Source organism: Pocillopora verrucosa, chromosome 9, assembly GCF_036669915.1.
Source record: "Pocillopora verrucosa isolate sample1 chromosome 9, ASM3666991v2, whole genome shotgun sequence".
Taxonomy (NCBI): Eukaryota; Metazoa; Cnidaria; class Anthozoa; order Scleractinia; family Pocilloporidae; genus Pocillopora; species Pocillopora verrucosa.
The window spans coordinates 9335936-9478800 of record NC_089320.1 but is presented as its reverse complement, the minus strand read 5'-3'; the positions used below and the strand labels follow the sequence as shown (position 1 = coordinate 9478800).

Sequence of the window (142865 nt, the reverse complement as noted above, 5' to 3'; positions counted from 1 at the left end):
CAATCAGAGCAGCACCTCTATAAACTTGGATAGTGTATACGATAGGGAGTCTTTTTTCTTCCAAAGTGGGAGCTCGAACTTTAAAGCTGTTCGTAAGGAGGGAGGTACAGTTGCGTCTAACGTAGTCCTGACGAGTTTTCTTGTCACTCCGTGGTAGGTTACCTCTCTTGTAACGCCTCCATATTTTTTGAAGCAGCTTGTAAGGAACTGGAGCTTTTTCTTCGCGTACTGCAGTTGATATCAGTTGCTCACAGTCTGCCCATGACTCGATCTGAGCTTTAAAAATAAGATACGTGAATAGCATCCTGGGCTGGGTTCAATCAAAGCTAAATTAAGATCAGCAAGGGTTAGTGTGAAATCCGATCTCAGGTATGAAAGCTTTAAAAGAATATTCAGTGTAATTCTTTTCATCTACAATTTGATGCTTGGATACTCTAAAAAGAACAGAGAAAACTATCTGAAAAAAGCTTTTGAAGAAAGTAATAAAGAAACCCAGATTAAAACTTAACCCTGGGTTAGCGCTAATCGGCCTTCGAACTGAGTCCGGGTCAATACTGAAAGTGCTCTTGACCTTGGATGAAACTTACACTTTACAGCCGCAAACAGTCTAACAAAACGTGATATAACGCAGTAGACAGTCTTTTGCCACTTACTACTCATGCTATTCTCCTCTTCTCTTACCACATCAGGCATAATGCACAAAACCAGTTTAGGAACACAAAAACAAGGTAAAGTGGCAGCTTATCTGTAGGTAAGGTAAACGCGTTTTAGGGGATCATTCGCGATCAAGTTGTAAAGTAAGAATGTAAATGAATTGTTTTAATTCTTTTGACTCCGACCGGTAGAGGAAGGACTAAAAGGAGGGGATGTACGCCAGCTGACAAAGAAGGGCGACGGAAAATGAATTTAAAGTGGTGCCCTTACCATCTTAGACTACTAATGCCTATGAAGGAAAATATATCAACCAGAACATCAAAAGCTCAGTCTAAATGCAGCAAAAGCATATGAACCATATTCGACCATATTCGTAAAACTTCTAAGGTTAAGCTCCTTGTTTATTTATTGTGAACTCTGCTTTTGTATCTAATTCCCACAGAGTTAATGATAATTACAGTGTTTTCTTTTAGCCGGAAAACTGTCTTTTATGCACTCAATAGAGAGTAAGTTTTCAGAGCAAGAAAATGATGCCATGTCACTGAATAATCAACAAACAGCGACTTTTTCCAACCTTGGGAATACACTGATTGTTACATAGACGAGCTTGGGACCTCAGAGCAATCAAAACAGATCTTTGCGGGTTCGAGAAAATAACCTGAAAAGTTTTGCTCCCTTTGTTGCTGTTGTTGATAATTTCAAATGTTAGGTGTTTGTTAACCTCTCCAGGAACGAAAGTAACTTGTTGATCGCTTGCAGCCTTGAAGTGCTCTGACATAATGGCTGTTAAACTGGTCGTCGTGAAACTAAAAAAAAAAGCAAATAATTATGAAAAAGAGTGAGCTTTTATGTGCCTTACCATATTTTTTCAGACAATTTTCCCTTTGTAGTTTGTCGTCATCCAGACAATAGAACCGTCTAGCAAATGGTTAATACCAATCAGAAGTTTGGTTTCATAAAGAAACCAACGAATCTGAATTGGTTTGGGTTATTATTGCATGACTCTTGCGACAATTAGAACTACCTTACATGACTCAAGGTTTGACACCAACGTCAGACTTTACCATTGCAAACTTAGCTTATCTAACAACAGACCAATTTTGAACACTTTCGATCAATTTAATTTCATAGAAAATGTTCAGGTAACTAAAATCCAAATTCTTACCATATACGAGATTTTCGGTAATTTTCTCCACTGGATAGAAAATATTCTTCGCAGTGTCATGACTTTAGTTGAGTGCGGATTACTACTTAGTCACATTTGAAGAAAACAAAGAATGGCTCTGTACTGCTTAAAATTGTTGCATGCCCTGTTTACAAGGAATATACCAAAGGCCGAACCTTTGTTCTCCGACCAAGTTTAAATTGTTTTGTTTGTCTTTTTTTTTTTTCTCAACGGCGTGTTGATGTTAAAATGTATTCTATTTTCTTTAATGCTTGAAGTACCTTTCACCTTTTCGGAAACTCAAGTTTCCATTCTTTTGAATTTCTTCGTCACTCAGCTTGGTTTTAAGGACTTTGAAATTGCTTGCAGAAAGGCCTTTGGTGTTTTGCGCTGAGCCAAGTGTTAATCGCGTGTTCCTGTCCTGTGGGTAGACATTGGAGGATATGAGGACGTTGGCCATTGAACCTTTCTGATAGAGCCTAACTGTTCCAAACATTGAATCTATTTGAAAAGTAAAGGCCAAACTATCCAGGCAGCCTTTAATTTGCCAGTAGACTTCCCATATTTATGTGGCTTTTACCGTAAGATACCATCACTTGGACTGATGATCCAACTTCAAGGGACCAATCATACTCATCACTTCTGCCATCTTTCACTCCAGAGTCAAAAATCTTTAAATCATTTAAATCTTTGTGATGGCCACTGGTAGTTTTGAAGAGGAAAGACACAGTTAATTTGTTACACAGAGTTGGATTGCTAATACAGGTACCGTTAAGGTCTCCAAAGTCGATTTTTTACAGCAGGCACAAACAACGCTTTGATTCCGTCTTAGAATTCCTTCACAGTTCGGACGCCATCTGGAATATAACTACTTTTAAAGGACTTGTTGGCTGCCTGATCGTAACCGTACAAAGACCTGCGTGCGACAGGGTACATAAGCCAAGTTTAGTTTACTTAAAAAAATTAGAAGAAAAAGACATTTAAATGCGTTAGTTACTTTGTGGTCAATGTGAGACAACTGAAGCGCGCTTGGCCTCATGCCCCAACCGAGTAAACGCATCACTCGGTGTGACAGTCACAGTTGAATGGTCTGACCGTCGATCGAGGTCTATGGTAGCAATTTCTGTAATTCTCTTTAAGTCATAACCCTTTTTGTTAAACTGAGCTCTTTTTTTGTCTCTGATATTGTTATTACTGTCTGATAATTATATTGGCGGTGATAAGACTGACATTGCCGTGTTCACCTTCCGGTTGTGATCTTTGTCGTGATCTAGTTTTTTAATTTACACAAAAACAGTTGATAAACCATTTGAACGTGAGATTAGACCTCAGATAGTGTCCAGGTATTAGGCCTTAGCCACTTTACATTAGCTTAAGTCTACATATAACATAAATGTTTTAACTGTCGTCCATTCAAAAAGCAGCACAGTGATACTCGTGTTGACAAAGAAGCTAACACGATCTTTGACTAAAATGAACAGTGCCTACATATGCTCCAAATATTACACAAAACAAGATGATACAAATCTTCATCGCGTCCTTCAGCTTCGTTGATAAATAAAGTTTGAAGATAACCTCGTAATTTAAGACTTCCTCCGGATCGTGTGAGTCTGAACTTAATTAATTAATTAATTAAATTTTCTTTTTTACGGTCAAATGAGGGCAAATGCGAAAGCAGAAGAAGATAAGCTTTGGCGAGAAGGGGGTGCACCCGAGACACACCCTGTTTCGTCCACAGCTCCCATAGAAAGAAAGGTTCTTGTTATTTCTCGAGAGAAAACAGACTTAAAAATCTAACAATTTATAGAAAAAAAAAGCATGCAACAGTGAACTACAGTACATACTAAATCTCCATGTTCTAATTTTGTAACTCTTTTTGGAATTAATTAAGTATTTGCATCTCTCTTCCTTCCAAACCTATGATGATTAGCGATTCTCGCTTAGTGTTTTGTTATAACACTCAGGATGACTGCAATCATAAGAGGGCCTAATTAGAGAACTAGCGCCCTTTCCAAGGACGATTCATTCTTTCGTCAAAAGTAACAAATCAAATTGTATCTTAGAAATAAAAGGGGGAGACGATTCTAGTATTTATAAGAGGTTCTGGGTTAATAAGGGAATGGTGTAAATTTTTACTTGCAATTTGCATACCCTTCCCCTCTCCTTCTCAGCACGCCTTTTGGCCGTTGGCGAGGTGGATAGAATTGTAGTCACACATGCCGGTTCTTCGTGCCTTTTCTTCTCTGGGCACCACCCTGTTGGTTTATCCTTTCTTAGTTTTCGTATCAGTTTTAAATCCACGGTCTAAATGAAGATTTGAAGATAGCTCAGCCTTTTCCTTTTCGGAAAATTATTAAGATCTCTAAAAGCGATAGATATGTATAAATTGAACCTGTGCGCATTTATATGTTGGGTAGTAAAACGAAGCGGAAAGGCGACGTTTTAAATTTCATTTGGTGACTTAAATGAAGCTTTCTGAAATTGAAAACTGTTAAGACACGTTAGAAATTCTAAGAATTTTTAGAATCGATATGGTCATTAAGGACTGCAAATATGTACGTACCAGGTGTCCGATAGAATTTAGCAGTAGTTGTTAACTCTGATATACACTTATTAAAAAAGGGAAAAAAAAATGCTTTTGTGGGACAAAAAGGATCATGGACACACATCATTCTCTTAAAAAACAAATATGAACCAAAGGGGGCAACCGGGATTGAACCGGTGACCTCTCGATCTGCAGTCGAATGCAGATTGTTGGACAAAAAGGATCATGGACACATATCATTCTCTTAAAAAACAAAGATGAATTAAAGGGGGCAACCGGGATTGAACCGGTGACCTCTCGATCTGCAGTCGAATGCTCTACCACTGAGCTATGCCCCCTTCACTGTTCAATGATAGGGCTTCTTTGTTTTATAATTTGGCCGACAGGTATGATGGTTAACTGGTACCAGACATGTACAAAAAAAATGAAGAAGCGAACTAAAGCGGTAATTTAAGGCAAAGTCAAACAAAGCAGGAAAATAACTATGAAGAACACAACTGTTTAACATTCAAAAGCACCATGGTGCGTTGAGTTTGATCCGTGTCTTGCATTATCATCTCATATCTATCAAGCGCTGGTTGATAATGGTGATTGAAGTGAGTGTGGTGCAATTCGGTCTGTGATGATATACCTGAAAAAATTACGCGCGTCTGATTGGCTGAAAACGAGTGCATTTATCGTGTGACACGAATGCAAAGTTGTAACACGAGTGCAAATCAAATAGCGCGCGCCTGTTGCCAAAATTTCATCTGTCTTGACTTTCTGTAATGCATTTTTTTTTTGACAACATTATTTCTCGTGCAATTTGGTGAAAATAAGCACTTGTAAATTTTATAAAGACTAAAAATTGCACAATCCCGTAAGGCAAGTGCAATTTTGTTGTCTCTGAAAAATTTACTCGAACTTATTAGAAATAATGTTATTACCAAAAACTACAAATCATTTCGTCTCAGCACCTTCTTTCCGTCCATGATTATGCTGACGACACACAGATCTATACCTTTCTTTAAAACCTGGCTCTCTTTACTCGGAAACCTACCCCCCCCCCTCCCGATATCTATTGATTCTAATGTTGTTGGTGACGCTGTCGCGAAGAAAGCCACTAGAAAGTATCCGGGACCTTGGGTCCTGGTTTGATGTTCATATGCGGATGGATGTTCACATCGGTAAGATCTGTACCACTGAAGACTTTTCGTGGACTCTACAGCATCAGAAAGGTCAGAAAATCCTCTCTGCGCAATCGTCAAAAACACTGGTACATCGGCCTTTGTATCTTTGCACCTTGACTAATTACTGTAACTCACATCTTTTTGGTCTGACCAATTATCAACTTGATCATTTATAGAAAGTTCAGAACACCGCAGCTAACTATGGGGTGATTTTCCAGATTACGAAATTTGACCACATCACACCGGCTCTCACTGACCTACACTAGTTTCCTGAATCATTCAGAATTCAGTTTAAGTTTCTTCGTTTTGTTTTTTAGCCGTTAAATAATCTTAGTCTACTCTACCTTAAAGATCTTTTATCTCTTAAACCTGCCTCTAACTGTGCTCTTTTCTTGTCCACACAATCTCTTCTGTTTTTTCCACGGGTCAACTACCCTACACTTAGGAATCGTGCTTTCGCTAATACTGCTCCTAACTTTTGGAACTCGTTACCGTTACCAATTAGATCCTGTAGCAGCCTTGCTTCTTTTAAGAAACAACTCAAAACATTTATTTTTGGGAAAGCATTCAGTACTAGTTCATTATACTTAATGTGATGAAAAGTGCTTTGAATATGTGCATAGTTTTTAGCGTTGTAAACAGTGAAGATGACCGGAACAGAGACGGTGATGGTGACAGTAACAATACAATGAGCAGGATAGCGAGATTGACACAAAGAGTGACAACCAACAGTAATAGTGACCGAGACAATGGCAGTTACAGTGATGGACATAAGGACAGAGACAGACTGTGACAGACAAAGATACAGAGACAGAGAGAGACAAAGACAAAAAACATGTCAATGAAAATGACAGAGACAGTGACAGTGAAGTAACAGTCAGTGAGAAAGACAATAACTTTGACAGTGACAGTGACAGAGAAAGAGAAAAAGATGGTCACAGAGACAGACAGTTACTGTATTACCATCTCTACTTTTCTGTCAAAAACAGTATTATTGTTATTAGGTATTAAAGCTGAAAGATAAGATCCATATATAAAAATGGAAGTTTTAAAGAACAATTGGCAACCATGCATTAAGTAAGTATTTTAGTCTGAAAAGTTAAAATCAGAGACGCAAGTTAATGTTTTATGTTTCATATTTCAGTTAAACGAGAGTTGTTTAGAGGTACTATATTATCTCTTCCTGTGTTTTCTTTCCCAGCGAAAACCGGCTAAAAGAACATGTACATGTAGTCTTAAGGGTGAGCTAATAACAGCCTCTTGAGAGTCACTTACCTACCTTTCGATACCTTGAGTGAAGCTTTGTTCGTGTAAAGTCGTTACTTCAGCTTACCTCAGCAAATTAAATGACTTGTACGTAACTCACGTATATAAATTTCGAGGTATTAGAGGAAAAAAGATTCACATTCACTGGTGAGACAGAACCGCTGTTAATGACAAAACAGGTATTGGAATGTTCATTGGTTCCGTTGATATAAAGCTCAAGACAGTCTAATTTTGTGTAGAAAAGTGCGACAAGATTCCATCTGTCTCTAGAATAAGTTGTGTTCGTTACTTCCGTCTAGTTTTGCCGGCGAGCCACAGTTGCAACACCCATGTAATGAGAAAAATTGTTGTGCACATTGAAGCGGGGAGAGAGTTTTCGTCAGTAACTGGAATCGGATGAATGGCATCTACTCTTTTATTTTCTGCTATCGTTTCGCTGATTTTAAAGAGAAACGAGACAGTAAAATTCTTGCAAACTTCAGCATCGGCCAGACAGTTAGCTGAAAGTTGTCCAAGATTAATCTCTGCTCTTGCTGCTCTCCATAAACCATATAGATTTTCTTCCATGGAAACACTTGGACCTCCAAGGACTACTTCTACTTTGGAAAGAGGTACCATGTGTAACTATCTGCAAGTAAAACTGAAGTGTAGCGAGAGGTACCCATTCAACCTTACAGGGTCAGACACAAGGGCAAAATTAAAGAGCAAAGTAAACGTGAAGTATACTTCAATTTAGGTTTAAGTTTTTGGTTCTTCTTAAACCGCAGATACTCGAGTTATATTAAGTTTTATTTCAGGTTCCTCAGGAAACAACCAAACTTTAAGGCGTTTCCTGATCAGTTATTATGGCTAATGCTTTCTTAAAATGACCGCCCTAAAAGACGATGTCTCACTCGAATCACTCAGTTAATAAATGAAATTTAAATGTTCAAGAAAGGAACGCCATTTCCATATTTTAATGACACAATGGAAAATAAACAATTGACATTGCTAGAATATGAAACAAGACCATTGCAATTTTGTATGACGTCATTTGATCGTTAAAATTCTGCTTGAGTCCAACTGTTTCCTTTACTTTGTTTCACGAATAAAACACTAATAACCCTAAATTAAAGACCAACTGATGAGATATTTCGCGGATATTGTCACAACACTTGTATATTTACTTGGTAACTTAACGATCGCACAAAAGGTAACACTAAACTAACGAGAAGTCATTTTTCTTGTCAAATTGAATGCTCTATTGACAAGGAATAGTTTTTGTTGTGTTCATCAATAAAATACGAAATCGTGGTTTCTGGCTACAGTAAACTCAATTGTTTCTGCTCATTGAACAGTATTTGTGGTAAAGAACATTCATGATTTAACATGAAACACTAAATGTCACTTTGCAGTCGGTAATTTTTCAAAATTTTGCCTGATACCAAGGCTTCGTCTATTTCAGTCCCCTAAATAAATTCAAAAACAGGCATTTCTATTCTGTCCGGCTTCAAGTTGTACTTCAGACAAAAACAGTTACCATGAAAAGCACAAGTTTTCTAAATAGGTCTGTAAAATTGGAAGGCAATTTTTGCGATGCAGCATGGAAGGTCGATTACAGCGCTTTTCACAAAAGCTCAAGTCACATCGCCATTAATGGCAAATAAATATACATTGCTCAAGTGATTTGCTTATCTGCCACTGGAAAGCCAGGCTAACCAACTGGGCATTGAGGTTCAAATTACTTGCACACGAGATGGACAAGGGAAGAATTTATACCGAAGCAGTGATCCCTCTCCCCGGGACCCTTCTATGAACACTTTGTCATTATTGAGTAACACTTATATGACAAGCAAATCTAAGCACAGGTCATTTTGTGTTAGCAACTGAGTTGAAAACATAAATTGACCACCGTAAAGAATTTAAAGGCTGACGTTTCGAGCGTTAGCCCTTCGTCAGAGCGATTTAAACCGTCTTTATGGTGGTCAATTTATGTTTTCAACTCAGTTGTTAACACTTAATTACCTGTTATACTCTCCCACCGATGCAGCACCACAGTTTCTTTAGAAACTTACCCCCTTTATTCAAGTCTGAGCACAGTTTGTGCATGTGCCGCATGGTATGCTCACCTTCCAGCACTAATGGGTTCTTTGAAAAGCACAATTTAGAAGTGAGGTTCCTTTTGTATAATATGAGTTCCGGGCAAACCTGAAACACAATGTCGTGAATTTGGGATTGAGATTGGGAGGGCATTTAGGCCAGTGATGATATCTACACAAAGGTACGCTATTCAGAGAGATACGCGAGCAGTATTGAAGATTTTTCCCGTATGTACTGGCTTTATCTAAAGGTACTATTAAAACAGACCTAATTAGAGAAAAATTGAAAACAATTGCAATTGTAACCAAAGCAAACGAGATAGTCCGGTGCTGCCTGATTTATTGAGTAATCATGTATGTCTTCCTGTTTGTTTTTAAACTAGATGGATGAAGACACGAGGGGGAGGGGGAAGGGGGGTTGTGAAGACCGGAAGCCAATCAAGGGGATTTTGTTATATTGTTACTTAGTTCATAAAACAGCTTTGTCTGGAAAATCCAATCAAGCCATTGGACGTTATCAGTCCACTCACGAGTTCCACACATACATCAAATTCTAGTTACCATTGTTAGTGATATTTTGATAGAACTATGAAAAGTCTTCAAATTCAAATAAAGACGAACTGGAGGAGAAAATAATAGAAGGAAGTGAGTATTATTTAGTTAGGGCTAACAAGGCTGTTTCTATTTCCTTTCGCTCCCCAATGGGGTTGTATTTTCACTTACATAAGGGAAACTGAAGACCTTCAACGACCGGCAGTCCCAGTAGGCCGACCCACAACGGATCTCCATTTGATTTCAAAGAATCATAAGAACCTCGTTCCACGGCCTGCTACGGCTTAGTTACACTGAACTTAGAATCGCAACAGTCTCAATTTGAAATTCTTCTTACTGTAGATTAACAGTGACCCTTTCTATTACAGGACATTTGTGGCAGTTGGACTGAGCGTTCACCACGAATATTATGTAGAAAACAGTCAGAGACATTAGAAGACTTATGTCATTATTATTTTTTTTTTATCTCAACTTAGATGTGGATTGAACGGCAAACCCGGACAAATATTATCTACCAAACGTTCATGGAATGTATATAAAACCTCCTGTACACATTAAGCATGAAGAGGATCATGCATGAAAAGGCAAGGTGTTTCGTTCTTTTGGCAAAATTCACAAGTTCTCAATATGACGAGCAGGAAAAGTGTTCTAAACTTTTGCTGTACAAGAAAAAGCTGGAAGGACTTTATCAGCATAATTCAATTGCAAAGAAGAATCAGATAATCATTGAAGATGTGCTGTTTCGTATTCTTCAAATTCAAGAGGTTGGGAGCGTTGAACACTACCAGCTCAATGGCTCACTCATCAAAATACACGTCTTGGAGGATACGGATATTTAGTATCATCAATGGCATTTTTTAAAATGATTGAACAGATAACTTTTAAGCTTTCGTTCTAAACGTAGCTTTTAGAATTATTTAGAACTATTTAAAAAAAGCAGGAGGTAACGATATCGATATCGTGATACCAGTTCATGATATTCACTACCACAGTACCAATATCTTGAGACTGAATACAGTAAGCTATATCTTTAATGTAACAGAAATGAAAATATTCCCTTGCTATCACAAACCCTTTCTTGGAGAAGGTCCGGTATTCCTACCGCGATAACATCACGAAAGACAGTAGAATCCAACGAAAATGACCGAGTTTAAATGACACGAACACATTTTTGAGTGTTGAATGTCCTTGCTGTGTAAAATTCTTAATGCGATCATTGGACCACCCCGTAACTACTAAATTAGATTGTTTTGAAATTCTTACTTATGTGTATTATTCCTCTTAAAAACTTTTCCTTCGTTTTTACGACGGGGAAACGTGGAGTACAATAGAACTTTTTCTGCATCCATATCTATATGTATTGCTGCATCTATATCTAAAAGTCATATTTTCATCCTAAAGAAATCATTTTTGTTTTTATTTTCTCACGACTAAGTTGAAAAGGTTTCCTAGGACTCCATCGCCTTATTTCGACGATATTTTCGCGGCTCAATGGTGATTTTTATCGAAGTTGTTGCGCTGAGAAATAGAAACGTGTATCGATAATCTTTCGCCGGTCTACAGTTGTACGGTCGTTTCAGCAAAAGTCGACTCGCAACGAGTCAAAAGTGATTTTCTCGGTCACGGATCAAGAGTCGCTTCGCGACAGTCTAAAGTTGTTTCGCTTTAACTTCTCAATGAACCTGAAACGATATAAAGCAAATGTTACATTTATCCAGTCCTCCGCATTCAAGATATCCATCTGATGACCGTCTGTTGAGTTTGCTCAGTTTATTTAACTTGAATGACAATGAAATATAGTAATGTTAATAATAACTAAAGCCTTGAAATAATGACTTTACCTGAAGGAACAATATCGCCTTAAAAAAGCAAAATCGACATTAAGTTTCAGCGGTAATAGAATGTTAGGGGAGTAAAATCCCAACCCAAGGTTTTATACCCCTGAGTAAGAGGCATGTGAAAAGTCTGCACTCGAGCCAAGTGGTCCATTCAGCCGGAGCTACTGCCACTGAATGAGATGCGACTCCATCGCGCGTTACATAGACACAAACACAAACGCGGTGCTATAAGGCGGCTGCGTCCCCTACTGAGCCGGGAAGGAAGACGGAGTTATATAGTAAACAATTGGCTATCAATACACAGAACTATAATTAAATCATTATAATGACGATTACGAAAAAAATCACTCGCTCGATGAGCTTATGGTATACTTCTGCCGACTCTGAAAGCAAACCTCACCTGCTCCACGTCAAGTATACTTGGTATTCACCGCCACAACTGAAAAATTTATTTCTCCGATGCTGAAATTTTAAATGGTCCCAATTTCGACACTCTAGATTTCATAAGGCCACTAAAAAATTTAAGTACACAAATTTTTATCTCGCCACCCACGTTACGCTAATAAGAGTTTTTTGAAAGGAGACATATTGCGCGTCTTGAGAACAAAGTCAGTCTCGAATTATGAGATCCTCGCAGCTAAGAACACTACTGAAACGAGTAGTTGTAAATAGGACCTGAAAAAAAAATTCAGGCCCGTACGGGATTTGAACCCATGACCTCTGCGATACCGGTGCAGCACTCTACCAATTGAGCTAACAAGCCAACTGGGAGCTGGTCAATGAATTGGGTCCAAATAAACATCCAAGTGAATGAAGATTTTAGATATATGAAAATTCATATATTTGCACTGCGGTGGAGAGATGAAATTATGAGATCCTCGCAGCTAAGAACACTACTGAAACGAGTAGTTGTAAATAGGACCTGAAAAAAAAAAAAAAAAAAAATCCATTCACTTGGATGTTTATTTGGACCCAATTCATTGCTCAGCTCCCAGTTGGCTTGTTAGCTCAATTGGTAGAGTGCTGCACCGGTATCGCAGAGGTCATGGGTTCAAATCCCGTACGGGCCTGAATTTTTTTTTCAGGTCCTATTTACAACTACTCGTTTCAGTAGTGTTCTTAGCTGCGAGGATGTGATATGTAACCAAAAGACGTAACACCTAGGAATTTTTTGTCTCATGTCCTTTTTATGATAGCCATGAAACACCAACGGCTTACCGGAGACAACGCAAACATTGGGCAAATATTTTCTGATGAATCGATCGCCGCTCATCAAAAGGACGAATCCTCAGAATCCTAAGACCACCTCACTAGAGCCACACTCCAGGCTTATACTGCTATTTAAAATTTCTTTTTCGCGCAGGGGAAGGGTAGGACTCGTTCCTGTTCTCAAGTGTTCCAGTGTACTGATTTTCCAGAATTTCTAGAATTTCTAAAATTCTAGAGTCCAGGCTGTTGACGGTCATTGTTGGGCTAAATGGCGGAAGAAGAGTTTCCTGAGAAGTTAGTAACAGAGAGAATAGCAAAAATACATGAACTATTGGAAAGGTGCAGTACCTTAAAGAAAACAATAGAAGGTTTAACGAAGCTAAAGAAGAAGTTATTAGCAGAGTTAAAATTCTTAACATCCGTGAGTACTGACTGCCAACTGTTTCGGTGGGGAAATTTTATCTGTTGCTCGTTTTAATTTTAAAATAAAATTTTAATTTGTGAGGTAATTATATCGGTGGTCGTCCCGTGATTGTTTATTGAAAAGAATTTTTGTGGCGTCAAAATATATTTCCCCAACTTAACCACACCTGTAGAGACAGGGAGGCGTGTGTACAGATGTAAAAGAAGCTATGAATTCAGCGTGATTCGGTGCTGTCTCTTCGTCAACTGCGCCGCATACAAATAGTGGTGATATGTATAATTAATCATACTACTTTTCAACATGTAAACATCGCACACATACTGTGTATATATATGTATATGTATCGTGTGTGTGTGTGTGTGATTGAGCTTAACTCTGTAACTGAATACTTCAAGATGAACCAGAGAGATTTCATTGATTTATTGATCCATTTATTAACACTGTTTGAATAATTTTTAAAAAAATTCCACAGTTAAAAGGCTCTGAGCTGACTTTGAAGCACCCACACATCAAAAGCACCAATCTTTCATTCCTTGAAGCTGTGTTAGAGACTGTGGAAAGTGAAAGCAATGTTACTGCTGTATTCAAGCCATTTTCTTATGTGGAAAAAAGCTCAACACAGTCAAATTGTACTGTGGATATTGTTGGCAATAGTGGCTGCTGTTGGATTAAGGTCACTGCAAGAAATGCCTCTGCATTGCACAGGACATGGCAAGGTATATTTTTGTACATGAATTAAAATTACTTTTTAAAGTTTTTTTTTTTCAGGTCAAAACTCGAAATTTACTCAGCTTTTTATTTGACTATGCAATTAATTATTTTTAATTGTTTCTCCCTACACTTCATTTGTACCCCTAGCTGCTTTGAGCATGCCTTTTGACAGAACAGAGCACATTCAAGGCTTCTCTATTCGTTAAACACTGCACTAACTTTGCATTTTTCATGGAAAAGCTCAAAGCAAGTTTTGCTGAAGTTTGCTCTTATTACTTTGGCATTTAATATTGTACTTGTTATTTACTATATTTACACATTTATTTTTTAGGGCAAGGAAACTTTGGCGAAAAAGACATTGTCCAACAAGCAAAGGTGCTTACTGTCGTTATTATTTGATGCAATCTTGTGCTTTACATTTTCATGAACTGGAGTAAAGGCTGTATCAATTGAGTCAGATGATGATACTTTGGTATTATTTTCCTCATTTTTTTCAGGAATTAATAGAAGCAAGCAACCAACACCCTGTGAATTATTCACCTCCAGTTGTTATAATTTTATGTTGCCAGGGCATCACAGAATCTCTGGCAAGTGAGTTCATACATGAAAATGAAAAGGAGAATATAACTGAATCAATTTTGAAATAATTTGATATGTATAAGTTAAAATACTTTTCTTTTGAATGATATTAAATTTTTCCCAGGTTTTAGTGTGATTTATTATACTTGAAAAGCATGCAAACTCTTCAATTTATTTATACAATGGACAACAGCATGTCTTTGATATTCTCATTTGTATTAGAAGCCTTGAGAAGCATGGGTATTTGTGTCAAAGGAAAACTTTTACCTGACCCTGAGAAAGATGCTTTGGCCTGTACATGTGTTGATGACACATTCACAGATAACAGGATTCCTGTTGAATTTTATGAATGGTTTGTACATAATATCAGCATGGCATTAGCATTCCTTTGTTTCCTTGTGCGTATATAAACAAGTTTATCTTACCTGTCAAACTGCAAGATCAAATTTTTAATACAGGGAATAATGGTAATAGAGTTGGGTTAGGTCCAATTTATAATGGTAATAGGACAGAGTGGAATACAATTTGGTCTGTAATCATACAAGTGATGAACAAAATCAGATTAATAGAAGAAAACCAAATTACAGAAAGAAAAACTGAAAGTTATGTACTCAGTGGCTTTGGTAATGGCATCTCTGGCAGCTGAGAACAAGAATTGACAACTGGAAGATTTGTCACAGGCTGATTTTGGCCATGTACCTGAAATGTTTTCTTCTGCCAGTAAAGATCCCAAGTCAATAACTGAGAATTTTTTATTTTGAAAGTTATTCCCATTGTTTGTTTTTAAAAAGTTTCAACACATTTTTCTATCTTGAGCCTCAGTGCCAATGCACTTTACAACTTTTATTTGGGGATTGTTGATCCTTTTATTTTCATTCATTAATAAAGTTGACTTTTCCTGTCAGGAAAGGGCTTTTGTGTTTATATAATAAACAAACTATTACATGGTTGCTTGTAGATGTGAAATTTCCCTTCTTATGTTCAACTCCTCATCTCACTTGTTAGCTGTGCTTCCTCTCGAGCTATTGATTTGAACACTCAAAGAGAAATTCCACATCTATGTGCCCCCATGTATTATTCTCTCTTTATTTAAAGAGGTACTTCAAAATAAATGCCCCACAACTTTATAAATACTTAAAAATTTATACTGTGTTATTCAGAATGGATTGTGTAAACGAAAATCAATTAAAGCTCCTTCACAAGTCAATGATACTCAAGTTTTATAAAAAGTTAACCTATCACAGATTGAGCCAAACAGATTTAGGTAGTTATAAGAAAGTTCAGGATTTTTTTTAAAGATCCACTGAATAAGATTATTCACCTTTTAAAGTTATCTATTATTGGTCTTCTTGTGTATTTTTTTCCACTATGGTTAAATGGGGCCCTTATTAGTTTCAAGGGGTGCTCCTATGTAGTTATTTTATCCTAGATGTGTCATTAAGTTACATCTTCAAGTTTAGAGTTTGCTTTTTATTTTGGCAAGGCTAAGGAATATGTTGTTATTTAAGGTACCTTGAATGATGATTGGTTTGATTTTCATTCAGTGCTTCTATTAATCTTGACGTCACCACTATGATTGCTTATGTATCTGCTTTAACCAATGGAAGCTGTGGATTTATCTTCAAGGTACTGGCAGCATGTTCTAAGTAAAAGATTATATGCTTCTTTAGTATCATTGATTGTAATGAACTCTCAGATAAGTCTATCACTTAAGGATTCATTTGGTCTCTTTTAAAAGAATGAATTAGTCAGAATTCTCAAGTTGGAATTATCCAGTTTAAAACAATTTTTTAACTATAGCAGTCAACAAATGGAGTATCTTTTTTTCATTTTGTTCTTCATTTTTGAGTAATCTTGTTATTCACCTAGAGTGGGCTTTGAATTTCATGAGATATGAAAATTAACTTAGTCTGTATTTGACACCTAGAGTGGGCTTTGAATTTCATGAGATATGAAAATTAACTTAGTCTGTAGTTGTTAAAGTTTTTGTTGTCCCTCACAGACCTATTGCTAATTTGTTGAATTTGTGTACTTATTTATTTACTCTATAGGAGGCCATTTTGACCACACAAGCAAGAGAAGAGCAGCATAATCCAGTGCTTCCAAAGTTGAAGGCCTTCTTTAAAGGTCATACTACAAAAAATGCATTTGACTTGGAATAGTTTTTTTCAATAATGTTTCATGTTTTAGTCAATCAGTACTTCCTATAACCAATCAAGTTTTTTTTTTTAGAAATGCAGAATAATGAGCACCAGAACTTTTTGCCCAGGGGGAGCAATAGTGTTGTTCTCTGATCACCTTTCTCCCTTGTAACTGATATCTCTTGTAGATTACAACTCCAAAGGTTTCCAATATTTTACATAGCACTCTCAATGTCAGTTCCCTGGGGGAGGGGTATGCATCCTTGTTTGACATTGAAGCAAACTGGTACTGCATGTGCAGCTCAACAGCATTTGGTTCCCTATAATCTTAATGGGCCAGTATAATTCTTGATTAGAAAACTTGAACAGGGTGTAAGTTTGGTGTTGCAAGGTGTTTCCTACACAACTACTTATTTTTCTTTAACCCTTTAACTCCCAAGATCTCTTTAGTAATTCTCCCTACTGTCTGCCATATAGTTCTTGTAATGTTAGTTTTGAGAATTTGGTATTGGATCAACTAATCCCTAACTAATATTTTTCTTTATTCTCATCGCTTGTTTGCTTGATATTGTATTGATATTGTAAGGAGAAATTCTGTCTTGGTCACACATGGGAATTAAAGGGTTAAACAGACCAGCAAAATGAACAGATTGTGTCCCATACAGAGTCTAGGTTTGAACACCTTAGTAAGAGTGCCTCCTGCAGCATCTGTTGACAAATGATGAAACTTACTTGATTAGTTCTTCTATCACATACTTCTGTTCTAAACATCTAAATGTATTTTCGTTTGTGATGTCATGTCTTGCTTAGCTTTGAGGTTAACACATGCACCGACTTTCAAACATCATTTTAACATTCCACTGCAAACGACTTGAGCTGCCATTTTATTAGCACATATAAGTTCCCAACTCACCACCCCACGATTCTGTTACTTCTCTCCACGTTCCTGCGCTATCCACTCTAACTTCGATTGAAAGGTCAAAATAGTCTCTCTTTCTTAACCTTTGCGTCCATTAAGTGACCTTTTGTTTTCTGATTAACATAGGGAGTCTCGTAAAAACTAGATTCCTTTTTTGGCCCAAAGCATTTGCCAATTATCTCTATGACCTGAATGCACTCTATCGTCAGAGATTGTTTTATGAACCGTGCTTGTCTTGCCAGCTAGACAGCTGACTTTGCGAGAACGAACAGGAGTTGTGATTATGCTACGTGTACCTGAAGTGTAATGATGAATATGTGGATACAAAAGTGGTACTCTCAAGGGTATTTCCTGCAGTATTGCAACCTAACAATTTATTTCTTTGATTGATTAACGCATGTTAGGGAAAAAGTTATTCGCATGTCAGTCAGCAGTAAGAGACTTCGACGCCATTTTACAAACAATTGGTGGTCGTAAAGAACAGGAGCGGGCCAGGTACATGAACATGTATATTGTTTGAATTGAAATCAGACAAAGTACAAAGTGCACTGTCTTAAAGTTAACTTGTTGATACATACTTCCAATGCGTGTTTTGTTTTTCTGAAACCTCGGTTTTGTCGGTAATTTATTTTAAAGACAATGAGCTCTGATGCAAACAAGATGAAAAACGGTTATTATGACATTGTTTTACCTTTACTTGCTATTTCAGCAAAATTTTCCCAGGAAAAGGACGCCTAATCTTATTTTTAAAAAAAATGGATGGAATCTCCAAACGTGGTTTTATATGTCTCAGTGAAAACCGAAAGTTTACCAGTACTATCTATTAATTAACCGATTGTTGACTGATACCAATCTACAAGGCCGAAAAAAGTGCGATGCATTTTGTTGACAATTTTGGAACTACTTTAGGTATACAAAACTATCTACGGCGAGAAGTACGGATGAAAGATCATGAGCAAGCGACAACTATCGGTTTCGAACAGTGTGAAAATACAGAGTCAGTAGTGAAAATAGTCAACATAAGTCTGACTGTTAGTGTTTTTCAGGGCTCTCCTTGAAAATGTTACAGTTGTTGAAGATAATCCTTCAGAGAGGTCCCTTAGCGTGCGAACAAGTGGAAGTATCAAGGAACGATCAAAGGTTCCCTTTTAAGTTCAATTCAGGACTGAATATTTTAGAAAAAAAACTGCAAATCGTTTTCTCTCACCTACTTAATTTTGTTCTTTAGATTATCTTTGGTACTGGAGACTCGTTGAAAGCCATAACTTGCACAGCAAATGCGGCCTTCACAAGAGCAGCAGCTACTCAGGTATGACATAGCATGACTCTTTATTGAATTATACGCTAGCACATGTCCGTTGAAGGACAACAGTACAATTTTTCACATCCTAATCGCGGCAATTACAAGAAGACGCGGTTACTGAATTGTTTACGCTTTCAGTTGACTCGAGATCAAAAGGAAAGTGATTGAGTGTATGCCTGTGTCAAGGTATTTTTTTTTCTGACAAGTGCCTTTGTCATCCAAACTGCATAGGAGTGGGGGTGGGGCAGCGTTAGCCTCTTGGCTTCTTTGCTGGAACACAATGACCGATGTGTATCATCTGTATCATTATGCACCAGAAGGAGCATTCGCTATAACGTTGTGATAGATAATTTTGTTTTGGGTGAGAACTTTAATATTTTTTTACCATGGTCACGATTACTTTTCTCAATGTCGCCTGCATTTATCCCATTTACTGCCTCCACCTTCATTAGTTTTAAACTTTCATACATAGAAATGAATATTCTAAATATATTCCATTTTTCACTTATGTACAGGGAGTCGAATTCACTGTTTTCATACACGAGTCACGCGCTCTAACTGAAGTGAAGGAATGTCAGGCCACAATGGTTTATCCTGAACGCGATGTTACGTGAGGAACAGCACTCGAGATACCAGCATGCTTTGAAACCATGGAGCATTGCGAACTTACATGATTATGCCTGTCTTCTGAGTTCAATATTGGCAGAAGGAAAAGTTGCAGTTCCCGTTTCTTCTTTACAATTCGAGAAATTGCTTGTAATGCATGATAAAGTGATGACATCGCCTCTTAACGCTCAATTGCTTAAGACAAGGATCGTGAAGTTTGAAGGACTTCATGTTCTGTTACCTCGTCAGACTCTAAGTAAGTCAACTGGTTACTCGTCACCATGTATCTTTTTTTTTACAATATTTGATCATGCTTGGGGCATTTCAGATGATTATTGATATATTTAATCATGCTTTGATTATTGATTATATTTGGTTATGCTTAGGGCATTTCAGATGATGCTCCAGATGAAAGCACATCATCTGTGCTTAGTACTCGTGCTGAGATTTAAGGAAATAACAAAACAGTTTTCCTTTGACCCTTGTTTGTCAATTCTAATGAAGTCACTTCAGTTTGACTAAAGTAAAAATCTTTTATATGCACAGGATTACATTTGTTTGGAGATTGGGTTGCTATGCAAACCGCACTGATTAGCGTCGAGACTGGGCTGTCTAGTTTGTCTCTGTCTTTTCAAAACAACCTTATCCGTATGTGGAAGGTTATTGTACCTTTAAGTAACCATTTTGCTATTTTTCCTTACTGCAATAACTGCGAGTAAAATTCTAAGATGTTCAAAGGTACAAACCATGTGGTTTCTGAGATTGCGATTGGGCAAGAGAAGCCCGCTCAGCCCACTCATGTAGCCAATCAAACCACATGGTTTGATTCATCTCGTCTGCTCACGCAACATGTGTAAGAGGAGAAAGAAAAGCGCGAACGGGAAGAAGTTTGGAGTGAAATCGTTATTACATGAATCCTGTAACATTTCTGGAGTACGGTCTTTCAAACGTTTGAAAGTAATGGGTGTGACCCTCAAGTGAAACTGCTGAACATTGTTACGTGATGACAGAAAAATAAAACTAAGCCTTGTAGCCTACGTGTTCTTTGGATCAGTTACGCACTGTCGGCCGTAAGCACGTACATGACCGTTCAAGAGAATTTCGTAAGAGGAAGAGCAAACGTTTTAGCTACAGATGAGCTACTTTCAGCTTTGCCAAATCGAAAAGTTTGGAAATTTGCATTAGGCTAGTTAGGTCGACGTGGCTAGTAATACATGAAAGATGGCGTTACATTTGATCGAAAAAGAGCTTGAATGGCTCGATTTACATGATTTTTAATATTTTTCAAATACTTAACCTAAAGCGCCTTTCTTTGAGACGTAATTAAGTCACGGAGGGCGTATTTTATGTCTGTTCTGTTGGAACTAAAGAAATTGACTGCGTAACTCATGATAATTGACGCGAATAACCAAACACTTCAATTTGGATATTTTAGGAAGAGAAGAAAACAACAATCAACACCTTATGAGGTGTGAAGTTTGTAAACCCCTTTTTTACTCCAAAGAAGTATGAATGTACGTATTGCAGCTGGGGTCAACGAGAGTTGTTGTATAACATAATTAAACTCGCTCTGAATAAACCTCGTGGTCATTATATGATTCATGTAAGAGACACCGTTTAGTCCCTCTCTTACACGAGAGTTATAATATGATATTGTAAGAGTGCATCATCACGTTGCAATCCACAGGTTTCCAGCGGGGAAACACCAGTTCGTCGCCGAATGTGTTCGCTTTGATCGTCTGTAATATTATTGAGAAGGTGTAGGGTTCAACCTCCCGGATTTGCTTATTAAGACAACAGGAGATAGGAAATTCCATGTCGGTCATCATAAAGAAAAAGATATCAATGCACTGGTGGTCGCTGAAAACTAATCTAGCGTTTTAAAAGTAAACAAACAAACAATCCTAATTCAAAGAACGTCAACGATGCTGAATCAAGGAAACTCCTCTATGATCAGTTTGCCCAATGGAATGAAAATATCACTTCATTTTATCTTTAATGGAAGATGCCTGATGTTTTTTCTTACACATTCTATTCTTTCTTCAAAAATTAACCACCATTCTGGAGCTGCAACATCAAACCCCCAGCAATAAAATTGTTTCCTCCTCACTCTGCATTGACTGTTTCAAGAAAAATATTTTCACATCGGCTCAAACTAAAGCTAACACCTGAAGCTATCGTGGGATGACAGACATATCATAACTGACGGATACACTCTCTGAACACGTGATCTGAACACGTCATAAAGAGCGCGGAAGCGCTTTGCGTACATAATACCTGTGACAGGTTAGATATCAGGTAGAATCGTTTGCCGTCAGTCATACACACACGCCGCGAGTTACCTATGGTTTTACACTTTTGGACTCTTGATCAGACAATAACAGCAACAACAGCGATATAGAAGTGATCCAAGACGTTAGACAACAAAAGTTTGAAAATTTGGCATTGTACGTTACACTACCCATGGATTCTCCGAACTGCGATGGCTCGCGAAGCTACGAATCTATTTATTCAAGGAGTGGTCAGTTCCCCAGAGACAGAGAAGTACACCATAACGCCGCGTATGACCCAACTCACGATTATGAGGAATTACAAAGTGTAGGGGTGGAAAGTAAAGAAAAAGGCCCTAGACGTAAAGACAATGATTTATATGAACCAACCGGGCCTCTGAAGCAGCGCGTGAGACAAATCACTGAATGTTCAGACGATTTAAGCGCACTGTCAGTGTGCAGTGCAAGTGGCCTCCCTTCTTGGAAGAAAGACAGCTGTCTAAGCAAATTAATACTCTTCCTTATTCTTGCCTTTTCTGTAGCAGCGCTTGTATTAGTGATTTTAATTATTAACGGCACATTGGGTCCAAAGTGTGGCTGCAAAGATTTCAACACAGGTATGTTAAAAACTACTGCAGGGGGTGTGTTCTTATTTCATATTTCTTCACCCCCCTTACTAAAACGAAGAATACGCGCATGAAAATAAGTTTGCTTAATTTGTGCACGTGAGAGTAGCTAAAGCTGAATGGGATATGTGGGCGCCAAATTTTGTGCATACTTCCACGTACCAACTACAGTTGCTGGACACTATCAAATTGATTGCTATAAATGTCAAAACAAACTAGAAAATTGATCCTCTGAATGGAGTTGAGAAGGGATGCTCTTTGTAGTGTTCACGTGGAAAGGTCACTCACTACGAACTCATTGATACTTGCACATCAGTTTATTCATTCATTTATTCACCAAGGAATGTACTAATGTAAATAATTTAACGAGTCCGTGTATGATCTCGCTCCGGAAGTCTTACGTTTTTACGGCAATTTATTTTAAGACAATTTCTTTAGATCCTTCAGCGAAATAGCACCAAAGTCTACATAGTTCTCTCTGGAATTGATACATGTATATCAAACCGTTAATCGTTGGCTTGCCTGGGAGAAACACTGAAAAAAATGAACGGCGGAAATTTGTGGAATGTCCTTTTGGCGCGTAAACCCTACAACCTCCTGTACTTCAGATCAATGAAATTCGAAAGTTATACAATTGTCTCTTTGCTCAAACGTAGTTAGTGGAAGATCATAACTAAGTTCGAGTTATAAAGGTATAACCCATGACACCTTAGAAAGTGAAAAGTTTATTGTGTTTCGCGCCAGCCAGATTGCGTGCGTAGAGAGCGGTGGAACCATGAGAGAATCTTTGATAACGAAAATATGCCGCTATGAAAGGTCACATTCCAGTAGCCCGCAAACGGAAAGAGGAAAAAGACTGTTGATTCAATTTAGAAATATAAACGCTTTCTTATCTTCGACATTATAGCCGCAGGCGAGCTGGAAATCAAACACACTCGTATGGGTGGCGGCGTTCTTTCCTACTCTTTGTTTATTAATTTGTGATGAGCACTCAACCCTTTGGTCGCAGTTTTGCATTTCTATAGACAATGTTTATATTATATTATGTTGTAGGAAGGTGACATCACGAAATGATCCGTAACCTTTTCCTACGCTTTCTTCATCCGATTATTCTCATTCATTTTGAGTTTCTACCCTTTGACTATTTTCGTCTCAGGCAATCAGTATTTTAGCGGGAAATATTGATTGTGTCACAAGGTCACGATTTAGGCGGAATTTGAAAGCCGCATGTCTCACGAAGAAGGGTCTATTTACCCACATCAATCAAATACTTCAATTATCATTTCTGAAATCTGAAAAGTATCTGTTTCCCACAAAAGTTCGCATTTTATATAAGCCCAAGCCATTCACGCCAGTGTTGGCAGAAGTTAAATAGTGTTTCAAACCTTTTAAAATTAAAATGGGAATGATCAGTATTCCGTCATTTGGTCGTTACCTTGGACATTCAAATCTTTCGAATTCGCTTCCAAGGAAAGCTTACTTGGAATTTCTTTTCAATCTCAGGAACCAAGCCTGATACACCGAGACCAGAAATGCAGAGTTCTGTGCAGAGCTTGCTGAGCAGAATTGAGGCTTTAGAAAATGAGATGTCAACCATGAAAAGTAAAATGGTAAGATGTAAGTTAATAGTGCGGGTATTTTTTCCCACTTTCGTACTCAAAGCCTGATTAAATTTGAGCCGCGAAACTATTTTTAAGATGCTAAGCCTAGGGTTTCATTATGGTTAGAAAAGGAAGGCATGTGTGGGATCAGAGTCCATTTAGTATTTAGCTTGCATGTGATGGATTGCTTACACAGTATTTCCGTTGCCGACATAACTTTTCCGCACAGAGAACAGAACATACCTTCTTATGGAGCATCGAATTACGCTTCACCGGAGGTTGCAGATCTTGTGTGGCCACGCATACGAACAGCGGGCCTTTGTTTTGTTTATACACTTCATTGAATTTTACTCTATCTGACTTAAACTCAGCTGAAGACAAACTGTTGTCATTATTGAAGAAAAGAAATCTCATCACAAGTGAGGGCGGAAATTGTTGAATACAGAAAACGAAAGAGATTTTAAAAGAAACTCAAACTTTACAATCCATTTCACAGCTCGCGGTCGGATACTGTGACCGTGGGAAACAAAAAACTGTCTGCTGTCCAGCTGGCCAGCACCTAATTATTAAACAAGTGTTTTTACGTAAGAGCAGGGAGAGTAACAAAGCCAACTGAATAAACGTCCATTTTTCTTGACTTTACAGGAGGCGAAAGATAACGCATTGAAAAATTTTGTCACGAGACATGAGAGTCAGGTTCGAGTTGTTTTATTTTTTACTTTTATCAATATCATTGAATATTCTCTTTTTTATTAGGGAGGGGAAAGTGAGGCGATACTGGATGGGAAAACGGTCTCTACTTTCTGTGTGCCTTTGTGACATTCCTATGAGACTATTTTGCTACATGAGAGATAATCCTCAAATGTGAAAAAAATATAAATGAGAAAATAAATATCTATTTATCAACAACTTCCTGCACTAAACACAAATGGGGACTCGCGACAATCCAAAGAACGCTGTGATTAAGTCATCGTTGTAGTGACGCTTTAGTGAGATAGGGAAGAGGAGCCTGATTTCTCATATTCATTCCACCCACAGGTTGAAGTTCTGCAGGCCCAAGTCAACAAGACTGCGACCAAGGTATGTGCTGTCAACAATTCTGTTCTATTCAGCTTTTAAAATCTTTTTTTGTAATCTAGGCTCCAACTAAGTTACTGCTAATAAAAGATTTTCACTCATCAGGTTGCCACTGTGGATGGTGTTTGGGTGAAGATGCGCAGTTCACATGAAGCCTTTGAGAAAAAATTGGATTCTGAATTCAAACAACTAAACGAGTCCGTAAAGAAACTGAATAACCAAGACACTCGGATATCATCAGATGTGGAGGAACTTCGAAAAAATCAGGTGATAACAAAGAGGATGAGCGGAAGGTTAGCGATCAATGTTACCGATGTCGAGTCTTCTGTTCGAGAACTGAAGAAGACTGATGAGAACATCAGCAGCCGGGTAGCGAGTCTTAAGAGAGGATATACCCGGATGAACAACACGATGAGAACACTTCAAGCAATCGATACTGCGCAAAACGCTTCACGGCAACGACTTCATTCCTTACACAAACGTTTACGAGCCTCTTTGACGGCAGTGAACGCAACGTTAAATGACAAGGTGAGTTCACAATTTTCGTTTTTCATAAATTTCTATGTTACGAATTCAGGCCTTGGTAGCCAACAACCTCTTTGCGCTTCCCGTTTTACTCAAGCGAAAGGAAATAAATTGTGTCGAGTTGGAATAAGAAAAACCACCCGCTAAATGTTCCCTTTATTTAAGATTCGATTTGTTTATAGTGGTTTCTCATTATTGTATTTGATTTCAGATAAAGAAAATGGATGCCATTAGCGACAAGCAGCAAGGCGTAAACTTCAGCCTGTGTGAACACAAAACTGTTTCGAGCACTAAGGTATCGGCTGATAGAACTTCTGGTGAAAGCGACGCCTTCTACTATTTTTCACAGGTACAGTACAAACAACAAGTAAAACTCCTTACACATTCATTATTCAATTGAATAAAACACCAATAAAAAAAATTCCGATTCAGTTGATACTTAGAGTCCTGTAGACTGGTTAGTCTTTTCACATTTGTACAAATGCTTAGGTTCCATGATCACCGCCCGTTCGTAACCACACTAGAAATCACGCCTTGTAATCTTGAAGTCAATTTATTAACTTTCCTTTTAATATTTGCATGGTTTCTTTATTTCAACAGGATAAGCGAGTAATGGGTGTCACTTGTGCTACAAATAATGCAAGATTTTACACTCTAAGTGAGTTTACGAGCAATCGGGGCAAGGGCTTCAAGTGCAAGTGTGAACAGCTGTCCCCTGTGTTTTATAAAGAATTAAATGGGAAAAAGCAAGTTAGTATGCAGTGTCATTTGCACGTATGGGAATGTCCTATATGAAAACCATCCCTAGAGCAGATGATGTTCAAGGAAAAACACAACGGTGGTCGTCCATGACCATGATAATACTAAACGAAATCACTGGTTGAAAATTTATTTTTTTTCTATTCATTTTCGACAAGGATTATTATGGTCTGCAACACGAAACCCCTTAAGTTCAATTTATTTTAATAGTCGTCAATCATAAACCAATTTGACAACGTATGTTTTGGTCGTACATTGGTGGTGTGATAAAAATATTTAATACACGTTTTTGAGGTCTAATAAGAGCTTATAAAGAGCAGAGCTGTCCATAACTCAGCTGGTCATATTAACGCTAGCACTAAAAAACATAAAAAAGTTCTGCGAGACTGAAATGAACTCCTGAAGGAAAAATCAAATCCTAAATGCTTTCAGCATAACTGAGCGTCTCTTACAAGTTGGACTGCAGGCCGATAGATTTCAGTTTTAAACACGCCTTTTGAAAGGCCGGTTTTTTACGATATTTTGCGATAAGTTTTGCTTTGATTTATTTTCTGTGTTCAGCACACCAGTGATTTTTCAGTTTTAGAATCCATAGTAGATTCAGCACTACCGATTGTCATCACTCGAAAATCAGCTCTTATAAAATACAACTTAATGTAGCTTGCTAGTAATCAGACAGGCCATTTTGTATGGAACCTGATATTTAATACCTTTGAGAGGTACGTGAAGTAACGTGTAAATTATACGACAAACAAATTCCAGGACAAAGCTCTCAAAGGAGCTAATAAAAGGTTTAAGATATCTAGCAGCTGCAAGATGGAGAATTGCAAACAAAAAATTTATGAGTACAAAATATAAGTAATTTAAAATTAGGATCATAATATATTTAATTAGTTTTACATGCCAATAATTTATCTTACTGCTTGATTAATAAAAAACGTCATGAGTGATGTGTTTTACTTATGTAACATTTAAAAAGGATAAATATTTGTTCAAGAACTGAGACTGTCTTGGTAGGAATTCAAAGTCAAGACTGGTCAAAAATTAAGTCCTTCAGGATAATTCTTACAATTTACTTTCAGTCAAAGAAATCGCCGCAATAATAAATGGATTATCTTATATTTTTTATAATGATCATGTATATATTTAATGTTAAGTAAGTGAAGAAAACTACTTTTTTTAAATTAGGCTTCAAAAACTATACTGATAAACAAAGAATGCAATGCTACCGAGTAGGAAAATCTCTTATTTTGAGATGTTTGTCTGAATCGCAGAGAGAGAAAGGATCTACTCTTTTGCTGTTAGTGATTTGTGTTTTTTGTTTGTAGTTTATTGTTGATAAGATTAATTCGGTTGTGAATTATTGTCAGTAACTGATATTCAGAAGTATCAGTCAAAGTTTTTCTTATTGTACTTATCTTTGTTGATAATTCATACAGATAAATTTATGATAAATACTTACGGGAAATCAATTAATATAAATGCCAAATAAACTGGATTTACAGTGAGCCTGAGTTGGGTGCTTACCGTCAGTGTTTACTATTTCATGATGGAAGTTATCTGAGTTATTTATCTTAGGCCGAACAATGGACTTACGCGACGCAATTTCGCAATGAAGATGGTTTTGGAGCCAAGAGACAAAAGAAATTGGAAGTGATGATGAGATCTGTTTGTGCAGGCATAAAACCACTTGTCGCTCAGGGCTGACGAGTTTTGTGAAACAGGGAGTCGACTATTCGTCTCTTCGAATTATTGAGTAAGGAGATGTACCATTAGTATCGAATGTTCTAACCCCTTGCGACCTAACATCAATATGCATATTGTCCACACTGTTCTTTTCACATTTCCTAAGGTACTGACAAGGAGAATTTGTTTAATAATCAAGCGCTTCTTCAGTTGATGATCTCTTCCTTTATTCTCTTGACCTTCATGTTTGATTCAGGGGTGATAATATAAGGAGGAAGTAAATGTTGGTCATCTTAGGGGTCAAAGGGTTAATACCATATCTAGGCTCACGCAGCAAGTTTTCGAGTTTAAGTGGGGAGGGCTTGCGAGCGAAAACTCAACGGGATTCGGGATACCGCTTCCGGGAATACATTTACATATATCCCGCGAATTCTTAGATTGCGCTGTCTCTATTGCACAGAAGTTGATAAAACTTCGCAATTCAGTCCTTAATTTGGCTAACACGACAAGCAAATCTCTTATACCACTTGTGAAATTAACCGTTACAAAAGCCAGAAATCTCGTCCTTTCCTGTCATTTACGAATTGGTATACGCATCAAACCGAATGGAGAGTGTATAGTATAGCCCGCTGAAAAATATAACCGAGGCAGTGGCCGACATTTACTGTCCTTTTGGTTGCGATTTCTACCAAAAAAATCTGCCAGCATTGTTGAGAAGGGAAGGTTCCCCCCATTCTCTGTTTATACATTGTCGGGTGGCAAAAACGATCTTTCACATTGATACAAATTTTGCATACCAAGGTAACAGCGCTTTCTTCCCTGGGATAGGCAACCTTCCGTATTAAGTACAAACAAAGTTTTCGAAAAAAAAAATTCTCGTTCTGTCAGATGTACTTTCACTTTCATAGATGTACTTTTTCCACTATTTTGGCACAATTATATTGGGTTCTTTCGTAACTGCATCATAAAACCAAATTCCTCTTTATACAACTATCCAGGGGACCGACTCCATAACATCCCAGTCCTAAAGAAAAAATTACTAAACTGAAGACCGCTGCTGTCAGTCACCACGTTTGGCAGTCTGAAACATTTGACTGTAAACAAATGTCCAAAGTAGACCACGATAGGGTATCAATAGCTTCTTCAAACTTTCGGCGTTTTGCCGACAAAAATAACCAACCCAACTGAGTTAAGAAGTCTTTAGCTACATGTGAAACCAGGCCTGATGTAAAACGTAGCTACAACGGGCGGAATCTTACAATATAACAAATCAAGTACGATGGCATCATGATTGCATCACCTAACAGAATGTTGTCGACAGTTCCTTTGCCGGGTAGCAAAAAGTTACAGTATTAAAATTGTAAGACCAAGCTTACTAGAAACCACCAGAAACTCCACAATCTGCTGTGATTCTCCGAGACAACCGTGTGACGAATGACGTCAAACTGGTTTTTAACAAAGAGAGATTTATTGGACAAAATATACGATTAATAAACTCAAGCAGGACGATGCTACAGGAAATTCCTATCGTTCTCCTCCTTAGATTTGACTTGAGAAGACTTTTAATATCATTATGTTTGACGTTAATTCAATAAATTAATCTCTTTATTTTTCAAAGTAGTATTATTAAATGCGTATCAACTTCTCATTCCAACAGAGATAATTTTGCATTATGTAATAGATACACAACAGACTATAAATAGCCAATAAAGGCGTCCGAGTTACCGTCTTTTCTGTCATCAGTTAATGTGAGTGACTAAGGTCCCAGTGGCTCGGTTTATATGCGATTAAACACCAAAGAGATTCAAAAATCAATCCCCAAGGTCAACCTACGCTGACACGTCACTGTTTCCTATCGCAATTTTGCCCCATTATTTTTTTACTCTCCGTTCCTAATTAGTCAATTATAAAATATATAGATACGGTATGGAGTTAAAGATGCAGTATTCTCGTAATAAAGAGAAAAAAAGTAATTTCTAACTTTTTCTCGCGTACAACTTATCTGGTAAAAGAAAAAATGCAAGTATTTATCAAAACCTTGAAGAGTTAGTAACCAGCAGCCATGTAACCTGCACCAAGGACTCACACAGTCGATAAGCTTAGGAATTTTGTCAAATGAAAAACTTCACATGAACATGTCTTTCATTTCGTGATTTTTGGTTACTCGTGATGAAAAAAACTTTCAAAACATGACCCACGCCCATAATCCACGCAATTCAATTGTGTCCATAGGTTTTCTTTTATTCATATCTCAATCTATCGTGTAACTAAGTAATTATCACAAAATTAAGGAAATATGACTTAGACCATTAGACCACTTTCTAGGAATGTTTTCGTATTTTACCTGGGATAAAATACGATGAAATGAAATCGAGTTGAAAAATTGACTTCAATTGAAGAGCAATTTTTATTTCAAAACTTGGTGAACCTCATTCCCTTCCCTATAGTTTTAATACACGGTTCCCGATCTTAGACCCTTAGACTCATCGCATTTTCTTTAGCAAAAGACCCTCTACAGATCTGTGAGCAAACACTTAACTATTATTCACGAAATTTCAACATTCAGAGAACAACTTTTCTTTTCGTCATCCAAGGATAGAGAAAGGAGTAGACCCTGTGGTTCAAACATGATGGGAGAAAAGAGAGAGGCTTAAAAAAGAACTCACCCATGGATAATGATCACCAGCAGAAGCGTCATGGTTTAGAAATGGATCATCAATACATAATGAAAACCCAAATTGGTTGACTGCAGCCAAACTGATCCCTTGGTGAAAGAAGGAGATTGTTGGTTTTGCGTTCTTGTTTGATGGATTAACAGAACCAAATATAGAGTTTAAAGCTTTAAAATCCTAGATTGAAAATATCACAAGCTATGTGACGTAAAGTGGTTTAGATGAGTACACGTATGTGAGACCTATAGTCTTCAAGTATTTTACTCCCTATTTTACTTTTGAAACTATATGCCTTTGGTTTGAATATTTTTAACAAAAAAATCAACTTTATTAGAGTGAAAAGGCTTTTTTTTTACTCAGAGAGTATCTAAAGGAGCCTTTAAGTCTAAGGACTGAGAACAATCCACGGACAATCCGAAATTCCGCAAAATCTTTTGTGATCGCGATCTGTTCAAAATGTTTTCACATTTTAAGAAATTCCTTGTTTGACTACTTTCTTAGATTACCAGTTTACGAAAGTTTTACTATGCTCGTAAAACATAAGCCAACCCAAAAGCATCGACGAAATAGATCACAAACGGTTGTTTTTGACAAGTACTGAAAAAGTTCAGTGTTTTTGTGACTTGTCTGTTAATCTGCGAGTATCAAACTGGAAGAATTTTTGCTTTTACCCTCTAATCCTAAAGCTGAGAGATATGAATAATTAGGATTCTAAAAAGTAAGCTTTGCGTAAGTTTTAAACCATCTAAAATTTAATAATGAATGGTTTTCCCTTGAGAGGTTCTAAGCCGGACTTGCAATGTTGTGTGATTGCATGTCTCATGGATCCGAGGAAACGAAATTAATTTTTCCGCTTAATGTTGATGATTTGCACTTTTATCAGATAACAGTGCCTGATAGACAGTCATCTTTTGTTTACATGCTTAAATTTTACTATCCATTTGATTTGGGTTTCAGAAGCTTCCCACCACGTTGGTCCATCAACCAACATTTTGGAGACTGCTCAGCTTGACCAGGACGTCGTCGATAACGCGTTTTCATGAGCCACCTTCTGAAAAGCACTTTCAAACTTGGCATTTCAAGAATATGAATGGAAATACGATGTTTTCTAAAATGTATAGTGTGAAAAAAACAAATGAAATATTTTTTTAGTGTTTCTATGGTTTGTCACCCCAATGAACGCAGTAAAGCACGATTAATATATATGAAGATTGCTTTATTAGAGGTTGGAATTTACGATCGATAGAAAGAAACCGCACCGCTCAAGTTTTAGATGTCAGTTCCACCGTCGAAAATTTCCCGCAGGTGTGTTATGTGGAGTTTTCATGTTTTTTTCGAGAATAACTAATTTTATTTACGGCTGTAATTGCCAATTACCAGTCGGAAGCCGCGCAGTGGCCCTGTAATTGTGCTCTGCGCGATTGAAAATTGTGAACCAAACTTATGACGAAAAAGACAAAGCCCTCATTTAAATTCAAAACAATGAAAAATAAGGCTTATTTCGTAAAAATGGGTTCACAAATAATGTAATGTTTTTTATTTTATTTTATAAGGTTTCCATTGTTAATCTTGCTTTTTGAAAATTAAAGGAGAATTACTGTTGTGCAGCCACTAATCTAGATGTGCTCATACGTGAAGGACAAGTGTTACTTAGTGTTGTTATAGCAGAACTACAACACCTGCTGCACCATAATCCATATTTAGTAGAATACGAAGCATTGACAAGAACATAACAAGTATTCCTTGCTATTTGGCGCGCTAGCTTAGTTCATCATAGCTTGACAAGTCATTGATTGCCGCGAATGTGAAACAGGTGAGTCCAATGATGCCTGTTTATTGTATGAATTGATCACCAAAAATCATTCAGGCCTTTCAGCGATATTTCCAACCAATAGAGTTCATTAGTCTAACTTACTCTGCATATTATTTGCTTTTAGAGTGAGAGTCGAGAAAGCTGCACTTTGATTGGTGGTAATCAAATGATTAGTGCCTGGTTTTATATAAGAACACAGCCAATCCTTGAATTTTTAGTTAACGTCAAATTCCCTCAATCTAAGGTCGACTTGGCGAGGTAAGAGGCGTTTTTGACTTACCCACTATGTTATCACTGATTTTCTGTGAGCTTCCTTGACGCTTGTTCTCTAGTTGCGGCTCCCTATTGTAAGACCATCAGCTTTTTCTCGTTATTCGAGATTCACTGAATGTTCTTGATTATCACGTTAACGGTTCGCTGGCGAACCATAGCAAAACAATTTTCTCAGATCCTGATGAAGTGTCATGCCGCAGTCAAAGCGTGAAAATTTTCTGATTTTTGCTGTTAATTCCACATTTCTCTGTTAGATTTAGTATAAGAGTTTCCTGAGAAATCTAGGCGCGCTGTCAAGTCTTTATTTTCCATATTCAAAAGATTTCTATTGCAAAAGCTCCGCGAAGCGAATAACCTAGAAAACAGCTAGAATACGAAAATTGTCGGTGTTTGGTGGGTAACGGGAAATTGTCTTATTGTATTCGTTTTCGTTTCATGACCTCATTCGGTCGAATCTTTGTATGTGGAACCTAAGAATCGGTTCATTGTAAAATGTTTCTAAAAAGCACGATAACTTATTGTTACAGATGGAATTGTCGTGGTAGAAAGAAAATATGAGTATGATCAAACCTTTACAATATATTACGGCAGTGAATAGTATCTTTTATAGTCTTACAAATAGAGATATTAAGAGGGCGCACCCATGGGAGTACTCATAATAATTCAAAAGCATAAACAAATTCTCAGAAAACACTTCAGCCAACAATGTATCAATAAACTCTGTAGCATTAGAGATAATTTTTCCCCTTAAAACTAATGTTAAGTAGTGGATTTTGATAATGAACTCATGTGGGTAATATGAAAACTCTTGCTAGATGTTTTTGTTGTATTTTGGAAATATGGAGGATAGTATTTAGATAATGAACTCATGTGAGTAATATGAAAACTCTTGCTAGGTGTATTTGTTGTACTTTGGAAATATGGAGGATAGTATTTAAATTGAATGGCAGCGTGATTTAAGGCCGCTCCCGTTGTCTTGTTGTTATTACTCAAGATGTCTCTATGGATATTTTACGACTTTGAAGGACTGGATTTCTGCTCACTCGAAAGTTCAAGAAAAAAACCTTAAACGCCTATTTGCAAGCACTGTTTATTTCACCTTTTTCCCCCATAATGAAAAGATTTCACGCTTCGTATTTTAGTACGATTATTATTCCGTGAGTAGAAGTCCTCAGGCACTCTACAATAAAAGTACTGCCATAAATCATGGTCCGTATACCAATTAACATGGTGGTGCATTGGACAAAGAATTATCTGAAACAGGGTATTTTAATTTGTTCCAGTATTTGATTGATAAAGTAGAACTTCGCGTTTGAAACCGAAAAGATAAACCTTCATGTGGTGTAACCTCGGACAACTGAAGGCAGAACAAAGAAAAAGGAATCGAGATGAACTGGAAACCAAATCACAACTGACTAAAAAATTAAAATCTACGATGCGGTTGGTAAATTACGAGTTTGTGCTTAACATCAAAGGACAGTTATGAAAACTAGGAAGCTTATTGAATGGCTGAAATACGATAACTAAAATGTACTCCACGATCCCTTTGTTGAGGTAAAACAGGTGCACACATAAAGAATTAGACTTTTTTGTGTTTCCGGCACTTTACAAAATACGCTTTTCAAAACAAACATGAATTTTACATGCAGATTACGGCATTTCAAAGGTTTAGCAACTGATGCTGAAAGAGAGAGATAAGTGGTAGCTCATTATGACGCGACGCGTGAAACAGCGAAAGCGTGGCCACATCGTTACAAAATTCTTTTGAACCATATTTAAGTGCGTGAAAGTATATTGGCATCAGTAGCGGCATTAATTTGGTATTATAAAGGTTAGTTTGCAGAGATCCCCCTTAACGACAAGAAAAAAGCGAAATCGTCTTTGTCCGACAGTGTTTATCAAATCATGAATAAAGTGATTCAAGGTGTTTGCTTTAGACAATGTGTTTGTTAAAAGGCTTCATACTATGTCAAAAGCTGATGAAGCTATCGCTAGTACTTCTCTTAACGGTTATAACTTATTTCGATTATATTCACGCGTTTTGATTTCTATATATCAACGTAATCCAAGAAGAGTTTTCAGAAAACACCAATTCCACAAGGGAACTATATGTATTGAAAATTAAAGTTAAAGAAAGATTTGTTATTCTATCTCCTCTCCAAATTGACAGGTGAAAATGAGGTTCATAAAGAAAGAGCAAAACAATACTGATGAAATTATATTCCTCTGATGAATTATCGCCTTTATAAAGGTTGCCTGATATCGAAAACAAAAGAAATTTTCATCCAGCCCGAATAATATTACATTCGCAAATAAATCCTCATTAACTCTCCAGATCAGTAAAAAATTGTTATTACTTCGAAATATTTACATGCTGCAAAGAATAAATCTTGCAGTCAAAAATAGTCGTTCAAAAAATGTTCCGCCTTCCCCTCGCGTGACGAAGTTTTCTAACAAAGTCAAATCAGATTCTTAAGAGAACGTAAATGTGGTTTTGATTTGGTAGATCTTCGAACTGTGATTCTATCACGAGTCTCCTGTATTCAACATCGCTAAACACAGTTTCAAGTCTCCTCTATGATTACCCTTGAGCGAAACCTCGACCATTCAATGATGTAACACCCCAAACCCTCTACGGTAACTTAGGCTGCCAAACGCAGTTGTTTGAAATGAGACCTTTGCAGAGCTTTCTAGATTATTTTGAGATGTCTAAATTCAAATATGATTTTAAACCAAGATAAATTCAGAACTACAGACCCTGTGCGAGTGATATCCCTACAGATAAAACGTTGGAGGATGCTTTCAAGGAAGGTCAAACTACATGAGATATAAACTTTCGCTATCATGTCAGACTGAAACCTCTCAGCACGTACTTTCTGAAATTAATAACTTGGCATCTTCTTCACAGCAGGAATTAACCTCATTGTACAACATGAAGATTCTTATTGTTTTGCTTGCGGTCATGTTGGTTTGTTCAGCTAACTCTGTGGAAAGAGAAAGGGACCCAGACGTACTGGACTCAGAAGTACTCGATTCAGACTGTGAGTAAATCCTTTAATATCATTCGAAAAAAGCAACACTAAAAGCAAGTCTATATTTGATGGGTCACCGACAATTCCGAGAAACTAATCATTATGAATAAATATGAGGACTAACACTAGGCAACTTTTCAATAAAACAGACACCAGACCCGCAACGAGACCGGATAAGGGTAGGATTAGTGTTTTTGCTTGCTCAGTGAATATCAGCACTTTTCAATAAGTTCCATTCCCTGTTCGCAACCTTGAAACTTTCAGTACAAAAGAAAACATAGATATTTCGTTCTGGAACCCAGCTTACGACCATCTGGTCGCCATAGAAAATTGAGCGTCGATCGCCTTCACCATCAATATTCCCATCTGAAAGGAAAATCAACAGGAGAAGATGATTTTAAGAAAAAATTTCATACTTTAATGTTTCAAAATTAAATTTTACTCTTTTCTTGACCTTCTGAATCGATTCTTTAACACTTTCCCTTTCATCTCCCTTTCAGTGAAAAAGCCAGGACCTGATTTGGTTTAGTAAAATTCCTTTCTGTCAAGGCACTGAAAAAGGCTGCAATTGAGCAGCCTCTCGTTCGTTATGAAAAAATGCAACTCTTAAAATTTTAGTCCGGCTTCCCGAAATATCACTCGACTGAGACTACTCTATTTAAGGCTCAAGACGACATCTTATGAGTATGGATAATAAGGAAGTCACACTTCTCGTACTTTAAAACCTTAAGGGTTTTGGAGTCAGCAGCCCTACTTTAAGATGCTTTTAGAGACTTTTTCATCTAATTGTAAACAACGTATTTTTATTGGTTACAAAACTTCTGACGACTTTAATCGTCAATATCCCACGGGGTCTATTTATTCATCGGGCCCTATTCGATATTTCATTGTATAAACTATTAACTACGATTATTATTTTTTGATTAATTGCTATCATTATTATTATTATTATTATTATTATTATTATCATTACCGTGTAAGTGAATACTACAAATCCTTGTAAGACTAAAAAAATTTGCTTCAGACTCTTCAGACGTTGCTTGTCACGAATGGTCAGTTACAAAAATTAAACGACAGTTTCTTTCTGTCGCTCTATTTCTTATTGACTCCGTATTATCGATTCAAGTTTACGCTTGAAATTTTACCAGTATTAAGAAAGATGTTTTTTCGTCTAGTCACGAGCGTGGGACAAAGAAAAATTCTGAGTCCCCATGAGGAATCGAACCTCAGACCTTCGGATTTGCGCTCCGATGCTCTACCACTGAGCCACAAAGAATCTTCGGTGAGCGGGATCTATTACGAAGTTCTAATGACACGTGTCCTGCATACTGCTAGTATCAGCAATGTCGATAGCGTAATGTTTTTGAGAGAAAAGTAGAGATGGTAAGTTTTTAGCTCGGTGAAGAATTAAGAAAGATGTTTTTTCGAAAAAAAGACGAAAAAACATCTTTCTTAATTCTTCACCGAGCTCAAAACTTACCATCTCTACTTTTCACCAGTATTGTTTTTAGGATTTAGAAGAAATTTTTCTCAACAAAAAATTACAAAAATAGAGAAATGAAAAAAGAAACAGAAGATTCCCATAACCAGAAACTTAAATTAACAGAGAACAGATCATTATTTCTAAGAGATAAATCCATTCAGCAATTATCGGTTTTGTGACGTCAATATAATTTGTCAAAGATTGATCTAAAAATTTAATAATTTTATGTTTTGACTCATGATATGATCTCTACTTGCTCTCTGGGCCACCAATTATATAATGTGTTACAATTCACGGGTGTCAAGGGGTGCAAAATATTAACCACGCGTCAGTATAATTAAAAACCCTGAAGAAAATCATTGGTTGTTTCAAACCCACGCGAGGAAGAAGCGATCGAAAACTAACCAGACTCAGCAAACTGATAATACTTTCTGAATACAAAACATTAAAAATTCATGCCATAAAGTTGGTCTTCTGTTAGCATTCAGTTCTCTGTACATCTTTGTAAAACGTTTTTAAGTGAAACACACGGTAACAATGGACATGAGGCCTTTGGTAGCTTTCTTCGCGTTGTTGGTCGTATGTGCTGCATTAGAAAAGGACGAAAATTATGGGCGCGACAGGTCGGCCTTGAAGGAAGTCATCAAATGTAAGTGCATAACCCCTTTCTTTCGATGCCTTTCTGTATTTTTCCTTCACTACCGTTACTGATCAGTATGATTCCCCCATGATTTTACTTTTTTGTTAAAAATGGAATGAAGTCAATAGGGCTTAATAACTCCTGAATGACGACTAATTCAGCCAATTCTTTACAGTAAATTCTCCAATACTTAGTCAGACTAATCTCCAGGTATACATTCGTCTAATATTACCGGCATATAAACGATAGTCAGTTTGTACGATGGAATCAGGCACCATAACTAAGCATAATGGCAATTACAGATAATTTTGTTGTCGAATTAGAAATTAAGTCGTGCCACCTTACGTTTGATTGAGCTCCAATAAATATGACTTCAAATACGAAGTTCACAAAGTCACTGACATGGATATGCAACGTTATTAAAGGCAAAAACAGTATTTTTCAAAGAAAAAAACAGCAGTAATGTAATCTCAATGCGAACTAATGATCAACCCGGAACTTTGAAATATACGCGCACACGATGCAAAATTTGCTCTTTCATTCATAACGTCGAAAAAAATGTCGGGACTCAAGCGATCTATTTAGATTACAGATCATCTCGCGTGCACCTCTGCCAATGTCATCTATTGCATAACTTGCACCTCGAAAAGATATACATTGGTGAAAAGGAAGACGACTAGGTGACCTTCGTGAGGTATGAAGCAATGACAAGGACACATCCAAACCACTTGCTAGACACTTTAATCTCCCTAATCATTTAAGCAGCATATGGCAGTCTGCGGCCTTTCCCTACATCTAGGAAGCTCGTAAAGATGCAAAAGTCTTGTAGAAAAAATTTATCTTTCAAATCGGCACTCTTCATCCGCGCGGTATTAACAAACACTATTCATTCAACCAATGTATTATTACTTTTTCTCTTTGCCACGTTCCCACCAATGGCGTAACTCCATTTTTTTTGCATATAAACACACAATCCAAAATTCCTCCTTTCACTCTGATGAAGGGCCAACGCCCCAAACGTCCACTTTAGAAACTCTCTACTGTGACCAAGTTATATTATCAACTCGGGTGATAAAACCAAATTATCTTGTGGTATGATATAGTTGTTAAGAGAAATTCAAGGTTTTCTCTCTTTTCTCTGGCTCTTCGGTGAACCCTCTTATTCACTACAACCTGTTAAATTGCATTACAACAGGGAAGGTCGGGAAGGGTGACTCATATCAACTGTGAAATGTTCTTCGTCAGTTTCTTTAGGTGAGAGTGACTTGATTGTCAATCCATGTCCATCGTCCATCATGTCACACTTAACAAGCGGATCACATTAAACTCCATAGAATAGATCTTGCATTAAGTATTTTCCCTATGTAATGACGTTCTACCTTAGTCTTCACACATTCCCAGTTATGATTCCGCAAAACAAAAGCAAGATTGACAATGTAAAGTTGTAAGAATCCTACTGATGAAATCAGAATTACACTTAGATTTTGTAGATTTTGGTTACGTGCCAGGCAACGTATAATAAAGAACAAGATAGAATTTCATTTCAGGCCTATTGATCAATTTAGTGGTGTATTACTTTCGCATTTTAGTACCTAATATTTATTTTGAATCTTCAAATTGTCTTGAAACTAAAAAGAAAATTGTTCTTTAAAAATTCACTGAAAATCGGTAGCCAAAATTATTTGTTTAGGTGTTATTTGATTTTCGTGTTAACCTGTAATTTCGTCAGTCGCCGGCACCTTTTGTTGCTTCACACAGCCATGACAGAAAAGCTTTTGAACACCTGTAAACTCCGAGCGCTTCGGAGTAAGTGATATTTTTAATGAATCTTCGGATTATTTTCAAGTTCAAGGATTGTAAATTACAATTTTATGAAAAACGCGGGTTGTTCTGTTATTTCTGTGTGAATCCTCGCACGCCTGCCAGTCGCTGGCGCCGCTTGTTGAAACTAAAACGAAAAAAACATAAACTCTTTTAAGATTATGGTTGATTTCTTTTTCACCCCACCACTATTCTTAGCAACAAAGGTCGCCATTTCGTTTGTTTATTACTCGCCAAAAACTATCAAATGCACTTAAAAGCCTAAAATAAAAAAAAGTTTACAGGAATCGACCAATCGAGCGAGTGCCATTCTCCACATCATATCTACAACTCGCTCTTGCGCATGCGCGCAATTCACGAGTTAAAAAGGGTGTTTTCCATGAAAAACCTGCAAAGAAATCAACTTTGACCGGAGCAATTAATTTCTCCACTCTTAGGCGGATGAAATTTTTTCAAAAAGTATGATAAGAATATTATAAACCGAAAGAACAACTGTTTTCATGCCGAGTTCACCATCGGAGAAGGTGTTTTTTGATCAAAATTAATAGCAGCTTGTTCTGATTATTTTGCAAAGTTAAATATACTATTTATTCACATTAATTAAGGGAAGACAACAATTATTCTTAGCTGTAAAATGACATCGACAAGAGAATCAGAGAAGACGTCAACTAGTTTTTATATGTTTGTCGAATAGCTCGCGATCATATGGTTATACTTATAAGTGAAAATATAAAACTTATATTATACTTATAATGGCACGTCATATCCTACACCCCAAAACGTAATGTTAATCTAAAATCTGGTCGAAAATCTAATCTAAATCTGCTAAAACTTGTTTGATTTTGCACTTCCATTCATTATTGTATTCTTTACCTGTTTCCACAGTAGTTCGAGAGAGTCGTTCATGTGGTGACAAGTTTCGCTTCCGAACCTGTATCAGGGCTCGCCGTATGCCTTCTAACTGCAGCAAGCTGTACTTCAAAATCGGCTGCAGACGAATGTGCGCCCTATGTTGGTAAGTGCAAGGGGAGCGTCTACTCTTGCAGCCCACCAGCTTCTACTCATGTAACCCACCAGCGTATGCCTCTAAACGCCAAAGAAGTTATCTGCACAAGTATACAAGCCAGAGAAACAAACATTGCTTTTAATTTACCCTTAATCTTGATCCAGATTGATTTTATCAGATTGATAGCCTTGAAGATGGTAGCAACGCTAAAACTATAATGTCGCACCAATTGCTACATGGTTCAAACAAATCAATCGAATTTGGAAGAGCTTTTACAAAAGGAAAATGTACTTTTGAGTAAAAACGAATGACAACTTTGGTGTACTTGAGATATTCACCAAAGAGCTATTTGAAAAGAAAAGAAACGTTTTCTGGGCTTACATAACCTTTAACATACATTCCGTATCTTGACGAGATCTATCTAACTACATAGCTTGCCATTCAAGTGAAACCAAGGAACATTGCCTAAAACCGATAAGTTATCAGCTGTACCTACACAGTTGAAAGTAGGAAATTGATAGTTATGATAAATAGCTACGTTTTCATATAACCATTGCTAAGGCATGTTCAATGTTGCTAAACCTTGCAGATGTTTTCTACTGGCAACACTGATGTGAGCCAAGATGACAAGCCGGAGTGTCCTTTATGAAGTGATTATTTCATTATTACTCAGTGTATCTGTTAAAACCACCTTTAAGGGAAATAAAAATTTGAAAATCAACTTCTCTGTTTCTAACCAGTAAGTTGAAGAAAAATGAACACAGACAAGACAACAGGTAGCTTTATTTTGTTGGAGATTATCAGAGGCGGAAATTTAACAGCCAAAGTTCTTTAATTAGTGGTGTAATTCTGCGGGTGGAGATGCTCAGCGGTCGATGCATCAAAAACGGACCAATTTTAAAATCTAGTTTATTAAGTAGTTCGGTTGATGTACTTACATTTTATGGTTGTAAACTTGTTAAGAATGAGAAATGAGCAGTACATAACTATTAAGGTCACTCCAGGGGGCCTTTTCTCGAAGTTCCCGGTAACTCATTGGGCCCGTAAAGCTGTTCTGTTTTCATTCAAGATGAAGATTTGAAAATTATACAATAGAAATTCTAGCTAAAGAAACAAAACTGACTGGTCAAGGAGCCAGAGCCTGCTTCTCTATTCTTTGAATTTAGATTCTAAAATATAGCTTTGGGCCTGTTAATTCACCGGGACTTCAGAAAGGCGGGCCCCAGGTTCGACCATCTCTTCATGACGAGCTGATTTAATTTATATAGGTTGACCACTAAATACAGGTTCCACGGAATAGCAGGGTTGTTAAAACGATGAAAAAACTCATGCATTTCATCCCATAATTGACACTTAAATGTACAAAACTCCCCTCAAATCTACTACTACTTACATTGATTTCCGGGAGATAAATTTGGACTACAGTTTTACTCAAAAGATTATTCTTATTTTTATTTGAGCGGTTCCACTTAACCCTTTAACTCCCACGAGTGACCAAGACAGAATTTCTCCTTACAATATCAATACCATATCAACCAGAAAAGAGAAGAGAATAAAAAAATATATCACTTTAGGGATAATAAGTTGATCCAATACCAAATTCACTGAACTAACATAATGTGACAGTGAGGAGAATGACAAATTTGAACTGGGAGTTGAAGGGTTAAGAACCCGTTCAATACAGGTGGAAGACAATACAAACAGGCCATTGGAACTCACGTAAAGGTTGATCACGACCTCTTAAAAGAGGTGAAAATTACAGTATTTTATTGGGAAAAAACCGGGCCTTTGATAACCGACCACTTATACAGGGTGACCGCTTAATACAGGCTCGACTTTAACAGTAATAGGACAGCGTGGACTTCAACTCGGTCTGAGATCATACGAGCGATTACAAAATCGGACGACGGCGAAGCAAGAGTTTTACTTTTTAATAAAGAGTGTGATTATTCACAGAATTGCGTGAGTCCTGTTACCAATTTATCATAACCATTACAATTTCCGAAAAAAACAATACATTTATTTGGGGAGATATTTCCCCTAGAGACATTGACTAAAGTAAAAAGTTCCTCCATTTTGAAATTCCCAAGTTTTGTAGGGTAAGTGGTTGTTGGTATGGTTATTGTAATCAATTCTGTGATTGGTGGATTTAGCTGAATGGACTTGCTCTGCTTGGCTGCTTAAACCGTACTATTACAGAATAATCAGTCAAAAGTAAAGCAGCTAACGCACCAATCACATTGGAGGAAATTGTAGTAGTTATGATTAAGAGTCAAATGACGTATATAATGTTTGTATTGTGTCGAGATTGTGATTGTGTGTCATTCATAAAAGTCGCAGTCATTCACCAGTAGAATGTGATGTACAGTTTCCCTCCATATTCCCCTCAACAGACCGATTATTTTGGTGCTAAATAGCTAGCAATAAGGTAGCTAGCACACATTACGAACTGCAAGCAAAAATCTGACGGGCCGTCTCATTTTTGAGTTGTATAATAAGACTAATAACATTCTTAAGGAAATTACAAATCCTGATGGGTATATTTAGCTTGTGGATTCTACCGTTTTATGAAGGAAAAAAACGATGCACCAACCAAAGTGATTAAGATAAATGCCACAGAGAGTAAACAAAGTGCTACGATAAAAGCCTGTCACTGTTGGTACATGAACCGAAAACAAATGCAGATCAGGAGACTAAAATGATTTGCTTGATTCAGGTTCAAGAAAACTAATTTTCACTTACATGGAAATCTTTTTTTTTTTAATGTTAGGAAAGTGTAATATTAAAGGAGGTATATATGTCTATCTATATACGACCACGAGGTAAAATAAAAGGCAAGAAAGAATTGAGGGATTAGCCACACACACGAGCATTTCAAATTTCTTGCAATAGCACCACGGAAAAAAAACACAAATCAAAACATTTTCCATTTGATTTTTATTTATGATGACCTATGTTTTAGTCACTTTATTTTTAAAAAAGCTCCGCAGATTACTTATTCATAGATTCGCACTAAAAAGCAAAACAGCGAGGTTTATAAATATTCAAACCTCCTTTGCTGCTTTGGTGAAAGAAATTACTCGTTAACAATATACAATACAAGCGCATGCTGCCTGATAGTAAGCTTTTAATTCCATCAAGTCCTAACCAGCTGCGTTCGCTCACCGACGCCATTATCTCGTAGCTACACACAAAGACTTTTCATGATACATGGCGTTTGCTCGTGGTCTTGTGGTTTTGTTGACCTTTTTCACCATCTCAGAGGCGTTTTTCTCATCTGCAACACTGGATGTAGATAGTGAAAGTGCCGTTCAGACTCGCGATCATGATCTCATTACAAAACTTGGACTGTTTCGATGTCTGGTAGAATTCGTTAAAGATAACCCACGGTATGTCCACGAAGAAATGGTCAAAGACTTCGAAGATCTTCAAAGGATTACCGTCACTGCGGATGACCCAAAGACAGTCCAAAGACTCATCAGTGTGATGGTTTCCAAAATGCGCCTTCAAAACGCTTTAACCGAGATACAAAGCTCAAACGCGGAAGTAAACTCAGCCCCCCTAAAGATGGTGGCTTCCGCTCACTTTAGCGGAGAGCAGTTCAAAGATGGCGCAAAGCGTCTTTATGAATTGAATTCTGAAATAATCACGACCCTATTGAAGAGCGTGAAATATGAACACGCTCGTCAACTTGTTGGTCAATATTTACACACATTACAAGACTTTTACAGCCACTCAAACTGGGTTGAACTTGGACATTCAGTGAGGAAATTCTCTTTTTCATCAAATCAAGCAGATTTATTTTCACCTCAATTTCTTGCTAAACCAAACGAAGCAACTTGTGTTCCTTGCCAGTCAACCGCAGGTCAGGAGGATGATTGCGATAACAACTTGATAACAAACAAAATAACGAGTGGATACTACGGAGGTCAAGACATTACAAAACCGACAAACGTCAGCAAATGCAGCCACGGCGGCATTCTAGATAGTAGCCGCGGAAAAGGAACAAGAGGAGGAATAAATAAAGAGTCTGCGTCAAGGAAGTTGTCGCCTCACTTCAAGTAAGTGAAAGGAGCGTTGCCTTTTCTCCCAAAAAGACTAAATTATTTGTGTTTTTCTTTTAGCGCGACACGAGTTTTTCGGCGTACGAGAAGCGCTCAATTATACACTGAATGCGCAAATTATCTCCATTCCGCAAATATAACCCTCCTGATCCATTTCTTGGGAATTTGTCTTAAATGCATTATGACTTATTTACAAACAGAAAGCCAATGAACCAAAGTCGAAGGCAGATAAGGACCATAAAATTCGCCTTTGCTTAGCAATGATCTCCTAAGTATTGAATGAAAATTGAATTCAAACATAGAACATTTGAATAATTTAAAAGGAACATCTCGCGTCTATGGATAATGAAATAGATTGTGGCATTTCTTTTTTCTTTGTCTTTTCTTCCTCTCTTCCGTAAAGGGAAAAAAAACATAGCACAAGTAGACAATTTTGGGATATTCGAAAATAAGCCAAAGGTGTCAGCGAAAGCTCTTCTTGGTATATGTCAATATTGATATGGAGTTCATTTTCGCATTGTTAGAATATTTTTACCTATTAAACTCAATAAAACAGCATAGTATTTTTTTCACTTTTCAAAACGGAGAGTTACTTAAAAAAATTTTCGTGAGAAATCAAAGCCTAGTCCTGTCCGCAGAAGACAATTTGTAAAGCGTCAGTCTTAAATTTCTAACGGGTAGTCGCGGACAATGAGCCTTTGTAATGTATTTTTCTAAATTTACATTTGAACCTAGATCGCAGTTTACAATCAAGAAAAGGTGAAAATGAACCACATCGATAGAATTTGCATCAGTGAGACTACTCTGTCAATTCGCCGAGGTTTTGTGGGATACATCAAAGAAACTGTTGTTAAATCCTTCGAGTATTCTGTTGGATTTCAGTCTAATTACAATTCTTAGCATTCATACCAGCTGAGAAAATTAGCTTGTTTTGGTGAGATTTGTATATTCCGCGGTTATCAAGAGAATGGACAAAAAATCTTTGCACGGCGTCAAACTAAACGAAAAAAAAATGTATCTTGTTTAAAATCTCACAACATCAAACAGCAATTGACTGGAAAGACGTTTAGTGAAAAATATTATACTGCTTTGAATCAAATTAAGTGTATCGCCTTGTAAGAAACTCAACCCGCGGAATATTTTTATGCTCAGTATGACTCCGACAGACGACAGCTTGTTTTGTGCTTTTTAATCGATCTTCTTTTTTTCATCGACAGAAGGCTAATAACGTGTTCAATAAAAGCCAAACAAGACGGTTGTAAACAACAAATACTATCAACGCTAGTTCCTGCTCATCTTTCGTATGGAAATCTCGTAACATTAATATTCTAGACAACCTTGCTGTTTGGTTCAGATAACCTGAATTAAACTAAACCCGTTTCATCAGATAACAAGACAGCTTAAAAAACCAATTATGCTACAATGAGCCGATTCAATGGTGCACAATGAAGTTCTCTCTATTTTAAATATCACCCTGGATTAAAAAACCAATATTTTAATGAGAGCGAATGGATTCCACATTACTATTTGTAAGATCGGCAAAAATTTCTTTCATGAGCTGAACTTTGTGTTCCAAAATTCATATATTTTCCTTCAGGTTCCATGCACTGGCCGCTGAACACGCAGTAGAAGGCACTAAACAGTTTTTTGAAAATCTTCGTGCTGCCGTGGGTGATAAGACTTTTGCTCGTTTTCTAAATCTCCAAGCCGTAAGGACACTAGCGCTTGTTATAGATGATACCGGCAGTATGGGAGGTAGGACGAATGAATTAGTTCTTTGTATTTCTACAGGTGTTAAAGTTAAAACTTAAAGGAGTCCAAACCTGATGGAAGCTTACATAGAGAGCGAACCGGGAGTTTTAACTAAAGGAAACCGAGAGCAAATTGAGTGAGTGGCTGTCGGGTACTGATGGGTTACCTGTGCTCAGCCTCTCGTCTTACTCTGTACATGGTATGCTTGTAGATGGGACATGAGTAAATGGCTCATGCTGAGCTCTGGTCCTACAGGTCTGAAACGGGCTAAACTCTCATTTGTTTGCTGAGATTAGTTGATCAATAAAACAGTCTTAAAAATGAATTAATTACAAGTATTACGCTCCAAAAACCCTTATTCCAGAACGATAGATAAATGACACTGGAAAATAAAAAAATGAACAAACAAAAGCAACATCAGCAACAAAGTGAAAAACTTTGGTTTACCATAAAGACACAAACTCAGGAGGGGAAATAAATTTTTGCGACAGCCAAGAGAGAAGTTGGAAGTTACCTGACTTGACGTCAACAGCTAACGATTCCTTCTAATATCATTTTTTGCAGAAGAAATCAAGTCTGTAAAAAAATTATCCATAAATTTTGTACAGAAAACAAAGAATCCTACGGCCAACATGGCTTTTATGTACATTCTTGTACCATTCAACGATCCACGTAAGTAAAAGCGCTGCAGTTAAACTCAAATATTCTCATAGAATGATTCCTTCACTAGGAATATCAATGGCTGAAAAACTAGAATTAGCTAATTGAGAAAATGTGGCATAATTAAGAGTTACAATCATCATACCCTGTTAGGCCTTAAATACCATTTTAGGGCACTTTTGAGAGGGCACTCCCAGCTAGAGACTTTGGTGGCCACAAAACCCCATTGGTACGTTTTGGAAATTGTTTGAATCACTGAATAGGTAGGGCTGCACAATCTAAGGTGTTGGTTGCGTTGTAGCGTGTCTTGGTCGTTATTTTCACAGGAGTGGGCCCAGTGACGGCCACAAGTGACGCAAATGAAGTCATCGAAGCCGTCAACTCCCTTGAAGCCAATAAAGGAGGCGACTGTCCAGAACAAGGCATGACTGGATTGTATAAAGCGCTTCTGCAAAGCGTTCAAGACTCGGTCATCCATTACTTCTCTGACGCAGACGTGAAAGACTTTGAACTAGCTCAAGTAGTTCTTATATTGGCAAAACAAAAGAGAGTGAAAATTAACTTCATATTGAGTGGGCGTTGCAGATTCAGTCGACGGCGTAGATCAACAAGGGAGGAACCAAGACTAGGATCACAGGATCTGTTCCGAAGTTTGGCTGCAGCCACAGGAGGCCAGGTTTTGAAGACAAAAAAGAATAAGGTTTCTGTTCTTGTGGACATTATTGGCTCAAAAAGTTACGCCAGTGACAACAGGGATCTAACAGAGGTAACTAAATATCAATGGCTTATTCTTTAGTATTAATGTTCTTTTGTTGTTTTTGTCGTTGCTTACTTTTATGTCTCCCCAAGGATCTTGTTTCACAAGGAAACTGAATTATTTAAGAAAGTTACGTAATTCACTGATACATACTTTTCAGGTTATCCTTCTACACGTGAGCAGCGACTCTAAGCAAGACGAGGAAGACACGCCTTTTATGATCGACGTGGATAACACCCTTAAAGATGTATTAATAGTGCTTTCTGCGGAAGGCGATCTTGGGATTACCCTGTTAAATCCAACTGGTAAAAATTAGAGTTGCATGTAATGCATAAAGAGTGCTCACATGTTTAACGCAATGCTTACTTGCATCACACTTTCAAATTTAATAATCATTTTGATAATGCTGTTTGAAATTGTTTTTCTCTCTGTCGAATGTCCGTGTCATTAAACGAGAGAATATAAATAAATTCTTGGAAATACTTTCCGTTGCGATTCGTACATCGCATGAGGATACAACCATTAATAAACAGAGAAAAGAAATAAAAATGAAATCCTTAATGAAAATATATTTATCCGTACAATAGTTCAACTTTTCATTTGCTCTCTTTTCAGACGACCAGCCGTTAAAGGCAACAATACCTAGTCAGTTTGATCATATTCATGTGACTGAAGTCAAAAAATTCCACGGCGGTCAACTAATGATTCGTGTGCGATGCACTGGACCCTATAGTCTGCAGGTTACTGGACGGAGTGTTTTGGACTTTACCTACCAGCTGTCGTCTGTTGAAAATCTGGAGAGTGGGGAGAGGAAACAACTTTTCGGAAGCCCAGTTAAAGGTAATTAGGTAATCTTATCTAAAACGAGATAAGCTGTTACAAGACCAGCTTACTATCACTACTATTATATAACAAACCTCTTTCCATTGCCCTTCACATTTGGCTTTCTTTCATTCAAGATCTTTCATCAAAGTTTAAATCCAGTTCATTGTAACTTCATTTCTAGGAGGGTCCCTTTTTGTATCAATGTCAACAAAAGTATAACCAGATAAACGGCTGTGAATATATGAAAGTCATATATTTGAACATCGGATAAAGACGTGGATATGAAAGCGATCTTCGCAGTCATAAACACTACTTAAGCAGTAGTGAAAAGAAGGCCTGAAAAAGATTCAGGCCTGTACGGGATTTGAACCACTCACGGGTTTATTTGGAACCAACACAATGACCAGCTCCCAGTTGGCTTGTTAGCTCAGTTGGTAGAGCACTGCACCGGTATCGCAGAAGTCATGGGTTCAAATCTCGTAAAGGCCTGATTTTTTTTTCAGGCCTTCTTTTCACTACTGCTTAAGTAGTGTTGTTAACTGCGAAGATCGCTTTCATATCCATATAACCAGATGATACCGTCGTTAACATTCAAAGGTCTATTAATCTACTAATATTTATCTCAAGTCAAAACAATATACCTAGAGAAATACTGAAACTCAAATGGCAAGCACTGATGACACTAATTCTGATTTCACAGGACAAACGTTGCTACTAACCTTGGCTTTTACCAAACCAGAACTCATCAAAGAAGTTAATTCACTATCACTCATAAACTCAAGTGGCGTAGAAATGGAGTCGTTTACTGTAAAAAAAGGAAAAGAAATCCACAGAGATTCACTTCATGTCCTTTTTGCTCCCTCATTTGAACGATTTCGCTTTCAGTTGAACGGCAAGACAACGGAAGGATTTACACTAAGAAGAATAAAACCAACCGAAATCAAAACAGAAGAAGTTCAATTGGACTTTAACGATCGAACATTAAACAGCTCCAGAAGAATTATTCCTAACGTTACCTCCAAAATACAATTAAAAATAACAAATATGGGAAACTCAGAAAATTTTACCCTGAAGGCAATGGACGACTTGGGATTTATTCAGTCAGTAGAGCCTCATAACTGCTTTGTCGCTGCGAAAGATACCGCTGAGTTTTCATTGATAGTGAAGGCGCCAGCTAATGCTACCAAAGGAGAGACAAGTACCGTTACTGTATTTGCATCACCAACGTCAAGCGAGAGCCCATCGAACTACATGGTGTTTTACGTCAGTGTTAAAGAGATCGTGAGTATTGAATAGTCGACATTGTGGAACGCGAGTAAGATAAGAATTATCAGCTTGTGCACATTTTGAGCTTTTATTACGCTGGGAGTCTATACATAAAGACCCTTGACCATACAATGCTTACTGAAAACTTCACTTATATTCTGTCTTTTGAAACATCAATTTTGATACCTTACCGAACCTTTCTTGCTCTGCTTTCTTCGTAGGAAAGCATTTTCCCACCAAAATGCGAAGTTACAAATCAAACAGAGAAATGTGATCCAGTGTACCACCTTTCAAATTGTTCAACAATCACATGGAAGTCCTACATTAACATATATAGCCCGGGAAAACAGTTACTAGCAGTTACTTCTAAGAATCTTGAGCTTGGACAACTAAATGGTAAATATACGCATGTCACGTTTTATCACGTTTTGTGTTTCACCTGATGGGAGCCTGTTCGTAATAAGTAGTAGAACTGAAGATCTAGGAAAGAAGTTAACTGTAATTTTTATTGGTTGAGTAACCCTCAAAAATTTGTTGATATTGTCAGCCGTTGCTAAAGTGTAAATTGTGAGGCAATCGGGAAGAAGAGGGCGCGGAGGTGATTATCACGTAAAATAAACTGAGTGGAGTGCACTTTGGTCTGAAATCGTGGGCGTGATTTCGAATTAGAGGTATATTTTCGGTCCAAAAAGTGCTCGACACGAAGTTCAATACATGAGTTGCTAGTAATCGGATCCTGGTGTTTGCGCAAAGATTTCTGGGATCGTCGAATATTTCTTTCTAGTGAGTTGCAATGTTTGCCTCTTAGCAATCCCAGAAATCTTCGCGCAAACACAAGGATCCGATTACTGGCAACTCATCCATTGACACATTATGACATCTATTTTGAAATCGCAAAATTCCGTCGCCTCCCACAAGTTTTTTTTTAGTCTGTACAAATGTTTATTGATACAGTATATTGAGCCGGTTTGCAAGCAGTTGCAAAAGTGGTATCTCATTTTCCTGCAATTGGATTTCTTTACACAAGCTTTTAAATTTGATTAGTTGTTATATTTTGGTAAAGCTGTCTTATTGGCTGGAAAAAAGATGCGATTCAGAGCATGGTACGATTTGAGAACAAATCGCACGGGTGAGGGCCAATCAGATTGCAAGGATCACAGTGATTTCAAAATAGATGTGACAAATCGCTTGATTAAATATCTCATGCCGAGGTGAAGAATCTCTATGTTTCGCGAAAACGGACTCTGAGGGAAACTGCATTACGATTATTCCAGCAGTCAGCAATATATGCTCGATCCGTCTCAATCCATTGTGTTAATAATGTTATTCAAACTAAGAAATACGATCTTAAGAGTTTAATTTGTATTTATCTCTTCACGACAATGCTTTGTGAGACGTTATCTAAGGTTTAATATCATGGTCCACGTCTCATAATCACGACTCACACAAACATGGAGTCGGCGAAATTTGGGTTTCCTGGCTGTACGATTGATCCCGTGAATAACTGAAAAATGTCAGAGCATCTTTGCTCGTTTGTTCCATTGTAGAATCACAGTCACTGTCGATTTATCATTTAATAAATATTGTGGAAAAAATGCTATCTTATCGTAATCAAATCTGTCTTTTTTTAACCAACAGTTAGTCCCTATGAGACAGGAATGTTCAACTCATCAGTATCAGGTGTCTACACATCGACATGTTGCCATCCTACAGCAAGTATAATCGTCGTAGACCAGAACGGTAACACAGCTGTCTGTGAATTAAGTGCAGTGACACCAATCATAAACATCAAACCCAATATAAAATTCAGCGAACTGAACGTCCTCGTTGGAAAAAAGTCTAAACTTGAATTTAACATTACAAACCTCGGAACGAAAAGCTCGTTCTCTTTACAAGTATCGGATAGTGAGTATTGCATTGGTTTCGTCACTCCGATAAACATTAACATGGATCATAAAGAAGTTGTGCGATGTGAAGTTGTCCTGATAGGAAGCAAAAAGACTGGGTCTAATAAGACAAGCCTTTTAGTCGACGCTGTACCTCTTGCGGCTGATATCGACGCTACAGAAATACGTTTACTGGAAGTGGACGTGATTGTTGAAGCAGAAGCAACTGGGCCATCACTTGGATGGAATGTTACAGCCGATTTGGATCATATTCCTTACCTTATAATTCACTATGGAGATGAAGAAGAGCTCTTGTTCCAAGTTAAAAATCATGGCCAAACAGGAACATTCAATTTTATTGTGAGTTGCTAGATCAACGAAATCCCGAGTACCGAATTTATTAACTTAGATGCATACTCCTAACACAAGGAAATTCATACAGTTCGATCTGTTGACTAATACCACGTATTAATAAGTATCAGTAAGTGATAAGTTTTGCCCAGTAGCTCTCTGCCGTCTGCCTGCGACCTCTTTGTCTCTACATATCACTCGACTATGCCCGTTTTTTAGTTTAAGCCTATTTCACTGAGACTATTGAAAGCAAAAGGGCTCTATTTTTTAATGACCACTCCACAAAATTTTATTTGCAAATAAGCGGTAAAGATAACTTATTTTGTCTTTCTATTCGCTTAATATAAAGGTATGTACAAGCTGCACAGCTCAGTCAACTCAGCCTGTAGCACCAAGATATTTGGGAAACATGCACTTTCTTATGATGGCTCTTCATGTCGCTGATCAAATTACACGTAACTTTGAATTATTGTCTTCGACACGTTTTTTAGTGTATTGTTATATTGTGTTTTAGGCTTCCCGCTCCAATAACGTCTATTTGCGGTTTGTACCAAATCCAGTCAACTTAGACAACAGTGAGACAACTGTATTAAAACTCGTCATGAACACTAAACAAAATCGCCCCTCAGAAGAGGAGATAGTGGTCAGTGCACTACCAAATTGGAGTAGCAAGATGATAAAACTTTTCAGCAAAAAAGTTCAAGTCATTCCTGCACTCAAGAGCGTGGTGTCGAGTGGTAAGGTGTTGATGAGTACAGGAGCCATAGTCAGTGAAACCTTTACAGTCATTAACGTTGGTCGACGACAACACTTCACTTTTAAGGTTAGTAAGCGACTAAACATCTCCATCACTGTTTTAAGTTTACCAGATATTTACTACTCAAGCCCCGTTCAAACGGTCATAATAGTTTGAAACTCCATGATAGTTTCAACTATCATTTATCATCATTGACTAAGATGTTTTCAAACGGTTCATGATAGTTGACAAAATCACGCAACGAGATCGCGTAATTGTAAACAAATATGGCGCGGGCTGAGGTCAGCAATTTCGGTGGCATTTGAAATTTTAGCGGAGAAGTCGCCAGTTGAAGATACTGAAGATGATGAGAGTGAACTACAAGACATTCTGCGAAATTTTGACGGCTATGTTAGTCATTTTATCTCTTGCCATTTCGGTTCGAGCCCATTTTTTGCAAAACTGCTGACCGATGAACTATCGTTCACTATCATCCGCTTGTTCAAACAGCAAAAACCATCATCAACTATCATTTCAAATTGAACATGTCTAACTAAATGATACTTGATGATAGTGCATTTAGCTCGTGTTCAAACTCGCGTGGTTATTGAAACTATTATCGTGACCGTTTGAACAGGGCTTTTATATAAGTTAATAGTTCATTATCATTCATCTCACGTTCTGTATATTTTGCTTTTATACTTGTTAGAAAGTCATATTTATCTTTAACTCAAAGCTTTAATAAGTAAGCGTAGCTGACATTAACATTATTGTAAAGCGCAATTGAAAGGGAAACATAGCAAGGAACATATGAGACCTCAAAGCAGAAACAAGAAAACTTCCTTATGCGCAGGAAAACATGATTAAGGTGTGAATCTGATTGGCTGAGAAAGTGGCGCGAACTTCTACGCTAATTATAGAGCGGAGAAAAGCAATTCCGGAATACTTGCGACACTATATCAAAAATTGCCTTAAAACATCAGGGCCCTTTGAAAATCACTCGTGACGTTTTCGAAGTTCTAAAATTGTACTCGCCCACGGCCCCTGAAATTTTGAGAGTTTCGAAAATATCATTAGTGCCCATAACTCCCAAATTGCATGAGCACGTTTACACGTTTGTTTTGAATCAAGCCTGATCGGAATAGGGCAACGTTTGAGTTCCTTCAATTACCAGTCTTACATGTCCAATTAATAGGTAAACAGTCTCCCTTTCTCAATTTGTTTTTCCTTGCAGTTTCATTAGTAGAGTGGATACAATTTATGTATTGACTGATCATCTGGTTGATTACGTGTTTGATATTCATTCGCATTAGGTGTCATGTCCAGGTACTCTTACATGCCATGTAACTCCAGATGAGGTCGTTCTAAAACAAAACGAGAGCATAGTGGCAAATCTGACGGTGGAGTCCTCAACAACCATGGAGCTAGACACCATGGAGGTCAAAGTAATGGCGCTATCATCATCATCGAAAAACAGGACAGCTGGATATCTTATATTCACTCTTGAAACAACCGTAAAAGACCATATTATAGCAAAGGAAACAAAAGAAAAAGATAAAATGGGATTCATCACAATTCTTGTAATTATATTAATCTGCGTTTTAATATTTGCTCTGTGTCTACTCGCGATGTGTTGCTACAGGAGAAAACGAGGTTCGTGGAACGTATGGAAAACAAAATCAAACCAACAAAAACAAAGAGTGAAAGTGGAATTGTCAACAACAGATGACAATGCCGAAAAAACTGAGATGGTATGAGGGGATGTATTATCACGCACCTGCAGCTGTTACGTGACTTAATCAATCTTCACTTCTATTAAAATTTACAAGTTCATCCCATTGACCATTAAGTAAAAATGTATAAGAACTGACATAAAACCAATAAAGAGACATCACCTTGTAATTGAACTTTAACTTAGGTATTACTAGTGCCCTAATTGGTCAAAATCCTGTCGTGTCGAAACGTTGGAGGAGTGTCAAGACGTTAGGTCTATGAATTGTAACTTCTCGGTTACATTCATTAAATCTTTGAACCAGAGTGGCATCAAACCATGTCTGATTGTCCATCTGGTTGCCTATAGAACTTTAATATAACCCTTCGTTTGTTGCACCGGTAAACCAAGAGAAAAGGGAAACATGTAAGTTAAATTTATAAAGTAATAGACCGCACTTTCCATGGGTTTAGAAGCGTAATAACCACTTGGGATGTTGGAAGAACACAAACTTTTTTCCTGTTTCTCTCAATACTCAGGGTGGGTTTATAACGCCAATAAACCAATAGAGAGTGCAGTTTATTGCTTAAAACAAAGGCAGGATGTTCGAAAAGCAATCGGTACTTTCAAATAAAGGTCAACTCCGTACGCAGTACTATTTCAATGTCCAGGGGCAAGGCACTTGATTCACACAACACTCCAAGTTAAGGGAAATGTGTATCCCCAAATGTGATCATTGCAGCTATATGTCGAATAAAGAAAATCGTGCCTCTCACATTTAAGAGAGATAATCAGTTTTAACTCTGATTAGAATGGTTTGTTTGACAAAAATGGATAGTTTTTATGGTAGATATTATCAATAGTTAGCGTTCTAAAATGTATCCTTGTGTGTAGAACATAAGTGACAATTCTTTTGTGTAGAGAGCATTCATTAAAGGAAAAAATGAGCGAAATACTCAATTCAAAGAAAGTTATTAGAGTTACAAGGAATGGTTGGGATACTGGTTAACTAAATTTATGTCATAAAAAACACGTGATCCAAAAAAATATCTCATGCAGCAACCAGTGCCGAAGATCATAGAATTGTCTGCGGTAATAAGTTATACGTATAAAACTATTATTCTTTAGAATTAGAGAACGCAAAAGAGTTGAAGTAATTGACGAGACTGAATTCTGGTCAAAACGTTATTACTCTGTATCTAGTAAATCATGTAACGGCCGTGAGGTATTTCAGAGATGTTTCTATTTTAAGTCTTTCAACAACAGTAAACATAGACATTCCAATATGACAGCATAAGTGCCGGCATCGCACGATAAATATCTTTTCATTACATTTATCATTAAGTATAATATATAGCTGGTAAATTCTGTATAATTTACTAACCAACCAGCAAGTAAAATTTATCAAATAGTTTTCCATAATTACACCAAGGTAAACTAACAGATCTATGTAAAAACAAAGGTAAAAGGTTTTCATTCCAATGGCGACAGAGCACATCAATTGATTAGCATTTCTCGAACCTTTCTTATTAATAACGTTTAATAACTCTATCCTGATTATTTGTTGTACTTGTACCACATTCATAGTCACTGTGTACATTAAATTAATAAGTTCTGTTGATCCATTCTCTGCTATTACCTCAGCTACATGAACTTGAAGTATTTCCTGCAAGGTTACATTATGTAAACTTTTCAGCATTGAAATCAATCAATTGCTATCAATGAGTACGGTTTTCATATTATTCATCTAACTCCACTTCCAGTTTTAAACAACAGCGCTCTAAATTTGTTGGCCCGTTAGCTCCTTTGGTTGAGCACTGCGTCGGTATCGCAAGGCTCATGGGTTCAAATCCCGTAGAGGCCTGAATCTTTTTCAGGCCTTTATTTTCACTGCTGCTTAAGTAGTGTTCATTACTGCGAAGATCACTCTCATATTCACCATTCAGTGTTCCAAATTGCGAGTGTTATGTGAAATCCACTACATTGGTCCCCCTTCCCTTCAAAATGTCAATAACCTGACAGAGCTGACAAGAAGACAAAAAGATGCGGCAGAAAAATATCGATTTACAATTATCACCACGTATTTGTTATTGCAAAGACAACAAGGAGAATTACTAATGTAATCTTGCGAGTGAGAGGGTTCAGTCAGAGGAGCCTGTTAATGATTGTGTAAAGTGGTGTTTCACACACTACTCGGTATCCTAATCTATATTTTCTGGCTGTTGCTATGATACTTACCCTCCTCATCCTTACGTTTAAAGAGTCTTGTTATTTCCTCAATAGTCCTTCCTTTAGTCTCAGGAACGAAAAGTAACGTGAAGGCAAAAGAGAATGCCACTAGTGCCATGAACACCAGGAAGGTATAGGGATACAATGCATCCTAAATGGAAGAAAAATTTAGTCTCAAAAAGTGGGATTGAATAAATATGGCATTCTGATAGGAAAGTGCTGTACATGCCAATTATAATAAAAATAATTATCACTGTACCTGCATTGATGGAAACACAAGTCCAACCACAAAGTTTGAAAGCCAGTTGGCGGTACCTGCTATGCTAACAGCTGCAGCTCTGGAGCCTTGAGTGAACAGCTCAGCTGTTATGAACCAAGGAATTGCCCCTACAACATGGTATTTATTCACAGAATACTAACATTAAGTAGCCAATATAATCCCTTGAAAATTATTGCATGGGTTATAAGATTTAGAGTATTGTTCCTTTCATACTGTATCTTTACATTATGCTAGCAGTTCAGTATCAGCTGAACAATGAGTCAACAATGTGAATAGAGTTACAATCAGAACCTCCAGCCCTTCAAACTTGTTCATTTATTGATTAAACCATAATACACCATGAACAGAAATGATTGCAATAAACTCTTCCATATAAAACATAAATAAACCACAAACCAGGTGTTGTATTATTTATGATAACCATACATTTTCATCCCTTGTTAATTAATATCCACTTTGTAGATGCAGAACCATGAAACATATAATCATGTTACATACATGTTACATACCTGGACCAACTTGAAAAAATATCACAAGCAACAACAAGGCTATGACAGATACATAGTTCATTCCAGACAAATTCTGTAAATAAAAAGATGCATCTTGAACATTATTTAGGCAAAAGATCATCATGATATAGAGGTTACCCACTTTAGTATGGTCAAATGTAATGGACAAAAGAACTCCTCCCTACCTCATAACGAAAGGATATTGTCATCAGAGCATAAAACACAAACATTCCTCCAAATCCTACAAGCATCAATGATCTTCTTCCAATAATTTCCACTGTTTTAACCTAAAAATTGCATCATATTGGAAACACATAAGGTCAGATAAAAATCTTGAAGATATGGTAGGTCACTTCAGGAGCATGTCATACCTAAATATATGGAAAGAGTGAAAAAGATGATCAAAAGGTATGGAATAATCACTTATGGGGAAATATACTCAGTCCACCCTTCTAGATGTTATGAATAATAACTGTGAAGATAGGTATCTAGAAATTGCTACAGTGCCACAGTCATGCTGAAATGCATACCATAGTGAAGTTTCTACATTTTGGAATGTTCTAGAATACTTTGTGAATGTATATAAAGACTCAGTCATGTGGTAGTAGTTATTGTTGTCAGGAACGACGGAGTGTTTGGAAAGCTGTAATGAGCAAGAGCTACTGTGGAGGATTGTTCATTTCAATTGTAAGTTTGTGTCAGCAGTGAGCAAAGTCATTATCTGAAGTGGGCTTAGATGAGTTTTTTAGGAGTCACTCCACATGCAGTAAGGATATTACATGTTATTTAATATAAGGATATTACAAGTTATTTAATAAAGTAGTTGGGTTTTCAGGAGTATAGTGTTTTTTCTGTTGGTTAAATTGTACCATAACATGAGCATTCAGGAAGGAGGCTTGCAATAACTGTTATTATGGTTAAATAATCAATACTTAGAATTTTGATATTGCATGCGCTTAGTGATGTGGTTTAATTTTATAGCTGGTAATAAATATCCATTTCCCTTATAATGTGGGGGAATGAAGATTTTAGAAGTGAAGGGTGCATTTTCTTACTAGAAAGGGGCATTCCTCATGAAAATTCATAAACATTTATGATGAAATTTTTCTCTTGATTTAAAACTGTTTCTTAGGAGATAAAAATTAAAAATGGGATCTGAAAACAATTGACAAATATTAAAAGAAAATCCATCACAACATTTCATTTCAAACTTACTGTGACAGCAGTCATAACCACACTAACAACACCAACTGCACAAGAGGCTACTCTGCTTTCTTCCACACCAGCCTTCTCAAGTATTGATGTTGAATAATAAAACACCTAAGAAAGAAATAGAATAAAATTAGGGTAGAGAGTAGTTGGTATTAAATTTTTGAGAGGTGCATTAGATCAGCAACTATACTAAGTTGGCATGAATAGAATAGCCTACATGACAAAAGAGTGCTTTTCACTGCTAGTGCTAAAACTACAGTATCATCAGTTACTAGGGATCTTTCTTATTACATACACTCACTTAAGACTTTCAACATTGCTGATCCTAGCAGTATGCAGGAGATGTGTCACATAGAAACCTAGTAATGGCTTAGCTCACCGTAGAGTCTCTTATTGGCACAGTGGTAGTGAGACTCCAAGTTTTTCCTTGTCCCATACCCAGAAACAGATGAAAAGACATCCTTCTTTTCATCATAAGCAAGCTTAAAATTTACCAGCTTTCCTCTTTCCTATTCTATCAAGTATAAGTGAGAGTATACTTCTAGCAAAACTACAACAATCTGTAAAAGTAAGCAGGTGAATCATTTCTGAGAGACATGTGATGCCTTTGTGTATGGCATGGCTTTAAGATTGGTTTTATATCATTCTGTTCTTAGTATCATTTTAATCAAAGGGCTCTTGGAGCCAGCTCATTCATGTTATGGCTTAAGTTTGTATTGAGTTCTTGGACTTATTGAATATAGGTACAGCTGAATTTGGTTTGTGTGAACGTTTAAGACTTATGGAATAAATTTACTTTTATTTTTGGGAAGTTGTGTGATAAGAAAACTTGTGCATTCATTGTGATGGGAATTGGAAAAAAAGTTGTGTGGGCTAGAGGTGCAATGGGCAGGGGTCATCAGGCAGATTATGTCCTTTTTGTTGGTGCGTGTGTGTGGGGTAGAGGGTGGGCTTGGTGGGCATAATCAGGCATCAAATGTTGCTCTAGTAGCAAAATGTTAGTAACCCTCACCTTTCACGATCATTTGCACTATTGTGAAATATTCCTTGATATCTTTTGTTTTAAACAAAGCAGTCATTGCATTTGGTTTTTAACAAAGCAGCCACAATCATTCTTAATTGAATTTTAAGCCTTCATGTGGACTGATTTTCACTGTACACTCCTGAATGTTGAAAGTAAATCAAGTAGAAGGAACAGTTTTAGTCTCAGTCAGCATTTCTGTCAACAAAATGAATTCATATTGGTTAAAAAGAATGATGAAATGTACAGACCACATGCAAAGCTGTCAATTGTTTCTTGAATATTACATGTGTTAAATATTCAATGGTGACATCTCATTTACATCTACATCTACTATTATTAGGAAGGTAAAATCTGTTACGACATCACACCAACCAACTCACACGCAAAGTGAGAAGACTATATGAAGGCTTAAAATTATATTAAGAATGATTGTGATCAAGAAACAGTCAAGGGATATTCCATAATAGTGCAAATAATCATGAAAGATGATCACGGAAAAGCAATTGCGTAATGCTTGGTATGTTGTAATATGACATGTTATAACATATCAGATGAAAAAACAGTACAAATTTTTGGTCTACATTTTGTACCTGGTCTACATTTTGCACCTGGTCTGCAGTCTGCATTTTGCATTTTGTACTGAGCAGATTGGTATTGCTGTTTTTGTTTAAGCAAGCCTCAAGTCTAGACCGAAATGTTGGAACTCAAAAAAAATTTTAGTGAGATTATCTTGGCCGCTATGACTGATGTGTGGACTGTATGTTAGAGAGCTCCCAAAGAAAAGCACAATGATAGAACAATGATTACTTTATACCAACTGAAGATGAATACAAATGCATGGCTTACCAATATGGCTGCCTCTACGGTATGTGTTGAAGTGAACATTTTGGCTTCTCAATTCAAGTTGCATTTTTAGAAGTTTGAAATGTGACTTGAGGTTATCATTTTTTATTAAACTATACAAAAATTTTATTTCTGAGTTTCTGAGCTTCATTGAAATTAATTTTGACTTTCAATAAGTGGGGAGGGGTAGCATGTGAGACTACCTCCATTCACAGTCTACAATACTACTTCTGTTTACAGAATACCTGTATCCACAGTCTATAACTTTCATCAACATCTGCTTCACCATGATACCTCATTCATTGCTTCCAGCTCATTCATTGCTTCTAGCATGAATGAGCTGATAAAATGGGCATACCCTTGCCAACCTATGCCATAAGTTGTAACTTATGTAACTTTTATCAACATCTGCTTTACCATGATACCTTATTCATTGATACCAGTTCATTCATTGCTTCCAGCATGAATGAGCTGATAAAATGGGCATACCCTGGCCAACCTATGCCATAAGTTGTATTGAGGATTTCTCCCATCCCCAAGGTTACCACAAGATGTGAACTTGTCTTAGCCAAATATTCTTCTGATATTAATAATAACACAAAAATGGGAAACACTACTGGTTATACAAGATAATTTGGTTTTATCAACTGAGTTGATTAAGTGAATTGGCCACCGTAAAGAAATACTAAAGCTGATGCTCGCAGTGTTACCCCTTCATCAGAGCAAATACAAATCTGCTCTGACAAAGGGCTAATGCTTAAAAATCTCACCTCTATAACCTCTTTACGGGGGCTAGTTTGACTTAGTTAATAATTAAAACCAAATTATCTCACTCATAATTTTCCCAATTGATGCAACACCACAGCTTCTTTAGAAACTTATTCCCACTGCTTATTATAGGTGATTCAAACATCATACATACCATAAGCACAACTTCAACTTACTGCATTTATTCCACTCAACTGCTGTCCTAACTGTAACACAACACTGATAAGAAGTGGCATTCTTAGTGCTTGGATTGTAATTAATTTTAAGGCACTGATCCTCTTTTCTCTCAGCTGATGCTCCTGTTCAATCTGTAAATCCAACAGCTTTTATGTTTGAATACTAACCTTCACTGTACAGATCTAAAATTTAATACAGACTCAAGTGTATATGTTCAGGTAAACCTATGATCAAGCATTCCAAACTATCTTGTGTTCTCAAGGTCAGGTAAGTGCAACTTTAATTCCTGACCATCAGACCAATTGTTTGCATTCTTGAATGTGATTATGGTAGTCAGTTAACAAACAGTTCAACATTTGTTTTTCTTTTCCCCAATTGTTTCTTTGACTGGTCAAATCAATGCATTTAACTTGGCTAAGACAAGAAAGTTTGCACCAGCCCTGAAATGTTTTCAGTTCTACTTTTTTCATTTCATAAAATTAAAAAAAAACACTTATTTATTACCAGAGACTTCAATTGAGGGAAGTAGGGTTCCCGACTTCCTTATTATTAAAAGTTATACATTGGTGAAACAGGAGGACAAATAGGTGTCCGATTCTGAGAACACCTTCCCAACGTAGAAAGAAATGACAAAGACACATCCAAACCAGTCGCTAGACCCTTTAATCTCTCTAATCATTCTAAGCAACACATGGCAGTTTGTGGTCTTTCCCTACGTCTAGGCAGTTCTGAAAGTTGCAAAACTCTAGAACAAAAATTGTTTTTCAAATCGGCACTCTTATTCCCCATAGTATCAACAAGCACTTTTCATTCAACTAATTTATTCTTGTTTTCTATTTACCATATCCCCACCATAATTCATAATTCATAACTCATAATTCCAGCCCATAATTCCTCCATTCGCTATGACGAAGGGCTAACACTTGAAACGTCAGCCAGGAACAGACCAAAATGAACACATTAATCAGTTGTCAATTTAAAGCTCTTTCATCATTTGCAACTTGGAAATGCCTAGTTTTTTGCGAGGAATGATTCCAATTGATGGGACACCAAAATTTTGTGGTTTATTGAAAGATATCTGAATCAAACCTTTTCTGTTAAGTGACTCTTACAGTAACCTTGTGGAAGATTGAGTTTCAGTCTGTTTTGGTGAATCAATTGAGTGAACTACTTTTAAGTGTACCTTAAAAGTGCATGCAAACAATATCAAAACTTTAGAGATCTGTCGGTGATTACCTTTTGTCCTTTTTTCAAAGATAACTTATTTAAAAACTTACCCTCATTTCTTGAATGTCTACCATTACATCACTGGTTCCTCTAAGCATTGTCAAGGCTATATTTAAAAAAATACAATCAAATGATCTCATACCTTAATTTAAAAGCCTAAATTTTAAAATGATTTCCTAGGAAATAATAAACATATTAAATATTTCAAACTTTTTACATTCCTAAAACTTTTTTGTCTTAAAAATGTGGACACAAGATAAATTCATCAATGCTTGGGGTGGTTAGCAATAGCAAAAACCAATGAGCTGACTGATGGATTTTATAAAATTAACACCGAATTAAGCTTTTTACATTTTTTCCTTATTTCAGAGTTTTCTTTAAGTTCTGTACATGTACATGTTCCTATAAGGAATGTCTTGGGCTTCCAATTTTTAATGTCAGTCTTTGTAAGACCAGTTTTTCTTTTTTCTTTATTTTGGAATCCTTATCAAACTTTGAAAAAAAGGCAAATATGATAAACCTATGAACTAGAAAATTCAATTTCTGGGTTAACTCCACCAAATACGAGATTTTTGTACTCTTGGCAATGTTTGTAAAACAAAAAGGAATGACACTTAACTCTGATAGTGCCTCTATCTCTCCACCCAGGAGTATACAGTACACATATAAATGGGTGGACCAGCAAACTGTCTGAAAAATGCCAGACAATGCAAAAGGGCATTATACTGTACCTTTCTCATAATTAACTAGTGCTACAGAAGACAAGCTGTGTCCCAGTGGTTGTGGGCCAATCAGCTCTAAAACCCTGAAACATTGATACTGTATACTTGGTAAAGTAACGAGATGTGACTGGATTTCAAATACAGCAATACCTTCCACTGTCTCTGGTTCTTTGTTAAGTTTGAGTAACAGATAACGTGGACTTCTTGGACAAAATGGGAGGGTCAAGACTTGCAGTAGTGCTACAACAAATCCAAAACCAACTGAGTACGACCAGCGACTTTCTGTGCCAAATACCTGCGATGAGAAGAAAGTGCTGTAATTCATGATCTACAAACTATTGTGACAGTCATGAATTCTCCCCCTCCCCACCCTTCCTGCAATGTATACTGAACAAAGTCACTTGAGAGAAGTTTGTTGGATATTAAAATAATCAATTAAACATGTAACATTGATGCTGAAAGCTAGACTGTCATATTCTGTGGCTTTGTAATACCAAGGCATTTGGCAGTCAGCTACAAACTGAAAATACCTATGAATATCCTAAATGGGTAATAATGAAAATTGCATCAATCAAAACTATCCATATTGTGAGCTTTTCTTTTTTCTTAAGCTAAGTTGCATATCAACAGACAAAATATTTAGTGAGTTGTTACCCCCTTGATAGTTGGAGCATCCTTTGAAGTTCCTTTTGACGTTTTCTTTTTAGCACTTTAATTTATTCAAGCCGCAGTCTAAAGGTATATACATGTATTATAATTATAAAGAAATAATTAACAATTATTCACTAAAGTGCAAGTGATAAATATCCATCACTAGTCACTGACACTAAGCTGAATAGTTGTTTTAGAATATACCAAAACAATGAGATAATATTGCACAAAAATATAGCTCATTTTTTACTGGGATGATTGCAATATTTTCAGGTAATTTGCTAGGAGGTGAATCACTATGGATATGCAGAGTTTCAGTAGCCAATCAGAGCACACTTCAATGTTTTCTACTGTTAGGTGCATTCCAATGTTACCCTAAATGTCCATGTATAAGCCGCACTTTTTTTCACAAATTAAATTGAAGCCAAAAATCAAGGGTGCAGCTTATCCATGGATATATCTGTGTTTGGAGTTCTCAAAAACCTAATTAATATTCATAAAACTTCTTAAGATGCCATGAAATAAACATAAAAGAAACTGAGAGCATGTATAGCTAAAGGAGCTGTTTGTGTCTTGGAGTGTTTATCAGCAAATCTTGCTATCCAAGAGTTCTTTCAAGCGATTAATTTTCGCTTTACTTGAACAACTAAACACCAACATACAAGGAATCTCTCGTTGTTTTTTGCTACCTTCATGGCAAATTTGTCGACCGCATTATCAGGCTCTTGTTCTCCATGAAGTTTTTCGCCTAATGCAAGTTTCCAAACATCTGTTTCACGTGGTATCCTTGAACAGCTGAGTCGACGATGGCCAGGCCCTAGCCCAGGCTCATCCCGACATTTAAAGCTTTGCTACTAAGTGCTTGTTTGTTTTCTTTTCTGTTTCGCTTTCTTTAGACTTGATAAATGTGAAAGATAGACACAACTTCTATGTCGGTGTTTTGAAACTTTGATTGTTTGTATCAATACAACTCTACTGAAATTTCAAACTGTATTGTTTTTATTTTTTTCCAAATTCTGTGCTTCCAAATCGGGGGTGCGGCTTATCTACGGATGCAGCTTATACATGGACGTTTACAGTATTTGCCTTCAAATGAATGACATTTTAGCAGCATTCCATGCAGAGTTGAGCTGAAAGATCATTTTGTTACTGTTTAGACTTTGGTTTACACCTTTTTGGGGATTCAGTTATTCATCCCTTTCACTCACAGCAATACTCCATTCAGTCTGCTACACAATTCTTATGATATGAGTTTGGAGAATTTGGTATTGGATCAACAACTAATCCTCCAATCTATATTTTTCTTTATTCTCATCACTAGTCTGCTTGGCATTGTTTCAACAAGGTAAGGAGAAATTCTGTCCTGGTCAGTAATGGGAGTTACAAGCAAAGAATATTATTTTCCTTTTCATCTACTATACCCAAAATGTTTATCACGATGGAAACATTAATATAAAAAACATATTTTGTGTGCTCAGCATGTATAGGTGTGTATGATAGTAGAGCTTGCAGTGCACAAAACACGCCCAGTTTAGCCCTATAACTATAAAAAATAGTAGTGACCCATCAAGCCAAAAAAATTTGGACTTACAACTGTATAACCAACTGTACAAGGTAATACACAGGTGCAACATGGGATATCCCATTCATGTGCCCCAGGAAACATGGGTAAATGATGAAGAAGTTAGAGGGCTCCACATGGGGTAGAGGTTGCGAAGCTGAGCAGGCAAAGAATTTGCAACCTGTGCTATGAGCGTGAAATCACATTAATGAGATCGCAAGCAAAGAACTTATAACCTAAATTTTTATTTTGATCAGGAAATCATACTGGTGAGGTTGCAGTTGAACAGTAATTATTGGTATTGTGCAATTTCTAATCAACTTGCTTATCTACAATACTCAGAGCTAATAAAAGCTATTGTTAACCAGAGGAAATTATTCTATTTCAAGGAGAAAAGGTTTTGAGTGCATTTAGGCTGGAAAGAGAGAATGACCAGAGAGCATGAAGTGAAAAGTGAAGAATGAGTAGAGAAAAACACAAAGGAGAGTCAGAAAGGATGCTAAAATAGGACGAACACAGTGAGAGGAACGCAAAAGAGAACAAGACAAGGCTAAGTAAAAAGGCGAATATCCAGCATGAGCAATGCAAATAGGAACTACAAAGAGTTCAACAAAGAGAAAGCAATCTGCAAAGGATCTGAGAAAGAAGAGGAGGTAAGTTGAGTCTTACTAGGTTTTCTCTGATGCTAAGGCTCAGAAAAATGCAACCCTTTTTTACTAATCATCCTTTGATACTAGCTTCAGTTTATCACTCATTGCTGTTTTGATGAAGGCCAAAAACAAAATAATTATTACATTTCAGTAAAAATGTTGGCATTCTTCGCTTTAAAATTGTTGTGCTTGTTCATCACTCAAATAACATTTCAGAAAGTTGGTATTCTCCATATGTCTTGTCTTTTTATAAGCAAATGGCATATGCAAATTTATATCATTCTCTCTTTAGTTAACTAAAGCAGGGTTTACTTTACTCATTTAAAAAAATTGTGCTTTGTTGAAGATGGGTGGTTTTAACCTAAGAATTAACTAAGGTAATAGCTTTTCCAAAAATTGAAATAAAATGAGATTGAGTAATTAAGCAACATAATCTTTACATTAAGTCTGACACAGTATTTTGATTTTGACAATATTGTCATGTGAGATCTTGTCAAACATCTGAGAATTGATTTACAGTCCCCATAAGTGTGATGCAAACAAACTCATGGGTTACATGGATTTAGTGCTACTGCTAAAAGAGTGAATTTCATAGTTTGGTCATGGTAATTTTCAGCGCTATGTTGTCGTGGTTTGTACTCCATTTGTCAAAGTACAGAAACAATTAGTCTCACTAAACAAGGAGTAACTTTCTCTTCACATTACATCTTGAGTAAAAAATACTTAATGCTGGGCTTATAATGAACATGCTTGCCACACAATTATTTATTTCTAATGCTGGAAACTGAAGAATCGATCTCTGAGCCATCACATTTTGCTAGGAGTGTCCCAGCTGTGATGGTATATTGAAAAGGGGTCCTGGCATTGAGCTCACAAGCAAGCTGGTAAGCATATGATCAGCATAAATAATTTGTGCTTACAGTTTTCGAATTCAAGGGCAGTTTTTCAGAATTCAACAAAGAACAATAAATCCGCCTATTTACAATGTATCACAAGTAAAGCACATTTTAAACTTTCCATATGATTCAACATTTACAGATGTCATATAAAATGTTAACTCAATAATTTGGCATATTTCATTGATTATTTGATTATTTTGTAGCTACAAAAGCCACCATGACTGAGGGTACTGAACTTGATATTCAATACACATACTTAGGCTCCCTTAAAGAGAGATGGATGGAATAAAATTGCTTTAATTTACTACTGTGTATTGCACCAGGTTTACATAATATGTAATTACATAATTCATGAATATTATAGCTGCCTTCAGAAGCAGACATTTAGTTAATATACTTCTGCTTTATTTAATGCTAATTAATGTGTTTTTTAGTGTGACATATATCCATTCTTTTAATTTCCTCCCTAACCTGCATGTAAATAATTTAATTAAATATGTTTCAATTTAAGTGTGAGAGGTCAGTTCCAGAGTTCTGTTTCTGGATTGAAATCAGTGGAACAGGTTTCTGTCTGTAAACTACTTCATGTCATATGCTTCTCCTGAATCTATAATATTATTGCCCTTGTTTTTTTTTTTAGAAAGTCTCTTTTATATCCCTGCGTAGGATTTAGGCATTTACTCTATGGAACATTCAATGGCATTGCTTTTTCATCCCTATATAGAGATATTACACATTTCTTTATTTCAAACCTGTATAAGGAAGTCAAGTTAATTTCAATGAGTGTGAAACTTCATTCTACACAAGAACACTTTGATGGAGTATAATACTGTTATATTTATTTGCTGTCTTTCTCATACATATGACAGTCACTATAAGTGTTTTAAAAAAGGGAATTTATTTATATTTTAATGATTAAAACATACTTGGGCTTTCAAATACCAAAAAAAACAATGAGATAAAATTTGATCTTATGAAACACTTACAATGGGAAAACCTTTTGCTGATAGCTTATGTCTTTAATGTTCAGGCGAAGATACAGGAGTTTTCAAAGCTACCAGACATAAGGAACTGAATTCTTTAAACCATTTCATAATATTATTTGTATTGCAAACAATACAGGCAAATTTTATTACAATTTCAAGCTGTCAATCAATATGAAAATTTTAAGTGGATTGTTACTACTAAAAAAACCGTTAAAGAATGCTCAAAATTATCTGTTCGCAAGTAATGAAAAGCACATCATACCTTAATGCTTGACATGTGTTACTTATACATGTCAGTTGTATATACTTACCATTATAGAGAAGTCCTCAACCACAAAACAAAACACCAAGCAATGTTTGGGACAAAGACAGCCTTTATTGTTACAAGATTACTAATTAACTAATGTTTTTACAAATACATAACTCCTATATGATAGATATAAGCTAATAATAAAATAATACTCAAACATAGTTATATTAACAAACAAATCTAAAAGCCAGCCATCTGGGAAATAAAACACCTGGACAGATACTAAGACCAGCAAAACCAGGCACAGGTAGGGATGAGAGGGAAGAAAAATAACCTCTAAGAAGGCAAGTGCAAATTATGTCTAAAAGTATGTGCTCATGTACATGTGATACTAGATCTCTTGTATCTTTCAATTTTTGCTCATTTTCCCACATTGAAATTAACAGCCTTGCTCTGTAAAGTAGATCATATCATTTCAACTGATACTGAAATCATACACTTCATCTCATGAAAATTTCCCAATCCTCCAAAATCTGGTCAAAACATCAAGAAAATCAATAAAGGTCTTCAGCTTTTAGAAAATACCACTGACTAGCATGTATGTTGATCTCCTTGCAAGCTGTGAGAACATCATCAATTAGCTCCAGACCCCATCAATTCCCCCCCTCCCCTCCCAGACTGTTTCCTAAACCCCCTTAAATAAGCACTTCAACAGCCAATGCTGTAGAGTTTTAAAAAAGAGAAAGGCTGTAAAATAAATTAATTGGAATCCTGCTTTTCAGGTTGGCTAAATCTTTATATCATACATGGTGGGACACAGTCTGAAAAAAAGTGTGAATGGACAGATGCACAAAGATGTTGGCTTAATGTATGGTTCTGTATTCTCTTACCTATGGGGCTTTTCTACATGTAGGCACTGAAGGCTTTGCTAATAATATTATTCTCAATGGATGGAAGTATTTTGGAAATTATTTTCATGTATACAGTGACATGTAAAAATTAATTTTATTATAAATAGTTAATCACACCCTGATTTTATGCACATACCTGAGTAAGTCCAAATATAAATCCCACAAGAATTCCAGTGACAACTCCAAATTGATTAAGCACACCAAGAGAACCTCTTAATCTAACAGGAGCAATCTCTGACAAGTACACAGGGGCCACAGCTGTATTTACACCTGCATTTAAAAGCAACAATAAGTACCTGGGTTTTGCTGCTTCTACATCCACATGTACTGTCAAACACAGGTATTATTTAATGTACTTTAAATTTTTCATAACAGAGTTATCCTTACTATTAGTTTGTCTATTATTGATCAACATTCTTTAACATAAAGATACATGTATATGTATGACTATACTATAAAAACTAAGAATTTTAAAAATCTGCAATTGCAAACATTATATTACTCAGTCTTCCCCTGTACTGAATGTTCAGTTTCATTAAAAAGGGACACTAAGGCAGAAACTCAGTTCAGTCTACAAATTTCATACTTCTTCACTACATACATTTCAATAAAAGGGCCTTGTTTTCCCTGTTTACTTACAGACACTGACTCTCACTCACTCCTTCACTAACTCAATCTCACATACATAATAACATAGAGGGTAGAACAGAATAGAATGCTGTAAACAGCTAGACAACAGTGGAGCACCTTGCAAAGTGACAACAGTTTTTTTGACATAGCACACATGCTCGCAAAGGCAGACCACGTTGATGATCAAATTACTTTATATGGTACATAAAAAGGATTAAAAAACCATCTCTGACTGGTAAAATATTATACCTTTAACACTTCCCAAGAGTGGTTTATCCTTGCTCCCAATAAACATGATGTATCTTCATACTGAGGTCATGATATAAGGTATGCAAAGATTGGAAAATTTTACACAAGATTTTAAACACAAAAGTGTCCTGGTAAGTGTATAGTGCAGTTATTTTACAATAAGTACACCAATATTAGAAATAAACTTACCACCATTAAATCCAACCACAAGCCGTCCAATGACAAGTAATGAAGGAGCTTTTGCATGGTATGAAAAAAACATCATCAAAGATCCAACCATGGCTGGGAGGTTGTTCAGCAACAAAGTTCGTTTACTGAATAAGACAAAAGTAAATTGATCCATCAAAGAGTCTTAAAACATTTTTTTTTTTCAATTACAAAAACAATATTTACAAAGTGGCGATACAATACTAAATAATATGATCAAAGATGCAATACTAAATACTACTAATTACATGCAACCTTCCTTACAAATTAATATTTCTTACTACTATACTTTAGATTAGTAACAATACCACTGATTATGTTGGGTTACCAAGAAAATAATCACTAGTTACAGCAGAATATCTTAAGATGTGAATTAATGAAATATCCTAAAATGCCAAATGTCTTATTTTATGAAACAAAAGTCCCAAAAGATGGAATTGCAATAAAATAAGAAAATTATTTATAATTAACAGGGGAAATAAAAAGAAGCTCAGGTACCTACTGTTGGAGCCCAGAGGACTGGGGAACCATGAAGCTAGCCCCTTGAAAATTTTTATTAAACTGCTATCGCTACCATTATTATAATCGTTAATATTATTATTTGTTCCCATTTAATTATTGATTGAATGTCAATTAGACAATATATTCTTGAATCATCTTTCTCTTATGGAAGAAGGTACTTGTAAATATGTAGGATGTGTCAAGTTTTCTGTTTTGCATGGGAGACAAGTATTCTGCAAAACTACCTTCTAGCGTCATCATACAACCTCTAGTTCTTTTCAATGCTTTTCAAATTATGCTATACAAGTAGCCACATGCATTCTTTGACCGTCAATTTTTCAATTTGCAGGGCAAACATAACTGATTTACATATGTCAACTGTGAATCAATAATTTTATTAGCCATAGATTATAGCTAAATGGCCATGGCTCTATCATCCCAAAATGATTTGCTTTTGTGCGACCAAGTGAACAACCAGGAAAGAGTTTCTTAAAGGAGACTAACAGATCATGTAAAATCAATGAGTCATCAAAAGCAAAGTAGATACATTTTTGTATGATTATGAGTACATCATCTTTGTTTATCTATATATAGCTTAGCTTTTATAAATATCATGCTAAAAATAACCTGAAAAAAAATATCAACAGCTTTAATGATGGAGCTCCACCCCTTGGCAAAAAATTATTTCTATTTTCAATCTTCTTCTGATATTAAAATCCTTGATAGCCATCTGAAAATTTCATGGAGAAGTACACATCTTGTCTTTGTAACATTGGTAAAAATGCAAAAGCAAACAAAAACACACAAAAGCAAACAAAAACACTAAAAAACGCACAAAAACAAACAAAAACACTAAAAAACGCACAAAAACAAACAAAAGCAAACAAAAACACACAAAAAAACAAAAAGCTATCAATCAGCTAAACCTCTAATCACCAATGAGACTCTTTTCTCAATTGAACAATCAGTTCAAGCAAGCTAAGCTTTTCCAATTGAACAAGAAAAAAAGTTCACTTGACTCCGAGAATAACTGGCTGAAATTCTGAAATATCACCTGTCATAGTCCTCTGCATCACCAGCTTCACAACCACACAAAAGCAAATACAGGGGTAAATTACCTGCCCAGGGAATCAGCAATAACTGGACCGATGAGAGCACCAAGCATTCCTCCAACTGCAAAAATTGCCACAGCAGTGGACCACATTAACTGGCTGAAACTTGAGTTCTCACGGAAATAATTTCTTATGTCCTATTGGAAATGAAAGTCATAGTAAACACATATTTATACTACATAAGAAAAGCCACACAAACTAACTGCTCAGTGAATGAGCAAGTGATACGAAGGTGATAGGAGGCTGGATCTTTTTCAAATTAAGAACATGCATTCAACAAAAAGTAGCAATCAAAAACACGTATGAAGATGCACCTCAGCTCCTCATTTTTTCTCTCCTCTTCACTTTCCTCATTAATTTGGGGGTGCAAATAAAAATTGCAATATCCACAAAAAAAACCGGATGGCTGAGAAATACATTACATAAATCCATTTATCAGTACTGCACTATATTTACAACATCCATTTTGAAATCACTGATGATCCTTGCTATCTGATTGGCTCTCATCAGTGTAATTTATTCACAAAATGTATAATTTTTTGCTCTAAATTGCATGTTTTACCCAGCTAGTGAGAAACCAATTATTACAAAACACATCTACCAATCAGATTTTGAGGCTTGTTTAAAGTAACCAGTCAGAATGAAAGATAACTTTGCAAATTTTTACAAACCAGCTCAGTACTGGATAATAAAATGTTAGTACAGACTAAAATATCCTGTATTTGAGCGATTGAATTTGGCATATTCAAAATGGATGTAATTAAAAGTGGTGAATGAACCTTGTGCTGTGCCATGCTTACTGTTGTCTCCTTGCAGTTGTTGTTTGGTCTTGTCACACAATGCCCTATATTCCCCTCTATTATTCGTCTACAGTTAGTTGCCTCAAAAGTATTATTCCAAGTAATTTTACTACAGAAAGCTAACTTCAATTCTGTCATACAGTGTGTGAATTTTACTACAGAAAGCGAACTTCAATTCTGTCACACATGTTGGTATGTGCATTGTGAGTAAGGAAGCAGAAAAACATGTTTCAACTTTGAAATGACACAAAAGGTTAAATGCAAACCTTTCATACTGTGATAAATCTCGACCTTAATCAATGAGGTCCTTATGAACACTACAAACTGTTATACTCATCAAATGACCCCAAAATTTTGGTTATTGTCATTCTCTGTGCACAGCCCCCTCATTCCATGACATCATTTGCAAAAAGACCATACCCTACCACTGTGATTGGTGCAAGATATCCAAATGCTGTGATATGATTGTTGCATGATATATACCCTACTGCAGCAATCTGATAGGTGTGAGATATGTACCCTTATGCAGCAATCTGATTGGTGCAAGCAACATACCACTCTACACGCTAACATAGAGTTGTCTTTTTTTTAATAAGAAAATTAACTCAAAAATAAAATAGCCATATATAACATTTGTATAGTATACCATCAATTAAGTAATAGTTCATTGCAATGCGTTTAAAAGCAGTATCCCGTAGATTTTACCGTTTCTGGTCCATTGATACACGAAGTACCATATCCAAATTGAAAAGACGAGCCGAACACTATAACAGCTGCTGTAAACACCAACCAGAATGTACAGCCTGAGCTTGGCGATGATTTTGAACGGCTTGGAAGAAGCTCATCCTTCTCAGAATCTTTTGGAGCCACAGTAAATACCTCCTCCTCCGTCATTTTAGTTCGTATTACACTGCCTATCTTTACCTTATGGTTGCTGTTTGTTTCTTTTCTCTAGCCGATCCCTACAAACCACCTCGATCTTCTGAACTGTTCGGCCGGAATTATGCAATTACATCATGAACTCAACGCGACCCTCAACCGAGGACCTGGTACGAACCAGCTCAGACCTTAATCGAAAGAATACTACTTCATTTAAACGGAATTATTGTGTAATATTCAATCAAACAGTATGGCGGACGCGATGGGAATCGAAACAGTATGTTACTTTTCAGGTCTTCCCAACGAAATTGTTGAAAAGATAATGTCTTACTTGTCACCATATGGTGACTTATGTGACGCTAAATGCGTGTGTCGTTTGTGGTATCGTTTGATTTCTAGGATTTGCAATCAACGCATACAAAATTTTCGAGACGCTGTGAGAAGTGGTAATTTACGTTTTCAAACAGTGAGCATAAAGTCAAGAGAATCACCTTTTCCACGGTTTTCCCACAGTTGTTGTATCATAGGAACTAAAATGTATATATATGGAGGTTGCTCCTCATCAAACAAGGCTTTTAATGATCTACATTGTCTTGATCTAAGGGAAGGGCGGTGGAAGAAGCTTCGTAGTTCAGGATCTCCTCCTCCTCCGAAAGAATGTGCAACTGTTGTGGCGTATGATAACAGGGATATTGTCATATTTGGTGGCTGGTGTCAGCCTGCCAGGACAGGAATCAATTCTGCAGCAAAATTTTTTGATGACTTGTACATTTTTAACACTCATAGTCAGACATGGAGTTCACCTGCTGTTAACCTAAATGGGCCACGGCCATGCAAGAGAGCGGGACATGCAGCTTGTGCCTTGGGTCACAGCATGGTTGTGTTTGGAGGAGCTCAAAGACATTTGAGGTCAGACTATCTTTCAGTTTTATGACCAGTGCAGTTGTGTGTAAATTTGGGGGAGATAGTCGTCGCTTCTTAGTTCAGATATCTTAACAAAAGTCATGTAACTTGGACACATCAGGGAGTATCAGTACTTCTCCGTACTATTAAAATGCTGAGTTTCACGAAAACAATTTTATTTGCTATTCCCATTCACACTTAGTAAGAGTATTTCAGGCATCCAGCAACAGCTGTCAACAACTGCATACATTCTATGGTTTTCAGAATGCATTAGCAAATTGTCTGGTTTGTATTTAAGAATGTAATTACGGAGAAAATAATTGACCTTTTTTCTGATAGCTTTTTCTGACCTGATAGCTCTCTTAACTTTAATCTCTAAAGAGGTGAAGGACCAACAATACACAGGTTTTGTCTCTTTAAGTATATTCAATTGGGCCTTCATTGACTACTGTAATTTAATAAGTAATTTCATAGGCTTATGTGGCTTTGGTATCAAAAACATTTTGAAGCCTGCAATCTTGGTTTACATTTCTGAAAGTTGTGTGTTTGGTTCCCTGGGCAGCATTTCTCCTAGGCACTTTTCTTTGTTTCCATATTGATTAAGCATGCAATTAGTGCCATCAGAATATTGCTTTTTTTATACTATACAGTAAATGTTGCTGCAAGCTCCAGGAAGAGAAGGAGTAGCTGAAAACAAGACTTTAAAACGTGCGAGATGTGAGCCAGGTCACCGTCACTAATGTGTTTTTACCTGAACTTGTAATTTTTTTAGGTTCAATGATGTTTGGGTTTTAGACATGGTAAACATGACATGGAGTTGTCCCAGCATAAGAGGAAAAAAACCATCTGGAAGATTTGGCCATTCACAGGTATTTCAATGCCTCAAGCTGATGTACTCCAAGAAAAATTTTTTGCCTGCTTGTAATGCAATACAGTGGATTTTTTTTCTTAATTTACCTTTTCAGTAACAAAATCACAGTATTTATCATTATTGGAGTAATAATCTTATTTATTGTATGGACCAAGTGTTTTATCATAAAATACACCACTGATAAACAAAATTCTAGGACCTTAGCAGCAAGTTTTCTGTATCCTCACTAGTAAGGTTATCAACAATATCACTAGCACTGATAATTTCTAAGGAACAAGATATACCTAAGGAAAAAACAAATACAGTTTGAAATTATTGAAAAGTAAAGAATATTGTTTAAGAAAAAAACTCCAAAATAATTAAGGATAACAATGACACTTCAGCCTTGCAAAAGTACCAGAAATATTCCCCTGTTTACCAATAACAAGAGGAGGAAATAAATTTTTTTAATTTGGGTCAGGAAAAGGGTGCAGTAGAATAAAAGGGAGCAAACTGCTTCTAGTGGGAATTCCAAAGGCCAGTAAAAAGTTATTGCATTAGCCTTTTTTTGATAGCTTTTGCTTTACAATGCTCAAATTGTTGGATGATTTAAGGTGCTGTGTGGCCAGCCAGATGCTAACCATTGGGTATAGTTTATGGAGAGTATTAAGTGTTGTACCTTAAAGCAATTTCATCTTTTTCACCCAATCTCTATACTTGTTCTCAAAATATCATATAAATTTACCATTTTGTATCTTTGTGTTTGGGCTTGTGTTATCTCTTTGTATAGGTTAAAATCATTTTAAGCTTTGGGAAAAAAAAATGAATTTTGACTTGGTTTGATCTTCTTTAGATGGTGTTAGATGATCACACAGTACTTATGATTGGTGGATGTGGTGGCCCAAACTTGGTGAGAACCAAATGCTAATTGGTATAGTTTCATAGTATTTACAATATTTCTTTAAAAAAAACTTCACATAAGTTGAAAAATTAAATCTATCAAGAAATTGAATTAGTAGATTTTTGATCATTGGAAACCCATCTTGATGACCTTAAAATGAGACTTGTTTAATTAATTTAACACTAATTTAGAGGCTGTTGGCACCTATCATTACTGTGTTGGTTTTGTGTGGCTCTATTCTTAAATTTAAGCAAATAGGCAGAAGTCTCTTTAAGTATCCAACTGCACAAAGTAGAGTATAATAATGTGTAAAGAGAGTACAAATATCCTGCAATATTGTATGGTTATTTGGACTGTTGGTTATTTTGTACTGTAAAAATCCTGTTTAACCGGTTGGCTGTGTATTCTATGCTTCTCAATTTGCTTTGCTTTTCCTGCCTTATGAGAAATGAACAGAGAGACTTAGCTTGAAAAAAGTAGTCAGATAATAAAAAACTTATTAGACATTTTGGTGTGTAGTGTCACTTGGCATTTTGACTTGTTGTTTGTATTTTGACTCGCCCTACAGTCTTGCAAAATACAACACAACTCGTAAAGATACTCAGCAATACTACACACCAAAACATCTAATATGATGCATTTATTTTCCAATTTTCTGCTTGGAAAGTATTTCCCAAACCTTGTAAGCAGCTTGAGCCTTCAGTAACATGTACTTCCATTACCATCAACTTTCTCTTGGGGGCTACACAACTTGAGAATAAATTTCATGAGAGCTATCAATAATGGTTAAGAATATGAGACCTAGAAGCTGTTTTGTAACATTTTTGGTTTATTTTCAGCCCACATAAGTTGTATTTATTTATTTGTGCACTTGTTAATAATGTGCTTCCAGTTGAAGAGATATTTTTTTACTTTGAGTAGTACATTGAAGTCAATTGTGATAGTGTTTGTTTATAAGGTTCATTTTTCCATTTTAGTTATTTGGGGATGTTTGGATTCTGGACACAAATGAATGGATCTGGCAAGAGTTGGAAGTGAAGAACCGTCAGTGGGAAGCTCCCCAGTTATGGTGTCATCCTGCAGTCTACATCAAGGACACAGTTCTTGTGTTTAGTGTACCTCGCCATCAAGGACATGTACTCTCTCCTGAAGGCAGTCTTGGAGCTGGGCAGAGGCCAGGTCTTGACGGGTTTTTGCCCATGCAAACATTTGTTTTAGACTGTAGTCAAATACGCTCACATTTTTCATGTTCTTGGAAACCTCCTCCAGAAATGCAGTGCTCTCTTCCTGCTACTTCTTTACATTCTGTTGTGGTTGCTAGAGGGGAGATTATTATCTTTGGTGGCATGTTCACAAGATGGTCAGAGTCTAGTCCAGAGACAAGCAGTAATCTTGTAACTATTTCTGCTACTATCTAAACTGAATGATTTTGAAGAAATACTCATCTTAAAAACACTCATGTGCAACTCTTCATTCCAATTAAGGAAATGACATCTAAATATACTTTTTGTCTTTTGTTCAACTTAAAGGAAAAAATGTGTTTATTTCAACAAAATTTGAAATTTAGATAAAACTGTTTTCTTATATTCAGCCATTTCACATAAAATGCAATTGACTTCAAGCCAAGAGAAGCAGATTACAACAAATAGAGAGAAGAATCATTTGATTGCGTGGCATTGTAATGTGATCGTACGGGTGAGGGTCACTGACTGTTAGAAAGTGGCCCTTTTCGACAACTTAAGCAGATTTTCACCACTTTAACACGCAAGTATTGTTGAAACACTCTAAATCCATTGCAGCCTGCTCAAGTCTTTTACTTGCTTGGCTGGCTTTGTTTCCTTGGGTTTGATTTTCTTGACTTGAACCTCTGAGCTCCTATCAGCATAGAGGAAAGGTTTCGAAATGATCGTTTTGTTGGCAAGGCGAATTCCTCCTCTTTACTATGAAAGTAAATTACGTAAAGACGATATATCATCAAAACAAGGGAAATTAAATTCTTGCCGATGTAAAACAAAAATTTGGAGTCTATTAGGAAGTCGTATTTGAAGACAAGATAAAGTCGAAGGATTAGGAAAGGGCCATCTTGCATAAACATGGCCGCTATGATACCATATCGGTCTCCTTGGAGTTCAAGTTTTCTCATTTCTTCGTCTTCATTGTACAATTGATACAATTGTCTACGTTGTTTTTTTCTTTCGTGTTTCCTAGCCTCAGAAGCTTTTCGGAGATATCTTCTGTTCAAACCATCTTCAACCCATAAATAGTTTCCATTCTGGAGAAAATGAGAAGCAATTCTCAAAGTCAGTGGCAAATTTAAAGCAAATAATGAGATAATATAGATGTTCAAACTCAATTTACGAATTGTTTTCATACTTGTGGTAGATTTTCTTCTTCTTGATCTTCAATGTTCATCCCCATTGACGTAGTCACCAAAGTGAATTGAAAAAGACTCCATGAAAACACTCCCAGGGTAGCCAATGTTATATCCTTATTGCGGGCTACCTGCAATCAAACCAAAATGGAGCTACATATACTGTTTTGCTTTAATCAAAAAGTAGGCAAAGGTTAAGCTCAAATGAGTCGCTCTCCATTAGGAACTGGTGAAAGGAATCATGTCCTTCGTGTGAAAGGTCTGCTTAGATGCCTTTATTTATTGCACACATTTCGTATGGTATAAAACTCTCTCACCTGATCATCTTCAAAAGCCTCGAACAACTCTAAAATATCAGCTGCAATGGCCACGTATTCAAGAAGAAGGATCGACAGCTGGTCGCGTGTTATTGCACCACGAGGAAGCATCCACCGACCCAAGATGATGATTAACATCAACCCAATCTCACAAAACTTCTTCAGCTCCTCTTGCCCAACGTAGAACTGAAGCAGGAAGTCAATATGCACATTTATTGTTTACCAAGAAAAAGATGATTCCACGAACTTAACAAGTTTTGTTCATGCATCGCAAACATCAAGGCCTTACTAACCTATTTGTTTCTATGTCTTTTTGTTATCGCAGGACTATAATAATAACAACAACAATAATAATAAATAATAATAATACATTTATATAGCGTCTTTTCCTAGTGGTCCAAGAACGCTTCACGGAAGGGAATTATGATTAAAAACTATATATTACCTAACTATGTCTATGAAAATAAAATATTATTTACAAAAAGTACAACAACAATGAAAATTCAATTTTCCATGTAAGCCCGTAAAAATAAATGTTCTTTAAGTTTCCGTTTAAAAGTTTCAACTGATTGCCAGTCTCTTAATGACTGTGTGAGAGAGTTCCACACTATTGCTGAAGCCAAGGCAAACAACCGACCACCATATAGATTGTACTTGGAAGAATCTATTCTTTTTTCTTTGACTTGAGGTAAACACTCTGGTTCGGTGAACTTATTTATCAAATGCTATAGTTCAGTGCTTGAAATGGCAAAACGATCTGGCATACCAGTAAAACGCTGCTGAGTTTGGTGTCCTCCTTCCGTAAAAAAACCCTGCTTGCGCCACGGTTAAAAAATCGAGAACAATTTCCTGACGACACTTGTCTAGTAAAATTACATGTATCTCTCAAAAAATTCCTTTTCTCTCCTTGCCAAACCAGTTATCGCGGCCGTGTTTGGAATGGCAAGGCTTCTGTCGAATAGATATGGTCATGTCGGCATGTTACATCCTTTGAAATAAGGTGAGGTCCTCATTAATTATGTCAGGAAAGCTCAGATGTTACGGTGGCTTAAGATTTTTTCAGCCCGAATTTTTGCATCATATTCTGCCAACTTTTCAGGCGATTGAAAAGTCACGCTCGTATCGCTTTATTCTTTTCTGTTACTGACTTACCGTTTGCGCCATAGAAACAATCATTATTTTCTCATCAGTTACGTTATTTAGTCTTCCTTCCAGTAGAGTTAACTCAGCAAACCAAGTAATGGGTAGAAGGGTACAAAGGTAGAAAAAACAACTTGGCCAAAAGCTGCAATAAGGAGAAAATAAAAATTTGACCAACTACCACTAAGAAAATTACGTATACTTAAAAATCAGGGGTTCGCGGCACAGGGAATTATTTGGCATGACTAGAACTTCAATGTAGTGATATATTGTCATAGTTGGAACAGTTTAAGGCACTGAAAAATTTATAAAGTGATGAAAAAATCCAGAGTAATTTGAATGATACTCTGTGACTGCTGCAGTAAACCCCCAGTAACATATCACCCTGACCTAACCCATTGATTCCTTGGCATGAATTTAAATTTTCTAGATCAAGCCAATGAAACCGCCAGCGTAGTGGATCAAAACAAATATTGTAGGTTTCTCAGAAAATTTCCTCGCTAAACTGGTCAGATAAATACTTTTCTAAATATTTTGATAACAGTTGCTATTCAAGCATCACCATGAAATCGAAATCATAATTATTTAGAGGACCATGGCGCTCGCTTAATTTCGGATAGGCTTAGTTTTAAGTTTTGAACTGTTTCCGCTGCACTTCTTCAAGCCCTATTAAACTACACTGTGAAAAAAAAAAAACTGGAAAATCCTCAAAGCAGGCCATTCACACGCCGTTTCGTTTATTTTGATCACTCCTTGTGGTGAGGAAATATTACTTTTTAAAAACCTATTTAAAACCTACCAAACAAAAATAGGCAGCCAATGAATAAATCAATGAAATTATGTGAGACAGAATGAAAGATTGAGTCCTAAGAATCTTCTTACAAAGTGAAAATGTGTTTCTTTTTTTAGAGACTTTCTCCTTTCTTAGCCGTTAATATAAATGCCATTTGAAGAAACACGTCGTCAAACATCCGGACTGCGTTAAAGCGACTTCATACTCTTCTTTTTAATTAAAACATTTGATGGCTTTTCACGACTTTTCACTAAAAAATATAAAATTTTTACATTAATTCTCTTCAAGTCAGGTCATCTCCTCAGTAGTTGAAAACTGAGCCGGGAAGCTTCAGTTATCACCGTAATCGGCAGCTTACGGTTCTGACAAAGGAAATAAATTTGAATAGACTATCATGATATCAAGCATTCATCGATCGGAGCGATACCATTGGTAATGCAACACTTCATTAAAAGCGATCATAGTTTGATCGGATGTGGGAGAAAGTCTATTTTATCTGGGGATAAAAGGAATGAAAGGAATTTAAGTATTTAAGTCGAAACTTTTACAGATCTGCTTCCTATAGATTCTTTTTTTCTTTTTATTTCTAAGATTGTTTTTCCATACCTACATGAAAAAAGATTTGATGTGATAAAATTTGCCTTTGCGACTTGGATGTTAGATTATTCTCAACTTTCGCGAATCTGCTGGCAAGAAAGAAAAGGAGCATAACGCTAGATGGAACTGTAGAAAAGTTTCTGAACCCATGAAATTTAAATTGAGGTGACGGTATAGATGGCGAGTCTCACAAACGAGCTTAGAATCAAATGGTGGACTTTCATGTTCCAGAAAATCGGTGTATGTTAATTGTGTTATGAAATATGAATTCTTTTCAAGCTCCGGAATATAATGCATGAGCAAGTTCATGTAAATTACATGTCTAGCTAATACATCATGCATTTGTGAAACGTTTGATCGCAAGTGTTAATCCTTTTAAGACCACAACACAGACAGGATAGGTAAAGGAACATTCTTTTCAAACTGTTTGCTCAAAATACCATAAGCTGGATACCAGTCTGATACGAGCAGAACTCGACCATTTCATGCACCCTGTTGAGGTATTATTGTCAAAACTTTGCCTTAAAACCGTCCGTAAAACAGAAACTTGGGGAGAGAGCGTTTAATTTTTAATCCCTCAATCAAGTGTTTCGCCGCAAATTACAAAAACGTCAATGAAAGTCAAAATTAAATAAATACAAGAGTTTTTGATTAGTGTTACAGCAAGTGTCACCTAGAAGTCAAAAGGCGTGTGAGCGAATGATATTCAAGGTATTGTAAAACGCCAAGTGTTGACTGCACTCGGCTGTTCTAGAATTAAGGTGATCCGTAAAAATATAGGCCTTGCTAATCAATGTAATGATTAGTTGTCTCATGTTATAAACCATACCAAGGTGTCACTAAATTAAAGCGAAAGTTAAGGTTCGAAAAACACTCAGTTTGATTTAGAAGATGATATACTCACTACTTGTACTCCACTCCTTTGCGCACAAGAATGGTGTAAATGGACTCCACGAACAGGCATACCAGGCCGACACAGAAACCCCAAAAAATCGTCTGACCTTGACTGAATTTTACTAGAAGCCACAAGGCTACAATACTGTGAGCCACAAATAACAGTCGGGGTAAAATGGCTGCTATGTAGTTTAGTAGGGTAGCCATTGACAAAACAAGCAAATAGTTGTAGTCGCTATGAAACGCTAGCGAAACGTAGGTACCCCTCGAGGGACATACGTCCATTCATAGGACTCAAAGAGGGTTCACTAATTAACTACGAACAACTTTTGTTATGTAAAAGAGGAAGCTATTAAAATTGATAGCTCACAGAATACAGGCCTTTTAAGGAACCGGTTTTAGAGAGGAAGACAAAAGTTAGAGAATCATAAAATTTTCAGAGGCAAATCAAAAGCTTTTTGCTCGATTAGTGGTAATCTTAGGTGCTAATGAATGAATAATTAAATAATGAATAATCGAATCTCTTTTCTTTATATTTCCTTTTCTAAAATGAACAAGTAAGAGAAAGTGACTACACATACAACGCTGCGTTATGAGACAGCAGTCGCAATGACTAAGAGACTAGGAGACTGCACCCAGAATATCATCTAGGAGACTATATCCAGTTACATACGATAGTTTAGTGACCTTGATGAGGTTGTCAAATGTGAGCTGAAGTTTGAACCAGAAAGAGCGATTGATCAATCGGAAGCGCAGATCTCAAAACATAATCAGTGCAAAACGAAAGTTTGATTAATCTTTTGATGTATTTACACATAATAGACAGTTCATGAATGAGCCCAAGATACAAGCTCTTACTCGTGGTAAAGAGCCAAAACGAAATATTTGTCCAAATGCTAAAGTACACGGTCGAGAGAGGAGCAACCATCAACCCTCGCTAGTCGCAGTCAATGAAGCCATGAGGATAACCTGGGACTCGACCGTATTCCTAGAGAAGGAACTGAAACACAATCAGTCACACATTACAGGAGTGTATCAAGACACTCGGGAGGGGTCACTTATTGACACAGCTCTGTCAGCAGATCAGAATATCATCAGGGCCGAGAAGGAGAAGGTGAAAAAGTATAATTCGAAGTCAAAGAATTCACCGAGCATCAAAAGTGACAGCGGTAACCATCGTGCACTTTGTACTATCTCGAATAGGGACCTAGTATTGGAAGCTAGATAAACAGTTAACTTAATTGGGGGTGCGCAGTCGTCGGCTATCCTCAAAACTCCCCTTGAGTTGCGTAAGTGTTGTGGCCCTAAGCTGCCAGAGCTCCTGGAACTTAAGTTAGAAGACCCAGAAAAACAGAAAAAAACTGGAGATAATTGCATAATAGTTGTAGTGATTTTGATGATAATAATAATAGCAATGATAATGATAACAATGACATTAATTTTAATGATAGTAATAATAATAATAAAAGTAAGAATAACTCGTTAATGTCCTCGTGAAATGAACAAGGTTTAGGCGAACGACCGCGCGACTCCATCTTAGAGACTGAGTAGAACACATAAATGTGAAGAGCAACCTTTGATGAGTTCTACATACTTTTAATTAATGTTGTTCCTATTGTTCATTAAACTCTTGATCTAATCTTAACACTATGACGTCATTAAGCCTAAGGAGAGAATTATTTCAACAACACATGAAATGAATATTCAGATTTCTTGGGTTGCTAAGTCATCAACACTGTTGGTCACATATTGCGCATTCTTTTATGCAAATTTCTTTTAAAAGAGACTCCCGACAAACTTAAATCGATTCAGTTTTCCTGTCAACTTTTTATCGAATACGACCCGTCGGAGGTTCAGGCTCCTTGCAATTTTATCAATTTTCGGTCAAACTTTAACTTTCCTTTGGTTGTGGTAAGTTTTAAACCGTTTCTGCAGCTGTCATCAAGTCCCACTGCAAATCGCGCGGGGATATTTGCCCGTGTGATAGAAGGGCGACATTTCAACATTGTTTTTACCGAACGAAGTTTATTTCCTAGGTCCTAAATACAGTGTATTTCTTTTACAGTTGTTGGCAATTGATTCGGAGCTTAAAAGAAAATTTTAATCAAGAATCAGACGAACGAGGTCGAGGATCGTTTGTAGTCCTTGTCAAGTCTCTCAGCTGCCAAAGTCCTCCGAGCATCGAGCCAAGCAAGACGAACGAAAGGGATTTAATTTGTTCCTCTGTACCCGTAATCTTCAGTCTTAGTCAAGCAATTAAAGGCAGGATATCAAGCGAGCTAGGCAAACTATATTTCAGCCGAGTTTATCCAACTCTATAAACAGATTTCCGCAAGGCAAATTAACATAAGGAAACCATCTTAATAAAGATGCAAAACAAAGGCCGTAGAATTGGTCCAAGATCCAGTTCTCCAGAAGATCCTTCAAAATGCATCAAGTTCTCGCTGTTTTTCTTAAATGTTCTTTTCTGGTTAGCTGCGATCTTGATCCTTGGAGTCGGAGTGTACATGATGGTCGACAAAGACGTAGATTACCAAAGTTTGAGCGATTTGTCGTTTGATCCTGCAGTGCTGTTCGTGATTCTCGGCGGATTATTGTTTCTCATTACCTTCCTCGGATGTCTAGGCGCTTTACGAGAGAACACTTGCATGTTATGCTGTTATGCCATCATTGTTGGCGTGCTTTTGTTAATCGAAGTTGCTTGTGGCGCTTTGGGCTTCATCTTCCGCGAAAAGGTGGAGGAGAACATCCGAAAAAAATTAAACGATGCAATTAATCTTTACCGTGAACCAGATAAACCAGACTTACAGCTGATAATTGAGACAGTACAAACTGAATTCAAATGTTGCGGAATCACCTCGCATGAAGACTGGCAGGCTAACCTATACTACAACTGTTCTTCGCCGGGGGCAGAGGCGTGCGGAGTGCCGAAAACATGCTGTAAGACTGAAGAAGACAGGATTAACAGCCAGTGTGGGTATGGAGTCGGAAGAATGGATTCCATCGAGCGAGAGAAGAGGATCTATACAACTGGTTGTCTGACGATCGCTGTTAACTGGTTCAAAAACAATCTCATTACTATCGGGATTTCGTCGTTCGGCATACTACTGCTACAGATCATAACCATTTGGCTGGCTGTTACACTTCGAGGTCAGGTGGCTGATATCAAAGAATCGTTCAACTCTCCGTCCAATAGACGATGAAAATTGAAAAAGCTTCTTCCATTGTTGAATTTGATGATGTATGCAACACAATCTCAGTATTCAGTTTTGACCGCTAGCGGTAGCTTAGTTCCTTACTACATTGTCGCTTCTTAGATGGAAAAAATAATTAAAAAAGAATTTAGGACTTAAGCTAATTACTAAGTGGCCAAAGATGCTATTTTTGTTTAGTCGTAAAGACAACTGTTCTCTGGTCAACTTTACCAGATGTATTAACTAACAAAGAGAAGATATGAGGTGCACGAGAGGTGATCGAGAGGAAAGGAGGAGAAAATGGCAGTACTATTAAGAGAGCTTGAAAAAATTGGCTTACTAACCGTGGAAATGTTTTGGGAGCGAAGTTAATAATTTGAATTATACCTCTGAAGGAACAGTATTATTCACTATTCAAATGTATGCGTTACATTAGTTAGTTTAGTTAGCTGTAATTCGTAAGCCGTACCTAGGTTTGCCGCATATCATTCGCTGAGATCCATGCATGCAATAATTTTTATATATTTCCCTAGAAGGACTACATTCGTAAAGAGGTCAAGTAGAGGCGAGTTAATTCAGTGACTTGTTTTTATTCTTACCTAATCAGAATAGATTCACAGCATGAATGATCCAGGAATTATCTCTACGATAAAGGATACGCTCAGACAGCGTTTATAATGTAAACAGAAATTGGTATGTATGGCGCACATGCACCAACGCAAACGAAAGTGCAAATATGGAAGGGGACGTTCATGTCACACGTAAATGCAAGGAACGTATGATACGTAGAGATTGTCCGAGTACTTTTTTCCCCAAGACGGACAAGATGAGAATCTGACAATTGTTCTCAACATGTCTTAGGTTATGCTCAAGTGCAAGCTTATGTAGTTTGAGAAAATTTTTTTTATAAATTGGACGTAGTCCTAATTCTTTCGTTTTATCAGCAAACTTTATCTCAGGTTATACTTGGCTCCCATTGTTTGCCTTAAAGATACTCCCCAGCACCCTTGGCCGATTTCTAGTCCTAAACAGCTGTCGAAGACGTCATCGTGGCGTCGTCGACAGCTTTATCAGACAATATTTGGAACATTACCTCTGAGTGTATATATGCCTTTGCGTTTGACCTTTGCGTAGGCAAAACCAGAGGCCTACCTAGACCGGTGAGTACTGTAGTATCGTGGCATTTTTGTGTCTGCACGTGTAGCATAACCCAGCCCTTCCACCCAATATCACATGACATAGAAACTAACACAACCGTTCATAACAATTACACCACCTTACAGTGTTTTTTGTGGACATCAAACAAAAGAGATATAATTGATAGAAACTCTCCTCAGTAAATATAATATACATAAAAAATAGTTTTGCTGAATAATGGTAGTTAATTGATGGAACGAACCTGCCTCTTGATTATTGGCATAACTTTGAAACATCGTTCAACCCACTCAAGAGATGGTTTCTCGTGTTTATATTTTTTTGAGAAAGGCAGCGGTTCTTTAAGCGGAGAGGATAAACAGTGACTGAAAGAATTTCAAGCAAATAAAAAGTAGCGGTTATCTTTGACACGTATTTCAAAAGGAATTATCGGTGTACTTGACTGAGTCAGGTAGTCTTTTGAGATCCACTGTGACTAAAAAAAGCTCTTATTTTGATAACAAAGGATCAAAGTAAACTGAGGAAGATGATCGACCTTTATTTCCCAAAACATGGCAAAAAAAAAAAAATAACACCCGTGAGCATAATCAATGAAGCACTTTTCCTTGCTTGATGAGCAAAGAGATCCTCCACGCTTTGTTAACGTGGAAAAGCAAATTGGTAGAGGTCACTGTTTGCTCTCATGATTAATCCTCTCTTTGGCGGTTTTGTAGCCACTCCTCTATCTGTATCCTGAGTTCAGTCGCTAACAATGGGATAGAAATATTCGTTACAGGAAATTCAGTGATTATGTTTAGGTATTAGATACATAATGCATGGTTTTTATTCCGCACTGTGGTGGTTATGCAGGCCTTCTGATACAGTATATTTCTTGTTCATGTATCGTCTATTGAACGGATGCGTTTCATAGAGTCGGTTGTCAAGAAAAAAAAGAAAGACTGCCGCTCTTTTCGTATTTTTTTCTCATCCTCAGTACTGAAGATCACCCAATTAATTTAAAATAATAAAAGGGTTAAGTTCCAAAGAAACTGTGGTGCTGCGTCAGATGAAGAGTATAACAGGGTAATTAAGTATTATCAACTGAGTTGATAACGTAAATTGGCCGCCGTAAAGAGTTTTAAAGCTGACGTTTCGAGCGTTAACCCTTCGTCAGACCGAATGGAGGTGTAAATATGGTGACGGGAAAACTAGAATAAATTAGTTGAATGAAAAGCGCTCGTTGAAACCGTGGGGATTAAGAGCACCGATTTGAAAGATAAATTTTTGTTTTAGAATTTTGAGGCTTGGCAGTTCGGAAAGCCGAACTCTTGTTCTCTTGAATTCTTGTTTTCCCGTTACCATGTTTACACCAATAGCGTAGCTCCATTTTCTGCATGTAAACACACACCGGCACAACCCACAATTGCTCCATTCGTTCTGACGAAGGGCTAGCGCTCGAAACTTCAGCTTTAAAACTCTTTACGGCGGCCAATTGACGTTATCAACTCAGTTGATAAAACTTAATTACCCTGTTGATTTCAACTAATAACCCACTCAATCAACTAGTTTGCAAAAGGTATGTAATAAGTGAGCAATAGGTGTCACTATAGATCATTGTCATTGTGTGACCCACCTGGCTGTAGCATGTCAGTTGTAAGTGGTTGTCGATTAAAAGGATCCGTGTCAGAGTTTAATAAATGGCGCGTGATAACTGCCCTATCCATAATTTTACCACTAGTTGGTAGGATCACAGGCTCAAGCATGAGCGTCATCATGAGAGGATCTGTGACGAAAAAAAAAATTCATTTACATGCTTCTCTGCAAACATTTAGCAACACCCCAATTCAAAAGTATACTAGATATTTGAAGTTGAGTGAAGTCCTGAAAGCAAAGGCCGATAACAACCAGGTTGAAAAGTACCTTGCCCCGACATAGAACAAGAGAGCAGTAGCTCAAGTGTCACTTGATTTAGTCATCAAACAGTCAGCTCAATCTTAATCGCAACTGGCATCTTAGAGAAGACTGTTAACAACTTTCGAGTAGCGTTCTGTTTGATATGTTGTGTTCAGTTATCAACTTCATTTCCACACAACATAAGACTTTTTGGGTCTGAATAAAGATCCTTTCGCAAGGTATGCGACAATACCTTTAAACTCATCCGGTGCATCATCATAGTCCTCATTGCGAGCAGCGTTTTCGGCAGCTTTGATTTCTACCTTTGAGGCAAATTCTTTAAACCGGTAAATCTCTGCCTGAAAAAATTTACAACAAATGATGTGATGATAATAACTTTGTTGGTGGTACAAACTGTTCTTCATGCAAACCCAACTTACTCAACGGTTGACGGTGTAATGAAGAGAAAACGAAAGCAAATATTGTGCAGCAAGGTCAAATTTGAAGAATTCAGTCCTTTTAAATTCCGTTACGTGCGCCCAGTTCTTACCTCTGTCTTCAGCAAGGTTTTGTGAAGATGTTTCGCTGCGTCGGAAAATAATTCTCTCCTATATGATCGCTGAAAAAGGAGAGAAATCCGTAAAGGTTTAAATTGCCGGCTTGAACACGTGGACTGTCTAACTAAGTAGTTCATTAGAAATCAGTGTGGTACCATAAAAATTTTCAGATGTTTAAACTGTCAATTGACGAATTTAAATGCACATCTCATAGCCATAAAGTCATGGAAAAAAACAAAAATCAAAAAGCAATACTTAAAAAGGAAAAAAACAAGTAGGAGTAAAACGCTTATAAAATTATCCTGTGATTGTAAGCCCGGCAGCCGGGCAATTTCCACTGAATTTCCACTGATGGGTTCTTTCAGGCTTTTTAGAGTATCTGGTGTTTGTCTAGACATGTCAAACGTTTCCGAAAATTGTTAGTGTTCTGCATGGTAACGACACTCCGCTCACCCTAGTAGTCCGAAATATTGACTAAATTCCCACAGAAAGATCATGCAAATCCAATGAGTATTTGATACTTGTTTTGAAATGCCACGAAATTCTCAAAAATCATTTCCTTTTTGAAGTGATCGAATTATCCGAGCTTATGCTTACCTGAGAGTGCAATTTAAACAACAGTCAAGAAGATAGTTATTTCATAAGGCGCCCAAACGCTGATATTTTGCAAACTTAGAAACCAACTTCATTTTAGGAATTGCTCAACAGTTGTGAACATACATCTGATAATCTCAGAAAGTTTGTGGGAATATTTCAGTGGAAATTGTTTGAAAACCACCTAAAAACCACAAAGTAATCAAGTTATATATGCTAATTGTGCTTATTTGGCTTTTCCCATGTTTTTGCTTTTTTCGGTAAAAGTTTTTGTAATTAGGTGTAACTGGAAGTTCGTTATCACTGTTCATAAAATTGAATAACACCACATCCAGACGTTACGAATTATTGATTCTTTTCATACCTGGTCACCAGCAACAGCTTTTGCAAATTCTTCCGAGTCTAGATTCACATAAATCTGTGTTAATCTATCCAGAAGAGTCTTGGGTTCAAATCCATATTTTTCTGGGTTTTTAACCTGCAGAAAGATCGACGCCATCGTAAAATAATGAATGAAACTGCTATAACATATGTCCTTAAACCGATTTCTAACTATAACCCGCCAATACAGGTTTGCTAAAGCCCCCACTTGCTCTGGTACAGGATCAATCCAGTGACAAAATATTACCTTTAAATTCCTGCACTTCGGTCCACAAAGTTGTTGTAGGTTAAAGTTCAACATAGCAGCTATTCGATCAATCAATTCCTGCAAGTAAGAAAATAAGCGAAAAGTTGGAAGACCGGTACAAAGATTTGTATGATTTCACGCCTTCAGTGACTGAAACAAGGACATACACGCTAGCCTGGTTTTCGTAACACTCTCACAGTCGCACTGCCGATATTGACCAAAACTCTAAATCCAATATAAACTTACAGAAAATGCAACGCGTTTGTTCCAATGGCACCTAACTAATTGAGACAGTAAAATATAACATAGAACGAATTCCAGCCAATGAAATTCTGATTCGACTGTCGTCTTAATACAGTAGATATTACATTCGGAAGCACATCGCATCCCTCGAGGGATACATACAACTGAATATGATCGTTGTCCTGGTAAGGCAAATGGCCAGAACGTGGCTAACGCCCCAGCCACTTAAACGACGTCATACCACAATCCTTTAACCTTAAAAGAAGACAAATGTAAAATCTGTTGAAACTTACCGGCCTAAGAAAAGGCGCCTGTACATGTTTAGTGAGGTAAAGCATCATATCTAATGTCTCCGAGGCAAGGGTAAGATAAGACCGGCACTGCCGCTCGTCAGTGGAAAGTTGTCGAAGACGAGAGGTACGCATGTCCTGTCAACAGATCAAAGTCAAATTAGCTTGTATTCCTGGGGTAATGAACACCATTTTCCTTGCGATTATTTTCAATCATTATGTTGACTTCTCAAAAAAAGGGAAAAAAAACAAAACAAAACAAAAAAACGAAAATAGCTCGTCTGGGCTCATCTCAAAAGTATTGAGAGTTCAGTTGTTACAACAGTGCCATACACTATTTTGAACGTAAAGCCAGTTTTTTTTTTGTTTTGTTTGTGTGTCCATACCTCGTCTACATGGATAACGACGCCCTTTCAAACAAAAGATTTACGCTATTATCAAAACTGTAGCAGGACAACGATAATCATTAACGATTGTATTTAAAACTCAGTTTTTGTGCTTTTTTGGTTGCGTGTGTCATCATGTGACACCCCAAACACACACAGACTTACCCTTGGTAATGCCTCCCAGTCTGCTACATTGGCCATCATCTGCTGAGTTTCATTGATGCTTTTTAATGAATCCAAGGATTCGTCCAGCAGAAATGTTGTGTCATTAATCAACATGTTTACAAAGCGAACAAACTGAGCCGTCCTAAAATGGATACAAAACATGCGACTTAACCTGACATTAACATACTAATGAGGTTCTGCCTAACCTAAACTTAATGCTGTTAGGTTGGAAATCTCCAAAAAGAAGATCTTGAAAGTGTCAAAAAAGAGGCCGAGCTGTCGCACATTCCTATAAGACGTTTTGTTTTGGTACGTCCTCGTGTCCGTGGCCATCGTGGTTTGTTTGAGGGATAGTATAAGCATTGCTTTTGTTTAACAGTCGCCAAAGACTTTTCGCAATGATTAAGACGTTCAACGAGACACAATATTATAGTTTTAGGTTCACCTGCTTTGCTTCATGATGGCTCCCCTGTGGCCCACATCTTGCCATAAACTTTTCATGATTATGGAAATGTGATATCTTATACTAAACTTGTCATAAAACTCATTTGAGCTGCCAGTCGTTTCTACATCTGCAAATCAAACAGAGAAGTCAATTAAAAAGAAAACGCAGATAATCAGTATTTTACCATAAACCGGACGTTTTGTTTCCGTACCTGAGTGATTTTGGTGAATTGGCCGTTGTGTCAGAATGTGCCTTGTTTTGACGGTTTTCGAGAGTTATTACAATAATTTCCGATAGATCACAGAGAGTCAGTTGAGTTTCTTCTCATCTATTTCTTTAAAGACTTTTACCGTACGTCACCGAGACCTCAACTCGTACTTTGCTTCTCCCTATGAAAGCGATGACACCTTGTCCCCTTTGTCTTAATCTGAATAATTTTTTCATAACTTCAAGGGCGAAAATGTAAAATTTAACTGGAAAAATAAATGGGATTGCGTGAGACAGACCAACTCCCAGCGAGCTCCCGCTCCCAGCGGACGGAAAATGCCGCCAATAAACGCCTATGAACAACTAGCAAGTCTATCGAACGATAAAAATCAGTGCTAATGTTATGTAATACATAAAAGGTCCAAGAAATGGACGAATAATAGACAAATATTTTGTGACAGAGGAGTATGTACCTGTATAAAAATTCATAAGTGCTGGGGCTAAATGGTCCAAAGCCAATGGATGAGAGACAATCATCTCATGGATCTTTGAGGCTGCTGGTTGAATGCTGGGATTCATCACAAACAATACCTGAAGTGCAAAACACTCATGTTGATACTGGGCTCTACCCAGGAGAAAATAGGGGAATAGAGTATTTGGCTCCTGGTTGATGATTTGGGAAATTTTTTTGTTCTCACTTAAGTTATTCATCGGCGGAAATTGCTAAATTTTTCCGAAAAAGTTCACATAAAAGCTAACACGGATTTGATATTCTGAAGTAACGACAACAATCAGCTTTATTTGCATGACTATAGCGACTTGAAAAAAATGGCGGATAAGGCTCCATTTTAGAGCACGGAAGTTTTTTCCAAAGCAAATAAGTAACGCGATATCGATGGCAAAACGCAACATGAATATCCACAATTATGAACGCTGGTTAAAGACGCGAAACGTGACTCTTGCATTGTAGTATTTGGACAGTTTTTGTTAAAAGGTTTTATCACAGCTGACGCAACCTTGTCGCATAAAACCTCCATGTGCAGCAAGGCGAGAAACATGTTTCGCCAATTCAAAGAGTTTTTAGGCGAGCAACTCCAACGCTAGGTTGAGCACCACTTTAAGCTTTATGGAACCCAGAACGCGGTGATTAATGCCGCCTTGGATGCTCTACTCACTCTTACTATTATCTAAGAGTCCCATAACTAGCCTACAACAGAAGAGCTAAGAAAAGCTGTAGACCATCTCATTTCTGAGAAAGACGGCAAACAGCCTGTGCTCCTAAATAGAAACAAACCATCACTACTACAGCCAGAGCTTGTGCTGAGTAAAGGAACAAGTTGCATACGACATGGGCGACGCCAACATTGGTGAACCTATACAAGAATGTGGCGAATGTAGCGATTGTAACAACTATAGAGATATTTCCCTCCTCAAAAATGTCAGCAAGGTCTTCGCCCGTGTCATCTGGGCACACTAGCAAAGCTTCGATTTGCAAATTTATCCAGAGCTTCAGTGCAGTTCTAGAAAGCAGATCTACCGTGGATAAGATCTCCTGACTACGTTCGCTGCAGGGCTAGTTGCAATTTACATCCCTTTCATTGATCTGACAAAGGTCCTCGATCTAGTTGGCAAGTAAGATCAGCTGTCCCTAAGGGTGGCTCAGCATTGCTACCTCCTTTCATGAGGACAAATACAGAACAGTCCGCCCCAATAGATAACATTAGATGCCTTTACAGTCAGCTGTGGAGTGAGGCAAAGTTGTGTCACAGTATTAACCCTTTAAGGGATCTTCTTCTCCATTCCCCTCTGGTAAACGAAAGGGAATGGAGAAGGGAAGGGAATGGGCATCTAGTTCCACAATCTAAAATGTACACAATCATATCCCGTGATGACTGCCGGTGACGACGACCCACACATGCCATGTTCCGCTTTCTGTTCCGCATTACATTTGCTTCAACCAAGTTTAAACGTTCAAAAACAAAACTAACAGCCTCGACTAAAGGCTGCTGTCAGTTGAACACTTTTCCATAAAAACGAACTTTAACACAGAGTGATTTATTGTCATGAATAAATGGAATATCAACACGGTTTATAATTTGTCGGGAAAAAACTTTCTGGAAGGCTGTCAAGTTCGTTTAGACGTGTCTTAAAAATTACTGAACAAAAACGTTTACTCGCCGCGGGTGAGGTGCGGGGAAGTAAAAGGTAAGGGGTTAACCGTGTCACGAAAAAGAACACGTAATCGGTTACAAGTCATTTTCACAAACCTCGACAATTTTTGCCACAAGATAAGGATTTGATATGTAGTTTGGTGAACAAACAAATACAACAAAAAAGGTGACAATGTCATTCATGGCAGGATCCTCCAGCACGTGGTATGCATGCCTGTAAAAAGAAACAAAGTACATTAAAATGTTTGTGGTGAATAAGCAATAAGCTGCTACAAAGTTGGCTCTCCAGCGCCATATCTGCTACCCAGCAGATTTATAGCGTTTTGGGCCAATCGGGAGGGGAAGGGATACCCTTTTCATGTTTCACTTCTACTTTCAGTGATGCCCATTCTGTTCCCATATGGAAGTTCAGAGGGAGCTGGGAACAACATTCAAGCACGTAAGGCTAGGTAACAAAAATAAACAAAGCTGGCTTACAGGTAAACAATACAGAATTCACAGATTTCCTAAGAACTGGCTTTTCGATACCCAACACAAATAAATCACTTTGCCAATTTCACAGGAACCTTAAGCTCCAAAAATTATTGATTTTAAGACTGTTAGAGTGAGAAGAAAACCAAGGTACACATAATGCTGCGACGGCACCCTCTCATGTCTTTTTTCAAATCCTTAGGCCGTCATATTCGATCGCATGCAATGGAAAGAATCATTGGCTGCAACTTAGGTTGCTTGGTGAGAAAAATCTGACAGTGTCTGAGAAGACCAAACAAATCGGAGTAGGAGCACTGCTCTATCGCCGGTAATCGGTCGTTTCGCCTAAGTCTAGAGTCGGTTAGCTTACGTCCAATATGTCAGTTCGCCTACGATTCGTATGTCAAAGCGTTAAAATTGAATTGTTTTTAAAAGTCCTTGTTGAACCTCACAAAAAAAAACTGAGTATTAAGATAAAAGATTTAAGATTTAAGACGTGGGCGAAACGACTGTAATTCCTATCGCCCGCTGTCTATCCTTAGTTAACCTGTTAAAAGTGTTAGTTCTACTGATTATGGAACGTGATTTTGCGAAAAAATTTACGCCAAACTAAAGGAACTGTCCGCGGTACTGCATACGATCTGTACAACTGTGCAGAGAAACCTGCGTAAAACGGAAACCCACAAAATCCTAACTTGTGGAAATTTGATACATGCCTGGTAAATTGTGCAATTATAATCCCTAAATACTGCAGTCTGTTTCAGTGATTCTTTGTAACAATTTTGCAATTTATAGTCATTCTCTTACTGTCCTAAACATTTTACGCAAAACGCTTATCTACACAGTTTTAGACAAAAAAAAAAAATTAAGGATAGCCACTGGCTGTGTATCACTAACTGATTTGAGATGTGCTTTCTTCTTCAGTACAAATTGCCTGTTTTTGTTGTGTTGATGATTTCTCCCGCCCGACGATTATAACGTAAATAACCTCAACATTTTCTTGCAAATACTTTTAGCGTCTATTAGTGAGATCTAAAGCCAATTGAGCGATTTCACAGGGCGCAAAAGAGGAGAACCTTTGTTTTGTGCCCGTTTCGAGAAGAAAATTTCGAAGCATAAGCTGGCTTCCTTTAGGTTGAATAGCGTTAATGTTGCAAGGCTTTTCCAGTACCTATAAATGCATACAGGCTTCAGTATGAATACTTACATGTTGACAAAGAGCAAAAACTCAGCCACATCACCGACAAAATAGTCCGGAAGGGACGCAAGCTCCATGGCAATCTTTTCTGGCAAAGGGATACTGATCCTTCACAGAACAAATTACATGCAGTCAAGATTGTAAACAAGTCTCAAACCCATTTGCCATAAGAAAAGTGAATCAGTGAGAACGGTCAGGGACAAGAGTCATTTATCGACCCATCAAATATGACAGTTGAGTAAATTAACCATGACGATACAATACTGAAAAGGACAAAAGTTTCGATCGTCATCGTCATCGTCATCGTCATCGTGAGAAAGGCGGGGGGAGCGAGGAGGCAGAGAGGATTTTTTAATACTGCAAAAAAATAACATATACCAAAGCTGCACAAACAAACTTCCAAACAACAAAATGAAAAGGAGTCAATATGTGACAAAGTAATGAAAATGTCACACAGAACACCATGTCAAAACATACGAAATAAACAGGTAATTAGTAAGAGGAAGCAAAAGTAGCAGAAAATCTTTGAAAACATCAGATAACGTTTATCCTTTAAAATTCATCAGCAACAGGTATGTAACAATTGACCAAAATTCTAACTCTTTATAATTACCCTTTTTTGTTAGGATCCACTAGTCTCAAGATCCATGTAGCCAAAAACCCATAGAACTTTAAACAGCCACGCAGAAGTTCATCATCAAGTAAAACGACATCCGAGCAAGCCTTACCATTTTCTAGTTTCTGAAGTTAAAATATGACAAAAAAAAATTTGTAGAGCTAGAAATATTATCAACCGCGTCAATAAACAAAATGAAGATATAAACTAGCTCTACAGTTGATTTTCACAACTTGAATTTGTTTCCCGTTTACCTTGATCTGCTCTCTCCATTTCTTTAACAGACCCTTGTTTCTAGAGGCCATCGGAGTATCTATCCACTCGCTTTCGTGGGATTCCAGATGTTCAATCATGCGTGTTAACTCCCGGTGAGCTTTTTGTCGTCGAGAATGTCTTCTACAAGCCGGTAAAATTGCTAAATGATGGGCTTGAATGGCCATAAAGAAACACTCCGTGGGAAATTTTGGTTCCAACCACGCATTTTTACTATCTGCAATAAATGAAAACGCTTTTGACTGATCTCTCATATAAAATACAGCATGCATTAGAGATTTTAACTATTGATTCAACCTTAATAGCAGTTTTGACTTGAGTTTCGAAACAAAATATTCACAACAGCCAATTGAAGCAAAGGTTGACATCATCATCAGCCGCCAATTAGAACCTTGATTAAAAGCAGGAAACCACATGAAAGGCGGGAATACGCCAGTATCCAAATCAGGATTGGTTTTAATTTTTAATATGATTAAATGGGAAGGTGGCACGAGTTTTTTCGAGATCATGGGATCATCATTCATTTTCCCATCATTCATTTTCGAGATCATCACATTCATTTGAAAACGGCTCTTTATGTATGAAAAAATGCTTAAGTTTTGGCTACTTCTTCATCAATCACGGGCAACAAGATTAACATTTTTGAGGACATTTATATCGTAACTGTGTAAAAAGGTTATCTTTAAACTAAAAGGAACGTCGGTATAATTTCACATATTATAATCTTTGGTGTAATATGACTTAGATTCCCAGTATGCGTCGATGACGCTCTTCTGGTTCATAGCTCACACAGACTCCTAAGAAATACCTAGTTCCTGTTTCCATTCTTTAACTTGCTGTGAAGTAAGTTTCAACCTGGACTCTTGTGAGATGTTCACTCTTGATTTGGGATGATGGAGATACAAACTATCAACCTGTAAGAAAATCAAAACAAATTTGAATTTCCTCACCATCATCATTACGAGACTTATTCACATAAACACACCATGAGCCTGTTCCAAGCGTTCAGTGAGTAAAGTGGAGTGAAATAGCGAACGGCGCAATAGTAGCGGCGGAGCGAAAGAGCGGGAGGCTTAGGTCGGGTTGCGTAAAGGAGGGAGGCTTGGTTCGGGTCTTGTAAAGAATTTCTTTACGACCCAAGCTTCCCTCCTTTACGCAAGCCGACTCAAGCCTCCTGCTTAAGTAACTCCGTCGCTACGATGGCGCCGTTTACTATCTCGTTCCGTCTTACTTTATGCACGCCTGCAACAGGCTAACACACTTTGAACACAATAATAGAAAAATTTCCATTTATCATAAAGGTGACACTTCAAAAGCGATCTCTTTCACTCAAAGTGATTGACCTTTTGTGCCCTTAACATTTATGAAACATCATTAAAGGTAGAACAGGTTCCTTACCTGACGTGGTGTTTCTCCATATCATATATGATCAAAAGATTGTCATATATATATAGTAAAAGCCATGTCTATATTCGACGTTCACGCAAAAGTGTGAAGAAAGCAGAAAGTATCCGCAAAGTGTCACAAAGGTATTGCACATGCGTGTCATTTTCGGACGTTGAATGTACGAGTACGTGATGCCTTTGGGCATCATAGATACACCTGTGACCCCCAAACGCATACTATGTGTATATAATCAAGACTATTTTCCTTCTTGTAAAAACTCCCTGATGAAGTCTGCTATTGTCAGAAGAAACTCGTAGGAGAAAGAAAGAAGTTGTTACTATTTCAGTTTGTGAAGTGCTGATCACTCGTAAATCATTAAAAAAAAAGCATTAAAATGTATTTCTCTTCACTAAAACAACTTTGAGTCTTGATATAAGTCAGCGTAGAACAACACACACTTGTTACCTTCTCAATTTTAACCTTTGCACACAGTTGTTGCAATACAGTCATGAAGTTTAACATAAATCCATCGGAAGCAACTTGTCTATCATCAACCTAAAAAGAGTATCATTTGTCAATGTTTGGTTCTTTGATGAGGAGGTGGGCTAGTTACAAGTGATAATTACAGTTGCGTACTTTTTTAAATTATCAGGACCAGATGTTATGAAGCACTGAAGTCTTTGAAACCCCAGAAATCTTGTCTAAACACCGATCTACAGTTACTGACAGCGCAAATCCATTACATGAACTTTTACCAGCTCAGAGAGCTAGGAGCCTCAGGAAAAGAGGACATAATTACATCCTGCCTCCAATCAGAACCGAACGCTTTTAACGTTGCTTTTTCAATAGATGTCTTTTCGAATTTGTGTAGTTACTTAGTCTTGTATATACATAATAGATAGATATATGTAGGAAATTGTAAGTCCAGACGTTTTGTTTCTGGACGTGTTTCTTTTTAATAATAAAGATCTTTATTACCAGTTCTTTCCAGGAAGAAGACAAAATGTAATTTACCTGTAGCTGTGCCTTGCGGTAATTTCTTGCTAAGACTGAAGCAATGAATTGTAAACAAGCATCCCGACTCTCCGTAGACACAAGCATACTATGAATTATCTTGAATACCTCTGTCTGTTTGAAGTAAGCACATTTACATTATAAGGTAACTCTCAACTCACATGATAATCACCATTATCTTTGTTACCATTACCATCATCATTTTCCTGTTGACTATCACAAGGATCAAGCAATGTGAGAGGCTGGTAGGGGCATTCCCAGATTTGTACAGTAAAAATGAAATAAAAATTCATTAATTCAAAACCCATAAAGTTATCATTACCATTGAGAAGGAAAACTGTGTTCAGTTTATAAAGCAATTCCTCAACAAATCGTTCAGGTGACTGGCAAGTGCAGTTTCTAAAAGTTTGACTATTTTATGTTCGAAGGTAATGTGGTGTTGCGTCAGTGGAGGGTATAACAAGATAATTTGGTTTTATCACCTGAGTTGACGTGGTAGATTGGCCACCGTAAAGAGTTTAAACGCTGACATTTCGCGCATAGGCACTTAATGAGAGTAAAGCCAAATTCGTTGGATTTCTAATTTATCTTACAGTCAAAATCATAAGTAGGAATACAATGGAGACAATCTCATTTTTGCACCAGCGAGTGTAAAAAATCAACAAAGAGAAGTATAACAGCTTGCTTCCGAAGACTATTGAGACAACATGTTGACTAGGTAACAAACATTTTGTTTGTTTCTGTCAATTTTGTATTAAGAACAAGTGAAGTCACCATTCATTTCTGATAAAAACATCAAATTAATTAGATGTGCTGTGAGGGTTGTATTTGATTGCTTACCCTAACAATGCGAAGGGCACTTCTCAAAGTCACATTCACCAGCTTAACATTTTCTGATGACTCGGAAAAGTAACGATCAACAATCTGCGGCTGAGGATGAACAAGAATAAAAAGCTGACCTATGGCTGAATTAGGGGTTTCACAGTCACAGAGTCTCCATCCAAAGTAACCACCGTTCAATCACTTCACTCAAAGCAATACACACTACATTTTAAGAAGCAATTTTGGAGAGAAGAGAACTAGCACCTTTATTTTCTGATATATCAACAAATGAATAAATATATTAGACATTCTCTAGAAAATTTTAGAGGGAAGGAAATTAGCAAGTACAGTTTGTCTGATATAATAACAGATGTACAAATAACTTACACATTCTTCAGAAAATACTGACAGACTGAGAAATGGTCCAATGAGAGACAGTCTCTCAATTTCTTTTCCTTCAGCTTTTGATAAGGGTGATGGGATCCACATGTTGGATAACGCAACCATCTATAAGATGTAAAGAATTGTATAAGATAAACAGAAATTCACAATACTCATGTAGCTGAGAATCTTTTCAATTTGTCAAGAAAATAGTAGAGGGGTCTTATTGCAACCTTGAAATGTCTCTTATTCAGTGTACATACCACAATTATTCCTCTTTCATAGGCTTAATTATACTAAATTATGACAGATAATAAGCAGGAAGAAAGAGATGAAAAAAAATTAGCAGTGTAGTGAAGGTGAATGAATGTAGAGCTACATTGTGAGAGACTATTATTCATTTTCTTTTTGAATTTTCTCAACCATTCACTCAGATATTAACAAAATTTTGTTGACATTACTAATCAGTCAATTATGAATACATGTATAAATCATTCACATGAAGCTTCCACAAACTTGAAAACTACACAACTCTGTTGATTACATCTAATACAGACCCTGCAGATGAGGTCTTCAGGAAAAATTACATTAAAATGGTATTACTGTTGCATTGATGATAGATCCACTGGACCTTGAGATACAACTATCCTTATGTTTTTTACCTACCAAGTTACAAATAGGTCTCACTGAAGTTGTTCCCAGGCGGATATCGCACAGTTTTGACAATGCCTAGGACAAAGAGGAATACTTGACATCTCTAAATATTTCCCAAGGTTACACATAGATCAAAGTTACAAAGATTAACAGTTCATACTACTTGAAAATATAATTGTTCTCTATGTCTGAAAAACTGTTGCACTAATCAAGAAAAATACTTACATGCAAGCTGTGGTTCAGTTTTCATCGGGGGGAGGGGGGGGGAATATTTATCAAGGCTGATTCTCAGCACTCTTTATCTCTAACTCCTCATCAACCTTTATATATTAGGACTCAAGTTCAAAGGATGATGCCCATCAATTTTCATTGCCATTTTTCAATTGTTTAATGTATCCTACAAAAACATCAGTCAACAAAAAGAATACAAATGGTCTTCCACCAAATTTATGAAACAACTGATGCATGTCACCAACTTACCAACAGGGGAGCTTTAAATCCTTCAGCTGCAAGATGACAATTTTGCATTTCTTGATTTAAGCTCAACAGCACTGGCTTAAAAATCTATGCACAGGAAATTAAATCAGTTTGATTCATATTAGCAAAAGTTACATTTTCTAATGAAATCACTTAATTGTCATTCTATCAATTGAAACAATGTGAACATAATTTCAAATTAAATAGGGTTCTAAACAACATGACATTGTTTACTTGTTATAACCAATATCATTAGAACCTCTGTGGTTATTTGATACCATTTCCTTTTCAAAAAATTGTGGCAAAGCTCTCACTGAACAGCCTTATTTGTGCTCAGAATACTATTCTTCAGTTAGTAGCTCTGCACAGTGCTGAACACAAGAACAAGTTATGTAAACAACCATGATGCACTAAGGAGTTTCACATGTACAATGGTGAAATTTTTAGTAAATTTCAATTGTCTATTGATGACTAAAAGAAACTGAAAATTAGGCTGTGCCTTTAGGTTCCTGCTCCTGACCTTAGGAATGAACAACAAGCTACAGGACTCATGACAAATGTTGATAACTACTAAATTTTGCATCAATAGAAACATTCAAATGTATGAAACAATTGATGAGTAGGACAAACAATTGCACATCAAAAAAAAAAATTCCCATGAAAACATTCATTGCCCAATCCCACACAATGCCTTAAACAATCAACCTTTTTTCCCCATAATTCCCCACTAATATCCCCACCTGATGCTCTGTATGGATGGTTTCATCCACATACTCAAGTTTGAGAGATTTTCTGGTAGCATTTCTCATGAGGAATAATTGATTCTTGCAACAAAATAGATTAAGAAGCATGGTAATAGGTGTATAACTTTTTGAATCCCAAGATACCATCAGCATTTTCGCCAGCCATACAATACCTGAAATTTTGCCTGACATTGACCATTAGCTGTAGTGCTAAAATCCTCTTAGCTCAAATGTACTGTAAAACTTTACTACATTTATCATGTCATAAGTAATGAGAAATTCTGCTGTTATTAAATACTTTTTCTTGTGTCAACACTTGTTAAAGAAAAACATACAATCAATACTAGTAGTGCATATTTTTACCTTCATACATAAATGTGAGTCACTTGCTACTGTTGTGACAAGTTCAACAAGGAAAGTGAAAGGAATGTCACATTCTTCATTGATAAATAAGTGTACCAAGGGTGATCTCTGAAGGACTGACCTACCATTAACAAGAATTGCAAAATTCAGATTTTTAATATGATCATAAATATAATTAAATACATTACACAGAGTGATAACACTTGATTATAACAAATTTTTAGAGAGAGCAAAACAAACCTGTCCAGAGAAAAACATCCTTGAAGAATAAGCACTGAAAACAACACACACTGGCGACGAGCCTGAGTTAACAACGTTATCCATCTTTCCTCCTGGGATCTCTGTCATCAAAATTTATTAATCATTACACAAGCTGTTCAAGCTGGTATTAGAAGTCAGCTTTGATCAAGAATAACTTCTACTGTAATTAGTACCCCTCATTCTTAGGGCTTAAACATAATAACAGTAGAGAGTGCCTTTAAGGTTGTAATAGAGGCTAAATTCAGTGAGATTTTACATCGTTAACAAAATATTTCCTTACAGATTTGTTGGAAAGACTTGAATTTTTCAAATGTGATATATGATTCTATCCATAATCTGACAAAAATATTTCATTTTGCTCAATGCCATGGAATTTCTGAAATTTCATGGAATGAAGGAGTGTGTTAAAAAGAAAAAAAAGAAAAAAAATGTTTGCCATGTGTCCCAAAATTTAGAAATATAATTAAAAAATTTTAAAATAAAAAGGATAATGAAAACATATGAAAGCTTTAGTTTCTTGAAAAATAAGAGGTCAGCTACTGTAGAGCTCTTTCCTGAGTTCCATTAATGGTGAAGAAGTGCTTCATATTTCATCATTGAATGGTTACTTATGAGATGGATGTGTCAGAAATATCAACTTAAGGAAACACAGCATGAATTCCAAACACCATTAGTCCAGGATTGCATCTCTATGAGTGGTATTTCCCTGTGCAAAATATCCATTTCATGATTAAAACCCCTAAACAAGTTAACATGAAGTCTGAGCCAAATGAGTGAACCTGCCCATCTGGCCTGGTTCAAATGGATGTGTCAGAAATATCATCTGAAGGAAACACAGCGTGAATTGCAAACACCATTAGTCCAGGATAGCATCTCTATGAGTGGTAATTCCCCGTGCAAAATATACGTGTCATGATTAGAACCCCTAAACAAGTTAAAATGAAATCTGAGCCAAATCTGTGAACCTGCCCATCTGACCTGGTTCAATATTTACAGGCTATTGCTCTTAAAACAATAATCTTTAATATGTGAGAAAGTAAAAACATTCCAAAAAGGCTGAGTTAGCCCCCAGTACTGCCTTACAGATCTAACTGTGCAAGGATCCTTTACTTTTGTAAAATTGTCATAAACGTGAGAGGCAATAGGAACAAACACAACATCTGGTTGATTGCCATGACTGCCAAATGCTTAGTGTCAACTGGGCATTATGAAGTGACAAAAGAGCATAGTATAACATGAATTTTGTTACAGTTCTGCTAGTTTCTGTTCCAGAGTCTATACACTTTGCTAATACAGAGTTTCAATTTGAAGCACAAATCTGATATGTTGAAAAAGTTCTTTTCCATTTAATACCAGATGCAGAAAAGATTTAACACCCATTCTTACCTTGGGATAGTTTTTTTCTTCATTCAGTGAGCAATTATAGCTATTAACCAAATATTTAAGCAGCTTGGACTGATACACAGTGGTTGACTCTTTTACACAGTTTGGTGGTGAAGGATTGGCTCTGCCCTCCCCTAATAAACTGATACATTCAGTTGACCTGCAGTCAGTTAAGTTATCATCAATAGCCATTTGCGAGGTTTCCTGCGCAATTGTAAGTGTAGGACTAACACTCATTCCATCTTGATGTGCACGAAACTGGGTTAGACGCTCCATGATCACTTGGTTTATGACATTACAAACAGTTCCTGTCACAGAGAAAAGTATGATTGTTATGTTTAGTTGTGATGAATCAAAATGAATAATAAAGTAAGTTTGATAGAAGTAATAATAAATCAAAATAAACCTCTTTGAGTCTTAAATAGTACTCTGTGTGATGGTTAAAAACTTTATTTCATTCAATTTATTTCTAATGTGGATATTGTACTAATGAAGTGACTAGCCAGAAGGTACAGTCAGTGATTAGTTTTCATCAGCTTGATGTAAATTTTACAGCACAGAACATTTCTAAATGTGTTAAATTACTAGCTACATGTCAATAGTAAGCTTTTGAGACAAATAACACTCATTATATCTGTCATGTGGAGTGTACTGTAAGTAAATGCAAAGAATGGTTTACCTGAGCTTAGATCCACTTGACTAAGATCCTCAGCTAGTGTTGGTAAGTAAACTGTGTCACAGGAAACCTCTGAGCTCTGAAAATAGACCATATGTTTGCACATGGATGCACCTGAATGGTTTCACCACGTTAATTGACACGACAATTTATGACTTAAATCATTGTCAAGGACAGAGCAATTTTGAAGTATAAGTACCACAGCAAATGTATGTTTTCAGTGAACTTGATTTTACTTAGTACACATGTGTTTACAAGCAGAATTACACGTACATGTGTGTTCTCCTAATTTTTAATCTAAAGCTTGGGGAAAAAACCTTTAGCATAAACACTGGGCTGTCATTAATAGTGACTATTATAATAATGATATAATAGAGACCATAATACAATATAATAGTGACTATTAATAATAATACAATATAATTGTGACTAAAATAATACTGTAACAATAGTGTCTATGGAAGTACTTCTTGCAATTGGTAAACACACATTCATACATACACACATACATACATACATACAAGTTTCCATGGAAAGCAAATACGTTTTATATATATATATATATATATATATATATATATATATATATGTATATATATATATATATATATATATATATATGTACAAGACTTTAATTAGCACTATAAGCAGAAAAAGTACCTTAAAGGAAACTTTAAATATACTGCAAATACTTTTTACAATATGTTCATCAGTCACACTACTCATCTGTAAAAAGAGGGAGATATCATTCTCAAAATCAAATACCACTTATCATACATCACTTTTTATGCAGATATTAAGCTAAAACAATAATAAAATTAGTTATATTCAATCATTGGTAACTTTTAGTTAAATGTACTGTGCAAGCATGTAACCATGTAACATGGGTTATACCAAGCAGAATTTACAAGTTGATTTACCTTGAATGTACATGTGGGTGAACCACAAAAATATATAGATTTAGCCAAGCCTAAAAGCAGAGCTTGCTTTTTTTTCCCCACATGTCTCAAGGGCAAAACGCCTTGCCCCAGCTAGGACTAGAACCCGGGTCATCCAACTTGGAGTCCAGTGCACTGGCCACTGGACTACTGAACAAAGCTGTGGTATTGGCATGCCCGTGGTACAGTTGACCATGCATGATAAAAGTAGCACCTTGTATGGTCATACATCCAAATTTTTTCAGCTTGATGGGTTACTACTATTTTGTATAATTATGGGGCTACGCTCTGTGAGCTCCACCATAATGGCAAATGGAGAAATTTTGGTCTCTCTGAGTCAAGGAATTTAATGTAATGGAATAAACATGGTTGAAAGGTGTCAGTCTTCACAACACTAAGAGTAATACAAGCATGACTACAAGACTACTTCTGTATATCCAAAGTATATGTCATGAAGTAAAACAGTCAAATGCCTGACCTTAACATGAGAAGTGTCATCTTTGTCAAATCCATCTCTCGTCCTTTTGAATTTAAAATTTTCTGAAGGAGAAGAAGAACAAGTTGGAGAGGTGCGCTTGCCACATTTATCACCAGTGTCCTGTGATTGTTCATCAAACTCGAAAGATTGTGATAAAGAGCCATAACCACTGTCCTGAGTGCTCACTGCAGAACCTTCTGCCAAGGGTTTTAAGCTTGTCCTTACAGGAATAGAGTGACTGTCAGATGGAGGATGGGATGATGACATGGTACCTTGGTTCAACCTAGCCAGGCGGCGACGCCTAACCTATGAAAAAAGTATATTACTTTAATCATCTAACTGTTACCCAACAACACTGTACATGTACTACTGAAATCCTTGTGCCAACTACAGTAGTTTGACATAAGAAAAACAGTGAAGAAGGACAGAATAGAGGACTACGAAAAAATTCTGGCTTCCATGGAAACCAAAACAGTGCCAGCTTGGAGTGCTGTCTTCAAGAAACACAAGCTCAAATACTGTAGACACATTCTGACCTCTGATGATTTATGAGCAATAATACTACCTTAAATATCTTACACACATTCCTAACTATGACAATTTATGAGCAATAATACTACCCTGTCATGACTTAGGAGAAAGAAGTGCAGTGTAATAATTGAGGCTGATGTGAGTGCATTTAGAATGGGGTCAGCTTTTTCTTCAAGCTAGTAGACCTGTGACTTTCACAAGTTGAACAATGACTTAGAGAGAGAGGAGATAGTTACAAATTGAGAAGAAATGCCATAACAAGATTGGACCATGAAAAGACTGCAGCCCTCACCAATTACATGCCTTTACAAATGAGCGAAAAATCAGAAAATAAGGAGAAAGATAACTATGGAGAGGAACTCCTCAAACAGACTGAAGTCATAGATCCAAATGTTTCTCACAATATGACAGATACAACACTTCAGAGGGTAGCCATAGTAACCACTCAGGATGCTTATCTGATCACCTTGATAACCTCAAGTTGTGACACAAGTTCAGTGTACTCACAATATTTGCCATCTCTGGCCTTAAGGAATTGAATAATCTGTCCAAAATAGATTCATGTAAATGGGACCAGAGTGCTCACTCCCACCCCTATAGCACATGTATGGACCAACATATGATTTACTCTGCTCACTTGATACCAATGGGATGGATTAGACATGTGAGAGACACCTCATACTGGTCATCAATATAAAATGACTTCCAATAACTGTGACAACAACTAAATGTAAGTCTTGAAGTTAAACAAGTGCAACCTTGAAAAACCATACAAACTGCCTGTGCCAATGAGAAATTAGTGACAAGAATTTGTCAGTCTGACAAACTTAACATACTCAGACTAAAACAACACACGCACAAAGCAAGAAAACTGTAACTGGGAGTGTTTCAGAGTCCATATCAGAGTTCTAATGGAACCAGCAAATCAGAAGAAATCAAACCAGAAGAAATCAAATCATTAAGTGCATGGCTGTGAAGGTGAATGGAATGTGGTCAGTAATTTCCTTCTCAGTCATTTATAGTGCTGACTGTTGATCAATTTGTTGGGCATGGTGGTGGCCTGCTTGAACAACAGACACAGGATAGCCACATTTATTGCCAAACTGACACATTGCCTCTGATTTTTCAGAAAAATCAGAGACGTCACTAGATAAAAAAAGGTATGAAATTCTTGATGCATGATGGATGTGAAGATAAATACAACAAGTAACTATGTGAATCTGTAGGTTTGTAGTAAACAATAGCGCATGGACCATTGCCTTAAACTGAAACTTTCATGTCTAGAAAAGCCAAAGAAGTGTCAGAAATTTCCGATGTATATTTTGGAGCCAGATGAAAGGAATTGACGGCGGTTATAAATTGAATGAATTCCTTTCTGTTAGAGGAGGTAGCATCAATGCGGTCCTCAATGTAGTGACTGTTGGGGCCATGGTATAATGACTAAAATAATTGGTGTTTGATAAAACCTAAGAAAAGATTGGCAAAGCTAGGTCCCATTTTAGTACCCATAGCTACCTTATTAGTTTGTTTGTAATAGTTGCCACCAAATGAAAACTTCTGCTGGTGAAGTTAACAAGCCTTAACCTTACATCCAAGACTGATCATTATCAAATCTCCCCTTGTGAGACTGACACATTATGATCACAAGAAAGGTTGTGTGACCAAAAGAACTGATCATCAGCATGGCCCTGATCTAAAATCTATTCTCATAATCCCTTTAATAGAGAATGTGTACAGTCTATTGAGGAGAATCTGCAAGTTGTTCACACCAGTAAAGCATAACATTGGTTAAGTCACTGGTGAGTCCAAGAGATATGGAAAAAAGAAAAACATTCATGATTTCAGTAACTTGTGAATTTAAGTGTATGAAAAAACCATTCTTTCATTTTGGAGACAAGAAACGGCTGGCTGAATCAATTAATCACTAAAAATACAGTTGCTGGGTTGCGTTTTTATGGTAGACCAGTTATGGACAATTTTTTACCAAAGATTTCGTCTCAGTTCATGATGCAAACCATCTCCCTCTGAGACGCTCTGTATTTTTGGGAGCTATGTTCATTATGAAGTGATTATTACAGCATTTATTGGTATATAAGATATGGGATAAGAACAACAAAGCAGTTCTCAAGATCTTTATGTTAAGAAGCAAACCGAGATGATATGACCTATCATTAAGTCAGCATCAGAACTGGTTGAAATTAGATCACTGTCACGAAGTGATAATTTCGAAGTCACTGAGAGAGCTCATGGAACATTCTTCCCCAAAACTGTTTCTCTCTACCACAACGCAAACAAATGAAAATCAGGGAGTGGAGTTTTAACGAATTGGAATCACGTTTTGGAAGGTTGTGGCACTCATGACAGTTCAAAATATTTTCATGGGCGAACGAGTGTCGGAGTTGAACCTCTTTGTATTAACCTAAAACTCACATTGAACCTTTGACTACAGTTATCAAACGCAGGCATGGATAAGGAACTGTACATACCTCGTCGGGTGGTAGTTCACTCATTTACAAAAATATCGCATATGTAGCTAAAGACATTTTACACCAATTTTCTACCAGACTTTAACTGAATATCGTCGCCAATCGGCGAAAGACTTTCTAACAGTGAGCCAGCGACTAGTGTGGTGTTTGTTACTTGAGAAGTCATGCGCAATTGGATATTCGCAAGGCTTCGTGGGATACCATGCAAAGTTTTCTTTGTAAATCCTATCTTTGTTGCGTCCCTGAGCAAGAGCGCATCATGAGTAGAGACAGAGCCCCAAGAGTCTTTCTTGGTCGACTACCTCGAGACTGTAAGGAGAGAGACGTTGAGAAGTTTTTCCGTGGATTCGGACGTATACGAGAGATTAATTTAAAGAGTGGATTTGGCTTTGTGGTAAGCTTTTATAAGTTATGATGTAGCTCCTTTAACGCGGTTAAAATCGTGTAAGTGTTACGTTGAATCTATGCATAAACTCTTCCAATGTTTAGAGGCATTTAGTTCTTTTGGTACCCAGTCAAATGCTTCAAATCTCAGGTTTTACTACAAACGAAAAAAACAATGGGTAGTTTGCGTTCCTGTTTAATACGAGAATAAGCTTAAGAACAATGGCTCTCTCGGGCGCTTTATCGGCAAACCGAAGGACAACAACCATGGAATCTTCCAAGGAAGGACAGCTTTAGTTTTCATTTTCCTGAGTCTCAGTATAATCGATTTACTAGTGCGAATGTGTAGAACGATATTTCAGAAGTTCGCTCTCATCACCCCTGGACCCTAAATGATGAAGAGGAACATTAGTGAAGAAGATATATCAAAGATAAACTCAAATGGAATTAAGAAAAGAGCAAAGACGAATAATCAAGAGCGATTTTCTCCGAATTTACTCAAAATTGGACAAATTTAAGAGGGTCTAGATCAGTCCATGTACTGCAGGGTGACCAAATTGTGCATTTGGATAAGCACTATTTACAGTCGCTTTGATACAAGTCAATTTGAAATGAACTGAAGTTGATTCAATACTTGTGAAATACTTGAAGTCGTTTCAAAACAACCATAGTTGTTTCAGTACTAATAATGTACGGGAAAAAATTACTCAGTTCTGATTGGTTAAGATAAATGCAGTTTTCAGGTAATTCAGTGTAGAAGAGAGTTAATTCAGAGCAGGAAAGGGTTAATTCATTGCAAAGAAAGTAACAAACCAGACATTCTGATTGGTCAATAATCAAAGAAACTCACAGATAGCCAATCAAATGCGAACCTTGGATGTCGCAACAATTTGAAAATTTGCAAGCAAAACAATGGCCAGTGTTTAAAGTAGGTTTTCTTTTGCCACTGCAGCTGAATAACAGCTCAAACAATGAAAACACTGTAAAAAGCAGTGCTTTTTGGTTGTTGGTTTGGAAAAAGTGATGTTTAGAGAAGGGAATTGCTAAGGAAACCAAAAATTACGAGCCAACCCAGCTTAACACTTTGCTGGAGCGATCCAACGTCGAAATGAAAAAACAAACATGGTTAAACCTCGGAAATAACAATTCTATTTCATCGAAAGTGATTCGGACACAGACAGAACAATTCCTTGAACTATTTAGCCGGACTTTGAACTTTTTTGCACCTTAAAGAAGTGAAGATATCATTGCATATTATTGTTTTGATCATACGCAGTTGTTTCGACTGAAAGCATGGTTTGAATATATTATTTTTGTACTTGATGCTCACGCTTTGCTTATGCTTACTTATGATAAGCTATCTCATCTTTTTTCATGTATATTATTAACATGTAATCACATGATTTTTCTTGTGCAATTTGGAATAAACAAACAATTGTTAATTTTTGCGAAGACCACAAATTGCATTCGCCATATGGGCTCATGCAATTTTGTTATTCTTTAAAAAAATTTACTAATGCTCATTTATTCCAAATTGCACTCAAAATCATGTGATTACCTATACAAACTAGTGAAGGAGTAATACACCACTTTATTAATACTGCATCCAAATGAATGCTGGGATTAGCCAACTAATGTTAGTTTCATATTCCCACACATCATTAATGATCTCCTTGGCCCATCAAGGAAGGAAATAAAGGTTTGCAAACATACAACTTTAAGATAATTTTCAAAGCTTCTTCAACTCTGCATCTCACACAACAACAGGAAAGATCTAGGTGATGTAAAACAATATGCCCCTTGAAAGACCTATTACAGGGTTGACCAAACCTAGTATTCACTCTGAACTCAGTATCAGCAAAGTCACATTTTAGGTGTTTGATGACTGGATGATAAACCAAAATTAACTTTAAAAAAAGTGGAAAAGCAAATCTCTCTCAAGTTAGTTGTGTGATTTGAGACTCAAATGTATAGCATGTTCCTGTTTGTAATGAAATTTGAATTTGCTGCCATTACCGAAGTCAAAGTCTAATCTCCTGGTGGGTCAAAAGACCAAATTGCCAAAGTAGAAGTCTAATCTCCTGGTGGGTCAAAAGACCAAATTACAAGTTTAAAACTTCAAAATGTACAATGAAATGAACAAGTGAATGGCACTTTTATTTTCTGGTGAGTATTTACATGATCTGCACTTTGAAAAAACTGGAAATTAAGAATTGTAAAATTGATTTGTATGATCAATTGTTTTTGCTATGATAATCGGTAAAGCACCGCACTTTGCATAACGCAACACCTCACTGTTGGCACTTGTTTCTCGTTTCAACTGGATAGCCTTTCGGTGTTTTTTGACCTGCAGATTTGCATTGTACACATTCTTTCTTTTGGCCTTCTTCTTGAATCGCTTGGTGGTTTCTTGTGGGTTCTAGGGCTGGTACTTGATTCGCAGCTCGCTTTTGATAAGAGTAGGCATCTATCAGGTGCTTACCCAACTCTAGCCGAAAAGGGGCTTGTGGTCGTTTTTGCAGGTTTTGCATCCTTAGGTATCAGCATTCTAGAATATAACCAATGCAGGCAGCAACGTTAAAAAGGAACTAAAAGATGTACCATACCACTTTTGCGACTGTCTTCCAATGGTGCAATAGGACCGAAATTGGTTAGCTCCATCTACACCACCCATGTTTGCCGTTTAAACATCTGATACTTGCGGTTTTTGGATGTCAATGTCTCTTCCTCTTTTCTGATGTTGTACGGTCCGCGAAGGCTCTTCTGGGGAAACATTTGACAACAAAAATCTCGCTTGTCATGCCATTTTGTAAATAAAAGATTTCCTCTTTGCTGTGTAATTGTTTGTCCTGGCTCGCAAAGTTTATCCTTAGCATAAGCAGGCAGCCCTTTGCGATTACATCTTACTGTTGCACAAGCATACATATCTTGTGCAAGCAAAGTTTATCCTTAGCATAAGCAGGCAGCCCTTTGTGATTACATCTTACTGTTGCACAAGCATACATATCTTGTGCAAGCAAATGATCGAACAGGTCAGGGCTCGAAAAGAAATTATCAAAGAAAACATGATGTTTTCTATTGAAAAAGGGACGGGTAATACCCATAACAACATTGTATCCCAGCAAGTGATGCCTTTGAATTTCTCCTTCACATCCTAAATAAACAGAGAAATTGACAACATAACTGTTCGAAGAATTAGCTGCCATCCACACTTTAATTCCTTATTTAGTCGGTTTAGCTGGTAAATATTGGTGAAATGATAGCTTGCCTTTAAAACGCTATCATCCCCTCGTCAACCAAAAGGTTTTTTGTGGGCAAATAACAGCGTTGAACATTTCTTAAAACAGCATTCAAAGCAGGACGGCATTTGTACAGACAGTCGAAATTAACATCTCCTTGCACGGGTTCCTGACTCAAGTCATTCAGATGCAGGAATTGACTTATTTCTTCGAATCGGTTCTTAGGCATAACTCTTTTAATTCCTTCATTGCCCTTGAAAATGTCTGTTGACCAGTAGTCGTGACCTTGGGAAGAATATTCATCCCATGATGAGGCACATTCCAAAGTAAGCTTTCACTTCAGGTTTAGAAACATTGCGTCTTCTACCAAGACATTGCTCATTGTCAGCTAATTTTTGGTGAGCATAGCGGTTTGTCTCCATGATTTTCTCAAAAAGATCCTTGTCAAACATTAAACCGAAAAAATAATCAGCTTTGGGGTTGACTTGACAGCAATTCCAGATTGAGCTGAAAATTCATCTACAACGATGTTACTGAGGTCAGCTGTCCATTGTTGTTTTTCTTCATCGTTGCTGTCAGAGGCTTCTTTGTTGCCACTTTCACCGTCCGCTTCTTCATCACTTTCCTCACCATCCTCATCAATACCCAAAAAATCAATGTCAGAACCATCTCCTCAATATCTTTGGTACCTTCTTCATCTGAATCACCAAAAATCACCCTGTATTCATCTAAACTAATTTCCAAAGGATCTACACACCTTGCCATTTTTCCACTCAGGTTATTATCAATTTGGAGCTGATAAAGCAAATAGCCACTACATAGGAAGTTTCTTTGCTTTATTGACTCCAAGTTGATAATAAACTAAGTGGTTTTACAAACTCACGGACGAAATTGCTCAATCGTTTATATTAGAAACTGATCATCGCTGTTGCCATGTTTGTGCATGCATTCATGATGCAAGAACATATTCGCATCTGTGTATTCCATCCTCAGGAAGCATAACTTATGTGCAGTAATGACAATTTGATAGGTCAATGCCTTACTAACAATAGGCAAATATTTAATAAGCATATATTCTTCACTGGGGGAGGGGATAGAAGGGGAAAATGACGACAGTTTTTTTGGCCGGTCTAGGAATAACAACGAGTTTCTGGTTGGCTGGTTTTGGCCGGACCAGGAGTGAAAGGGCTAATTAGCCTAATTCTTTTTGTCAATGAAAATTTAGGAATTTGATGACTACAAAGATGCTGATGATGCTGTTTATGAACTGAACCACAAGGAATTCATGGGAGAAAGGTATGTTCAAATAACGTACACAGCTCTGGGTCTTGTAGTACTTATCTCTAGGCTTGTGTTTTCAATTAAACCTTAGACCTTCAAGAGCCAATTTTTGTGCAATTTTTTATTGCACATCAAACCACAGCTGAATACGTAAATTTATGGGTGGGATGGCTGTGAAGGGATTGGGATTCAAAAACAAGTACAATTGCGAATTTAATTTTAATACAAAATGACTGTAAATTCTGTGACTGCAGCACTCTTTACATGACATGTTTTAAAATTGTCATGACAACAACGTATCTCTGCTCTGACCACCAATCAGATTCTTTGCTCCCCATGCATTGAAAGATGATCTCACTCAATTTGGCAAAACTCTTCTCATTTTACATTTCAAATGAAATATTTGGTCACTCTGCCATGAAAACCACTCTCTCACCTGCTTATCTAGTTCGGGATACTTGGGAGTGAAACAGCCCATTTTTGCACATTTTGCAGACATCTTTACCTTGCCAGAAAGAATAGTTGCCTGGTCTCTTCTTCAGCATCCCACCATTGACTCACTGAGTCCATAATCTCGAGGGATTTCCAAGTTGTTTTCTACAGCACCAGCTTCTGCGCTAACTTTTATCTTAAAAGCCCTAGTATATGAAGAACAGCATGCTTTTGGCATCAAAAGAAAAATAACAGCAACAAAAGAGATACTCAATTGAAACGTTTGTTAGGTTACAGTAACTGAGAGTATTGTTGTGTTTCTGCAGTTAGGTAGTAGTATTTACATCTTCACTGATTCTCTTTTTTTCTTTTGTGTTTATTTTAATTCATTAGCTTTGTGTTCAGTGAGCCATTTCCCAATGTTTTCCATGTGGTGTGCTCACTCAAATGGCCAGCTATTATTAAGAATTTCACCCTTGGCTTACAGCTGATGGTTTTATTTATTTATTTATTTTTTGAACAACACGAGTCTGTTGGAAGGTCTCTAATTTTCAGGGTCTTGGCTTACAGAAGAAATACGGTAGTTGGGGAAATTTTCCCTTTGTCAGGGAAAATTCAAGGAATTTCATAAACTAATGACTGTAGCAACAATCATAAGGTAGTTATGCATCAAATAGTGCATTGACAATTTTTTTGCTCAAAGAACACCAGTGAAGATCTATGGTACCCTCAAGTTTAGGTATCATAGTCAATAGATTTTGCTAAGAAATGTTCTCTATGACTTGAAAGAGCAAGATACATGTTGCTGTTGTGCTAAAAGATTGGGAATAAAAGCCTCTTTAGGGAAATACATATGTACATGTTTTTCTTTTTATGAAAGAATAACAGTGGAACATGCCCGTCCAACATCAAGGAGTGGAGGTGGTGGAGGTGGTGGTGGAGGAGGTGGTAGTGGTGGTGGAAGTGGGATGAGAAGAGGTGGTGGATTTAGGTTCCGAGACAGGTCAGTAACACACATGTTAATGGTCTTTTGATCACATGGATGTAATTTAATGTGAGATTCATGAAGTGTCTTAAATGTTTGCCTTGACTTAGAAATTTCTAGTGAAAAATTAATTAATTGGGAAGTGATGTGAATAATTATAAATTTTAAGGTAAGAAAAGACAGGCAAATCTCAATTTTACAGACACCAAAGTGCCTCTCTACATTCATTGTGATTAAACTCCTTGCTTTGCCCTTTTTTTGTGGAAACCTTGCACGAACAATTTGTTTTACAGCACCTGTCTCTTCAGTGTGAAGGTAGTTTTTCTGTGGTTAAAAAAAATTAGTTGTGTACATGCATCTGTGTTAGATTCACTTTTATTTGGAGTGGAATCCTTTCAGCAGGTGGTGAATTTTTGCTACAATTTTGTTCATATATGTGACCCTGAAAGGCAAAACGGACACTAATGGAAAACTGTTCAAATGGCAAAAACGCACAGATGACGAACAGTTAATGAACAGTACTTGAAGCGTTCAAATGGTTTGTTCAGCCATTCAAATGGATGAGTAAAAATTTTAATGGATGGGCAAACCATTTAAACGGGTGAGTAAATTATTTGAATGGTTTGATTAGCCATTCAAAGGGTTTGCTTAGCTGTTAAAACGGATGAGTAAAATGGATAATGTCAAACAGACTGGCAAGCTGGTCGAACAGATGAAAATATACAAAGTTGTATGACTGGTTGGATGAATAAATTGCTTAATCAGTTTGCGAAACCATTCTGAGCGCATGGCTTAATCATGGAATGGGCAATGTTGTTGTGCATTGTTTCCATTTCATTTGCCATTGTTGTGAATTTCAAGGCCTTTATTCTCAGGATCGAAAATGGAGACTTTTTCAATTTCTCATCGAAATAATGTTTTTAGTTATTGTCTGAAACTACTGAATATCTCATGAAAGTTGTTTTATCATCATGGTTTAAAATGACAGCTGAGTTAATCTTTCGTCTCACAATTTAGTCACATAGATGTGGATTGCAATGTTTCGACCGCTATACTGAATATCTGTAAAGAAATGACAAGTTTAATTTTCTCCTTCTGAACGGATGAACAGAACAGACATCAAACCATTCGAATGGATGCTGCAGTTCTCCAAACAGACACTTCTAGTTGGTGAACGGATGTAAAAACCATTCAAACAGATGTTGAAACCATTTGAACAGGTGTCAGAACTGTTCAAACAGATGTCGTAATACTTCGAATGGATGCTAATGATTTTCGAACAGATATGCAAAATGTTTGAATGGTTTGCAGAATGCTTTGAACTGTTTTTTTAGGCATTCGAATGGATGACAAACAGATAACAAACAGTTTCCCCATTCAAACAGATAACCGTTAGTGTCCTTTTTGCCTTTCACAGTCGTGTGGTTGTTATTATGGTCACTACTTTATGTGAGTAGCCACAGTGGTAAGTGGTCCAAGTCATATTCCATTATTAATTCCAGTAAGCAGGACCAGTTCTGTACGGTGATTTTCGATTTTTATTTCATTTAGAAGCCACCTGTAGTCCATGACTACCCATTTTTAAGATTCTACATTTATTTAGATATGGTGCACCTTATAACACTGAATTCAAGTTGACAGTGGAAAATTTGTCCTCACGTGCAAGTTGGCAGGTGAGAAATACTAGACAGGGTTGATTCTCATTATTTGTATCCAGGATAGTACTGTACCTCTTCATTAAGGGTTTACAAAGCCTTCCTTGATGTGAACTATTAATACTAATTAAAGCAAAAGAAAATATTTCAAATATGCAAGTACCCTCATCCTTTAGACATAGATCAGGGAGATGCAAAATTGTTAGACCTACTTCAGAAGGTGCAAAATATGATAACATGATGTTACATTTTAATTACCAACGGACAAAACTGACCAATCACATCTGACGAGCCTTGTGGGTCTTCCAGCTAACAGGCAAAACTCTATCCTCGAACAGCTGTTCACTTTCCTGTGACGATGACCTCCTTAGAGTAGAAGTCAACTTTTGCTAGTTTTCACCAACAACAGTCATTTCAGGATTATTCTCATGCAGATGATTACACAAGACTGTCAATTACTTAGCAAGTTTGTTTACAACAGTAGAAACTTGTGGAAACAATTTATTAAACAATTAGAACTAAAAGCAAGACCTTTTCTAGTGACTCATTTGCCCTATGCAAGTTAAATGGCGATTCAAGTTACATGGCAATGCCAACTTCATGCTGCTGTGAAACTTAAGTTCTGATCAAAGCAGCAGTTATGTCTTAAACTAAAAGAACATTATTTTATTATCACCTGTAACATCTTGTGTGTTCTACCATTCATTTGAAAGTTCATTATTCCTTCATAAATTTATCCTTTTTCCTTATGTATTCCTGTTTAATTTTGTAGGATTCACTGGTGATGAATGACAAAATTGTTGTTTTTTTCATTACTTTTCAACCCTACTAAACATGGCTTAAGGAATTTACCTAAGGGCAAAACTGACTTACTCAAACAGCCAGTGCTTTGTTAAGTAATTATTTATAGTTACTGCATGTCTTTCTAGTCACGTACTCATCCACAGATGTTGGCCCAAAATGCTGTGCTGTGAATTTCATGTTCAACATTATTTTATTATTACTGTTGCACAAACTGTATAGCTACTGTAGGCCTCACAAAACGGTAAGCTAGAAGGTGAATAAATTTATGAAAGAACAGCGATCTTCACGTTATATGCATATGGAAATATAAACAGCTCAGCTCCTTAAACAGTTGTCCGTGAACTCTATCTGGTTTTTCAATTTTTTTTTTTTTGCAAGCCCAATGGCCTCTTCAGAGAAAGCAAAGGTCAATGGCCAGACTCTGGTGAACATAGATTGAGTTGAGCTGAAAAATAAGGACGTCTCAAAACTGGTCATATCTGCCACTATGTATGTTTTTCTCCAAGAAATGTCACATCAGCAACACTTAAAGTAAAGACATAAAGTTAATGATAATAATTGTACCCTGGATTGTAACAGTTTTTCCTGCTAAGGAAGAGGCCTAGGCTAAAGTTATTTGGGCTTATTCACAACTTGCCTTTTAGGCTCAGAAATGCAAGGATGAGAGAAAGTGTTTCACATAAAGGTTTCAAGAATTTGTAAAAAGCATGTGAAAACACTAATATGAAAGGATGAAAGTTCTCACAATTTGTTTTGCTTTACCTATACAGTACCTTTCATTTTGCAAATTTGACTTGCACAAGAAATTCTTAATGTGAAGTATGTCAGACTTCTAAATTTTACTATTTTAAGTGCCTGAGTTTACAATGAATGCACTTGCGATCTAGTTTTGTCTCAAAAAAGCACGTTGCTCTTCTAGCAGGGACCAATTGTGCATATCCGTCAACAAAACTTTTTTTCAATTTCTGCCATGGAAGTCTTCCTCCCAAATCGTTAAAAGTTTTCCAATGGGTTAACAAAAATGATAAAAAGAGTTGATCAAAAAGAATGCAAATAGAAATCTCATTCATTTTGTGATTGAGTTATGGCCTCATTCTTGAAGTGAACAAGTATTTTTACCTTTAGCTTTTCCTTGTGCAACTGTTTGTTAGAACAAAGTTTCATAAGCAGTACATTCATAAACTTGGTCAATTTCTTTTGAATACATCATTAAGTAGAAGTTCATGCTTGATTCCTGGACTCAGAAGTATGTAATACACTGCCAGAGTAATGCCAAATTACAACAGGTAGTAGCCCATACCAATGTGGCTTGCTACTGCATCATCAGCGTGATCTATAGCCTGATAAATACTTGGTCTTCACCAATGAGCATGCAAGAGTGTTGTTTTAAAAACGAAAGTATGGTAACTTTCACAGTTCAGTCAGAGTGACTGTCCAGTCTATTTAGAGTTCTGAATCTGGTGTAGGCTTAAGTACCATATCAGTAACTTCCTTCCTTCCATTTCTTCCATCTTTAGCCACAGTACTTAGTGGTAAGGTACTTTATGGGAGCTTGGTTTTAGGCAGAAATCAATTCCTGATCTATGACCTGGTCTGTGCGTAAAAAGGGGAAAATTAGTGGCCCTGGCATAAAATATGACACTTGGCTTGCCGTCTTAAGATTGTGTAGATCATTCAATTCGTGGTGTGGTTGCTTGGTTGCTCAGTGGCCCTGTTTGCTCATGGCAACCCTTTTGGCTCATTAACAAGCTGACATGGGAATTGGTATGGCATGAAGGCCTTGGTTATCATCTCGGTTTAATTTGAAGTTCTTGGTCTTAATAGTTAGTTTTGCAAAGGTAAGGTTCGTATCTCTGTTCTTTAGGGATTTTTTTGTACAGCTCAAAGGTTTGAAATATTTAATTTGTTAGTGTAAATGAGTGCCCTTGTCAAAATGTATTGTGTTACTCACAAGATGCTTTTTTTTGTAATTCATCTAATGTACTGAAAGGTGTAACTTGCATTTCAGTTTGCACACTCAGCACCTACAGTGTAAATTATTAGGTTAATTTTTTTTTACATATTTAACTGGAAGTCTTGTTTTACCCAATTTTATCATGAATGGCTTTTTATAGAGTCAATCAAACAAACTTGTCATCTCCTTTGGACAGGCAAAGAAAAGTACTCTTCACTGTACTTTGTACTAATGTCTTTGCTGTTTTGCAGGATCTGAAAGATTACATGCGCCAAGCAGGGGAAGTGACCTTTACCCAGTGCCATAGAGATAGAATAGGAGAGGGGTTAGCATCATTTGTTATAGTGTATTTAAAAGCACTAGTCCAGGAATACTGACTTGTGTGACAGTTTTTATTTGATGTCCACTCATATTGTGTGTTAAACCATGGAATAAGGGATATATTATACCACTATTCTTTTACTTTCTTGTACTTTAGCTTCTAGTTTTGCATTAAATCCTTTGACCTTATCTAAGCATTATTGGTGGCACTGGCTAAAGATGATAACATAAGAGACCCTTAAAGTCTTCTTTATGCCCAACGAAAAAAAATATGATGTGCATTGAAGTTCCTTTCTTAAAAAGTCAACCCTAAAAGACTAAAACCAATCAAAGTTCAGTGACTGTGTGGTCATTTTGTAGCATTTTTGCCCTGCTCTTCAGTGTAATGTTGTTGCATATTTAATGCATCCCATTGCATGATATTGTAAAATGGTTTATTAGTGGCATATATTGACATAATTACTTGTTTGATATATTTCAGGGTTGTTGAATTTGCTAGCCTTAATGACATGCAAAGGGCACTGAAACGTTTAGATGGTACTGAGTTGCTGGGAAAGCGCATAAGGCTGACAGAGGTATGTTAGTAATCCTGAAAGCTATTCATGTTCAAGTCTTAAATATTAGTTATGCTACTTAACTTTTGAATAATACCTTAAACATTTGAATGATGGAACTTCAGACTAGAGCTGTGGCAAGATCTTTAGCAAGTACTTACTTGACTTGAAGTTTTATCATCTAGCTAACCTGTGGTACAGATTTTGGTAATTATGAAGTGATTTACAATTTTGGTGTAGAGATTTGCTGCCATTGAATTGATCATGTCATGTGAAATGTGACGCAACTAGCCATGCTGAGATTTTGGAAGTGTGCACGTTCCCCTTCTCTACGGTTGGTTTATGTGGGTTTCCTAAAAGGTCTTCTCTTCACAGCTTGTTAGAAAGCAGCCATTAGTGTTATTGAAGCAAAATGCCTGTAGCTCTGATTCCTTAATTAGGAAAAGTGCATTTAGGCTTCTGAGCATGATTAGTTAGTAAATAAACTCCTGCTTATTTATAAAGTATATTGGGGAATTTGCTTGCTTTGAGGTTCTATGCTCTTGATATGGAGACATGAATTGCTACATGTGAGACCTTTGAAGGTTAATCCTTGAAATTTTTCTTATTTTTGTTGTTGCCTTGTCGTCATAGTATTGAATTATGGAAAATCTGTATTAAAGGCTTAGTCCTGGGGCTGTCCAACTCTTTGGATGAGCATAAACAACCTTTAAGAGCAACTTGATTTTGTAATTTACCATTATTTGTTTACCATAGAGAAACCGACCACGAAGATCCCGCTCACTCTCACCACGGCGCCGAACAAGGTTGGCTATCTCAATTTTGCTTCATAGTGCTAAACTTTTCTCACAAACATGCTCAACCATGTTGTTCTAACACATTGTTATCAAAATGGTTACTCAAACTGTGTCCTTTCTTTTAGAAAATTAAGTCCATTACTCCCCCACTTTAACTTCAGGCCCCGGTTGTTCAAAGCTGGGTTAAGGTAACCCAGGGTTAGTGTGAAATTTGATTTCAGGTCTGAAAATTTTAAGAGAAAATTCAGTTCAAATCTTTTTGCTTGCAATTTGATCATTGGATGTTCTAAAAGAATAGTGAAAATTTTCTCAAAGAGACTTTTGAACAAAGAAATAAAGAAAGCTGGATTAAAATTTAACCCTGGGTTAGAGCTAATCGGCCTTTGAACAACTAGGCCCAGAACTATAGGCTATACTGAGCAAGGTGTTTGTTTCTCAACAGTAGGTCTAGGTCACGTTCGCCAAGGAGGTCACACTCACCTGCCACCAGAGGACGCCACTCGCGCTCTCCATTGGCTCAACGTGGCCGCTCACTATCACCACGCCCTAGTGGCAGTCCTGGAAGACGGCTATACTCAAGTTAATTAAGGACTGGGTTGCTTTACAAAAAGTATTCTCATTAATATTGTGGTTGTTAGCTCTTGCTTCAAGTTCAGTCGCTGTTCAGCCCAAATTAGCCGTTGATGTTATTTTATCTTTTTAGATTGTTGTTGTTTTGAGTTCTCGTTGTGATAAGCATTAGGGACAGTTCACTTAACTTTTTTCAGTCAATCGTTTAAGTGTATTGTGGTCAAATAAATTAGACATGATAATTTTTGTGGAGTCTTGTTAATTTTTATTACAGTAATTTGTCAAAAAGTTCTCTGTGGCAAAGCTCTTATATGGCAAAATCAGACAATATACTGTTGCTCTCTTTTTTTAGGCCCATTTACCTGTGTTTTGGACAAACTATGACCATGTTTAGAGTCAGATATATTGCGCTTAAACATTCAAGCATTAAGCTTTTGAACATTGCCCCTGAAAACATGGCAGTTTACCAGAATTTATGCAAATTATTTTCCATTTTGCTTATTTAAGGGCCCCTCCCACCCACCAACAGATAAAACCTACTAGAGGGAGAAAACTTACTGCATTTTATTGGACCAAATTCTCAAGCTACACATCTCAACCTCCTATTGATTATGTGAGCTAACAACCAGGCAAGTAACTAACTCTTAAAAAAGTATATAAAAAAATTAAAAAGACTAGAGCAGGATGCTCTCTTTTGAATTTGTCAACGAACTTTGCCACTTTGAATCTTGCTTAGCACTTTGGTCAATTACCTATCTCTGAACTAGGGTTCAAACCTGTTTTCCCTGCTGTTGGAAGTCTATCACAGCAATTTGGAGCTGTAAAGGTACTCTGGCATAAAAGAATAATTTTCTTTGATAACCTGGGACACAGCAGCTGCTTCAAGGTCATGCAATGAACATTAGGGTTACTTTATAGAATATCAAACCATGACTTGCATTAATAATTCAAATGGTTGAAATAAAAACTAAATGGTTTCTGGAGAAGGCTTTTCCTTGGAACAAATTTTGTCTGGTGGACTGATCAATACAAAAAGATGCTTAGGAATTATTCATCTCAACTTAGACAAGCACATGTCTTTAATGGTCAAAGCTATCAGTGGACACCTGCCTAACTATAGGACAACATGTGTCCCAAATAAATATGTGGTTTATAGCATAAGATATCTACCTTCAAAATACACTATAAAGTATATTTTTTCATCTAAACTCAAACTAAAGGCCAATTATTTACTCAAGATCAAACTCAAACTGTGGTTTAATTATTATTTAATAATGAAATAAATGTTCTCCTTAGCTTTTGGCCCTCTTGACACTATTCACTAAACTAGATGTTCTGATAAAAGGTTTGGCTAAATTGAAAAAATGGTTTAGAATGCAGTTACATTAGATGATGGCTAAATTCAGTTTAAATAATCACCCCTCAATGTTCACAAATGCACCAGACTTGTGGTGTCAAAGGCAGTTATGGCTTTATACCACCATGTGCGCGACATGTTAATAGTCAACATGTCTTTCAGAAGTTGACCTGCCTCAATTCCAAAATTGTCTAAAGAGGTTTAAGATATATTAACATGTTAGCAAAATCAGGAATTTTTCATCTTAACAGATTATTTGTACATGGTTGTAATTTAAAATGATTATGTGCACCAGTGAAAGGTTTCTCTTTCTCTCAATCATTCCAATCTTTAAGGGCATCAGATGAACATAGATCCCGAGATCTTTCTTCTTTAATGCCTGATGCTACAACAACATAGGCAAGAAGCAAAAGAAGGAGATGATTCATCATCATGATCTAGTAGAAGAAAATGACTGCAATAACAATAAGTAACAAGTAGCCCACAATAGACACAGCTAGTGTACTGGCCCCAGTGGTTGGTGGTTCGGTTGCACGATAGGCAAGCACAGCTTTTTCCTTTGGTTTCTCAATAAATTCAATATCTTCATAGCCATTCCATGTGTGTTTTGTAAACTTGCTCATAGATATGTTATAATCAACAGTATCATGGTAAGCACACACCATCCTTCTCAGACCAGGCTGAAAAACAATGAACTTCAGGTCAATATTGCGTAACAACAATGAGTAAGATACTGTCCATGATAACAAACTTGTAATGTCATCTAAAACTGAGGTATAGGTATTGAATCCTTTGGGTTTTGTAAGTCCCTTTGTACCCAGCCTATCCAGACTTTAACTGAATACCTAAGCTCTATCTTTTCCTAGAGTTGAAAAGAATTGCACGATGCTGCAAGATTCAGTAGAAGACAAACCAATATGTTTGAAGAAAGCAATGATAAATAAATTTAATCCTGTGCTTGAGAAGCTCTTATATTTCAAAGGTTGAAAAATACTTTGACTCAATAGACATGTGAATGATAAATCTTATCAGGTGTGATTGACTAACCTTAAAAGCATAGACTTCACACTGACAAAGTTAACTTCATAAGGAAATTTACATATATATCAAATCCACAAATACCTCTTTACCCTTATGGCTAGGGGGTTTCAGCCCAACAGTCAACTTAATAACCTCCATGAAAGGAGAAAAATGTCAAAGGTCCAAAGCAGATTTTATTCCAAATGCAATACAGGGTGATGTCATTACAAAATTAATGCAGATATACAACTTCTCAAAACACCCTTGATATTAATCCTTAATTTTTCTTGGCCCTGTTCAATTACCCATACTTAGTTTTCTATCAATAGTTTTCCTAGTTTCTCTTTTTAACATGTTTCCTGCACATTGTAAAAATATTTGAAGGATAATAAACACAATAGCCTCCACCATGAAAATATGCTTGTATATTTGTCCTTAGACATTATCTGCTCCTCAAAGTTCACAGTTTTCCTTGAGCTTTGTTTTCTGAAAAGTGTTCGCATCCTGGAACTAATAATGTCCACAGACAAACATCAGTACATATTTTTGCACCAAATGGAGGCTATTGTTTATATATAGGGGGCATCTTTCAATCTACCAAACTTTAGAGGAAGTGATCTCACTAATTAACCCACCTCAATGACATTGTCACCATTAGCATCACCAGTATCTTTCTTCCGAGAGAATTCCATCGTTGTAGTACCATTACTCTCAATTATATTTGAGACGTTCCAGTCTGCGTGATCATCTTCTTTTGGAGCCACATGTCCATTTGTCATAAAATCCTAGTAAAAGTTAGCCCATTAGAGTCATACCATACTTGTACAAACAAGATGCTTGGGGGCATTTAAAGAAAAGGCAACCAACTTGCTTATACTCTAAATTTTGGAGCTGAGCTTCATCAATAATACACATTGTTTATCCCTTCCAAGTCTAAGACAAAATCTACCTTACCCAAGAAAGAGAGAGATGGCAAGCACATTAAAAGATATGTTAGGCCATGTAATTTACAGAGAACCAAGCATTATTAGACTTTTAATTGGTCAATCAATGTATGATATCTCAGTCCTGAGTGAGATATTATTTGTGCCACAAGAACATAAAATTCATATCTTTGAGTTAGGGTGTCATTTTCTTTTCATTAAATGGATAGTAAAGTAACAATAGTGGTTAAATATACCTAATAGGGATTGAAAAGCAGGCTGTATACAAATACTAAGTTTTAAAAGAAACAAAAGACTCTCTGCCCAAATTATACAAAGGTTTACATGTAACACCATCAGTTAGACAAAAATATAAGCTTAAAATAATAAAAATTTGATTACTGACTCTGACTTGAATCAATAGATACTTTTATTTAAGCCTCTTTTTACTACAAACCTTTGAAGGCTATTCAGCGCGAACAGAACAAATTCACCTTATCTCATCCCAACTTTTGAGAAATTCCTTGAAAACTATAATTGTCACTCAAGTTACATAGGAAAATACATCATTCAGTTCCCTGATGTAATGGTCATATTGATTCTATAAGTGTTTTAAATCTTAATAAGACACTCACGTCCATATAATAAATAAACTCTGTGAACCAGTAATTACTGATATATTCAATGAATCAATGACATATTCAAAAAATCAATGAATACATTCAGTGAACCAAGCCAAATGAAAAAATAGTTAATATATGTACGCAACCCAGCTGCTAAAATTTCAGTGCAAAGTAATGTCACAAAGCTTACTCTAGCATTTTATAAATGCGATTCCAAACAAAATGACAATTATTTCAGTTGGTTGAGGAGTGTAATACAATTACAAATTCCAAGTCAAATTTACAGAACAAATAAATAAATTCCATGGAAAATAATAGTCACTTTTAATTTAGTACTAGAGTATTCACCATTTTTTATTTTTCACATCTGCAGTCTTTGTTAGATTCATTCTTTCACTCACAGTTTCCTTTTTATGCTTGTTTTGCATGTTCTACATACATTCATTATGCATAGAAGTATATTGTCAGCTACTTAATTTTCAAGCAACTTTATGCTGAACTAAAATTATCAAATATTTTCCTCTCAATGCTAGTTGGATATCAAACTTTAAAATCAAAATTGCACATGTGTTAATAACACAGATAAATCACATTCTGACCTTTTTTACAAAGGTTTTAAATTCATAGGGCATAAACGTGCTCACCAAGGCTTAAACAAAAAGAGAGAATCGAAAACAGCCATTGAACACTTAGTGTCTTAAGTTTTATTAAAAGCAAGCTGCATTTCCTGTAGAAAGCGAGGAAGACTGTGTTCTTATGCTTACTGTTTGGTTAGAGCAAGAGTTAGTACATGGCTTTTTATCATTTTTCATAAAGCCCCATTCAAACAGTCATGACAGCTGATGATAGTTTCAACCATCACACATGTTTGAATACTAACCATCATTCAACTATGTACGTAGGCTTACAATCTGACTGTGTATGAAAACCTTCAAAAATTGAACAGTTCATTTTGTTTTCTCTTTGGAGATTTTCATCTCTGCTCATGGTAAAATAATGTCACTTGGCATGTTTAAAAATGTTCCTTTGGTTCTTCTGTAGCTACCTGCCAACTCACTTGTTCTGAAATTTCACTTTCAATCAATGAAAAAAGCTACATGAAGTCCAGGAAATGGTTGTACATTGTGCACATTGGAAGATGGCATAATAGCTTTGACTCAGCTCCATGTTTTGAAATTCCAGAGAAAGTGGCTGCCACAGTGAACACACAGACCACTGGCAAAATAATTTAAGATTTTAATGTCTTCAATTTACTCTACTGAAGGGAAACTTCACAAAGTTGCATCTTAAATAATATACTTTCTCCCTGTCAAATTTTATTTTCAACATGAGCATCAGGCTCTCTCAAAAAAATTCTAAAGCTAGAGAACTGACTCAACTTCATGATGTACAGCGAAGTATTTTTTGCATTTTCAGAAAAATTTCCGCACAGCCCCATACTTCACTATGTAAGCACATCTTAATAATGATACACTGAATAAAAAAGCCCCATGTATGGATGCATAATGAAGTATGGGGGTGTGCAGAGATTTTGCCAAATTGACTTTCATCAATTCTTCCAGAAGCCATGTCCAAGACCAAGAAAAATTTGTGAAAAATTGCACAGTGAATGTGGAATAGTGAGTTTGGTCTCAAATGAAAGCTTATGTCTTGCATTTCATGTTCCACTACTTTCCAATACCCAGGAGAGTTTTGTTTCTAAGCTACAACCAATCAAAACAAGCCATTTCTGACAGGGTGCATATGGGCACATTGAAATTTCAGAGGGGTTTTGTTTCCAGGCCCATGAGGGTGCATCAGATGTCAATAGGTTAAAAGAATTGGATACTAAATGTAGCAATAAAACTCCTTTAACCCCTTAACCCCATAGAGTGACTAGCATCCAATTTCTTCTTACAATAACAATCTTGAATCAAACATTAAGGTAATGAGAATAGAGGATCACCAACCAAAACAGCTCTTGCTTATCAAACAAATTCTCTTTGTCAACACCTTGGGAAATGTATAGTGAATAGTATGGAGAATATGGATACTGCTGTTAGGGGGTAAAGGGTTAATAAATCGATGAATTTAACCTTTCAAAATTCTTGTGTGGCTTTTCTGAGCTAAATTCTGGTCAGAAACCAACGAAGTTGTTTAGTTTTTAATTAAATAGTTCACTCCTCATAACTGTAACCATTACAATCTCGTATCAACCAACTTGATTGTTTTCATTTTCCACTCCAGACATTTCCTGTATAATCTTACCCTCGAGACTTGAAGAGTGTTTATCAGTACATAATATGTGAAAATAGTCAGTGAGGTAATATGGCCCAAAACACAAATTAACCATAAACAGCCAAAGGTATTGTTTGCTCATCACAAAATGTATCGGTTTGAGAAAGTTTTCACCTAAATTAGGGTACGTGTAATTTCAGTGCAATGAATCTTTTCACAGGTTTGCTGCCTAAGTTCTCTATGAAATCTATTTAATCTCTAGCAATCTGCTCTCAACTGTTCACCTCAGTAACTTGAACGTTTTTCAGTTCGACAGTACTTTCATGTTGCAAAATGAGAACTGGCAGGTACTTTCATATTCACGCCCAATATAACAAACGTAGCGAAAAAACAAACAAAAAAAAAACCAGACCTATTTCTTGACTAAGTTCATCCCGCCTAGTAAGTCACAATCGTGTAAGGATGCAGAAATGGTAAAACCCATATTCACTACATTATTATTAGATTTGATAAAAATGTACACCACATGAACAGAACTACAGTTAACAACATTTTTTTCATCTCTATCAATCTGTTCTCAACGGTACACCTCAGTAACTTGAACGTTTCTCGGTTCGACTGTACTTTAATGTTGCAACCGATGAATACAAAAAAAGGACTGGTAGGTACTTTCACATTCACGCCAATTAAACACACATGCAAAAACAACAACAGAAAAAAAAAGACCGATTTCTTAACTTAGTTCAACTCACTTAATAAGTCACAAACAAGTAACGCTGCAGAAATGGTTTGCCAGTATTTTTAACAATGAAATCGTTCTCGCAGATACCGTTGAGATTGCAGTCGATTTTCGGGTATCAATAAAACATGGGAAGGACATTGTGAAGACAGGAACAAACGAACGTAAAAACTAACCTTAAAATACTTTTTTCCACTATCGTCAACACCGCCAACAAGAACATCGTAATGTCTCATGGAATACATATTCCACCGTAATGTTTCGTTTTCAGGCCATAGTAATCTCGATACGCCAAATCCAATCCAGCCAGTAGCTTTTGCCCTTACTTTAAAATAGAAGGTTTCTGTATTGTTTTCGAACCTCCAATGGACTTCGTAATTTTCATCTTTACATAATAAATTGTTTGAGTACTCAATACCCGAAGAGGAGGTAGCAAAAAGCCATAAACTACAAATCAGTGGCAAGAACATTTTCGTTTCACTTTGAGCCTGCTGCCCAGCCTTGAAGACAGAAAGTGAGCGGTGTACGATGGGATGTTTATTGACAGGCACTCGCCCACGCTTTTCAGGGCACCCCTGTGATAGAAAAGCAAGCCTAACACGGCAGAAATCGCCAGAAACTACAACGGACACGGAGGATGTGAATAAATTTTACTAATTTTTACGTGTAAAACGTTCATATTTAGAAATATTTATCATTGTTATTTTCCAAGACTTTCACTAAACAAAACGAGCACTGTGATTGGTTGATTCTTAGTCACGAGCCCTTAATCAAGTTCAAATGTATCCCGACCGGGACACAATTGTAGTTGTTGCCCGCTCGCCGAATACAACAGCATGTTTTTGTCATATGATTGTTTAAGGGAAAGTCTAAATATATAACAAAGCACTTAATGTTTGGTCCCGAGGGAAACTAGTTAGTTTTGTTTCCAGAGAGTCCTGATGTTTCTCGGGAAAACAAAACCAATTATTTCCCTCGGGACCACACATGAAGTGTATCTTGTAAGGTTAAATTTTGGGGCCATCACGCGTCACGCAAAAACCCTTTGCTACCCTCTTGTAAATCGACCATATTTCGTTCCCTCGAATATTCCTTATAACATGTTCAAATTTTCATGACGCTCTCATGAATTAATCAAAACTATGACAAAATTCTCGAACGGGATTGGTCATCAACAGCCCGATTTGAGCACTGTACGGGTCCTCAAATGATCCCGGACCGGAAATAATGCCCAATGGGGACCGCAAATGATCCCGACCAAAAAATAAGGAATAGCATGGACTTACATATCAGAGGAAGGTTAAAAAAATTAAGGGTGGATTTTTTTAATAGAAAAGTAAATTGCGAATTTAACAGGCTAAACTCTCCCTTAGCCTCAAAGCGAAAAAATCTGCCTTTGGACGATGACTTATACGATGCACTATACATCTTAATTGGAGAGAAATCACTGCACTATTGGCCTAAGAAAGGTGACAAAAGGTTAAGGCAACGGGTTTATCGGAAGTTACAGAGCGACATCTATGTCGTAAAAGAAATCCATGATCCGACAGTTGGACAGCCGAAGAAACGAATGGTAGAAAAGGCAACTAACTGCAATGTGGTGGAAAAGTCGAGTGTTTCTCAGCTTGTGGATCGTGCGTACTACCACAGGCCGCCCCAGCTTACGTCTCGAGAAAAAGCCAACGATGAATTCATAAACGCGTCACGCGTTGTGTGACTCGGTGTTAAGTTACGGGAGGAACCGTTGAAAATTTGAACACGTTATAAGGAATAGTATGGGGAACGAAATATGGTCGATTTACAACGATAAATATTTCGAAATATGAATATTTTACTAGTAAAATCGATAAAACTTACTCATGCCCTGTGTATCCCTCGTAGTTTCTGACGATTTCTGCTGTTTTAAGCTTGCTTTACCATCACTGTTATCCATGTCGTCTTTTTTCAGTAGCTTTTCAGTAAATTTCTTCTCTTACGCCTTCTTCAAACAAAAGAGACTAGTGAAGTGGTGGAACATCTTTTAGACATTTACATCGAACACGGCCCTCCAGAAATTTTGCAAAGCGACTAAGGTCCAGAATTTAAGGGAGTAGTAAAGACTGTTTGTGAAACGCTAAACGTTCGCATGATTAAAAGCTCCGCATACAGTCCCCAGACCAAAGGAAAAGACGAGCGCTCACACAGAACGTGGAAGGAAAAAATAAAGTTTGATTTAATTAACGACAACAATAGTGATCTCAACTGGGTGGAGTATCTGCAACAATACCAGCAACTCTATAATGAATCACCACATCGTTCTCTTAGGCAGCTTTCTCCATTTGAAGTGTACATCGGTAGAAAGCCCAATAAGTATCGGAATAAACTGTTTCTTGGGGGAAAGAAAGAATATGAAGTTCCAGAAGAAAACAGCCAGAGTATCGAAATGGATGAATGCAAGACGGATGAACTAACAGAGCTAGTAATAGAACGCAATTCTGTCATGCAGAAAGCTCTGGATGCGTCTAATAAGGCTTCGTAGGACGATGGTAAAGCGGGAGTTAAGGCGAGATCCACATTCACTCTATTACAAGGGAGAAACCGTTTTGATTCGAGTCCCTGTCTCAAAGAAATTAGTTAAGGGAAAGAAAAACTCGCTAAAGAACACCTGTGAAGGGGTGATCCTTGAGGCTAATCATTCTATGCACAAATACCGTTTATCAGCTAAAGTGATCTCGTGACACTTAAGAGCAAAACGAGGTGGTTTAAAGGAGATGATATTACCTCAGTAACAAAAGAAGAAGAAAATGACCGGCAGCAAAAGGCAAAGAGCAACAGTGGGAGACGAAATGATACTTGCACAGGCCATGAAGCCGATTCCCCAGGTCAACCAGCGAAGCGAGCAAGAACAGACAACGCCAGTTTGTTAGAAGCCAGCATCGATCAGATATCTTCCTCGGAAAGCTTAATGGTGACACTGGTAACTTGTATTTTGAATTTTTGAGAAATAATCGGGAATTTGGAGGAGGGAACTGGGGATTTGCAAGTTCCTACTTTTACTTTCATTGCATCGATCGGTCGAAACATCTACATACTCAAAAAATATAGGCAACAACGCTCTGTGGGAGTATGAACAAATAATGGTTCCAGTACACCTTTCTACTGAAAGCCACTGGCTGCTGGTCCTTATAAGTGTTCTTAATTCATGCCTTTACATTTACGATTCCGCTAGATGCACTACGGCGACGTACCGAACAATTTTTGATACCATCAAAGAAGAATTTATTACAGACGAACTTCAGTGGCTTTCTGATGAGGATAAAACTATCTTCCAGGAAAATAATAATAATAACACCTCAATGTCCCAAGCAAAGAATGATACCGACTGTGGTGTATTCACATGCCTTTTTGCAAAACACTTGTTTGTTGTCGAGAGGCAACCATTCCGGCCTTACTCTCAACGGAGAGCCTCGGGATGAAATGGCGAGCGATTTATTAAATCTTGCGTCAGCTTTACGCGCTGAAAACGATTTACCCAAAGTTTTTCAGAGGATGGCAGACTGCCAGCAAGCTTCTGACAACAGAGAATCCCCTAAAAACCGGTTGGATAAAGAGGTGGGGAATGCAGGACTTGCTTATCGCCGGCCCCCAACCCCCAAAGATGGCAACAGTTTGTTTCATGCAATGTATGACCAGCTACTTCGCCTCGGAAATGCATCTCAGACTTCCACAAAACTACGCTCTGACCTGGTGAATTATCTCAGAAATAATCCAGCCACCCAGATGGAACTCATCTCAGTGAATTTATCAATCTCGGGGCATGGGACACTCATCTGCGAAGAATGACTATGGAAGGTGAATGGGGTGACTGGATTGCTTTGTGGGGCCTCATCAGCATGCTCTAAATCCCAGTGACGATAGTATCAAGCTTAGGAGAGACGGGATTGAAAGTTATCTATCCTGCTGATTGTCAAAACGAAGTGCAAGCCACCGGGGATATGGCCTTACTTGGCCATGAAGCTGAGGCCATAGCTGAGTTTCATTATCATAACCTGGAACCAATGACTTCTCAGAATCCCCAACTAGCCATTGTCGAGGAATTAATGAAAAAGTATGGCCAAAAATTAAGGAAAAATCATAGAAGAAATTTGTCCAAAACGTGGGCGAAAATTCCAGTGCTACTCACAAGGTGTTTTGAGAGCGATGGAGCGTTGCAGTACTACTCAGATGACATCGTTTTCTGAAATAGTTGCTTAATGGATGAATTTTAGTTTGGAATTAGGTACAACAAAAACAAGCAGTGCCGCATGTTGGGTGAAAACTTATTAGTCTAAAACACTACGTTCTTGTTGTTGGTTTTACTGACATTGTTGCTGTTCTTGCCAGCCGGGTGACGTCAATGGACTGAAAAAGTGAGAAAGTGGCTCCTTTTTTTGTGAGACAAACCATTTCCTGAAGTACGAACGAATCGAGTAGAAAGCATGAAAAAGTAGCGCTGAAAATTATTACGACTAAACAATGAAATTCACTCATCCCACTGTAGGACTTACTCCATTCGCAAATGTTTGACGGGTTCTCACATGACATTATTCTCAAAAATCAAATTACCGCGCCAGACTTAATGTGAACATGAACATCGCTGACTCAATCTTATTTTATTTCAATTTTGGGAAAGGCCACTTCTCCGTTCTTGGGGTAAAACAACACATCTTCGACAAAGCGCGATTTTTTTAAATGAATAAAGTAAACCCTGCGGTAGTCAACTGAAGAGAGAATGATAAAAACTTGCGCGCGCCGTTCGCTATCATTTTAAAACCTTTCTAGGGAAAACACAACACATAAGATAACTTCTTTCCCTTAACACCACGGCTGTATCAAACTTTCCAAACGATAGGACAAGAAATAAGTTGAAGAATACGAACGCTTTGAAATGTTATTTGAACAATGAACCGGCGCGAGGGTTTTAAAGCGGTGTCTCCTGGCGCACACTGGTGGGGTATTCAAGTTACGCATGCAATAGCACCTAGGCATTACCTTATCCTTCGCCCATCCATTACGTAATGGCTAAGATAGTGCCCGCAATGCAGTTGCCCGCGCATGCTTAACGTAGTTCGTTGCACATACGGTCGAACGGTTGTAAGTCCAAATTTTTTTCGGCTTGATGGGTTTCTACTATTTATCACATAAACTGCAGTGTTATACAGGGATTTCCGGCCCTGTGAAAAGCCGTAACAACACACGTGAAAAAATATCGTATTTTTTCATGTGTGTTGATAAAGCCAATCAGCTGCTGATACGTCGCTCGCCTTTCCTCACACAGAAGCGGACAGGTCCGAACGCAATTTATTCTCAGAGACAATCTCTTCATGGTTCCACACAAAAGAGCGATGTTAACCTCGACTGAAAGGAGCCACAGGAATTTGGAGGATAGAAAATATACCAATGTAAAACTTTTGTTAACTTTTTCTACTCGAAGAGAATTGTCTGTGGAATTTCTTGGTTTGAAGAGATTTGTCACAGGTCAAGTCGTTTTGATTAGGGCGTTATTTGCAATGAGGATGTTTTTAGATGAATTTTAGCGCGACGTAGTCACTTAAAATTTGAGTTATTGGGGAAAATTTGATTCAAGTGAAAATAAAATGGGTTCGAGTTGACGGAAAGCTACAGTCAATAGAATTCGAGTCAGCTGATAATTAATGATACATAAAATGAGGTCAAATCCGAGGGAAGTCGGATTTTGTTTGAGTTAAACGAGTTTAGCGGGTACTATAACATTTTGATGCATGTGACGTCACGATGAAAATGTTAATAAACTTTGATAAGTTACTAGAGGTAGGTGAGACAATTCTTAACAGTATGGCCAGAAGACCACACAGACCTTGGTTTCGAACTGGGCTTCGAGTATCTACCAGTAACTATTCTGCAGGCTGATATCCAAGTAAGATCTAAGCAGCACCTCATTTCCATTGTAATCTAGGAGCTGGACCACCTTTGCCGTGCAAGGACCAAGCACGTTGGCGTTACCTTCAAGTTTTGCCGCCCTCCATTCGTGCAGCTTTCCTCTGTAAATGCATCTGTGAAAAATAAGTGAACTAGGCAGGCAAGTTCTTCCTGTTCATGGTCATGTCCGGTAAGAAATTCGAATCTATCGTGAGGTGAGTAGAAGTTCCGAGTATTTCTATAAATGCTGTTTATCTATAAATGCTACATATAGTAACCTGGAATGACGATAAAATACAAAAAATCTGATTTTCGTCAGCTATGAGTGTTACACTTCTTCCATCTTTTTGTAGGCGCTTCGAACAGTGCTTGATCTACTCCTTTGTTCACCACCGGCGTGCTTACATCCCTAAATTACCCTGTGGTCAGTTTTCCGACAGTTAATGCCAACGGGGCACCTCAAGGTTGACTGTTTCACTGGACACAAGCATTGTGGAGAAAGGTACGCTTAAACTGATGATAATTCGTAACCCGAATGATCAAGGAATTATTAAGTTATTGGTTTGCAAGGCGTGGACTTTAACTAAAGCATAGTATAGCTCTGGAATAGGTATCGTCCGTGTTTTGACAAAATCTGGTGGAGTTCATCTATAATTAGGGTGCGTGGAATATTGTCAATTGCGCAAGATACTCTGCTTATCTTTGATTTACTTTTCTTAGTGATAGACCTAAGAACTTGGGCCTTGTTCGGCTCATCAATCGAAGGACGGAGTCCTCAAATTCGTGAGTAAAGCCATGACTCTTCCCTTCCTATCCCTATATTCCAGAGACTGACAGAGTGCGGAGGGCGACCAACCCTCTTCTTAAGCAGTTTATGAAGTAGCCGTACCCTCCCCCTAAGGTGAAACCTTGGTGGGGGAAGGGTACGGCTACACGTAGACTAACTTGTAGAATTTGGCTTTTCAGACACAACTTCAGGCTTGTCCAGGCAATCATTGCCACTTTTTTTAGGCTTTTAGACGCGCTGATTTAGCAACTTCTTTGTCCTTTTTTTCTTCTTCTAAAGATTCTCACGCGGCTTTCGTAACCCGGAGAGCAATCTGAATACTTTTTAGTCGGGCGACCGACTATAGGTTTTCCCCTTTGGGTTTCTCCACAAAGCCCAGTCACGTGCAATGGGGAATACCGCAGACACGTAATAGAGGCGCAACCTTCTTTCCACTACGTCGATTATGGCGGATTTGTCGAATATCTTGGCGAATGGTGTCATCTTTTCTACGCTCAAGCATACAGACCCACACACTGTTCGCGATAGACCCACTCTAAAAGATGGCTTGTGTAATGAGCGTATATTTCGAAACGGGTCGTTCCGCGAACTCAAAATAGCAAAAGAATCAAATGATTTAGCGAAGGTCTCATTAGAATCAAACCAGAAATCAAATGAGTTATCAGCGAACAGAAAATGTGGACAGAGTTACCGAAGAACATTTGCTTATAAAGACAATGTGCCTCGTTATCAAACTCTAGGAAACGACGACAAAGATGCCATGTTGGACTTTCAACAGAGTGAAGATAAACGTAATTGTTATATTTATGTGACCTCTATCGTGATTATTAAGCTTACATTCGTTATGTTTTTGCTCAAACATATTACATTATCAGCTGTTATTTTTCCATTTGTTCCATTAGTTTTGTCGCTTTTGTGCGTATATTATATTCGCATATTGTTGAGCAGGAATGTTTGTTTGGGGTAAGTAATAAAACATGGAACCACCTGAAACCACCTGAAACCACCTACAACCACCTACAACCATCTACAACCATCTACAACCATCTACAACCATCTACAACCACCTCAAAAATTTCAGCAACCACCTACAACCATCTCAAAAACATCAACAGCCACTGGCAAACTATCTAAAACCATCTGAAACAAGGCATAAATGTCCAAAATAAGGCGAAACGACAATATGTCACGTACATTAAATACGAGAATCAAACGAAACCTCCACTTCCCCTTGAAATCTTACTCTCCCTAGTCCAATGTATAATCACCCATCTCAGCTTTGCAAATAATTATTTTCTCAGGATAGGAACCTTTCGTTATTTTTATACTTAGGGCACTTTCTGCGGTGCTTTTTCTCCTCAAATGAGAGATTGACCCACATGCTCCACGAATTCCAGCTAATGAACATCTTCACTGAAAACTTATGCATTGTAGCCACATTGAATTCCACCTGCTGAATTCCAACGTATTTTCAAGAAATAAATTTGTGGATAGAAAAGGTAAAAAAACACTTTCTGAGGAAAACAGTCATAGTGTGATATTCAGGTGATTTAAATGACCAGTGATTTTTCTCGTTTTCAATCATAGCCTAAAAGTCATGATCAAACAAGTTGGCCTGACGTGTGGCCATTTTAGGTGCATGACTGAAGTCCGTCATCTCGCTAGCAGACTGCAACTGGCAAAAACAGCTCCTTCTTCCGTTTGCTACCAACCCCTTCCACCGCGACTATCTTCATCCGATTGCCAGTCTGGGCGTGCTTTTAGGAATATACTGTTCCAACTCTGGCTGTCAATAGCGTGTTGAAAAATGCCCTAATCTCGGATGGGACCACTTGGTGGTACGTTGCAATCGCATCTCAAAAATGTGAGAAGCAATTGAGAAGTTACAATAGGGACGACTGGTCCGGCAGAAGAGGGCACAGTGATTTTCTTCCTAGATCGACTGTCCGCTGGGTTGCAGCACACAACAAACCAGGTAACTCCTCGCCACTGATAATTAATTACGACAACTCTTTAACAGAGATGTACGCTCCCGAAAACATAAAATAATACATTAAGTTAGCTAAGCCTAAAATCAGAGCTCCAATTGGTTGAGTCCTACAGTCCTACAGTCATTCACCATTTCGAAAAAAAAATGAGAAACATCTATTTCAACTGGGAAGGGGGGGATGAATGCCCTATTGCGGGCTTCTTTAAAATGGCAATAAAAGTCAAATGAAAAGTAGCAATTAGCGATTAGCTTTTTTCTTTGATATGCACTTGTACGTTTTACATTTAAATGCAATTATTGCAGAGGCAAGAGGCTGTTTAAAACACGGTAATGATCAAGATATAATTTTCATTCAAAAATTTATAGTCACGATTCTATTTTAAGACTACTTTAGATTTATAATTTCTTCGTTATAGAAATGATTCTGCCAATCTCGTACTATTTTCATAAGGGGAATAACTTAAATTCGTCACACCGTTCCTCTAAAATTGGCAATTATATCCGCGATAATCGAATGGGCGTAAAAACATTGATGGGGAGGAATTGTTTAATTAATCAGGATGAGTTTTTGTTTTTTCTGTTTCATTTTTAACTATCTTCCAAAGAGGGTGGCAAAGGGTTAATGGGAGACATGATTTAGGCCAAATTAATGTGACACGGGAACTTTACAGAAACACGAGCTTGATTCGTGAATTTATGAAACAGCGTGAGGTGTGATTTGCCTTCCACAGTATACATGACCCGTGATTGTTTTCTCTCAGGTCGTGGAAACCTCAACATTTTCCTGAAACCTTTCCTTCAAGACAAAGGATTTTAATTTTCCCTTTTATTTACGTGACACGTGAATTTTTCTAATGATCATACTTGAAACGGGATTAGCCCCCCCCCATCCCCCTCCCCTTTGCTTCCCTCAAAGTAAACTCTCATCGGGCGGTTTTAACAGTACTTAATTTTAAAATGCAGCTAATTACTCAGCCTCTCTCTCTCGTTCATCTAACCCAGCATAAATGTAAACTTTTGATTGTATTTCATAAGCTATGTATCCTTAGCCTGTAATCGTGTCCGATGAAGGCTTTGCAATACAAATTCCATGGGTGTAAAGAGAACAAGCCGAGAAGGGACAAGACTGCACATGTTTACGATTCTACCAAATCCAACCCCGACATGTAGCAGGGTGAATTACAGTGTATATTGGACTTGATACAAGTGAGTAGTGCAATAATTATTGATATCGAACTCAGAATGACTTCAATCTGAGCAATGGTAACAATTACACGACAATATCTCTAAAGAAAATGCAATATGAATACTTCTGCAGGAAACCGTCATGGAAGAGGTAAAGGACAAGGAAGACAGGATGGTGTCATTCACTTGGTACATCGGCTTTTCTTTCTTTGTTGACTCCTTTAACTGTGGAGAAAAAAATTGCTCCTTGACAACCGGCCACTATGAAACAGAAAGCTATAGGTGTCAGCCAATCTTTTCTGAAGGGCTGAATTTGATTATACAGTTTGCTGGCTTCTTCTTCTTCTTCTTCTTCTTCTTCTTCCTTTCCAGTCACAGTGGAGATCAGGTAAGGAGATCGTTCTTTCAAAATATTGGCGTTGTAGGTTCCACAACTTTGGCTGGATAGTATCGACATACCCTTCGACCAAAATCTTTGAAATCATAAAAGAGGGTCTCCAGTAGGTTTTTCGGGATCCGGGATTAGGCTTAGTTAAAGTACTGGATCCGGGAATTCAAACTTTAAAGTTTTAAAGTTTAAAGGGAGCGAGATTCGGGATTGTTATTAGGAAAGGGACACGGGACTCGGCGATTTTGAGGAGCGGATTCGGGAAATAATAACTTAAACGAACCGAGAACCAGGATGTCCGTTGACGAGAGTTTGTGGAGAAATGGATCTTCTCAGTCGTGAAAAGCACCAGGTATACAGGCTCTCTAGCATTCAAGAGGCGGCCGGGCTGCTCAGCGACACTCTTCAGTTATTGTGCGGGAATGAAAATTATATCAGAAGCGAAGTTGCCAATTAATCAAAAAAATCCTCAATGGCCCACAGGGAAACGAGGTCTAAGACTGCTGCGTCATTTGAAATGCTTGACGGCGTTGAAAAACCACCAGCAAGTCCTAGAATTATACCGATATGACGCTCTTAACCTGTTGAGTTAAATGACACTACATGTGAAGAATATTCACTTGGTTGTAGGTCGCAAAGATAAACTTTTCACGGTGTTAGACTATCCAAGGAACTTTGAAAATGTAGCCTAAGAAGGCTTAATGAGGACAACCCATTGGGCGGCGTACTATTTAACAAATCCAAATTCTTGGTATTCTGTACCCGAACGTGCCAGGATCCTGTCGGCCATACCAGCAATTCAACCGTTACCACCTGTGCCGATGGCACCACAGAGCATACAGAAGATAAGGGACTGGGCGTAAACATTTGCTGCAACAGTGCGTCAGCTCTCTGTCAGACAGGAAACAACGATGGCAAGAGCTGCAACTTCCCGTCATACCTCTATCAGAGAGAAATTTAGCCGGTCGAACTGGTCAGCCTCGAACGCTCTGACTTCGAGGAGCAGTAAGAAAACAGCAGGAAACAAGACGAAGAGGAAGATGGAATATTGGAGTACGATTCCTCGAGTAATGATGACATTCCATCTTTAGAACGAGAGGCTGATTTTTATCTCGGAATAGGTTCCCGCTTCGAAAGAAGTATTCGCTTCAACAGCAGAATTGTGTTCAATTAGTTTTTCGTTATCTCTGTTGTTATGGAACCATGGGATTGCCGTGACCTTTTATGTTTTTGTTGAAATTTTTATTCGTTTCTTTGATACTGACCTGCCTGTACCTATACGTTTGTCCGTGATCGAAGTTTAGTGAAAGGAAGTCGTTACCGTGACTAGCGTACGTTATTCGTGCAAAACTTTGAAAACTTCTAAAATGAACAATATCATCATTTTGGTGAAAAGAGATAAACTCACGCCTTACGGTGACTATAGATTTCAACGGATCAATGCTGGTTAAGAAAATCATCACCCAGGGAAATGCCCTTCTAAGTTTAGGAAATGGAATAAGACAAAATTGTATGATCGGGATCGGGATTGGCCGGTATAAACCGTCGGGATTACGGGATTGAGAGAAAAGTTTTGTCGGGATTGAAGAACCCTATTGGGGACCCTCATAAAACTGTACGTTTCCTCTAAACGATAATATTTTTTTGGCCATATACGTTCAGTGACGAAATCTTTTGAGCAAGAATAATTGGACAAATTGAGCTGCTTTCCAAGATGACACGATAACAGAAGCCATATGTAGAGGATATTAGACAGCAGTAAGGATATATGAATTTATGTTCGAGTGGCAAGAAGAATATCTCACGAGTGGGCGCAGCGAATGAGTGAAATATTGTTCTTGCCACGAGAACATAAATATTATATCTTTAAACTAAAAGTAATATCAGTTCTTTTTATTTCATAGACAATAAACATAAATAGCGCTGCACTTGGTTGATTTCCTTTGCCGATACTTAGATTTTAACTGTTTCTGACTCTTTTTTAAATTGTCTTGTACTTCGTGGAATTCCTTGCAGTTAAGAACAGAGAGTTAATATTTATTTTTAAGAGATAAGATAAAGAAGAGATAAACTTTATTTAGTGCTTTTTACTGAAATATAAGTGTTAAAAAAATATTTAAAACTTTATAGTAATCTTACTATCAACCCATTTGTAGATTTCTGAAAGGTTACGGCCACACATCTTGCTCACTTCGATCCTTTTTTGCTTCAACTTGAAGACGTTCTCTTTCTTTCGGGCGAGAGTACCAATCAGTGACAAAAAAGTACACATATATGCGTCGGGTTAATTCGACCTGCTGAACAATTTCAGTTTGCGAACTTTGATGGTTTGACAATTTTGACAGCCTTAGCTTTAATTTACATTATAAACTGAGTTGAGAAAACTAAACTGTCTCAGTCTTATCCAACTAATCAAAACATTTCAACCATTTTAACAATAATTATAAATGGCTTATTTTAATTAGCGTGCTTTATGAGAGCGCAGATGCACGCTCAGGCCACCTCTGTGCGTTTGGAAAATAAAGTTTGTTTTGAAAATTAAATTGGGGAAATTATTATTTTCTTTGTTATTTTCTTTGTTATGAAACAAACAAAGAAGCCCTGTAGCTGCTCTGTTCTGTTGTAAAGCACTAAAGAAGCTGCTACAGCATTCAAGAAGTGGGGAAATTCTCGAGTATATACCGTGTTTTTCTTACTTCTTTCGTACTCCAGCCGCCTACGAAGTGATTTAGAACAGAACAGAGCACAGTCAAGGCTTCTTTATTTCTTAAGTAAAACAAGATTCAAAATTATTGGGAGCTCGAGTAAGCGGAGTTCTACTGTATTTAGAATGAAAGAAGCAGGAAAGTCAAACTGTGTTAGAATAAATTTTTTCATTTTTTATGTTTTATCATGGTTTGTTTACATGGAAAGGTAATATTATTGTAATTATGGCTTCACGGATGTTTTTGTCACAACATGCATAATCAGATTTCATTCAAAATAGGACATATTTCGATCATTTTGTACCTTTCTCATAAAACATTATTTACAGTTTCTGGAGCACAAATAAAGGAAGCAGGTTATCGAAAAAAGAAGAACTCTTGATTCAGCTAATTATTCGAATATGTTAATAACATTTGATGTTTGTTTTCACATAAAACAGGTTGCTCTAGCTGAATATATTCCTGAAAAGGAGTGAACTTGACCGTA

General features: G+C 37.1%; 9 protein-coding genes, 1 long non-coding RNA gene, 1 other non-coding gene and 1 pseudogene across 14 annotated transcripts; 7 read left to right on the top strand and 5 right to left on the bottom strand.

Moving 5' to 3' along the window:
• Positions 1-4630: 4630 nt before the first annotated feature.
• Trnac-gca (transfer RNA cysteine (anticodon GCA)) lies at positions 4631-4702 on the bottom strand. Its single transcript has one exon. It is a non-coding gene; the product is annotated as a tRNA-Cys (tRNA).
• An 8037-nt stretch (positions 4703-12739) lies between these two features.
• LOC131796910 (UPF0415 protein C7orf25 homolog) lies at positions 12740-20194 on the top strand. 2 transcript variants are annotated; one of them, XR_010718668.1, is made up of 12 exons: positions 12740-12897; positions 13373-13616; positions 13943-13986; positions 14109-14202; positions 14413-14542; positions 15735-15816; positions 16242-16317; positions 17655-17745; positions 18297-18390; positions 18479-18559; positions 19069-19415; positions 19706-20194. XR_010718668.1 is itself a non-coding variant. In XM_059114529.2 (11 exons), the coding sequence occupies exons 1-11, from the start codon at positions 12745-12747 to the stop codon at positions 19165-19167; spliced, it is 1188 nt and encodes a 395-aa protein (XP_058970512.2). In that variant the 5' UTR covers positions 12740-12744; the 3' UTR covers positions 19168-20194. The 2 variants fall into 2 exon arrangements, 1 of the variants encoding a protein (XP_058970512.2); XM_059114529.2 differs by having other exon boundaries at positions 19069-20194.
• A 1249-nt stretch (positions 20195-21443) lies between these two features.
• LOC131796932 (calcium-binding and coiled-coil domain-containing protein 2) lies at positions 21444-27531 on the top strand. Its single transcript, XM_059114554.2, has 7 exons — positions 21444-22046; positions 23559-23665; positions 24302-24352; positions 24695-24736; positions 24839-25261; positions 25470-25607; positions 25859-27531. The coding sequence occupies exons 1-7, from the start codon at positions 21623-21625 to the stop codon at positions 26051-26053; spliced, it is 1380 nt and encodes a 459-aa protein (XP_058970537.2). The 5' UTR covers positions 21444-21622; the 3' UTR covers positions 26054-27531.
• Positions 27532-32105: 4574 nt separating this feature from the next.
• On the top strand, positions 32106-40452 carry LOC131796933 (uncharacterized). The gene is made up of 4 exons (XR_010718822.1): positions 32106-32188; positions 32313-32446; positions 35370-35502; positions 40323-40452. It is a non-coding gene; the product is annotated as an uncharacterized lncRNA (long non-coding RNA).
• Positions 40453-43533: 3081 nt separating this feature from the next.
• On the top strand, positions 43534-54772 carry LOC131796881 (von Willebrand factor A domain-containing protein 7). The gene is made up of 11 exons (XM_059114487.2): positions 43534-44504; positions 46105-46262; positions 46824-46931; positions 47246-47685; positions 47837-47981; positions 48292-48516; positions 49202-49782; positions 49989-50163; positions 51406-52013; positions 52519-52827; positions 54054-54772. Exons 1-11 carry the CDS (start codon positions 43654-43656, stop codon positions 54495-54497), a joined length of 4044 nt encoding a protein of 1347 aa, XP_058970470.2. The 5' UTR covers positions 43534-43653; the 3' UTR covers positions 54498-54772.
• A 905-nt stretch (positions 54773-55677) lies between these two features.
• Positions 55678-73876, bottom strand: LOC131796882 (solute carrier family 2, facilitated glucose transporter member 3). The gene is made up of 13 exons (XM_059114488.2): positions 73555-73876; positions 72056-72186; positions 70419-70543; positions 69487-69620; positions 63593-63737; positions 62771-62826; positions 61493-61624; positions 58685-58789; positions 57655-57756; positions 57470-57542; positions 56940-57067; positions 56690-56831; positions 55678-56117 (listed from the first exon to the last, which is right to left on the bottom strand). The coding sequence occupies exons 1-13, from the start codon at positions 73741-73743 to the stop codon at positions 56092-56094; spliced, it is 1488 nt and encodes a 495-aa protein (XP_058970471.2). The 5' UTR covers positions 73744-73876; the 3' UTR covers positions 55678-56091.
• Positions 73877-73977: 101 nt separating this feature from the next.
• On the top strand, positions 73978-77904 carry LOC131796942 (F-box only protein 42-like). The gene is made up of 4 exons (XM_059114565.2): positions 73978-74637; positions 75404-75500; positions 76335-76391; positions 77360-77904. The coding sequence occupies exons 1-4, from the start codon at positions 73979-73981 to the stop codon at positions 77798-77800; spliced, it is 1254 nt and encodes a 417-aa protein (XP_058970548.2). The 5' UTR covers position 73978; the 3' UTR covers positions 77801-77904.
• A 291-nt stretch (positions 77905-78195) lies between these two features.
• LOC131796934 (transmembrane protein 26-like) lies at positions 78196-80234 on the bottom strand. Its single transcript, XM_059114556.2, has 4 exons — positions 80223-80234; positions 79071-79256; positions 78756-78884; positions 78196-78654 (listed from the first exon to the last, which is right to left on the bottom strand). The coding sequence occupies exons 1-4, from the start codon at positions 80232-80234 to the stop codon at positions 78196-78198; spliced, it is 786 nt and encodes a 261-aa protein (XP_058970539.2).
• Positions 80235-84229: 3995 nt separating this feature from the next.
• LOC131796888 (tetraspanin-33 pseudogene) lies at positions 84230-86622 on the top strand (annotated as a pseudogene).
• A 406-nt stretch (positions 86623-87028) lies between these two features.
• LOC131796887 (ubiquitin conjugation factor E4 B) lies at positions 87029-109693 on the bottom strand. Its single transcript, XM_059114493.2, has 28 exons — positions 109553-109693; positions 106536-106841; positions 105780-105845; positions 105123-105198; positions 104447-104751; positions 103040-103140; positions 102800-102920; positions 101697-101780; positions 101229-101291; positions 100569-100688; positions 100200-100289; positions 99360-99473; positions 98811-98900; positions 97768-97873; positions 96941-97176; positions 96684-96811; positions 96080-96178; positions 94498-94615; positions 92704-92821; positions 92024-92150; positions 91579-91720; positions 91031-91165; positions 90495-90572; positions 90231-90344; positions 89266-89334; positions 88969-89074; positions 88456-88605; positions 87029-87588 (listed from the first exon to the last, which is right to left on the bottom strand). Exons 1-28 carry the CDS (start codon positions 109574-109576, stop codon positions 87530-87532), a joined length of 3345 nt encoding a protein of 1114 aa, XP_058970476.2. The 5' UTR covers positions 109577-109693; the 3' UTR covers positions 87029-87529.
• A 68-nt stretch (positions 109694-109761) lies between these two features.
• On the top strand, positions 109762-122775 carry LOC131796889 (serine/arginine-rich splicing factor 6-like). Its single transcript, XM_059114495.2, has 8 exons — positions 109762-109946; positions 114401-114471; positions 115769-115891; positions 117477-117546; positions 120538-120611; positions 121089-121182; positions 121918-121967; positions 122401-122775. Exons 1-8 carry the CDS (start codon positions 109812-109814, stop codon positions 122540-122542), a joined length of 759 nt encoding a protein of 252 aa, XP_058970478.1. The 5' UTR covers positions 109762-109811; the 3' UTR covers positions 122543-122775.
• A 41-nt stretch (positions 122776-122816) lies between these two features.
• LOC131796890 (DBH-like monooxygenase protein 2 homolog) lies at positions 122817-129905 on the bottom strand. 3 transcript variants are annotated; one of them, XR_009341173.2, is made up of 4 exons: positions 129584-129905; positions 125541-125690; positions 123281-124565; positions 122817-123239 (listed from the first exon to the last, which is right to left on the bottom strand). XR_009341173.2 is itself a non-coding variant. In XM_059114496.2 (3 exons), the coding sequence occupies exons 1-3, from the start codon at positions 129875-129877 to the stop codon at positions 124323-124325; spliced, it is 687 nt and encodes a 228-aa protein (XP_058970479.2). In that variant the 5' UTR covers positions 129878-129905; the 3' UTR covers positions 122817-124322. The 3 variants fall into 3 exon arrangements, 1 of the variants encoding a protein (XP_058970479.2); XR_010718713.1 differs by having other exon boundaries at positions 122817-123407; positions 123639-124565; XM_059114496.2 differs by having other exon boundaries at positions 122817-124565.
• Positions 129906-142865: the final 12960 nt, after the last annotated feature.

What these genes read in the sequence shown, in the direction of transcription:
- LOC131796910 (XM_059114529.2), top strand. Translation starts at nt 12,745, where the DNA reads ATGGCGGAAGAAGAGTTTCCTGAGAAGTTAGTAACAGAGAGAATAGCA. An exon ending in AAAGAACAGGAGCGGGCCAG is followed by an intron (nt 17,746 to 18,296) that starts GTACATGAACAT and finishes AGTGTTTTTCAG; the next exon opens with GGCTCTCCTTGAAAATGTTA. An exon ending in GTATCAAGGAACGATCAAAG is followed by an intron (nt 18,391 to 18,478) that starts GTTCCCTTTTAA and finishes TTTGTTCTTTAG; the next exon opens with ATTATCTTTGGTACTGGAGA.
- LOC131796932 (XM_059114554.2), top strand. Translation starts at nt 21,623, where the DNA reads ATGGATTCTCCGAACTGCGATGGCTCGCGAAGCTACGAATCTATTTAT. An exon ending in ACGCAACGTTAAATGACAAG is followed by an intron (nt 25,262 to 25,469) that starts GTGAGTTCACAA and finishes ATTTGATTTCAG; the next exon opens with ATAAAGAAAATGGATGCCAT. An exon ending in CCTTCTACTATTTTTCACAG is followed by an intron (nt 25,608 to 25,858) that starts GTACAGTACAAA and finishes TTATTTCAACAG; the next exon opens with GATAAGCGAGTAATGGGTGT.
- LOC131796881 (XM_059114487.2), top strand. Translation starts at nt 43,654, where the DNA reads ATGGCGTTTGCTCGTGGTCTTGTGGTTTTGTTGACCTTTTTCACCATC. An exon ending in AAGTTGTCGCCTCACTTCAA is followed by an intron (nt 44,505 to 46,104) that starts GTAAGTGAAAGG and finishes ATTTTCCTTCAG; the next exon opens with GTTCCATGCACTGGCCGCTG. An exon ending in ACAACAGGGATCTAACAGAG is followed by an intron (nt 47,686 to 47,836) that starts GTAACTAAATAT and finishes CATACTTTTCAG; the next exon opens with GTTATCCTTCTACACGTGAG.
- LOC131796882 (XM_059114488.2), bottom strand. Translation starts at nt 73,743, where the DNA reads ATGACGGAGGAGGAGGTATTTACTGTGGCTCCAAAAGATTCTGAGAAG. An exon ending in TAGACATTCAAGAAATGAGG is followed by an intron (nt 61,625 to 62,770) that starts GTAAGTTTTTAA and finishes TTGGATTTACAG; the next exon opens with ATTGAACAGGAGCATCAGCT. An exon ending in CAATATCCTTTCGTTATGAG is followed by an intron (nt 57,543 to 57,654) that starts GTAGGGAGGAGT and finishes TTTTATTTACAG; the next exon opens with AATTTGTCTGGAATGAACTA.
- LOC131796942 (XM_059114565.2), top strand. Translation starts at nt 73,979, where the DNA reads ATGGCGGACGCGATGGGAATCGAAACAGTATGTTACTTTTCAGGTCTT. An exon ending in GGAGCTCAAAGACATTTGAG is followed by an intron (nt 74,638 to 75,403) that starts GTCAGACTATCT and finishes TAATTTTTTTAG; the next exon opens with GTTCAATGATGTTTGGGTTT. An exon ending in GATGTGGTGGCCCAAACTTG is followed by an intron (nt 76,392 to 77,359) that starts GTGAGAACCAAA and finishes TTTCCATTTTAG; the next exon opens with TTATTTGGGGATGTTTGGAT.
- LOC131796934 (XM_059114556.2), bottom strand. An exon ending in AGGCTTTTGAAGATGATCAG is followed by an intron (nt 78,885 to 79,070) that starts GTGAGAGAGTTT and finishes GTTTGATTGCAG; the next exon opens with GTAGCCCGCAATAAGGATAT. An exon ending in AAGAAGAAAATCTACCACAA is followed by an intron (nt 78,655 to 78,755) that starts GTATGAAAACAA and finishes CATTTTCTCCAG; the next exon opens with AATGGAAACTATTTATGGGT.
- LOC131796887 (XM_059114493.2), bottom strand. Translation starts at nt 109,576, where the DNA reads ATGAGTGAACTACCACCCGACGAG. An exon ending in GGATGTTTTTCTCTGGACAG is followed by an intron (nt 102,921 to 103,039) that starts GTTTGTTTTGCT and finishes TGTTAATGGTAG; the next exon opens with GTCAGTCCTTCAGAGATCAC. An exon ending in ACCGCAAGGCACAGCTACAG is followed by an intron (nt 98,901 to 99,359) that starts GTAAATTACATT and finishes TACTCTTTTTAG; the next exon opens with GTTGATGATAGACAAGTTGC.
- LOC131796889 (XM_059114495.2), top strand. Translation starts at nt 109,812, where the DNA reads ATGAGTAGAGACAGAGCCCCAAGAGTCTTTCTTGGTCGACTACCTCGA. An exon ending in AGAGTGGATTTGGCTTTGTG is followed by an intron (nt 109,947 to 114,400) that starts GTAAGCTTTTAT and finishes ATGAAAATTTAG; the next exon opens with GAATTTGATGACTACAAAGA. An exon ending in CCTCACGTGCAAGTTGGCAG is followed by an intron (nt 117,547 to 120,537) that starts GTGAGAAATACT and finishes GCTGTTTTGCAG; the next exon opens with GATCTGAAAGATTACATGCG.
- LOC131796890 (XM_059114496.2), bottom strand. Translation starts at nt 129,877, where the DNA reads ATGTTCTTGCCACTGATTTGTAGTTTATGGCTTTTTGCTACCTCCTCT. An exon ending in GTGGAAAAAAGTATTTTAAG is followed by an intron (nt 125,691 to 129,583) that starts GTTAGTTTTTAC and finishes AACTTTTACTAG; the next exon opens with GATTTTATGACAAATGGACA. An exon ending in ATGGTGACAATGTCATTGAG is followed by an intron (nt 124,566 to 125,540) that starts GTGGGTTAATTA and finishes ATTGTTTTTCAG; the next exon opens with CCTGGTCTGAGAAGGATGGT.